This window comes from Ochotona princeps, chromosome 1 (assembly GCF_030435755.1).
Source record: "Ochotona princeps isolate mOchPri1 chromosome 1, mOchPri1.hap1, whole genome shotgun sequence".
In the NCBI taxonomy this organism is placed as follows: domain Eukaryota; kingdom Metazoa; phylum Chordata; class Mammalia; order Lagomorpha; family Ochotonidae; genus Ochotona; species Ochotona princeps.
In genome coordinates this window covers 74,497,071-74,641,249 of record NC_080832.1, presented here as the reverse complement: position 1 = coordinate 74,641,249, position 144,179 = coordinate 74,497,071, and the positions used below count along the sequence as shown (strand labels likewise).

Here is a 144,179-nt window from a genome sequence, read left to right as displayed (position 1 = left end):
AATACCTCGTAGTGAGATTCCTGGAACATATATCAAATCTATTTGTGGTTTTCTAAAAACTCTCCAAAATGTTTTCCACAGTGGCTGCACAAATGCATGTTCCTGCTAACAGTGTATAAGTGTTCGCCTTGTCCACGTCCTTGCCAGCATTTGTTATTCTGTGTTTTGAGTGACAGTCATCCTGATTTCCTGAGGAGATATCTCATCATGGTTTTGATTTGCGTGTTCCTGATGGCTGTGATATGGAGTATTCTTCCAGGTATTTGTTGACCATTTTTATTTCTTCTTTTGGGAAATGTCTATTCCTATATTTTGCTCACTTCTGAACTTGATAAGTTGATTTCATGTTTAAGTATTTTGACTTTGCTGCTGTATTCTGGGCATTAAGTCTCTTAGATCCAGTGGCTTCACATGAATGTTTCTTCACTCTATCAATGGTGTCCTTTGATATGCACAAGCTTTCAAATTTGATATAATCCCATTTTTCTCGTTTTTTTTTTTTTTTTTTTTTTGCAAAAAAGTTATCGCTTATACCAACGGCTGAGAGTGTTTTTCCTATATTTTCTTTTAGCAACTTTTCAATCTCAGGTCTTAAATTTAGGTCTTTGATCCATCTTGAGTTGATTTTTGTACATGGTGAGAGGTCAAGATCTAATTTCATTTTCTACATATGTAACCATTTTACATATGTATATGAGTTAATTTCTTATGTAAAAAATAAAACTCATGTATAATGAGTTTTTCTACATATAGAATGAATTTTACCAATGCCATTTATTTATTTGTCTATTTATATTTTGTATTTTATGGTACAATTCCATAAAGTCTGGGATTTCCCCCCAACACCCAAATTCCTACCCCCTGACTGATTTTCTCCATATTATTACAATAGTATAGTCCTTCATAAGGAGTCACAATTCCATTAGTCTGTTATTTAAGTGTGCCCCAACATTGTTGGTACAATGTCAGACAGTCCAGCATCCCATTGTCTAGATATTTCCAATAGTTTCATTGGGAATCTAACTTTGATTTGGAAGTAGGGATACATTGTATTATATCTTCACATCTGGATATGGTAGTCTCTACTGCACCATCGCTATATATCCCCTTAAATGAGAAGCCACAAAACAAAGTCAACAACAGGCATGAAGTTAAAACAACAACAGCATCAACAACAACAAAAAAATTACGGCACCACTGAGTCGAAGAAGTGCACCACTGAATAACCAATGCATGGGTGACATAAAGAAAACACAAAGCTTTTTGCATGATGGCTTCCTTATACTAGAGAGAACATATGGTATTTGTCCCTTTGGGATTGACTTATTTCACTAAGCATAATGGTCGCTAGTTGGGACTATATAGTAGAAAATGGTATAATTTCATTATTTTTAATGGCTGAATAATATTCCATGGAGTAGATATACCACAGTTTCTTTAACCTCTCCTCTTTGGATGGACATCTGACTTGTTTCTATGCCTTTGCTACTGTAGATTGTATTGCTGTAAATATAGGATTATAGACCCTCTTCTCATTTTCATTTCTTTTGGGTATATTCCTAAGAGCAGTATAGCTGGGTCTGATAGCAGGTTTATTTACAATTCTCCAATTATTCTCCATACTGATTTCCATAGTGATTGTACTAGCCTGCTATCCCACCAGCAGTGAAGGAGGGTACCTTTCTCCCCACATCCATGCCAGCAGGTGTCTTTAGTAGAGTTCTGAATGTAGGCCAACCTCACTAGAGTTAGGTGGTAACTGCTTGATGGCTAGGGAGCCTGAATGTCTTTTCATATGTCTGTTAGCTGTTTGAATCTGTTCTTTTGAAAAATGTCTGTCCATTTCCTTTGCGCATTTCTTCACAGGGTTATATTTTTTACTGTCCCTGGGTTTCTGAAGCTCTTTGTAAATCCTAGATATTAGTTCCCTAACACATGTGTCGTGTGTAAATATTTTCTCCCATAATCTTCCCTTTTCCAATTTTGTTGTATATTGATTCTTTCTCTTTCCTAGTTGTGCTTACTAATACTTGAAATATTTTATTGAATAAGATTGGCAAAAAAATGGATCTTCTTGGAGCCAGTGCTGTGGCATAGTAGGCTTAACCTCACTTGTGGCTCTGATATCCCATTATGGGCACTGGTTCATATTCAGGCTGTTCCACTTCCAATTCATCTTTCTTTCTTTTTTTTTTTTTAAATCTATTTTATTGTATTGTTGTTGACAATCTTTACATAGTTAATTACAGTTAAAGAAAGAAAAAGAAAAAAAAAGATTCAAGGGGTATAGGGAAGTGGGTAATACTATTATGTCCATATTGTTTCCATCATATATCTGAGGTAAAGGGGGATATTGAGGGAGAAGCCCCACCCGGTTTCCCGCCCACTCCGAGTCCCGGATGTGGGGCATGCTCTGAGATATGTGCTCGAGTGGTGTTAATAGTTCTCCAGTTATGAATCGCTGCCAGTTTCGCTCGATGAGGTCGTCCACTGATTGATATGGTCCATTATATAGTCTCCGTTTGCCCCATATTTCGCTGCCAACATATAGCTGAGATGAATGATTGACCCGTTCTGTCTTCTGTCTTTTCTTGATTAGAGTTCTGAGTCCAGCAGTTCAATTGGGGAGATCTCCAAAGAAACTTTGAGGTATTCCCAGACTAGTTTCTTGTATGTTCTAGCAAGCACAGGGCCCGGCACAGTCCATCACCCCGATCAGTTGGTGGTTGCAATTGCTGGGTTGGTTCTGTTTTCGGTCCCGAGTTGCACTGGAACCAATGGGTGTTGCAGTCCAGTCTGGTTCGGCCCTTACATCAACCAGTGGGAGCTGCAGCCTAGTTGGGGCGACCCACAATAACCCCCACTAGGCCCGCCCCCTACCCTGGTTTGCCAGTATGTGTAGCAGAAGACCAGTCTGTCCCCCATCCCATTTGGCTCTTGTACTTGCCAATGGGTATTAAAGCTTAGTTCTATCTAACCAACTCAACCATCCAGCCCTCACGGATGTTGTTGAGTGCCTCTCTATCTAGCCATCCCAGCTCCCGTCCTAGTTTTCATGCCCTCCCACAGTAATAGTGACCCAAGAAGGGGGAACCCACTTTTTCTGTCTCAGGTCTCTCAGTCCCGGTTTATGCACTCTTTATGTGGTTCTGTGATTTGACTTGACAGAATTAGTCCCCAGTGCCAGCTTCTGTGGCTATGCCCATACATCCCTCACCCACTCTAGTTTATGCTTCCACCAGCTGGAATAATCAGCCCAGCCTGGCTTTTCCCTGGTCTAATCCACATGCAGTGCACAGGTGATGTAGCCTTGCTTTGTCTGGTCTGTCTCTATCCCAGCCCACGCTCTCCAGTGGGAGTAACTGTCCAGCGAGGGGACCAGCCCCTTAATCCCCCTGCCGGTTCTGCCCCTCCCTTCCTGGATCTCACGTGTGCTGGTTGGATGCTGCATTCATATCCAGTACAGGCAACCACGCCCTGGCATTCCATAATGTGTACTGGTTTTGTCGCAACCAAACCCGGCTCATCCCACACTCTGCTCTGGTGATCGGATTTGCCAGTGGGGTGACATGAACTGATTCAGCCTGGTCTGCTCCTGACCCATGCTGAATGTGTGCCAGTGGGAAACTTTCCATGGCCTATTCTGGGCTGTTTCCCATCATGCTTCTTGCGCTAACCTGCAGGGACTGTGTCCTGCCAGAGGAGTTTCCCAGGCTCCTCCATCAGAACCCCTCCCAATGCCAGATTTTGCGCTTGCCAGGGGGTCCTTGAGCCAGCCCTACCCAGTTCACCTCCTGTTCTAGCAGGAACAGTGGCTTTTCCTGGCTGGCTTTCACCCCATTCTGGTTCTTGTTGTTGGATGTTTCAGCCCAGCCATGGCTCGTCCATACCCACATACAGCTCACACATGGCTCAGTAGGGGGTTGAGACCCAGCCTAGTCAGTCCCACATCTACCCTGGTTCTCCCTGACACCAGATGGTGTTGGGGTCTGGGCTGGCCTGGTGCATCCAATCCCAGCCCACACTAGTGCCTCGGGTGACTGCAACTGTTTCCTAGATAGAACGCAGCCCCCATTCCAACACACATGCCCCTTGGTGGGAACCTCAACCCAGTTAAGGTGTCCCCTTACCTCCCCAACTGGGCCTGTTCCTAGCCGTAGATCATGCGCCTGCCAGTGGTTGCTCTGACTCAGCTTATCTCAGTCCCTCACTTGTCCTGGCCTCTGCCTTAGTCAGTGTGACTTAGCGTCCTTGACTCAACTAGCTACCTAAGCAGTGATTCAGACAACCAATACCCCAGAGCTCCCTGGCAGGGTGGCCAGCAGGCAGAGCCTGGCACCACATGGTGCACTGGCCGCCCTGGGGGAGGCCGAGGACTCGTTCACTGCCTTGCGGCAGTGTCTTTGGCGTGAGCCCCCAGCATTGGGTCCGACCCGGCAGGGGCACCCCTCACAGCTGCCACACTGTGAGGAGCAGCACTTGCCCCCGAATCCCAAGGCCGAACCCCTCCCAAACTCACCCTGCCACAAGATATTAGCAACTGGGCGGAGTTAGGAATTTTAACCCAGTTCCCAAGTTCCCTCATGGCGTACTTACCCTGAGGGAAGAGCTCTCTTGGGTCCTGGGGGAGGCCGAGGACTCGTTCACTGCCTTGCGGCAGTGTCTTTGGCGTGAGCCCCCAGCATTGGGTCCGACCCGGCAGGGGCACCCCCACAGCTGCCACACTGTGAGGAGCGGCACTTGCCCCCAAATCCCAAGGCCCGAACCCAATTCATCTTTCTACATGTAACCTGGGAAAGCAGCAGAGAATGTCCCAAATGCTTTAGCCCCTATATCCACATATAACTTGGAGGAAGCTCCTGGCTTCTGATTTCTGATTAGCCCACCTCTGGCCAGAGTTGGCATTTGGGAAGTGAGCCAGTGGATGTAAGATAGCTCTCTTTCTCTGTCTCCTCTCTGTAACTCTGCCTTCAAATAAAAATAATATAAATCTTTAAAATATACATATACTATCGCTTCTTGGCCTTTTGGCTAAGACCAAGTGTAGTATATTTTAATAAGAATATTTCAAATGGCAATTCCAAGTTACAGCGTATTTTGTGAATATTTGAGAATTCTTGTCTTTTTAGTTTTTCATCATATCTGACATTTTCATATACTTAAAATTTGAATAATTTGAGTACATATGCACTGCTCTCTGGTTTCAGTGAAAAAAATGGTAATAAACATCTTTCATATGCAAAAAAAAAGATCAAGTGTAGTAAAATATACATATGCTTAAAAGCAACATGGACATCTTTTTCTACTTGTAGGTCTAAGAGATGTGCTTTCTGCCTTCCCTCAATCAGTATGATAGTATAGCAGTCTTTATCATATATGATATTTGTAACTTTGAAGTATGTTCCTTCTGTGCATAAATTGTGTTTGTTTTTATTGTGAAAGGGTGTTGAATCTTATCAAATGTTTTCTCCAAATCCATTGAAATGACCGTGTGGTTTTTGTTCTTCATTCTATTGGTATGATCATGACATCTATTGGTTTGTCAATGTTGAGCATCTCTTACATTTTGGGGTAAGTTTTATTGGGTTATGATATATGATCTTGTTGATGTCGGTTTAGATTCAGTTTGCTAGAGCTCTCTGACTCACCCAAGACACCATGCAAAACTAAATGAAAATATAAATGGCAAGAGCTATGCATCCCTTTTTTAGTTGTTAATAATTTACTGTATTAGGCCTTATGTAGCAGAATATTTTCAGACAATACACACCATGCAAGAATGTCAAATTGCAGCTAGTATCGAGAACAATAACCCATTTTAAGGAGAAAAATTGAATAGTTAAAAGATAGACTTGCTGGGCTTTTTAAATGACAGATATTATTTATTATGGTTTTTTCTAAGTAGAAACACCACTAATACTTTAAAGTATAGACAAATGTAAATAATCATCAAATCTCAGGATATCCGTTTTGCTCATATACATTAATTTTTGTGCTCTGTATATTAAGTACCACAAATCAGGGAAAACATATGAGATTTGTCTTTTTGGGGACTGATTTATTTTACTTAGCATGATGCTCTCCAGTTGCATCCATTTTGTTGCAGAAGACAAGATTACTGTTATAACTCTTTGAACCAGAAATGAAAACTTCCTGCTGCATTTTCTAGGACAAGTTATTATATTGCATTCATCTGAGAAGCACAAATTACAACTGAAAGGCCTTTTACAATTTTATAATCAATTACTTCTGAATGCATTTTGAATGGAGACAAGTCATAGCAGTATTAATTTCTAGTAGCAGCAACTTTGTGAAAAACATTTTGGCTGTATTTCTTGATGAAAAGCAATTTGAGCTGTAAGCTGAGTTGGCCTACTTTGAAGCCAATTTCTGTTTACATGAATTGTATTTATTGCTGTTTTTAAAACTGATTAACAGCAATTTTGAATTCTATGTTTTATTTCTAAAATGATAAATATTCATGTAAACATATGAGTGAGATTTACTAGAAACATTTTGCTAACTAAATCAAATTTAATGTATCCTTTATCACTGAATAATTAATTACTACACAAAGTATATGTTCAATAATAGGTATATATTTTTCTCCTTAGTGAGTTTCAAGTCACATGTTCATCATTCTGTTATTTAAGTGTATTTTGACATTGTAGGTATAGACAAAGGTGGAGAGTCCAGCATCCTATTGTCAACATGTATTTGGGAGTCCTCCTTTTATTCAGGAGTACAGATGCATACTACAATGTATCTTCACTTATCAGAATGCTAGTCTCCTTTATAAAATTCCTCTGGATGAATATACGTCTATATATTGTTACCTATATAACTATTTGTCCTGTATTTTGCATGAAGGTTGCCTTGTATCAGAGAGAACATATGATATTTGTTCTTTTGGGAAAGGCTTATTTCACTAATGGTCTCTACTTGGGACCATTTTGTTGCAAATGGTAGACTTTCATTTTTTTAATGGCTAAGTAATGTTCCATGGAGTAGATGTCCCACTGTTTCTTTGTTCATTTCCTTTTTGACAGGCACCTACGCTATTTCCACATCTTCAGTATTGTGAACTGTCCTGCTATAAAGTTGCAGGTCATTTTCTCATATGCAGGTTTCATTTCCTTTGGATATATTCGCAAGAGTGGGATAGCTTGGTCATATGGTAGATGAATTTGCAGTTGTCTCCATACTGATTTCCATAGTGGCTGCACAATGTCTTTTTACTTGTTATTACCCTTGCTGTATTTTTAATATTAATTTGAAATACAGAAGGGAGAAATGGACTCACTAGACAAAAATTATTCAATGACAGATTCTAGATTAAGTATGATATCATGACTGGATATCTCTTTCTGAGTCACAATTTAAGTTAATTTTCATTTTAAATAAGTATAAATGTGAATCATTCACATAGCTTCTCAGAAAGAAATGCTTTATTTAAGGACTTAGTACATCTTAAATCTTAGTCTATGATTTCTTGGTTTTCTCTCCTGGATTTCAACAAAGATCCTCAGCAATGCAGTCTGTTTTCTATGGCAATAATTGAATCCCAGGAACTGCATGATAAAGAATAAAGATTCATTCAGCACACACTTCTGAAGACTGGGAAGTTTAAGATCAAGCAGCTGATGCTGGTGAGGGTTTCTTGCCGCTGGGGTCCCTGTGGAGTTCCAAGCCGTCACAGACAATCACAGACTAATAGAGAATGTCCTGATTAAGGTTCCCCTTTTCCTTTAAAAGCACAATCGTGGACAAAGCACGATAGCCTAGTGGGTAAAGTTCTTACCTTGCCTGCGCTGAGATTCCATGTGGTGCATGTTTGTGTCCTGGCAGCCTGATTCCAATCCAGCTCCCTGTTTGTGGCCTGGGAAAGCAGTCCAGGACAGTCCAAAACCTTGGGACCCTGCATCCGCGTGGGAGACCTGGAAGAAGCTCCTGACTCTGGGCTTTGGATGAGCTCAGCTCTGGCTGTTGTGGCCACTTAGGAAGTAAATCAGCAGATGAAAGATCTTCCTCTCTGTCTTTCCTCCTCCCTGTAAATCTGACTTTCCAATAAAAATAAGTAAATCTTAAAAAAATAGAACAAACAAAAAAACACAATTGTATAAGACCTGCCCTTAGTTTAATCTTAGTTTCCTCCAAATATTATAGTCAGATTAAATTTCTACCTTCTTCGTGCCTCAAAATAGTGATTCTCTAATCCAAAGATTAGAAGATGAAGCTTCAATGTGCGTGTCCCAGCAGGGCGTCTGGCCCACAAATGGCCTGGTCAGACAGCCTGAGCACTGTCCCTGCTTCCCCACTTGCTTTCTACTCACTATCAGCCTAGATTTCTTAGTACTGCCTGCTTTGTCATCTGACTATTCCAGATACCAGCATAATAGCCTGCGTCCCGCATTGTTTTTTTTTTTTATAATCAATCTACTTTATTATTAATAATTCTTCAGGAACCTCATTTAGTTTAAACTTCACCAAAGGTAGGTATGTAAGGGACAAAACCACAGTATGTTTGGTATTCAGTACTTTACATGGTTGCCCGAGTTCACTGGGCATCTTGGAACATATTCCCTGTGAATGAAGTAGGACAACTCTACAGCCATTACTAGTTTAAGTATGTGGTTAAGTATGCTGCTTAAGTATTCTGCATACATTTTGATTTTATCTGTTTATTCTAGTAATGACTGAGACATAAGTGTTAAAAGATGTCATCTTGACTGTAGATTTATGCAGCTCAATTTTTGCTTGTATCTCAGTTACTACCCTATAAATGGGATGTACATAAAATCATGTCATTTCCATAAATAGGTCTTTGTAATTATTTTGTCACAACACTATTAAAAACCTTTAACTTGTCGTCTCCAACTTCTGATTCTGCTTAACATTTTATGGTATTTTTTTTTCATTTTATGACACATTTTAATAGGCTCTGGGATTCCCCCAACCCCTCCCCATACCCTTGCTCCATAGTGGATTCCTCCACATTGTTGCAGTAGTACAGTTCAAATTCAGTCATGATTCCTTCATTGCAAGCGTGTACCATGTGTAGAGTCCAGCATCTTATTGTCCAGATAAATTCAAGTTTCTTGGGGACACCATCCCTGGTATGAAAGTAGAGCTGGCAGAATATCATCCCCTCCAATGTAAAGCCACAACACAACATCGACAACAATTTACAACATCATGGAGTTAATTGACATGGTATTGAGTAACTAATATGTTAGAAAATGCAAGTTCTTAACCACATCCTGAGACTACTTCATTGACATTTCAATTTTAGTTTATATGCTACTGGCTTCTATACTCCTTAAAATGACTATAGGGTACTATTCAGTTGTCTCGTGTCTGTTTTCATTTTTATATTTAGCAGCGTATAGTATTGAAGCATGGTTTTTACTGAAGTTGGTGAATTTTAGGATAGTCCAAACAGGCTTATAACTCTAACAAGGCATATGTTAACAATTGAGGCACAGAACAGTTTTAGGAGGAGTGTGCAGAGAAATCTTCAATACCTTAGTGAGGAGTAACTAATCTTTGTATCCTACCTGGTAAGGTATATGGGAGTCCAAGCTGACTGTCTTCTGTCTGTTCTAAACTTTTCTTATTGGTCTCTGTCTATCTGATCCAATTTTTTGGTGGCTTTGGAGCGACCCTGATGGTCACTGCAAGAGAGGATGGGGATCCAAAGTTGGAACTAAGTAAGGACCAGAGAAACTTCCTCTCCCTGGTCTCAAAGGAAGTTTACTGTATGTCTGTTTCTGAGGACCGCTCAGGGCTCCTGGCTTTTGTTCCAATAACATTAGATCCTGTGAGGAAGGATCTGGGTTTCTTCCATCCCATGTGAGAGATCTGATAGAGAATGGATGACCTCAGAATTCTCGGCCTCTGAAGGCACTCCAATTCCCTGTGGTCTCATTGGCAGTTGGGATGGAGTCCTTGGTACCTGTACTGATAGTCCTTGGTGAGGATCTGGGAGTCTCCAGGGTTGGGATACAAGCCTCCTCCTGACTTCCTGCTCCACTCTTGGGTAGCCCCCTGCTTTGTGTATATGACCTCCTGTTAAGAGGCTGTCAGGATTGCTCTTGGATCCCACTGTATGTCTTTATAGTTTTTGCTAATGTCTAATGCAGATTCGAGTCTGCTGTCTAAGTTACCTGATACAATCTTGATAGGTTATACTTAACATCTTCCTCACACACTCTAAGAAGGTGGAAGATTTCCCTGCTCTTCCGACTCATTACGGAATAACATAGGGTATTAAAAGCGTATCAGACTTTTCAGTTCTTTGATGTAGATCATAAGCAGTCTGACTCTCAATGATTGTTGGTTCATTGGTTACATCACAACATCTTATTGCATATGATACAGGCTGTTTGAGGTTGAAATAATATTACAATTTACAGGTACTATTTTTCAGGTTGACATCATTACATCTTAAATTAAGGCAAACATGGTATCTAACCTTTTGGGATCCACACTGGCTTTTCATTGGACGCATTGCAAGGTAGGAAATGAAGGTAGATTCAGGAATATACTCATAGCTGGGAGTTTAGGCAAGTTTTGTTTGATTTTGGTTTTTTACATTTGTTTTAATTTTTTTATCCCATCAGTACCTTTCTCATGCTCCTCTTTGTGGTGGGGATCAGGTCATATCTCCTTACTGGGTTATTATGAGAATTCCATGACTTAATCTTTATAGCTCAAGTAGTTTCTTTATACATGGTTACTTAGTACAACTCACACATCAGAGCTCAAATGATCTTTAGAAGACTGCCAGTCTCATGGTGTGGTGGGAGCTGGAGCTCCCCAACTACCAAAGCCACTTCTACCAGCACCTGCCTGCCCAAGTGAGCAGATACCTGGACCCAAGTCCTGGCTCAGCACAGACAACCTCATCATGCCTCACTGAGTCATTTGTGACTATGTTTTTTTCATAGAAAACAAAAATGCCGACCTTTAGGACAAGTAAAATACCCACCTTTCAAACACAACTCCTTTCCAAGGTTTCCTTCCACATTTAAAAACATTCAGAAACAGGCTAAAAGCTGCAGTCTGTGAGAATAGAAATGACCGGATTGAAAGTGAAGGGGAAATGGGAAGCGGGACAGACTGGACTACTCTGCTATGCATACTGGCAGGCCAAGGTGGGGGGCGGGCCTGGTGGGGATTATTGTGGGTCGCCCCGACAGGGCTGCAGCCCCCACTGGTTGATGAAAGAGTCGAGTGCGTGCTGGGCAGAACCAGGCTGGACTGCAACACCCTTGGTTCCAGTGCATGTCGGGACTGAGAGCGGAGCCAGCCCAGTGATTGCAACCACCAGCTGATCGTGGTGATGGACTGTGCCGGGCCCCGTGCTTGCTAGAACATGCGGGAATCTGATCTGGGAATACCTCAAAGTTTCTTTGGTGATCTCCCCAATCGAACTGCTGGACTCAGAGCCCTGGCCAGGAGAGGACGGAGGACGGAACAGGTCAATCAACCACCTCAGCTAAATGTTGGGCAACAAAATACTGGGCAAATGAAGACTCTATGATGGACTGTGACAATCAGTGGATTCTTCAATGACCTACTCAAGCTGGGAGTGGTGAGACTGGCAGCGATCCATAACTGGAGGACTATTAAGACCACTTGAGCAAGTATCTCAGAGCATGCCCCACATCCGGGACTTTGTGCGGGTGGGAGACTGGGTGGGGATTCTCCCTCAATATCCCCCTTCACCTCAGATACATAAATAGTATAATAAAAATATATATTAGAAAAAAAAGAAAGTTAAGGGGACAGGCATTTGGTGTACTGCTCAAAACACCCATATCAGATTGCCTAGGTTTCAGTCCTTGGTCTTTTTGTGTTGATTACAGCTTCCTGCTGATGCACACCTAGGAGATAGCAGCTGATGACTCTAGTGTTTTTTTCCTGCCACCCATGTGGGAAGTCCAGATGTAGTCCTGGACGCTTGGCTCTGGCCTAACCTAGCAGCAGCTGTTGTAGGCATTTGGGGAATGAACCAGCAGATCAAAGATGTCGTCCTATCTCTCTGCCTTTCAACTTCAATAATAATAACAATAAAGTAATGTCATATTTTGCTACTAAAGCAAATGCCTGGCATGGGATATTAATGAAAGGAAAAGTGTATCTTAGCTCACAGTGCCAATATTATCCCCCATTGCTGTTCTTATTTTCACAACCCCAAGTTGCCACAGGAATCACGAGACAAGGAGCTCACGCATCTCTGTAATCTCTTACAAGCTACCAGGATTGAATCATAGGAGTGCCATCCTAAGTACTCAACATAGCGACGTCCCAGAGGCCCAACCTACAACTGGGTCAGGTTTCCACCAGCTCAGTACAATTAACATAAGATTTTGGGATCTACCCTTTGGAAAACATTCAAGATCCAAGCCATAACAGTAGAAAGAATAAGTTCAGATGGGGACTAATCACTTTTGAGCTATGTTACAAATCATGTATAGCGTAGATAGGAGACTCTGCCTAAAAGCATTAATAAATCTTCTCCGTCTCATGTTTAATCTTTTCAGACACTGTGAAGGCAATTTGACAGGGTTTATTTGCTGAACGCCCATAATCTTCAGCTGCATTTTGTTCAAGTTACGCAGGTAATTATGACACATCTACTCTAATCACATCATGTTGGCAATGCTTTCAAATCACTTTTAATTGGCTCCGGTAAAAATCTTCTTTTTCCTGATTAAATCATAAAATTTGGGCTTTAGATGTGTTTAATTTCCTATGTATTGTTAATGAGAGTAAGGTTCTTTTCCAGAGTGGAATGAAAGGGGAAAAACTGTCAAACAAACAAACAAAACCCAAAAAACCTCCTGGAAGCCTAAGAGACTTTAGGAACTATTATTCCCTAGAGATGAGACCCAGTCATTATAAAAAAAAATAGCTTAAAATATATATCTCACACACACTTTCTTCTTGATGATTTTATGTACACAGAAAAACACCAGTAGTTGACCTGGACTTTACCATGACATCAGTTGTTGTAGCATCATAGAGATAAGGGAACATGGGCAAAAGGCATGGAAACTTGGTATCAATACCATCTTTCCAACTTCATCTCCTCAATACATTTCACCAAAGAAGAGCTGAACATAACAAATAAGCATATGAGAAGATGCTCGGCAGCATAGCTCACTAGGGAAATGCACACGAAAACCACAGTAAAATACCACTGCAATCCATTAGTATGCTTTTAAAAAAAGATTTATTTATTTTTATTGGAAAGGCGGATATACAGAGAGGAGGAGAGACAGGAAGATCTTTCGTCCGATGGTTCACTCCTCAAGTGACCGCAATGGCTGGAGCTGAGCCAATTCGAAGGCAGGAGCCAAGAGCTCTTCTGGGTCTCCCATTTTGGTGCAAGGTCCCAAGGATTTGGGCCGTCCACAACTGCTTTCCCAGGCCACAAGCAGGGAGCTGAATGGGAAGCAAGGCTGCTGGGATTAGAACCGGCGACAATATGGGAATCCCGGCATGTGCAAGGTGAGGACTTTAACCACTATGCTATTGCACCAGACCCTAGTATGCTTTTAATTTTAAAAACTGACCAAAGCAGGTTTTGGCTAGCTTGTGGCAGATCTGGAAAACTCTCATGTGCCTATACTGCTGAAAGGAATGTTGTTTGGCACAACTCTTCTAGAATGGTTTGGCAGTTTCTTACAAATAAAAACACAGATGTGTAATACATTCATGCCATTCTTCCTTTCAGTGTTTACACAGAGCACTGAAAGCCCATGTCCACACAAGGCCTTGTAAACAAGTGCACTTGGCAGCTTTATTCATAATGGCTTCAAAACTGAAACCAATCCAAATGCCCATCCACAGATGATTGGGTAGGCAGCTCTGGTACTTCCACATAGTAGGACACTACTTATCAGTAACAGGAAGTAGCTGCGGACACACATAGCAGCATGGATTGAATCGCAGAATAATCATATTGAGCAAAAGAAGGCAGACAAAATGAATATATGCTGCACACTTATAGAAAATGCTGGAAAATGCAAAGCTATTTACAATGACAGATCAGTGGTAACCAAAGGGGGATGAGGAAGGATGAGAGGAGAGAGGACAAAGACCACGAGGAAATCTTATTGTAGTAAATCTATATTGAGTGTGGCAACTGTTTCATGGCTGGGAGATTTGTACCATCCAGTAGAGACTCCCAGAAGAAAGAATTCTGAATTTTGTGCTGGGACATAAAAGGACATAGAAATGAAGTTGGGAAGGGCTGAGAAGGAAATTCCAGAGGTGTAGAAACTTCTAGTGAATTTTGTATAAAATATGGCTATCAAAAACTTTTAAAGCAAAAACCTGATGAGAATGTTTTAGTCCTAAAAGCATTTTGCAAAATGAAGAGGAATTCCTGGTTCAGCCATATAGAAGAGCACCTCACAGATATAGACAGAATTCTAGCAGTTTCCTGGAAAATAGGTTTATCCCATGGAAAAGTGGAGGAATTCTTAGGCTCTGATAATTTGAGTTCAAATTCTTTCGTCACCAACTCTCTAAATATGTGATGTCTTGTTATTTTGGTTAAACTTCATTTTTCTGCTCCATAAAATAGGGTTCTCAATTTTAATCCATTTCATATGATTGTTTCAAGGTAGACTTGAACTAGATTCAGCCAAGTGTTTGATAGTCAGGACTTGAAATTGCCAGCTTGATCATTATTATAAAGTGTAAATGTGATGTGCTGTAAGCAGTCATCTATCAGATTCCCACACTTGCCTGTCATAATAGTCTCTTGGGGGCACAGATTCCAGGGCCTGCATCACACTGACCCTACATCTCCAGGGAAGGCACCTTGGAGTCTATTCCATAAGAGCCTCAAGGCTCCAGACACATCCGGGAAACACAGCTGATGGTTGTAAAATCCCTTATCATCCATTTAAACTACAAGAATTTTAGGAATAGTGTATAATCTGGGGACGAAGTGCCCTACAACTTTATTTTTGCTACCTGCTTAGAAAATGTATAAATTAGGGGAAATCACTTTGTCTGTCTGCCAAGTGTTTTCCTTTCTTATGCCAAGTTAAAATCAGTCGCTTTCTTGGGGGTTAAAAAAGAACTCAGAAGGCAATGATGCATTGGCTGCATCTGTTTTGGATTTGCATGATTGTACTAGTGTGGCTTTTTCTTCACCAGCTCTGATCATTTAATCTGATTGCATGTCTTGGAGATAAGCCTGAAGGTAAGAATTCCTCTTGTTTAACTTGTGTTATGATGGGCCCTGCTACTGCATTGCTGATGAACAGAGGGTGGAGGGAAGCAGGAACAGCAGATGTGTGAGCTTGCTGAGCAGAGTCCCTCAGCTCACAGGAGGCCTCCTGGTGCCCCTAGCCTTGTTCCAGATTCACCCACCAGGGCTGAGATGACACAGCCAGCAGATCCTCATCAGCAAGTAGGGTGACAAGGATATGATATACATAGACATTGTTGTGTGGCATGTGGTAAATTTAAGATAAATACTGAAGCATGCCCACAGTGGTGAGACAAATCCGGAAAGATGTGCGCTATGTCTGAGTTCGAAAGTGCTGAGACCTGGAAAAGAAGCACAATTTTAAAGAGCTTTTCTGCTAATCCCATTAATTTAAGCCATGACCTGAGAAATCATTTCACTGGGACACATGTGCAGTCATCCATATGCTGTTAGGTACTGTTGCAAGATAGGACTTAGAAGTCTGAGTAAACATGGTCACCAGCTTGCAGATATGTCACCACCTTGGAAAACCATGGTGTTAAATAACTGGCATCTTCCTTTTGTGCCTCAGTGTGTGTGAGCAATAAACCTGGACTTGGAGCATTGTATCCATTTCTTTTAGAAATGGGTTTCTAATTCTTAGAAGCCAACTCAAGCATTCAGTCTTATTTTTCTTAAATGCTTACTTCAAAACTCTCTAGTTCTTGAAATCCTCCTGAAGTAAGAATTCAGAAACTTTTATTTCTTTAGCTGTCTCTTTTTATGCACAAAAAGTTTTGAGGAAAATGGGGTTAAGGTACAAATATGTTTTGGTTCAATTGTTTTGAATTCATGCCTATTTTTATATAATATGCATGACTTTTTGAAGTGTCCTTGATAAGATAGGCCATATTAAGAGTTTATGCCTTTGATAAGCAGCATCATTTAGTATTTTAGAATGAAGAGTGAAGATTTAAGGATCCCGAGGGTCTGCCGTTACCTCCATTTCTCATGAGTGGGGGTAATTCTGGCAAGTGACTTTGCCCCTACCTCCTAGATGTCTTTCTCCATGATCCACAGCCAGTCATTGTATTCACAAAGCATCGGAAAAGGATATTAAAGTGCCTTCCCACAACTTCATGAGGTCCATACCTGTGGGATAGTAAAGAGGATACCTAGCTTACATTTCAACATTTTTTTCTTTACATTTCAAATTTTTAGTAACATTGTGAATTACCAGTATATACATTTTCCTACAGTTTTAAGAACAAGATTTTAAGTGTTTACATTTATATAGACCCACAAACAGAATATCTCTTTAGTATCTCTTTATTCCCTTCATCTCCAAACATGTATTGTGCATAGCTTGGTGGCAAATGAGAGATTGTTTTGTATCTAGAGCCAGGAAGTATTCTGAAAATTAAGACATAAGTAAATTTGAAAAAGTTACAAGTGACCATACCAGTAAGTGACCTTTATTATGTTCCCAATTTCACATAATTCTGCTAATGTACATGCTCAGGTCAGTTTATGAACTTCTAGTGTTTCTTTCCTCTAAATCATCCCTGTGTCCCCCTTTCCCTATGTATTCTAACGAAGTCCACAGAGATATTTAACAAGAAGTCCAGAAGTAGCTGTTTCATGGATGCTTGGCATCTCAGTTACATCATTGGAGATATTTGCTCTTCTGCTTCTCCATCCTTAGTGTACTTGCATTCTTGTCTTCTTGGTTGTCATGGCATGTTCACAAATGCACAAGTCCATCCTCACATCTTTGCACCATTTCCAATGGCAGGAAAGTAGAAAATAGGTTGACTGCCACTAGCTAGTTTCACAGGGAATGAATACTGGGAGCTCCTCAGGGTAATTTATATCAGGAAATGTTAAAAACAAACAATAATATTGAATGCCAAGTTCCAAGTGTTGTGTTTAACATTGCTATGTTAATCTTCACCACAGTGGTTTAAGATTAGTACTGTAAAACATACATTTTATAGAAAAAAAAAACCTACATGATATACCAAAATAAGGATGTTTTTTCCAAAGAAAACTTTGAATGACATTTTATCCTACAGTTTAGGCAAAATGGTTTCATGTCCTAGATCTGGACATGTGTCTGGGATCTATTAGAAGCATTCATGGCAGACATGAATGCTTCAGCAAGCAGCCCCTGCAGGCACAAAACTGCTCCTCCCAAGGTCAACTCTTCGCAGACTGGCTCTCTTCCCATGACTGATTGGGGTAGAAAGCCCAGGGCATTCTGGCCCGATCAGGGACCATTGGAATACAGCAGTGCAGCCATACTTCTCCATCTGTCCAAGAGTCGGCTTCCTCCTTTCTACAGGTCTGGGTCCTAAGATGCTGCTGAAAAACATCCTGAACTCTGTCTCAAAGTTTGTTTCCCATGAAGTGGAAAACTGACTGTTTTCAATATTCCTGCTAAATCATAGATATATATTTCATTTTACATCATTATAGACATACTAGCACATTACTTGTTAAGTTTAATATTCTATCATGAACACTTTGTCACATTGCTTAATAGCCTTTGTACTCATTTTTGAAAAATTTAAATAATGTAGCCATATTCCAGAATGTTTGAAAAAAGAATAGTATAAGACAGGGTTATCCCTAATCCAAATATCAAATGTTTTGGCATATTGCCTTTATTTTTTCTAGTGAATTTTTTATAAGGTTGCAAGAATAATGTATAAGTTAAATTGCATCATTTTTAAACATCCTTTAAAAATTATTTACTTGCTCTTGTTCTGTCACTTGGTAAAAAAAAATAATGAAGGCAGCTGAAGAAAGTACATAAATGTAGTAAAATATGGGCCATCTGTCTGCTAGGGTATCCTTAGACATTTATGTAAACTCAAATAACACTTGAATGCATGGCAAAAGATATTTAAAGAATTTCTAGTCATCCTTATTCAAAGCTTTTTCTCAACTTTTCTTATTTGCCAAAACTAATAACTGACCAAGTTTCATCCATGTCATTCACAATAAGTGCACATTTTCAGCAGTATACGAACAAGTGTATGCACAAAATCCATACAAGGAGATAAGTTCACTGTAACCAGGCACTTCATGATGACTCACTTCACTGAAATGTTGGAGATTCCATCTTCCTAGCTCCTACTTCCTTCCTCTCGTGTTGCAATCACAAGAATTTTACTCACTTTCAGCTCTTCCAGGCCAAAGCAGCCCATTTCTTCAGGATAAGTGGGTTCTATTCTAGAGTTCTCTGTGTTTAAGGGATGAGAAATTAGAAATATACGAATCCTAACATTTAAAAATAGGATGAAAGTGCAGGCCAAAGGGAAACAGACTAGAATACAAGGCAGTGTGATGGCAAGGCAAGTGGCTAACATATGAAGTGTATGTCATGGAGCTTCTGTGTTTGAGAAGTTGCAAGGAAGGCAGCACAAGGGTTGAAGTCAAGCAACATGCTAAAGAAGTGTGAGAATAACTTAGCAGGCGGTGTGACCTGCAGAACATAAGAGGAACTGAGGAAGTTAAAATAGATTATTGAACCATGAATCAAAGATATCTGAGGAAAGTGGTACTGTTGTGTAATGAAACAAGGAACTTGAAGAGAGTCAGCTTGGAGGGAAAAGTGATTCACTCACCTTCACTGATAAGGATCCAGTTGAACTTGTATGCAATTGGACTTGAAGTATGATTGAATAGAACATGGAGAGGGTTATTATAACTGACTTGGTGCTGGCTGCCCATGGACACCTGTGAAGAATGAGAGAATGACACTAAAGAAAAATAGAATAGCACTGCCACTATCAGAACAAGCCACAAAACAGGGAGACTTGCAGGAAGGAGTGGATAAATCAGAAAACATGCCTTTCATTGGCCTCTCATTATGCTAACATGGGGTAGTGTGAAGAGATGGATTAGTGGAGAAGATAAGAGGCTGCATTTGTGAATTCTGCAGTGTTTGTAGTTAAGCTGTTTCTTCTCTATTATTTTTGCCTATGTTAAGTGTTGGCATCATTTTTCTAAAGGGAAAGCCATTGTGCTGAGGATGGAAAATGATTTTCTGCCACTGGCTGCTGCTATTAACTCTGTTACCATAACAACCACTCTCTTCAGTCAGGAGGGAGGAATTTACCACAGCCACAGCCAGTGTTGGATGGTTGTGATTTCAAAGGGTGAATATTGACAGTTCTCCCTGTGAAGCTCTTCCAGTTGAAATTGTAACTGTGTAGCAGATTAAACATTGATTTAGCTGTTTCTGAAGAGTTTATCTGTATTGACTCCAACTATCAACCCTATTGTGGCCAGTTACCCATAGCAATCCCCTACAGGAGCACAGGACCCATGGGTTGGAGTTCATTTTGTCTTTTAGCTCTGTCCAAAGTGACCCCTTTGGTTTTAGAGCAAACTCAAAAACTAAAAGTATCGTGGGAGACATGCTGAGCCTCATTCCTTGAAGAACTTCCAGGGTCATTTGATTCTTTCAGTCCAAAGCATCTGTCACAGGCTCCAATTAGAAATGAACTTTTCATGAAAGTTTATGGGGAAAGCTGGTGTCTATCGCTGCGTGCAGAGCCTGCCCCCTCCCTCCCACAGGGACACTACCTGTTTATGTCCTTCCTTATAGTTGCGTTGGAGCACCCTTCTCCTGAACCCCACCTCCTTCCATCCAGCCTCACCTCCCTGGACTCTCCATTCTTAATCGGAACACAGGATCCTTCCAGCTATAGTCCCATTCTGTAAAATCATCTGTAAGGACAGTCAGAGGCCTCATCCCAGACATGTTGATGGCTTTGTGTGTGTGCTGCAATCAAAACTACTCATTTATCAGACTCTTCAGGAAAGATTATTTTTAGAAAATATTTTCTCCACTTACTTGCTATGTAAATATTAACTTATGAAGTATAGCTGTAGATATTTATAATGTATATATACATATGCACACATTGTTATTTGAGGTACCATGCATACCTCTGGTTTAAATATTAGATTTTTTTGACTTTTTAAAATATTTTTATTTGGAAAGTCAGATATATATAGAGAGGAGGAGAGACAAAGAGGAAGATCTTCTGTCCGATGATTCACTCCCCACGCGGCCGCAATGGCTGGAGCTGAACCAATCCGAAGCCAGGAGCCAGGAGCTTCTTCCAGGTCTCCCATTTTGGTGCAAGGTCCCAAAGCTTTGGGCCATCCTAGACTGCTTTCCCAGGCCACAAGCAGGGAGCTGGATGGGAAGTGGAGCTGCCGGGATTAGAACCGGCACCCATATGGGATCCTGGTGCATTCAAGGCGAGGACTTTAACCGCTATGCAATCACGCTAGGCCATGCCACTGGGCCCAACACTCAGCTTTAAAGGTCATGAAAACCGGGCCCAGCGCGATAGCGTAGTGGTTAAAGTGCTCACCTGCACACACCGGGATTCCCATATGGTCACCGGTTTTCATGACCTTTAAAGCTGAGTGTTGGGCCCAGTGGCATGGCCTAGCGTGATTGCATAGCGGTTAAAGTCCTCGCCTTGAATGCACCAGGATCCCATATGGGTGCCGGTTCTAATCCCGGCAGCTCCACTTCCCATCCAGCTCCCTGCTTGTGGCCTGGGAAAGCAGTCGGGACGTCCCAAAGCCTTGGGTCCCTGCACTCGCATGGGAGACCTGGAAGAAGTTCCTGGTCCTGGCTTCAGATCAGCACAGCACCGGCCATTGCGGTCATTTGGGGAGTGAGTCGTCAGACAGAAGATCTTCCTCTCTATATATCTGATTTTGTAATAAAAATAAAATAAATCTTTAAAAAAAAATTAAAAAAATAAAGTTGAATGTCTCTCTGTGTTCCATCCGGATATACTGCTCTGCCCTAAAAGAATAAGGAATAAAGAATGAGAAGAAAAAGTCCAGGCCTTTCAGATTCAAATTTTCTACTTCCTTTTTTACTATAAGATTGATTCTGGTCTTAGCAAGAATCATTTTATATAAAAAGATGATGGCTCTAATCATTTAAGTGTTGAAATGAATTATGACTGAACTGATAGTTCAGCTGAGCTCCACCTGACTCCAGAGCACGAGTTTCAGGCTACTTATGGAATGCAGGTTCAGCATGAGGAATGGGTTGCATGATCGTTTCTGTTTGGTTGAGTCTCTTGATTAATCCCAGATGTGGGAAGTGATTTGTTACAGGAACTCCATGTTTGGATTTACAATATGAACCTGAGACTAAATTTGATTTCAAAATTGTCTAATGAAGCAGTAATTAAAATGTGTTTTTTTTTTCCTGACATATGAGAGACCCTGTCCCAAAGCAAAGGCTGTGTCAAAAGATTTATTTACATTTATGACTGGAGATGCCAGGGTTGTCGCTGCTGAGGTCAAGATAGACCCATTTATGGGCTTTTTCTTAAGAACATATATGGTGGTACCTTCAGTTTGGAAGTTTCAAATATGTGTTGTCAGAAAACACATACCCAAATTACCATCTTTAAATATAATATATAATTAATGGGGCTTTTCTTTTAAATCATACTTGTGCAATTTTATTTCCCATTATACAATTTTATTGTAACAAGGTCATTGTGCATCTTTTTAGGAAAAAAAAACTTATTTAAAAGACAATGTGATACAGAAGAATGTAGGGGGGGAGGGAGAGAGATTGACCAATCTTCCACTGGTTCACTCTTCAAATGGCTTAGCAATCTGAATGGGACACGTCAAGGCCAGTAGCCAGGAGCTCCATCTGTGTCTCCCGTATGGGTAGCAGGAGGTCAAATGCTTGAGCTTCTTCTGTTGCCTTCCCAGGTACGTTGTCAGAAAGCTGGATAAGAAATGAAGCAGACAAGACTCGCACTGGTTCCCCAATATGGAACGCAGGCTTTGCAAGCTACAGTTAAATCAAATGCACCACAATGCTGGCTCCTGTTGTGCATCTGTTCCAATGGGATCTATTCTGATGTATTCAGGATCTGTTTGGTACACTTGAAGGGAAACTGTGAATTTTTTGTCTCTGGAGATATCATCCTAGTTAGGTAGACTAGTTGTCGTTTCATTCCCCTACAGTGTTTGAAATATGTAAGCACAGAATAATTGGATTTTCCAAGTATGTTTTATGGAACTGTTCCATTTGTACAGTCAGCATTGTCTTTGAGATCAGGATATGTGCTAGCTATGGACTGTAATATTGATTTTAAAGATAAAAATATAATTAATATTGGATAGATTTCATGATTTAATAGGAAACCAAGATCTGCTCCAACAAAACAGGAGTAGTACAAGAAGTCATAGTAGAGTACAATGAATCATGCCATGATTAGAGACTCTCAAACATGCTTCCAGAGATGGCCCTTGCTGGGTCTTGGAAATGAGATGGAGCTCTCTAGGGAGAGGAGTAGATCATTCCAGGAAGTAAGCCCAGCAGCAGCAAATGTGTGAGGGTGTGAAAATGCACAACAGGTCTTCAAAACAGAAAGTGACTAAACCTGGCATCAAAGCAGAAAGCACCTAAGCAGTAATAGTCTAAGTAAAACAGGAAGGCTGAGGCAGATTCTGAAGGGCTGTGAATGCCGTTCTAAAGCAAGTGGACTTTGCCAGAAGTTAAGCAGGTAAACAGGTGCCTGTGTCTGCAGGGAATGCATGGCATTGGTGAATAGTGCTGATAGAGTGGGGAGGGAAGCTTCAGAGAGGACGAGGCTGTGTATTCTCTTAATGGAGTTGTGGGGGTATCCAAGTTGCATCACTCATGTACTACCACTATTACTTTCCATTTTCAGGGAAGAGGGTATCTGGCTGGTAGCCATCTTGTCTGCCGGGAGCTGTTTCTTTGCTTTCTCTGAGTACAGTCACACAGACTCACTCCTCCTTCCTCAGGGTGCATTCTCAAACCTGTGGATTTCATCATCCCTCTGGATTTCAAGGTGCTTTTCCCTCCCAGGGGTTATTCTTAAATAAGTAAATGAATTCCCACTTATTTATTGTGACTGACAACCCACTTCCATACTTGTGATTCAACCATCAAACCCAATATCACCCTTTTCCTCACATCTCACTGGCTCCTGTCTTAATTGTCCCCTCCCCCAAATTACCATTGCTATTAATTTCCTATTTGCTTTTCCAGAATTAACTCATTTAGAATCCAATTCAAACATGACTTATTTTCCCTCTCTTTACAAATAAACATTAGATTTGTCTTCATAAGATTCTGCACCTTGCCTTTTCTACTTAATCTTGAAATTATCTCTAAAGCAAATCATAAAGTTCTTCATTTTTTAAAAGACATGTGGCATTCTATTGCAATGTTATTGCCATGGTTTGTTTAAACAATTCCTGGATTGTGTTCAGATGCCTGCCGTTAACAGTGTCATACATGTGCATGTATCTGGAGGATGAGTTTGAGCAATGGCATGTCTGTATCAAATGATGTATGCAGTTGTGATTGTGATATATAATGCTACATTGAGCTCTCCCTCCACACTGCATCGGGAATCCCTGTTTCCTTATGCGTTCACCAGCACAATGAATCATCAATTTCGTGATGATTCCAGTCAAGCCATCAGAACTGGTTCCAGGGGTACTTTCAATTTGCATTTTTCTCATTGAAAGTGAGCATGAATGCCTTTTTATGTGTTTAAAAAGCATTAAAAGCATCCTCTTCTTGAATTGTTTATTCATACTTGCGCGTATGTTTCTGCAGACTGTTTATATTCTTTATCCATTTCTTTGTATCTTTCTTACACTATATAGGTTTTGATATTCATGCTGGATACTGTCTTTGTTTTTGTTTTGGCAACCGTTACTTTCTTCTATGTCTATGTCTTATATTTCTAAGCTAGAAAGTGTGATTTACTAGCCTGCCTTTTCCCCTCTGGATGCAATTTATGTTGTGTGAGAAAAATATAAATCTGAAAGGCAGAAATCATGTTCTCTTCCAGCAGTGAAGGGTGCAAGTGGGACTCAGCTGATGAACGCCATCGTGGGGGCCTCTAGACCCTTGCTCCTCAGGGCTACAGGATTGTCATACAATTGATTATAATGTTCTGGTGGCCAACAGCCTCACTAACAAAAACTAGTGAACTACAGTTCACTAAAGAATCATATAAAATTAATATTCAAAATATGTATGCAAATTTCTGCCTATATATAGTCAATATAATATTCTGGATTGGAAGAGCCTATTTGTTATAGTGACAAGTAAGAAAAAGTATTATAAATAAGCGTACCAATAATTAGGCAAAGCCTAAAGAAAGTAAATGATAAAAAGTTCCTGAAGGAAAAGCAAAGCTTGTGTAAATGGAATAGCATCCATTTTCTTGGATGGCAGAACCCATCACAAAGAATTTATTGAGGTTTATTTTATGTGTGTGTGTGACCTACTTTGGTCAATTTTGGTAATCTTACCATAGATGTATTCTTGCACTAAGGTGCAATATATTCTGTGTTTTCTGGGTATTTAATATTTATTAACTTGTCTAATTTTGTTATTTAGCTTTTATATGACCTTGTGTTTTTGCCAAATAACTTCTCATTGCTGAGAGATGAATTAAAATCTCCCACTGAAACAAGATTTTGTCAACTTTTTTGGTATTTCCTCCAATTAAGACATAGAGTGGCTGAATGGATTTTTGTAAAAACAAAAAAAATAAAATAAAAAAGATACAGCATGCTGCTTATAAGAAATTCAATTCACCAGTAAAAGACACACACACAATCTGCAAACAAACAGATGGGGAAAGATATTAATTCAAATAGAACCCAAAAGCAGGCAAAATAGAAAAAAAATCAAAAAAAGAGACAAAGACCACTGTGTAAGGATCAGGGTATAGCAGTTGTCTGAGAAGATGTGACAACATAAATATATACACAATTAATGCCAGAACACTCAATTGTATAAAACAAACATTGGATCTAAATGGAGAGAGAAATCCAATACATAGTTCTCCAAAACTCCCCAGTTTCATCAGTGGACGGATCATTCCAATAAAAATCCAACAGCTGCAGAATGATCATATATTTTATCAGCACATGCAACATTCTCTAGGATGAAAGACACAAGTCTCAACAAATTAAAAAAATTTCCAGTTCTTTCTGAATTATGAAAATTGTTTCTATGAAATTTTATATTTAAGTAAATATTTCTACCAGTTACATACTCATGGATAATTTGGTTTGGGGGTTGTGGATTTCCCTTTCATGGTCTCATTTAATGCTCTTTCATTTTTGCTCCGTCACTCTGCTACGATCATCAGAATTCCTGCCTCATCTGGTAATGCTTACCTCACGACTTTTCAATCTTTATGAACCCATTTGGTTTTTGATAAGTCTTTTGCACATGGCTCAGATTAGTATTCTACTTTTAAACTATAATTTTTTTCATCTAACAGAAAAGTTAAATTCATATTTATTTATTCAAAGAAAGACACATGTGGTCTTAATCCCATTATATTATTTACTCATTTGCCAGTTTTCCTGATTTCCTTCTGCAAACCATTTCCTTCCTGTGAGTGATTCTTCTGATGCTTAGAAGTTTAGTGTTTTTCTCCTGTGGTTTCTGCTGTCATCATGAGTCTACAATACCCTTGGATTGTTAAGAGTTACTGTCTGTCCCCCACTGTCGACATTCATCAACTTTTTCCCACATCCTTCCACTAACTCCCTCCTGAACACTTCCCAATTTCGAACAGTATTTTTTTTTAATCTTTGTACCATTTATATATAGTTATGTTGCTAATACTTCATAAATAAATATTTCTTGATTCAGGATTATCACACAAAATTATATTTATACTTTCTTTTGCCTTTTTCCGTTTTCCTATTTTAACCTGTGACAGTTTAATCAATTATAGGTTGCCAGTTATAGATAACTTATAATCTCTTTGTTTCTGGAATATATAAGTTTTACCATTTTGTTGCTGAACCGCTAAACCACTAAATCAAATATACAAGGTATATTTGATTATTTGTTAATTACAGCTATGCACAAGATTTCAATTATCTGTATTTTTATCATTTTCTTCATATTGTTTCAACTTTTTAAGTAAGTACAATCCTCTTCTATTTTGTTTCTTTTACAATATCTATTCTATATTTTGTTTTATTTATGCTCTCTCAGATTTTCCATGATTTCTCCATTTCTTCCCTTTTTAATTCTCTGTTGGTTTCCACCAGATGATATTTCATATCTTATTCCATTGCAATATTTTCCCAGAGTTATTCTTAAAGTTTTATTGCTGTTGTTGTTTATTTATTTGGAGGAATATATCTACACATACACACACACACACACACACGAGCAGAGGTGTATGGGAATGAATCAATAAGCCACCTTTTGCTGATTGACTTCCTAAATGTACACAATATCTTGGACTGGATAAACCCAAAATCAATCATGATCTTCCACATGAGTTACTTGAACCAGTACTTCTGATATCCAAGATCTACATTAGTGGAAACCTTAAACCAACAGCCAGAGCCTGATCTAGGCATCAAACCAAGTTTTTCCATTGTATCATACAGGTGTCTTTGTTGTCAGACTGAACAGCCATCTTATCTTCCTTGTTTTTTTTTTTTTTTATTTCTGTGTTCTGGACTGATTATTTCATTAATTTTTAAGCTCATCAATAATTTCCTGTCTCCATTATCTCTTTCCATTTAATCAATGGTATTCCATGCTTTAATTAAACTGTTTTCTTTTAATTTTGTGCAGGAAAAAAATCTTCTGCAATATACAGTGTTATATGAAAATAGATGTGCAAGATTGCCTTATTTTTCATATAAAGAGAGTGAGAATTCTTAAAAATTCTTTGTTTTTTCATGATACAGTTCCTTAGGCTCAGTGATTTCTCCTTATACCTCCCTCCTCCGACCCCTCCCCACAGTTTTCCCCAAATTGTAACCATGGCTTAGTCCCTCAACAATAATAAAAAATCCATCATTCTTCTACTGTGGTGTATCCTGATATTGTAGATATAGAGAATGGTATAAAGTCCAGCATTCTAGTATCAAGATGTATTTACCAGTTTGTTGGGAGTCCATCTTTTCTTCAGAAGTAGAGATGCACACATTGTAATGAATTTCCACTTTATGGTATACTTGCCTCCTTTATGCAGATCCTCTAGATAAATGTGTGTATATACATGCTTTTATCTATAAATCTATTGGTCTTGTATTTGCATGAGGACTGCCTTATATCAGAAAGAATATATGATATTTGTCCTTTTGGGGAAGGCTTATTTCACTGAGCATAACGGTTTCTAGTTAGAATCATTTTATTGCAAATGGTAGAACTGCATTCTTTTTAATGGCTGAGTAGTATTCCATAGAGTAGATGTACCAATTGCTTTACACATTTTTCTTTTGACATTCTTGTAAGTTGTTTCCATGTCTTCACTATTGTAGATTGTGTTGCTATAAATATAGATTTACAGACCACCTTCTCGTACCCTACCTCACTGTTTGTGGCAGTGTAGGCTAGTAAAATCACTATGGAAGTTAGTATGTAGAGTGCTAAGGTAATGGAAAATTGATCTGCTATATGACCCAGCTATCCCTTTTCTGGGAGTATACCCGAAGGGAATGAAATCTATATATGAGAAAGTGTTTGAGAATTGTTAATAAAATATAAGGTTTGTTTTCTGGGATTTTTATTAATAAAACCCAGTGTTTAGATTTGTATGTGAAGAATTGTGATACAGGAAAGCAGAATGGAAGACACCCTACTAGAGAGGTGATGATTATGCCTTTGCAGAGAGCTTCAGTCAGCATACCCAGTTCAGTTACAGGAAAGCTTACCTGGGAGTATTCAATTCTGAGGTCATATCAACCCTAAATCCTGTAATATGCCAAGGGAGGGAGGTAGTACCAAGATTCGTAGCTAAGGTGGCTCAATGGATTCCTTGGTATTCTGCTTATAAAATATCTTAACATAAGCTTTATAGCTATGTTTGTCTTATATTTTAAAAACATCTGTTTGTTCATTTGAGTGGAAAAAGGAGAGAGAGAGAGAGAAAGGAAGGAAGAAAGACAGATAGATACAAAGAATGAGCCCCTATCTACTGATTCCATCCTCACATGTTTGCTGTGACTGGGGCTAGGCTGAACCAAGATGGGACCTGGGAACTCAATTCAGATCTTTCACATACACTAGCAGAAAACCAACTACATTAGACATTCAGCAGTGTCTTCCAGAGTCTGCAGTAGTAGGAAGTTGGAGTTAAGAGGGGAGCCAGGGCTCCAAACTAGACATTCTGTCATGTGAATGTGCCAATCAGCATATTAACTGCTGAGTGAAATGTGTCTCTCTTATGTTTTAGACATTTGCTGAAATGTTCAGGGAAAATATTAGACTACTTGGACTCTTAACAGAAAGGAATTATTCTCATATGGGTGCTACAAATTCCTTTATAAATAATTTGCAGTTTATGTAATCTCAATAGTTTTAAAAATGTGGAAATCCCTAGTTAAGCATGCTAAAATATTTAAGGAGATAGATACTCATATCTGTAGTATTGATATCTACTTTGAAATACAACAGAATAAGATGGTTTGATAGGTGAATGGAGGATTGGATTAATTGACATGTAAGTGAAATGTTAGCAGAATGTATATGACAGTCACTCTAAAATTCTTTGAACTTTGCTATATTTTTTACATTTTTGTTTTAAAAAAATGTTTGGGAAAATTATAGCAGTAAAAGAAATTGCCATCTAGTTGTTAGTTTCATGGTATTTACAATGCTCCCCAATTAAGAGCTTAATATATTTATTTATTTATTATTTTTAATTCATTAATTACATTGTATTATGTGACACAGTTTCATAGGTACTTGGGTTCTTCCCACCCCTCCCCAAACCCTCCCACCATGGTGGATTCCTCCACCTTGTTGCATAACCACAAGAGCTTAATATATTTAATTCAAGCAGGGCAAGTCCAACAGTTTGCTTCTGTTTTCTCAAATCTGCATGCTTCCTTGTTTAATTAAAAAGTTGAATTATTCTAATGTGAATATCCATAGTAAGATACCTAGAATCCTTACAATGATGATGGAAACATTAAAGAGAGCATATCTCAGTGAAACTGCTAATAAGGCAATTTATTCCGTTACTACAGCTTGAATATCCCTAATCCCAAATCCTCCAAAATCTGAAATAGTTTACGTACCAATGTCATACTACAAGTAGAAAATTCTGTACCTGGCCTGGTATGATTGGTTATAGTCACAACACAGGTGGACCGAAAACATTGTTTAAATTTCTCTTCAGACTATGTACCTAAGGCATATCTGAAACAGATTTAAATTTTGTAAATTGACTTGGGCTGCATTCCCAAGATATCTCATTGTGTGTAGGCAAATATGAATATCCTGATCCAAAAAGTGCAAAATATTTCTACTTTTAAGTAGTTTGAATAGCGTGTACTCAATCTATATTTTGAAATCCAAAAACTTACTTTTCAAGAAGTCTTGTTATGGAGCTCCACTGGAAGTGGTCTTTGTTTCGCATGTTACATATACACCTTCCAAAGTAGATATCCAGCCACTTGGATTCCCTACCAGGGGGATCCAGTACTTGGGTTGCATAAACTCCTTTATTCCCAATTTTTTGTTTCTTGTCACATACAGTAAGTCCGCTTCTATAAGACAACTTCAAATAGGATAATCCTAGAGGTTTGAAAGCAGACAGCGGCACATAGGAAAAAACACCACATAGCTGTTAACCTAAATCACACTCAGAGAGAAATTCTCCAAAGAATAATGAGTTTATTTGGGAATAGCAGAACATGGCAATGGGAATAAATATACTATAGTAATCTATGAGATCATCCAAAGAGGATGAGGGAAGGGGAAATGTTTAAAGGCAAATGAACAGGGTTGCATAACATCCTTTGAAACAATAATTGGCCAACGATCAAATAACAAAGATTGTGCCAGTCCAAGATTGAATATTGGGCACATGTTCTTGCAAAATATTTTATGTGGCAGTGCCTTTTCACAAGAGGTTGTGGTTCTATCAGTCTGTAGTAATGTTGGGTTGAGCAGAGCAAAAGTGATTCCACAACCTTGTGGAGGTCAAGCTGACACTTCCATCTAGGTATGTTTGGAATGCCACTGTCCTGACCTTGTTTCAGCCCGATGAGGTCATCAACATCTGCCGTGATGTGCACCCTACACTACACTCATGTGCAAACCAAAAAGCTGCCATCTTCTGCCATCCCCCATACCTAAGATGTATAAAATGCTCAGTGCTGTATAGCCTACATGGCCATTTTCCTCGCTAGTTACGCTGCCGTGTGGAAGTGGGCCCCTGCTGTCTCCCCCAGGCCATCCCCATTGAGGGAGTGGTGCATCAGACTTTCCCCTAATAATACCCTTTGCCTGGACTAAAAGTCTCTCTCTCTCAAGCTAGTTTGGGCATCTTAGAACCTACCAAGTGATACTTGCTTTCAGGTAGGTATTCATATATGAGAACCCTTCCTTCATAACTTTCCACCTTATTCATTCCTTCATTTGTTCTTTCCTTCCTTCCTTTTGAAGGAACACAAGTTAACTCTAATTTGATTCTGATGATTTGCACCTAATGGCAAAGACATGTTAGTGAAATGCACCTACTAGCCAATGGCAAAGATTTGGGGCAACCACTGGAAATTCAAAAGAGACACAACTAGTTCTCCGAGGGCCCTCCAAACCCGATCTTTTTTTAAAAAGAAAGGAAAAAAATTATTTATTGGAAAGACAGATTTATAGAGAGAAGATACAGAAAGATGTTCCATCATCTGACTCACTCCCCCAAGTGGCCATAATGGACAGAGCTGAGCTAATCAGGAACCAGGAGCTTCTTCTGGATTTCCCACATGGATGTGCAGGGTCCCAAAGCTTTGAGCTGTCCTCTACTACTTTTGCAGACAACGAAGAGGAAGCTGTAAGGGAAGTGGATCAGCTGGAACACAAACTGGCAGCCACAGGGATGCAGGCATAGACAAAGCAAGGATTTAGTCACTTGTGCCAGACCCTCCAGATAGACTTGCTGTCAATTTGATTCCTGACTTCAAGCTTCCAGAAATATTAAAGAATGTTTATCTGTTCCTTTAAGGCTTCAAGTTTGCAGGACTCCATATTGGCAATCCTAGAAAACTAATGTGCTAATGAAAATTATAAATTACTATAGATCTATCTTCAAAGATGAGCCTATTCATAGTCTCTCCTTTCCCGCAATCTTATCTCTCATTTCTTTATCTTAGAGCCAGCTTACCAACATCAAAGTTGCCTTCAACTTCAGTTAGAAATTATCTTAGAATTAAAATACGTGTGAAGGTTCACCAACAGAAGCAAAAGAACCCACGAATGGGTCACATTTAGGTGGTAACTTGAAAAGACAGTCTGGGCTGCATTTCAGTTTTGCTCAAAGAGGTTTCTAGTTCCTTTGATTAAATATGTACTTTCCCTGATAATATGCTTTTTTCCCCCAAAACTGAAAGATAATAGGGAGAGTAGCTGTCTAAAAAGCCAAACAGAATTAAATTTATTTCTGGCTTATTTCGTCTGATTTTTCCCCCTACCTTTGTCCTGAATTTCCTCATTAAAGCCATGTTATCCAGTCTTGAACTCAGAAAGGCTACAAAAACACAATGAGAATTCTGAGATCATGTTCTAGAGACAACAAAAAACGAGATTTAAAAAAATGATTTAGAACCAGAGGCAGAATTTCCTTTAATGAGTTTTGTAGCAAAGTTCTTGAGATTTATGCAATGAAAAGATGAAAACAAAATAACAAAGTTTTTTTTTTTTTTTTTTTTTTTTTGTAGTTCTAAGCCATAAAACCATAAAACTGGTATCTGGTATTTCAGGGCATCAGGATATAAGACAATAAACTTTGAACTTAGAATTTAGGATCATTTGCTGTTAATTGGGTTGAATGCAATCACCAATTACTAGTACAAAATAGTTGGTATTACTTGTGAAGTGTGTGGCTTAGGACGAACAAGGTCATCCCAAGAACGGACAAGAGCCAGACACGGCATCACAAAGAGGTTTGTGATACTGTTTTTTTCAACTTTTTATAATTGCTAAAAAATGCTTTGCCTCTGCTGCCAGTCTACATCCCCTTGGGAATCTCTATTTTCTTGTGTCTTTGTAGCCATCTCAAAGGATGTAGTAGTACTGTGAATCATGGTATCAAACTCTGATTGATTTTGTCCTTCTTTTTGTTCTAGGGGCTTTGTCTTCAGTTCTAAAGATCCATATGGAGCCCTAGGGTAAAGCACCAGCTGCTGAGGAACATTCAGGTTAGTAAAAACAAGTGTGAGCTCATAAATGTACTTTCCTAGTAAGACATAAAAGTGCCAGTGCTGCAGTGCACGGATAATCTGATGGACCTTTTGGTGACATTGGAGAGCCGTGGACACTCTTCTGTTGGAGTCTGCTCTGGTTAGGGCAATGATTGACTGTGTTCCCCTGGATTTGTGTGTTGAAATTTAATCTCTATTATGAGGTATTAAAAACAGAAACTCAATCCAGATGACAGTGTTTGCAGGTGGGTCCTTGGGAGACAATCACAATTAGATAAAGTAATCAGGGTGGAACCCCATGTTTGAGTGATGACAGTTTTGTAGGAAAAGGCAGAGGGAACAGATGACACACAGGGACCTGTATGCCCTTGGTCACCTTAGAACTCTTACTAGAAGAAGGCATCACCACACATAGCGTGTCAACCTTGAACCTGCAGGACAATGTACCAAAATCAACCTCTTTTTTTTTTTTTTAGGTTGATTAAATTAAATTTATTTTATTGTATTGTTGTTGACAATGTTTACCTAGTTAATTACGGTTAAAAAAAAGATTCAGGGGGTATAGGGAAGTGGGTAATACTATTATGTCCATATTGTTTCCATCATGTATCTGAGGTAAAGGGGGATATTGAGGGAGAAGCCCCACCCGGTTTCCCGCCCACCCCAAGTCACGGATGTGGGGCATGCTCTGAGATATTTGCTCAAATGGTTTTAATAGTTCTCCAGTTATGAATCGCTGCCAGTTTCGCTCGATGAGGTCGTCCACTGATTGATATGGTCCATCATAAAATCTCCGTTTGCCTCATATTTCGCTGCCAACATACAGCTGAGATGAATGATTGACCCGTTCTGTCTTCTGTCTTTTCTTGGTTACAGTTCTGAGCCCAGCAGTTCGACTGGGGAGATCTCCAAAGAAACTTTGAGGTATTCCCAGACTAGATTCTTGTATGTTCTAGCAAGCACAGGGCCTGGCACAGTCCATCATCCCCACGATCAGCTGGTGGTTGCAATTGCTGGGTTGGTTCTGTTTTCAGTCCCTAGTTGCACTGGAACCAATGGGTGTTGCAGTCCAGTCTGGTTCGGCCCAGCACATACTCGGCCCTTACATCAACCAGTGGGAGCCACAGCCTAGTCGGGGCGACCCACAATAACCCCCACCAGGCCCGCCCCCTACCCTGGTTTGCCAGTATGTGTAGCAGTAGACCAGGCTGTCCCCCATCCCATTTGGCTCTTGTACTTGTAAATGGGTATTAGTTCCAACTCAACCATCCAGCCCTCATGGATGTTGTTGAGTGCCTCTCTGTCTAGTCACCCCAGCCTCCGTCCTAGTTTTCATGCCCTCCTGTGGGAATAGTGACCCAAGAAGGGGGAACCCACTTTTTCCCTCCCAGGCCTCTCTCACTCCCGGTTTATGCACTCTTTAGGTGGTTCTGTGGTTTGACTTGACAGAATTAGTCCCCAGTGCCAGCTTCTGCCACCTGATGCTGTGGCTAAGCCCAAACATCCCTCACCCACTCTAATTTATGCTTGCATCAGCAGGAATAATCAGCCCAGCCTAGCTTTTCCCTGATCTAGTCCACATGCAGCGCACAGGTGTTGCATCCTTGCTTAGTCTGGTCTGTCCCCATCCCAGCCCACACTATCCAGTGGGAGTAGCTGTCCGGCGAGGGGATCAGCCCCTTAATCCCCAGTGCCAGCTCTGCTTCTCCCTTCCTGGATCTCACGTGTGCTGGTTGGGTGCTGCTGTCAAATCCAGTACAGGCAACCACGCCCTGGCATTCCATAATGTGTACTGGTTTTGTCGCGACCAAACCCGGCTCAACCCACACTCTGTTCTGGTGATCGGATTTGCCAGTGGATGACATGAACTGATTCAGCCTGGTCTGCCCCTGACCCATGCCGAATGTGTGCCAGTGGGAAACTTTCCATGGCCTATTCTGGGCTGTTTCCCATCATGCTTCTTGCGCTAACCTGCAGGGACTGTGTCCTGCCAGAGGAGTTGCCCAGGCTCCTCCATCAGAACCCCTCCCATTGCCAGATTTTGCGCATACCAGGGGGTCCTTGAGCCAGCCCTACTCAGTTCACCTCCTGTTCTAGCAGGAACAGTGGCTTTTCCTGGCTGGCTTTCATCCCATTCTGGTTTTTGTTGTTGGATGTTTCAGCCCAGCCTTGGCTCGTCCATTGACACATACAGCTCACACATGGCTCAGTAGGGGGTTGAGACCCAGCCTAGTCAGTCCCACGTCTACCCTGGTTCTCCCTGACACCAGATGGTGTTGGGGTCTGGGCTGGCCTGGTGCATCCAATCCCAGCCCACACTAGTGCCTCGGGTGACTGCAACTGTTTCCTAGATAGAACGCAGCCCCCATTCCAACACACATGCCCCTTGGTGGGAACCTCAACCCAGTTAGGGTGTCCCCTTAGCTCCCCAATTGGGCATGTTCCTAGCTGTAAATCACACACCTGCCCGTGGTTGCTCTGAGGACCAGTAGGTGCAAAAGCCTAGCTCAGTATGACCTCTGCTCCATGCTGGTTTCTAGTTTTGCTTGTAGGCTAAGGTTTGCTCAGTCCTGCCCAGTACATTCCATTCCAATTTCACAGCTCAGCATTGTTAAGTGACTAGAAGTTCTTCAAAGGAAGAGTTACTGGCATTGGGAATCTTTGGGATTGACTCAGATCCCAGAAACAGTGGGGTCAGCCTGGAGCTACCTAAGCAGCGATTCAGACAACCAATACCCCAGAGCTCCCCGGCTGGGTCGCCAGCAGGCACAGCCTGGTGCCAAATGGCGAACTGGCCGCCCAGGCCCAGCTCACCATGAACACATGGTGGCTGGGATCGGGATCCGAGCCAAATGCTCCCTTCTGCAGCCCCCAGCAGCCTCCCGGCTGCTGAAGTTTAAACCCGCAGGCCCAAGGTTGTGCCCCACCCCAATCCCATCCATCACCCAATGAGGGCGGTCGGTGGGCCCCGGACCCACCCAGTCCCGGAGACTCCCCCCCCCTCGGTGTACTCACCCGAAAGGAAGCAGCCCGCGAATCCATGTGGGCCCAGGCCCAGCTCACCATGAGCACATGGTGGCTGGGATCGGGATCCGAGCCAGACGCTCCCTCCTGCAGCCCCCCAACCTCTTTTTTTTTTTTTTTTAATACTTTACCCAATCTGTGGTATGGTATTATTACCAACAGTGAATAGATTAATACTACCATGTCTAAATAAACTATGTAGTGTTTCAAATCCTAAACTAGTAGAAGGCTATGTAATCTGTAGAATGGCTTTAGATTTTCCTCCCTAAATCTATGTCTGTGTGCTGGGATTTGAAGAGAAGCATCAGTTAAAAGCCTTTTCTTTACCCATAGTTCTTTTTTACACCCATGAGAATGGAATTTTTAAATATCTCTTCTTTAGCTCCTGCTTCTCAAATGCAAATGACACTGAGCCCATAATTGCTTTTTCTTTCAAGGTTTCTCTCTCAGCACATCTCTTTTACCAACATAATGCCTATATATACTTTTGAATACCTAGTCAGATCATAAAACACCAATAATTGAAGCTATTTGGATAATAATTCAGATATTTTGGACAATTGCTTTTTGTGGGGGTGGGGCAAAGTTGGCCTATGTATAAAATAAATTAGCAGTTCCATCACCACGAAGTCTGGAGCTTATTTAAAAAAAAAAAACACCTCACTGCCATTTTGTACTGGATTAGAGCAGCCTGCCTTCGCTTTCCTGGGCACAGCATCTCAGCATGTTGTTCTTGGCACACAACTCTGGCAGCTGCTGTGAGAGCTACAGGGCATTGCTCAGATCTCCCTTCCTACCTCCCTTTCCAAGCTCCTGTCATTGCCCAAAGTAGCAAATCTAATTGTTCCCCATGCCCTGGGACTTATTGAACTGAATACTACAAGTCACTAGTTTTTCCTTATAAAGATTTTTTTTTAAAAAAGATTTATTTCTTTTATTACAAAGTCAGATATACAGAGAGGAGGAGAGACAGAGAGGAAGATCTTCCATCCGATGTTTCACTCCCCAAGTGAGCCGCAATGGGCCAATGCACGCCGATCCGATGCCGGGACCTGGAACCTCTTCCAGGTCTCCCACACGGGTGCAGGGTCCCAAGACTTTGGGCCGTCCTCGACTGGTTTCCCAGGCCACAAGCAGGGAGCTGGATGGGAAGTGGAGCTGCCGGGATTAGAACCGGCGCCCATATGGGATCCTGGGGCGTTCAAGCTGAGGACTTTAGCCGCTAGGCCACGCTGCCGGGCCCCCTTACAAAGATTTTTGCAGCTATCCTTCTGCAACTGTGCCAAGAGCTTCTTTCCACACAGTTCTGGATAGCCAGATTCTCCGTGGAGCAGACTCTTTAGCTAAGGGTGCCCTTGTAAGCTGGATGGCACACTTATTCCTTTACATACTTGCATAGATTCCAGTAGACACCTATTAAATGAATTAAGACATACAAAAGGTACTGAGACGTTGTCAGAGAATACAGAAATGAAATGCTAACTGTAAGCAATGTTCGGCCTTGAACATTTTTCTTAGAGCTTGAGTGTACTCTTGAGAGCAAATGCAGCTTAGAGTAAGAGCAGAGATATTTGCCTCCTGAGATGGTCCCTCCTCAAACACTTGCTACCTGCTGCTGAATGGAGCTAGGCAAAGAGAACACGGCCTCAATAAAAGAGGGGTCCACATCTTTGAACAGCTCTGCTGACCTAGTTTGCCTCATTCTATTTAGGTAGGACCCACCTTCTCCAGGTATGTAATTAGAAATTTTTAAAGGTGCAGGCCCAGCACGGTGGCCTAGCAGCTAAAGTCCTCGCCTTGAATGCTCTGGGATCCCATATGGGTGCCGGTTATAATCCCGGCAGCTCCACTTCCCATCCAGCTCCCTGCTTGTGGCCTGGGAAACCAGTCGAGGACGGCCCAAAGCTTTGGGAGCCTGCACCCGCGTGGGAGGCCCAGAAGAGGTTCCTGGTTCCTGGCATCGGATCGGCGCGCACCGGCCCGTTGCGGCTCACTTGGGGAGTGAAACATCGGATGGAAGATCTTCCTCTCTGTCTCTCCTCCTCTCTGTATATCCGGCTTTCCAACAATAATAAAATCTTTAAAAAAAAAAAAAAAAGAAAAGGGCAGTGTGGCAGCTGGCACTGGGATCCATCTCATGGTTACTTAAGTATAATGGACCTATACATTCTTACAGGTTATAGATTGTAATCTATTTCTGCCACCTTCATAAATTTCTTTTTTTTTTAAAGATTTATTTATTTTATTACAAAGTCAGATATACAGAGAGGAGGAGAGACAGAGAGGAATATCTTCCATTCAATGATTCACTCCCCAAGTGAGCCGCAACGGCTGGTGCGCGCCCATCCGATGCCGGGAACCAGGAACCTCTTCCGGGTCTCCCACGCGGGTGCAGGGTCCCAAAGCTTTGGGCCGTCCTTGACTGCTTTCCCAGGCCACAAGCAGGGAGCTAGATGGGAAGCGGAGCTGCCGGGATTAGAACCGGCGCCCATAAGGGATCCCGGGGCGTTCAAGGCGAGGACTTTAGCCCCTAGGCCATGCTGCCGGGCCCCACACTGCCCTTTTCTAAAGGACAATCACTGTGGCTCACAAGTTAAGCCACCACCTACAGTACTGGCCTGACTTCCCTTAGCGGAGTGTTGGCTCAAGTCCCAGCTGTTCAGCTTCCAATTCAACTCCCTGCTAGTGCACCTGGGAAGGCAGCAGATGATTCAAGCACTTGAACCCCCCATGTGGGAGACTCAAATGGAGTTCTCAGCCTCTGACTCCAAGTTGGCCCAAACCCTGGATATTGCAGCCTTTTGGGGAGTGAATCAGTGGATAAACAACCTTCCCCACTTCTTCTCCCAATCTCTTTCTTTTTTTCCGTAACTGCCTTTCAAATGAATAAATAATTAAAAAAAAATATAAGATCATGGGGTTCAGCATGGTAGCCTCGCAGCTAAAGTCCTTGCCTTGCAACCACCAGGATCCCATATGGGCTCCGGTTCTAACCCTGGCAGCCCCACTTCCATCTAGCTCCCTGCTTGTAGCCTGGGAAAGCAGTCGAGGATGGCTCAGAGCTTTAGGACCCCGCACCCGTGTGGGAGACCTGGAAGAAGCTCCTGGCTCCTGGCTTTGTATCAGCACAGCTCTGGCTGTTGCGACCACTTGGGGAATGAATCAGCAGATGAAAGATCTTTCTCTCTGTCTCTCTTCCTCTCTGAATATCTGACTTTCCAATAAAATTAAACATATCGTAAATAAATAAATAAATAAATAAATAAATAAAATCACGTTAAAAAGAATGTTGTCTTGGTTGCAGAATAACCTACATTCACATTTGTATCTCTGGTCTCAGCATCACCATCTATACCAACTTAATTTCTGCTCTTTCCTCAGAGTCCTTATGACCAATTCACTATTTAAGGGAAAAAAAAAAGGTCCAAAATGGTTTCTGTACTGAGCTTTTTCCTTACTTCAGAAAGAGCGGAGACCTTCCATCCACGAGTTAGGTCAAAACTGGGAGGTAGGAACTCAATCCAAGTCTCCCCCATGGTTGATATGGACCCATATTAATTGAGCCATCATCTGCTGTCCCTTGGTGTTCAGGCCTGCTAGGCCAGTAACGTGGACACAGCGAAGGATCTGGGGATGAGGCACCAACACGGAGACCCGTGATGGTGGAAGTCTCTCCCAGGCCTCTCTCCCAGGCCTGCTTTCATTGCCTCCTCTCTTGACCTTTCACCCACTTGTTTACTCTTTCCCCCCCACACCCTCATTAGCAGAATATTGGATACAGCTGAGTTCCATTAGACCAGGTGCTCTCAGCCCCAAGCCCATTCCCTGTAGTGCTCAGTTTAGCGAGTGCTAATCAACTCCTTAGCCCACAACACCTTGTGGTGCACATTATCAGGGAACTGGAGCCAAGAATGGAACCCAGGGACTCTGATATGCTATGCCCTTGTCTTAATTAGCATCTTAACAACTAGGCCAAAGCACCTGTGTTGATTGTCAGCTGATTTATCAGAGGGTTTCTTGTGCTCTAGTGTTTTGTGGATTTGACTAATTTCTGTCTTTCCCGATCTTTGGATGAAAGACTGTTGCCAGTGAGCACGCCTGGTACACACACTGTGACATACTGCCTATGGAACTACTGAGACCAGCAGTAGCAACTCTGGAAATTACAAGTCAGTTACTTACGCCCGATGGTATGTTTATTCGAAAAACTAAAGTTGGGAATTGTCAGGCTGGGTAAAGAGCATCTGAGAACATATCTGCCATATCAGGGAGTGTCAGCATTTGGAAAAACCTAACCTAGAAATGTAATTTTTAATAATCGTTAGTTGTGCTTTAATTATCTTTGATGTTAGCAGCCTTCAAGGTTTGCATGCTCAGTGAAGCAGGCTTTGAATTTCTTATTTACTGACATGTCCCCAGAATCTTGGACAGAGCCAGGAATATAAAGACAGTTAATTATGTTTGGTTTGGGGCTCATAGTATCTAGTACAGATGTTCAGTATATTCTCTTATCAGAGACTTTTTGAATTAACATCAACTTCAGAGTTTACCTGTCCCTTTATTATTGTATTTCATGTTCCATTACTCTTAGGTATTCACTCATGCAAAAGATATTCCAGATATTCTTTGTAGTAATTGACTAATACTAAGAATTACTAAAGTAGAATATCTGGCAGAATATTTTACAAAGAAAAGTTTCTTATTTTGGCTCATGGTTTCAGAAATCCCCTGGGCTGCATCACATCCCGCTGGGAGAGTGTGTGTCTCTATCTCAGATGTCTCTCTCTCTTTCTTGGAAGCCACCAGGATCCACCAACCCCAATCTAATCAATTTTTAAAAGCTCCAGTTCTGAGCACCCCAGTTGATTGTTTCTACTCTCTTAATAGCTTTAACATAAGACACTGGGGATTTAATCCTGCATGAATTCAGGGAAACAAATCCTACTCAAACCACAGCATTTTTCCTTCCAAGTATGGAATTAGCACATGGGAGTAGTTCATGGGTTAAGTGAATGAATTATCTTGGGAGGGTTATTTTGGCTGCCCAGGCATGGAGCGGGTAACAAGAAAGATTCTCCACTCAGGCCTAACTGATGTAGGTAGAACTGAGACAAAAAGGAACTCTCCAGGCCTAAGCAAGATGGTTGAATGAAAGCAACAATTGTGGGGGCCAGTGTTGTAGTGCAGTGGGTAAAGCTGTCACCTGGAATGAGCATTCCATATTGGCACCAGTTTTGTCCAGGATGCTCCCCTTCCAATCCAGCTCCCTGATAATATACCTGGGAAAAACAGCAGAAGATAGCCCAGTTGATTAGGTCCTGGAGAGCCATGTGGGAGACCTGGATAAGGCTTCTGGCTGCCTTTGTGGCCATTTGGGGAGTGAACCAGAGGATAGAAGATCTCTCTCTCTCTCTCTCTCTCTTTCTCTCTCTCTCTTTCTCTCTCCCCCTGCTCCATCTCATTCCCTATCCTCTCACCTTTCCTTCCTCACTTGCTCTCTCTCTCTCCATCTCTGTCTTTCCCTATTGCTCTGTAATTCTTTCAAATGAGTAAATAAACCTTGTTTTTAAAAAGCAGCAGTTGCCCAAGTCTCTACCATCTTGTGAATGATCCGTGCCTATTTCATGCAAGAGGGTCCCTATTGCAATGTCAACAATTCCATTTGTGTAACTTTTTTGAGTAGAAAAAATCCTTTTAAAAAGATTTTTTTGTATCCAATTATTTATTTCTTTAAAACACAGATGATGGGTGGAAGGAAGAGAGATCCTCTACCTACCAGACTGAAATGGCCTGGTCCGAGTCAGGCAAAAACCTGCAACCAGGAATTCTGTCTGGGTCTCCCATGTTGGTGATAAGGCTCCAAATAATTTAACCATCTTCTGCTTTTCCAGGAGCATTAGCAGAAGCTGGACTGGAAGCAGAGCAGCAGGAACTTGGACCGGTGTTCCAGGTCAGGATGCTGATGTCTCAAGTGGCAGCTCAAACTAAGGGGCCACAACATTGGCCCCAGAATATTTTACGAGAGATAATAAGGTAGATACTTTCACATTTTGAGATTATTCAATAAAGCAGCATAATAGTGCATGTGTGCATGGATTTTGAAATTTATATATCAGACAGGATCTATGATTTGGGGCAAATCATTAGAATTCTACATCTCTCGGTTCCCCATCTGAAAAGTGGAGATGAAGATGATGATAGTACCTGCCTACTTCCTCTGATTGATATAGAGATGAGTTACTCTATGTAAGTACTTCTTACAATGTATAACAGAGTAAATGAGATATATATTAAACTTAAGCAAATTGTCTTTTGAGGAAGGAAGATATGGAAGTTATCTCATCTATGAATGGCTTCAAAAAATCTCCTGGGAAATAGGCATTACAAAAAATTGCATGAGTTTTGGAATTTTTTGATCAAAAACACTTGCTTTGCAACTCCATTTTCCATGAATATTTTGAAGTAATCTTAGCCTCCAGTATCTCTTACTCTCCAGCAAATATTCTGTATTTTATGTCATCTCTACAGTATGCAGATAATTGTGATCTCTGTATGAGCTTTCAAGAAAGATGACTTATCCATTTAAGGCTTATGTCTGGGTTAAACCTCATCCAGTAAGACATCTGAACTTAGCCCACAGTTGAATATTCTGGGGACCCCACTGGTAGAGTTTGGTACAAACTTCATTGTCTAATCAGTAATACAAGTCGTGAGTTTGGTCCGGAAGCTGGAGAGCTAGTTTTCCAAACAATTTAAAGGTCAGCAAAAGGAATATTCAGATTAGACTGACTGATTTATGAGTCAAATGGTTTCACCTGGTCCTGGGATGGACCAGGCAACTCATTCAATTTCTAATCTTCAATTCACAAATAATTGTTTCTGTGACCACAGCAACCACATGTACATTCATATTCTGAAATTAGCCAGACGAGCTGCTGTTTATGGACAGCAGTTGTACAGCAAAAACTCAAAAGACTCAAGAAGCTGATTCTCTGTCAGGGAAGCTCTTTGCAAATGTTTCTTTGTTCTTTGTTTTGCTTTTCTAAGGCAGATATTGTACCAAGGCATTCCACTGAGCCCAAGTGGAATGAAATGAGCAAAGAAGAAATGGATAGAAAATAAAGACGTTAGGGAGTCTGAAGAGAAAGTTTGACTTTGCAGACATAGTGGTGGGATCTTTTTTTTTTTTTTTTTTAATTTAACTTCATTAATTACATTGTATTATGTGACACAGTTACATAGATACTTGGGTTCTCCCACCCCTCCCCAAACCCTCCCACCATGGTGGATTCCTCCACCTTGTTGCATAACCACAGCTCAAGTTCAGTTGAGATTCCCCCATTGCAAGCATACACCAAACATAGAGTCTAGCATCTTATTGTCCAGTCAAGTTCAACGTCTTCTTAGGTATACCCTCTCTGGTCTGAAGACAGAGCTAGCAGAGTATTATCCCAGTCAATTGAAAGCTCCATCATACCATCAGCAAAGTGGTGGGATCTTGACAGCAGGGCTGGAGGTGGGAGGGATGGATCTGTGCCTGGGGGCCTACAGATCCACATGCCACCTGGAAAATATCAGCATCCTGATTTGCATGGCTATCTTGCTTGATTAGCTGCTTGCCCCACCCCCCCCAACCCCAGGCTGTCTCTCTGACAAAACCTGACAACGTTTGTAATAATCAATCCCACTGTGATATTATGGGCAAAGCTGCATTCTTTAAGAAACGTCAAAGAACAGTTAATAAGAAAGCCCTTTGTCTTGAATATGAGGGATAGTGCTCAAATTCAAATAATGTCATTATTTGGATTTCTAAACTCAGTTTAATCTCAGATAATCTTAGTTACCAGTCCCTGAGGCTGACATGCAGCCCACACAACCCCCTCTTCTCCTTCCCCCTCTCTCTTCCCTTTTCTTTTTCCCTGGCTCTCCCTGTCCTCCATCCTGCCCCTTCCCTGCTCTGGCAGCCCCCATCCTGCCACCATGGCAGATGTGTCCCTTCTGGCTTTGGCCCTCTTCACCCCCACTCCTGTTCCTATCCTGTTGGAATAAAAGGCCCTCCTAATATCTCAGCATGTGTGGTGTTTTCGACTTAAGGTAAAAAGGACTTGGCTGCAGGAATAGCTGCACGTTAATAACATTAAGAACTGTAAGAACTTTAAGTTCGGGCCTGGTGCTGTGGCCTAGCAGCTAAAGTCTTCGCCACAAATGCGCCGGGATCCCATATGGGCGCCGGTTTTAATCCCAGCTGCTCCACTTCCCATCCAGCTCCCTGCTTGTGGCCTGGGAAAGCAGTCAAGGACAGCCCAAAGCCTTGGGACCCTGCACCAAAATGGGAGACCCGGAAGAGCTTCTGGCTCCTGGCTTAGAATTGGCTCAACTCCAGCTGTTTGCAGCTGCTTGGGGAGTGAATCATCAGACGGAAGATCTTCCTCTCTGTCTCTCCTCTCTGTATATCTGCCTTTCCAATAAAAATAAATAAATCTTTTTTTAAAAAAAGAACTTTAAGTTCATTTTAAAACCTAACAGTATCAGCTTTGGATCCATTCTAGCCTAAGGTACCACTTGAGGTGTCAAAATGATATGTGCAACGTGAACCACTTACACAGACCTGTGTACATTATATATTCAGCTTCATAGCTGGCTGGATTATGACAAGGAAACCTGTCCACAGAAAGTCACAGATTCCAGATCTGTTTGGAAAAGCAATCCTAGGCAACCTGGTATGCACACGGAACCTATGATTACCAAAGGACTCTCCCACTGATAATTCAATGACTTGTCTTGGCAGAAAACTCATCTTGATCAGATTACAGTGGGTCACTCACTTTTTTTAAAGTTTTAGTTTTTATTCTTATTGTAAAGTCAGATATACAGAGAGGAGGAGAGACAGAGAGGAAGATCTTGCATCTGTTGATTCACTCCCCAGGCGGCTGCAATGGCTGGAGCTGAGCCGATCCAAAGCCAGGAGTCAGGAGCCTCTTCTGCGTCTCCCACACGAGTGTAGGGTCCCAAGGCTTTGGCCCATCCTTGACTGCTTTCTCAGGCCACAAGCAGGGAGCTGGATGGGAAGCAGGGCCCATATGGGATCCTATAGTGTTTAAGAAGAGCACCTTAGCTGCTAGGCTATGACCCTGGGCCCCACCAACCTTCTTGATTGCTTGAGGTAACCACTGCCCTCTTAATGAGAATGAATGGCAGACCTGCTGCTTGATTATGTGCTTCCCAGAGTTGAAGCAGCTGCTCACAGCCTGCAGGAACCCCACTCTAGGGAACCCACGTTGACCACCAACAGCCGACAGGCCACAGCATGAGATCTCGCCAAACAGCAAGCCAGCCAGCAACTGCTTTTCTGTTGGAGTTTAGAGTGCTTCTGCCTGGAGATTTTTTTTTTTCTTTCCTCTTTGTTTTTTGCTTGGTTCCTTTAAATTCCTCAAGTAGCCACCATTACTCATAAGTAGGAAGCAATTCATGCCTGGAGAATCTGAGAATACTTGTGGGCACAGAGAGGCTTGCTTGGTGACATAAGTGTCATAGGGACAGCTGTGGCATCTCCTGGAAAATCACCTGGTGTCATAGAAAGGCCTTTAGGAGCAAAACCCATCCAGGCCTGAGATGTTGCTCATCAGATGTGGGCCAACCTCAAAGCCACTTTGCTTTGTGAGTCTCAAATTGAAGCAAAACCAGTTGTAAGACAAGAGAAATATAATTAATGTCAGGAAGTAAATTTCTGTTGCTTATAGTGGGGGCATAACAAAGGTCACAGGAAATGTGTGTCATGACAACACAACTATATGCATAGATTTCAACGCTAAGTTTCTGTTTAAATCTGAGAGGTAGAGAGATGGAGAGAGACTGAGAGCTTCCATCTGCCAGTGCACTCCCCAGATGCCTACAACGGGCCCTGGCTGGGGCTGAGTGTTGGCAGGAACTCAGTTACTTGAGCCATTACCCTGCCCACCTGAGTCTACACTGCATTACATTTGATCCAGGAGCTAGAGTGTGGCCTTGAACCTAGGTACTACAATATAGGATATGGAGGTGTCTCAACCACTTGACTAAATGCCCATTCCCATTTAAATGAATTATTTAATTGCTTAAAAGGGGGGGGGGATGAGAGGAAGAGGAAGAAGAAGAGGAGGGAAGAAAGGAAAAATGGAGAAGGAAGGGACAGGAAAGGAAGGGAAAAAGACAAGGATTTTCTATCAGCTGGCTGTCTTCTATCAGCTAGGGCTGGACCACATTGAAGATGGAAGCCAGGAATTCATTACTCATCTCTCATGTGGTTATCAGGGAACCAAGTACATGAGTGATTATCTGTTACCTCCTAGGGTATATATTAGCAAAAAATTGGTTTGAAAGCAAACTTGAGAGTCAAACCCAGGAATCCTAATATAGATTGTGGGTATCCCAAGTGGAATCTTAATGTTGCATCAAATGCCAATTCCCATTCTAAAAAAATTGTAAATAAAATTTGCTAAACAGTAGTAGGGGTTGAGGCAGGAAGGAAAAAAAATAATTTCAAATATTTGTGCACCATGGCAGGTGTTGTGGCAGAGCACATAAAGCTCTGGCATCCCATATGGTAGTGAGTTTGAGTCTTGGCTACTCCACTTCTGATGCAGCACTCTGCTAACGAGCCTGGAAAAGCAGCAGAAAATGGCCCTAGTGTTTGGGTTTCTGCCACTCACTTGGGAGATCCAGATGAAGCTTGGTTCTTGATTCAGCCTGGGTCAGTCGAGACTGTTGTGGCTATCTGAGGAGTGAACCAGCTAGTGGAAGATATCTAACTCAGCTTTTCAAGTAAAATAAGCAAAATGCTTGACAAATTTTTAAAAATTTTGGAGCAATATAAACTTTTCTTAATTCAGTTTCTCATGAACTTTTTGAAGTACTCGTGTAAACCACCATGTTTATGCTATTTTGTTATAGAGGCAACTAAGAATATGTCACATACTATGTGTGCTCATGTATATATATGTGCAAGCAGGTAGAACACATATTGTACTTTAGGTACAACCTAATTTTGCCCTCCATTCATGAGGGTTTGAGGAGGGAGGGAGCATGCTGCTGTCTTTTTATTAGCATCTTATTCTATACTGAGTCCTGCTAGAGATGCACTGTGGAAGTTGTGTTTGCAGTTCATTTTCAAGGCAAACCATGTCTGTGATGTCACAGGTAACTATTTTTGGACCAGTGGTAGCAATAAAAACTCTGGAAAAGTACCAGAAAACTAAAGGCCACAATTTAATTAAGTAGAAAATGTTAAAATGCACTGAAAATTAATCCTGCAACTCCCAAAATAATCAGTGCTTTGAATATCAGACCTTTGTTTCTCCGAGGCATCAGTTCTGTGCATTTTGTCAAGCATCTGTTATCAATATACAGGTATTTATTTTATCCTTTATTTGAAGTCACAGAATGTCATAACTTTCTTTTTTTTAAAGGTTTATTTTTATTACAAAGTCAGATATACAGAGAGGAGGAGAGACAGAGAGGAAGATCTTCCATCCGATGATTCACTCCCCAAGTGAGCCACAACGGGCCGGTGCGCGCTGATCCGATGCCGGGAACCAGGAACCTCTTCCGGGTCTCCCACGCGGGTGCAGGGTCCCAATGCATTGGGTCGTCCTTAACTGCTTTCCCAGGCCACAAGCAGGGAGCTGGATGGGAAGTGGAGCTGCCGGGATTAGAACCGGCGCCCATATGGGATCCCGGGGCGTTCAAGGCAAGGACTTTAGCTGCTAGGCCACGCCACCAGGCCCAGAATGTCATAACTTTCTAATACTTCTAACATGCAGTAATTTCAGGAGAAAAGTGGGATTTAAAAACATAAGTGTAGAAGTCGATTGATATGTGTTGAGGTTATCCACTATAAAATATTGATAACGTACATGCTATATTCCAAGCATGGAGTTTTTAAAAAAGGAGTAAGATATAGTATGTACCTTTTAGAAGAACCTTATAGCTTAGACTTTAAGTATATATACGGTTGGCTTTTATCTTGGCAGGTAAGATGCCTGTGGAGATGCCCATTTCCTCTGCTGGAGGGCTTGGGTTCAATATCTGACTCCAGCTTTCTGATGGTGCACACAGTGGGCACCCATGTGAGAGATCTGGACTGTATTCCCAGCTCCTGGCTTCAGCCCCAAGCTCCTTGACTCAGTTGTTGGTAGGTGCTGGTCTAGCCTGTCCTGTTAATAGTCGCCTAAGAGGTGCTCTCTGGGATACTGGATGGGAGTTCCCCTCACTCATCCACAGTGGGCCTTCCCCTGAGGCTGCACAGCAGTCCATCTCTTGGCCCTGGGCCTTCGTTCAGGAACATTCCCTACCGCCAGATTTCTTGTGTCCCAGCTAAACAGAATGATTTGTCATTTGTACACTTGATATGAAAATGCATATTATACACTTAATGTATTATCAAGGCACTTAGTAATTATATTTCTTATTAATAAACAGAAATTTAGGATTTTTAAGTAAACATAATGATAGGGAATTGTTACTGGTGTATGTTTGTGTAACAGCAAGGAACTTTTTTGCTGTTTGCTGTGCACAGACTTGGCTTCACTTTTAGGCTCAATCCGCAAGAAACACTCTGCAAGCCCAGTTTAATTTATAAATAGGCGTTTATTACAAAGAGTAAGCAGAATATACAAGGACAACAGACATCAAGGGAGGAAGAAAAAAGGCAGAAGAGATAAAGGAGTCCGCATTAATTACCAGTCTGAGACCACCACCAATCTCATCACTGATGTCGAATCTCTCCTACAACCGGGTACCGCGAACAGCACCGTATCAGCGGGTAAAAACAACACTGTGAGGACGGGCAGACGATTCAGGACCCTGTAGCTGCTGTGGCTGCTGCTGCTGCTTCAGTCTTAGGCCCTCTCTTATGCACCTTTACACAAAGGTGGCAATCCACCAATCCACCAACTATGTTTCCATACCTAAGGCACATCTCCTCCTGGACCTTGGCCAGGGATCCGGGGAGGAAGCTATGCCTGGTGGCATTTATCTTGCGCCACAGACATTCTGCATTCCATACCTCGGGCAGCTGGCCAGGCTCCCAGGGCCAGCTGGAGGGAGGAAGGTCATTGCTTGTGGTCATCATGGCATTACTTATGCTAAGGGTGCTTGGGACTGGACCTCGTGCAAGCCCATCTCAATCTTGTTATCCTCACAGTTTGCTATTATCCATAACAAATACTTGCTTGCAAGTGTGGACATTGCTGGCTCTACCAATCAGTAGACATTTGAAAAATGAATGTGAACATGTGGAAACAACAACTGCTGTTTATATCTGCCATCATCGCAGAAATCCTTACAGTAGAACAAGGATCTGGAGACTACCCTTTGAGCAAGAGAGTTAAACATTGTGTGGCATCTACTCAATGAAATCTTGCCACCATTAAAATTTGAGGATTATAAAGATTATATGGTAAACACCTACAAAGTCAGGGTACTGGGCCACATTTTTAGTACAGTGGTAATGGTTTTGCTTAGGATGCCTGAAGCCTGGGTCAGCACCTGGGTGGGAGCCATGGCTGTGCTCCCAATTCCAGATCCCCTCTGATGTACACCACAGGAAGCAGTAAGTGATAACCGATTCCTTGCCACTCGCATGGGCTCCTGGCTTCCGCCGGGCTGTTGCAGCATTCAGAGAGCGAACCAGCAGGTGGAAAGTCTCTGTCTCTGCCTCACACATAAATAAAAAATTAATTGAAAAATATAAGGGTACTTCAAAAAGGTTTTGTAAAAAAACAATTAAAAGATAAGTTTACTTGGATCAAAGTTTTGATACCTGCAGTTTTTTTTATAACATTTTCCATAAACTTTTCGTTAGAAACACTATGTATGGATTTCAAAAATTTTTATCTGATAAACTTATTTTTAATTTCATTTTGTTATGAATTCTTTGAAGAACTTCATATAATGGAATTGCATAAAAGAGTAAAGTTGCAGGTGTCACATGATTAATGCATAAACAGTCACATTTTACAAAACTTGAAAAATCAAAATACCGTTTATTATTGGTTGTTTATGGTATAAAGTCATAAGTAATTTTCCTTTCTTCTCAGTTTTCTATGAAGTGCTGACACTGCCTTTGAAATAAAACATTTAAAAGTTTCTATATTCCAATATTTATCTATGATTTTTTGCTTTTGTTATATTTATTTGAGAAGCAGAGACCTAGATTGCAAAGGAGAGATAAACAGGCAGAGAGATCTCCTAACTGCAGTTCAGTCCCACATACCTGCAATGACAGGCATGGGACCAGGGCTGAAGCTGGGACCCAGGGACTCAATTAGGTCTTTCCTGGGAGTAGCAAGAGCCCAGTAGTTTGCGCCATCGCTACTGCCCAGGGTTGGAATTAGCAGGAAACTGAAAGTCAGAGCTAGAAATTCAACCTAGGTATTTAATACAAGAGATTAACATCTTTTTTTTTGGTATTTTTAAAATTGTTATTATTATTGTCCATGATGTGGTTTTGTAGGTATGGGAATTTCCCCCTCTATCCTTCCTACCATTTTCCCCCATATTATTACAAACATATAGCCCTTCAACAAAAGTCACCAGTTCAACATTCTGCTATTTAAGTGTATCACAGCATTATAGGTATTAGCAATGGTGGAAAATCTTCCATCATATTGTTGAGGTATATTTAGCACTTTCATCAGGAGTCCTCCTTTTATTTAGGAGAGCAGAGAGCATCTCTTCTTTTTTTAGATTTATTTTTATTGGAAAGGCAGATTTACAGAGAGAAGGAACGATAGGAAGAAATATCTTCCACCTGTTGATTCACTCCCCAAATGGCTGCAATGGCAGAATCTGAGCTGATCCGAAGCCAGGATCTTTCTGCAGTCTCACACATGGGTGTAGGGTCCCAAGGACTTGGGCAATCCTTTACTGCTTTCCCAGGCCATAGCAGGGAGCTGGATTGGAAGTGAGGTAGCCAAGAGAAGAACTGAGATGACAGTGTTTGCAAAAATAATTAGCCTGTTGAGCCACTGCATTGGCCCCATCAGTCAAAATGCTCCTCTTTTAATATTATGCACAAAGATGCACACACATCTCATTATTTATCTTCTTCAATTCAAACCATTCCTTAAAAAAATATACACTTTGGTGGAGCTAAAAATGTTGAGAGTAGCATTATATCAACTTGAGAGAAGTATGGTGACTGCTTTCCGCACCAGTACCTTCTTGTCCTAGTTCAGCACTGGTCTCCTCACCTGCAAAGAGGGGACATCAGTGACAGCCATCACTTTCTCTGATAGCAAATGGAAGGGAAAGACTGGTCTTTACATGTATTTTCTAAACATGTATCATCGTCAGTGTAGCAAATGCCACAGTTATTACAGAGTACAGTAGTGAGAGCAGCTGAGTCTAACAGTTGTAACTGCTCTGATAGCCACAGTTTCCTAGGTTGTTTCTAGGGATAAGTATGATAATATTTGCCAAGTGTTTGGCATAGCCTGGGGGAATTGCTCTGAGAACTACCAGATTCTATTCCAAACTAACTGTAAAATTCCAGTGGATTAAAATTGAATGCATGCGTGTGTGTGTGTGTGTGTGTGTGTGAGATTATGTGTATGTGAATAAATGAGAACTATCAAAGAAGTTGCTAGAGGTGCCAAGAGTGACAGGACATGGCTCAGAGTTGAGTGCAGCCTTCCCCACGCAAGGTCACCTGCTGACTTTCTGCTGCTGAGTGGTGACTTCTTTAAGCCAAGGGAAAAACAAGGAGGGTAGGAAATATGCTGAGAAGGTTCTGGACTAACAGAGCTGAGGACACTACAGACATCTGGTGAAAGCAAGGCAGATGGGAACCCATCCCCATTTGGGCTCTGAGATGGCCTTTGTGGGATTCCAGCTGAGCCAGTTTGGGTTTTATGATTGCAGGCACACGTGGGCTAGATTATAAACTGATACCAGAAAACGATGTTTTGACAATAAGGGTAGTAAGGGCAAAACTCTGTGGAGGCCAAGGGACCAGGAAGGGAAAGGTGACCTTCAAGGGCAGATGAGGCCAGACTAACAGGCTAGTTGACTAAAAGACTAACAGGCTAACAGAGCTCATACTCCTCCCTCCCACACTTCCACTGCCAGGGGTTGCCAGGCAGCCATGGAGAAAAAACGGGGGGCATGAGTACACAAGGAGCGACGCCCACATAGCTGTAACTGCAATGTCAGAGATGGCCTCAATGTGTTTTCCCATTTTGGAATAATTCCAGCATGCCTTTTGTTGCCTGTGATTCAATTAATGGAGTAATAAGAAGCAGAGGGCTAGAACAAACCCCCCCCTCTCTCTTCCATTTGCTGCCAGAGTGGATGAGCCCCAAACCAATAAATTGAAGTTTCCTCATTATTATGTGATAGTAAATAAGAGTCACCCAGAATTCACTGAAAATGCACAAATTCAATCTTGAAGAAAACAGAAGTGTTAGAATTTGGAGCAACCCAATCACTGTGGGGCTGTAGTTTCTTCCTGGTGCACCGTCTGCCTCTGGTGGTGTAGCAAGCATCCAAGTTGACATTTTAGAGTGGCTCGCAGCTCCATCTTCCTGATGGAAATTGAATGCCAGACACGAGCTGAAATGCTTGGATGTTTTGTCTGGTGTTCCGTGGGCGGAACTCTGCAGTTCTCCTGGGGGAACAATAAGATCAGCAGCAAGAGGGAGGTGCCAAGTAGATACTTGAGTGACAGAAAGGAAGGAGATACATTTTATGAGGAGAGCCCCTGAGAGTGAGCTCATGCAGGAGTGTGGTGTACCCTGACAAGGGTTCCACGGCATGAAAAGGGGAGACTGGCAAAATGAAAGCTGTGGACATTCGGTCAAGAGTAATTGTGCTCATCTTAAAAGAGCAGAGTGCAAAACCAAGACAAAAGCAAATGAAATCCAGGTTGTGCCAAAGGTGAAGAAAGGCAAAGATTGCAAAAGAAAAAAAAAAAAGCAGTAATCCTAAGAAGCAATGGATGGAGAGGACGATCGTTACTGAAATGCAAGAAATTTGCAATGGCAGCATGACCAGCTACAGCCTGTGTGTTCACTTCCCAGGAGCCTCAGGGTTTGTTTTTTTTTTAATACTTGCCCTCCTGTTTATTTTCTGAAACTTAATTGAGTCAATGGGGAAATTGGATCCTTGAATTTAGTTACATTTACTGCTCCCTTGCATGGTTTGAGCTAGCAGGATACCTGCATCTCACTCTGTCTGTCTTTCTCTGTGTGTGTCTCTCTCTCTTTGTGTGTGTGTGTGTGTGTGTGTGTGTGCGCGTGCATGTATGGCTTTGCATACAATGTGGGTGGAAGATAGACAATCCTATTCCCTAAACAAAGTCCAAAGTACCGTTAGAGGTAGCTGTGTCACAGCATGTATTTTAACATCTTAAGACAGTGTCAAATGTTCTTAGTGTTTCCTTTACGTGGCCTTTGCCTTATTGTAGGACACAATAACTGTTAGGGATGCATCCATCTGAGACAGGTCTACATTCTATTGCTTCCTGTTTGGTTCCTTGGCATAGGTCCTAATCAACTGGAAGCATAAATGGAGCCCTCTCAGGACCTGGGCCAATGCTGAGCCCTGCTTTCTGCAGCCCACCAGCTGCCAGCTAGTCTGTTGCCAATAGGCAATGCCAAGCCCATGTTCCCCTATTTCCTCTCATTGCCTTGTATTCCCCCTGCCTCCACAGTGATGCATCTGAGGATTATTCCAGTTCATTGTGTTTCCAAGTTTTTATAATTACTCCAGTGCTTGGGAACATCCTGGATATACTTCATGTTGTGCATCCATTCCTGTGATAAACTGCTCAACTAATTGGCATCACCTTGAAAAAGTGAAAAATATTTAATTGTGTTTCTCCTTATTCCTCTCCCCCTAACAGAACATTGTCCTGGCCAGAAAAGCCTAGAACAATGCAAGTTATTCACCAACTGAATGAACACATGATTTTCCAAAAGGATGACCCAGATCCTTTCCCTGCAGAAGTACTCTCAATTAATTTTCTTACTATTTTCTCTATTGTTTTATCAATTATTTCCTCTCTCAACTCTATCTCCAAATCTCTCCTTAAGGATCCTGGTTATCTATAAACATGTTTCAATCTCTCATATGAAACAAATGAATAATGACAAAGTAAAACAAGCACAACTTTACTCCTGACTGCATTTCATTGACTCATTCAGCAGGTGTTACTATGTCTGCTATGGGCCTGGGTCTGAGCTGGTTCCTGGTACTGGATGCAGACAGAGCAGTTGCTGGTTTTATGGAGTTGGTGAAAAGATCTAGATGATAATATACAAACAAGAAAGGCTGCAGTGCCACTTTAGCTAGGCCTTGCCATTTGGTGCTTTTTTGGGAAGACCTCCCAATGACCCTTCCAGTCGCCGAATTTGTGTTGGGTCAGCAGAGCGAGGGCTGGGTTTCACCACACAGCTTGAGTCTTTAGCACTATTACTCATTTCTCCATTGGGTTCCACCTTCCTTGGTCCATCTGTTTCTTTAGTTGATCCTTCTGATGGCAGCCCTCATTTTGTGTCCTCAGGAAGTAATTTCTCCTACTATCATAGCTTGAACCACACCTCTACCCTGATGAATGTCAGTGGAGATCTTCAGGGCTCCACTCCAGTATTCCTAAGGTCTGGCTTCCTGCTTGTGGGGCCAGTGCAATGTCATAGGACACCAGCCTTACAGAGTCCTGTCCCTTGGGAATTAATGCTCTCTTCACCCTCCCTCAATTCTTTATGAAAACTTCACTCACTCCCAAAGGTTATGCCATTTCCAGCCGTTCTCCTTTCCCCCTTAACCCAAGGCACTCTATCACGGCGCACTACATTTCTTTGTTATGTTTATCGTCTCTCCCTTCTTTCAATATAAGCACTAAAAGGCTCTGTCTTCCCCAGAACCGAAATACAAGTCTGAACTCAACAAACATTTACAGCAGCCCGCAGGCCAGGAGCGACCCCTGGTCCAGTCCTACCCGCTTGGGGACGCAATTTCTGTCTGTACCAGTGGGCAAGAGGAGGGACTGAAAGCCAGGTAGTAATGTGAGCACGTTAAGAAAGACCCTGGTGTTAATCGAACTTTAACCCAGCATGGGCGTCGTTGATAAAGCTAGATCCACGCCGCTCCACGCCTTCTCGCTTAGCTCTGGAGCTCCTGGTACCCAAAGCTGACCCGAGAGACCCTCTGCAGAGTGGGGTGGGCACCCTTTTGCCGAGGCTCGCGTTTCCTTTCCTCAGGCTTCTCGTCGCGCGAGCAGAAAGCGGCTCTACAAAGCTCCCCGCCTCTTGGCTTCGGCGCGCTGGGGCTGGACCGCTTTCCCAGCGCCCCGGCCCGGCCCGGCCCCTCCGCCCAGCGCCCAGCGTCGCCTCCGAGGCGAATCGGGAGCGCGCGTCCCCGCCGCACCGCAGCGCAGAGAGCGACTCGCCCAGCCCCAGGCAGCCGGAGGCGGCGGCTGTGGCGCTCACGCACCTCGGAGGAGCCGCGACCCGCGCAGAGCTCGCCAGCCGGTAACCGCAGGCGGGACGGGGCATCCAGGGCCAGCAAAGCCGGGGAGCCGGGCGCGGGCCAAGGGGGCTGGTTTTGAGTTGGGCTAGAGGGCGGGAGAATGGGCTTGGAGGAGAGAAGTGGATTTTGAGCAGGTCCGGGGGGGGAGCGTATGGAACCAGTGGGGGGCACCCAAGTTTAAGCCGGCTTCTGACATGCCTGTGTCCCGCCAACGGGGATGGGGGCGTCCGCAGCGCTTGGTAGCTTTGGGGCTTAGCGGGGCTGTCCTCCTCGCCTGGCCAGGGTCACACCTTCTCCCGCAAGGTGAGAAAACTTTCCTGGCTCCGGCCTGCAGGGTGTCCTGCCACCGGGAATCCTTCTGGCCCGGGGACTGTTTTCCCTCAGAAGGGACCCCTTGGCAGTTGTACGCTCCCTGGGTTTGGACCGGGGAGCCTACGTACAGCTCCTCTGTCTGTTGAGGGGGAAATTGGCGTCTGTATCCCCATTTCCTTTGCAACCAATCTATGTGTTAATGGAGGCAGGCGCAGAGCAGCCTCATTAGAACCCCGCCGAGGCTTGGTGGTTTGCACGTGGAATCTCAAGGACTGCTGTGGCCCTAATCTGCTGACAACTATCCTCAGACAAGGTGTTTTTTTTTTTTTTTTTTAAAGAAGCTTGAGGGGAAGCATCTTTGAGGGCGCTGTCTTACAGAAGCTAGTTTTTACCCAAATCCTCAAAGTTTCTACCTTGCAGGTGAAGAAAACTGGGTGGAAATATTAAAATATTTAAACCGCCTGCCTCAGTTAACAGTGAGGAATAGCAGTCTGGAAACTGGGACAATGAGTCTAGTGTCATTTAGGTATATTACCTAGAGCAGCTCACCACCAGCAGGTGCGGGACAGTGGTCCAGACAGGCAAGGACAAGGCTGGTGGACTGCGGAGTCTTGGTGAGCTGAAAGGCTCACAACAGGGAGTTTATTCCACGGAGAAAAATCATCTAGCAGGTGGTGGAAGCTGCGCGGTGAAGTAGTTGCTCCCAGGTGATGTCTGTTTTTTCAAGTTAAGAAGGACAGCCCACATAGGCCCCTTTGACCTTTTAAGTGGCTCTGTTGAACTTTGGGCTGGATTGTGCAGGCATCTCAGAGCCGTGAGTGCATCTGCAATCAACTTTACACAGGCTTGAAAGAGGAGAGCAGAGGCAGGAGACTTTTTAGAAGAGTATCGCAGAGCAAATTCCTCATTTAAGAAAAAGAGTTAAGACCACCCAGGAAAGCACCTGCAGAGATGGTTTTGGCAAACTTCTTTCCCCTTTTGTAATGATCTACTGGGCTATGGCTTGAGGCATGCCGTTTCCATTGTTTTTATCTCATTAGAATAGAGATGTCAGCGCAGTGAGTTGCAATCTCATTTTTTTTTACAAGTTGAAATTAAGTGGAAGAAAAAAAGAGTTCATTGCATGAGAAAGGGTAGATAATGTTTTGTGAAGGGAGGAGTTCCCAGATTTTGACTCAGCTGATGCTACTCCACCTGTCAGTCTCACCTCTCTCTGTTTACCTTGGTGGTGGTCATTTATCTTGCAAGTCCCATGTTCAATTCCTTCTGGAAAATGTAGCTTTCCTCCTTTCTGTTCTGGCCAATAGGAGCTAAGATACTTTGCCAATCAGAATTTGTTTCTGAATAAGTTTTTAAAAACAAATTTATTTTAGTTATTTAAATATCTTCCATGTGCTGGTTCACTCTCCAAATGACCACAGTAGGGGCTGGGCCAGGCTGAAGCCAGGAGCTTCATCGTGGGGCTATCTTTCACTGCTTTCTCAGGTGCATAAGCAGGGAGCTGATTGGAAAGTGGCACAGCTGGGATGTGACCCGGTGCCCATATGAGATGCTGGCATAGCAAGCAGCAGCTTTACATGATGTGCCACAGTGCCAGCCCCAGTCTGCTTTAGTTTTCACAGCAAGGTGACTGTTATTTTCATTTTATTAGCAGAGGTTTCCCCTGTCAGAGACCAATGGGTAAGTCTGAATCTTTGACCCTCTCCTGTCAGTGGACAGTCTGAAGTATGTCTGGCAATCATAATTTGGAAATCTCTCCCATGCCTAAGGCTACAGAGCTAAAGAAAAGGTAGAGGACAAAAGAGCTGTGTCCCTGCCCTTCTTGGCATCACTCACTGGGAGGCACTGAGGGAGATGCTGATTAGAGTTGTGGCAGCGACCCATTGGGGAGGGTTGTCTGGGAGATGTCTCAACTAGAGAAAACCATACTAGAATGTTGGGCTCACTGGAGGGTTAAAAGTCCAGTTCTACAATTGAGTCCAGAGAGATCATTTAAAAAGTAGAGGATGGAGCAGTCCTGGTAAGCAGCAGTTCATGTGAAAGACAAAACAACAAAAAAGCCCAAAAAGCTCTAGGGTGTCAGTAGACCATGAGTGAGCCATCATGGGCAGGAGTTGCCTCAGCAAGCTTGGGTTGCGTGACACAGATGTGCCTTTCCTTATGGACAGCTGTGTGGACCAGGTTGAGTGTCTGGCACCATTATGCATGTTTTACAATTTTAACTTAACCATTGTAAGAAGTCCAAAAAGTAGAATTGTCATTACCACCCCATTTAACTGTAGCCCAGGGGACCTAGTCATGGTTACAAGGGATAGTAAATGGTGGAGTTGGAATATGAACCCATGCTCTTAGCCACCACCGTTTGTGGTGGCTAAGACCTCCTTGTGGTATTTGGATCATTGGAGCCCAAGCAGCCTCCGCTCCAGGTTATGCTCTGGGCAGCACCTTTATAAAGAGCAAGGGCCATCTTCAGAGTTCCAGGTGAGGGTGACCTAGGTACTGAGGACTTGGACACCATGCCATGTGAGGAACAGAGTACATTCCACCTGGCAGAGGAACAGCTTTGGCCAGGTTTCCAGGCCAGTCCTCAGATAGCCAAGCTCAGGAAGGAGGTTTGTCTCCATAGCAAAGTTAGAACCAGTGGCCATTCTGGGGCTGGGTAATCCTCTGTGAGAACTGCAGAGTGGGCAGATTCTGCACATGGAGAGGGTGGCCATGGAATTTTGTCTCTGAAAGCTCCTCTCTGTTAAAAATATAGAAGTACAAATGAACTTCAGAACCATGTCAGAGGATCTGGCATTGTGGCATAGTAGGTTAAGCTGCTGCCTAAAACACAGGCGTCCCAAATGGGTGCTGGTCCCTGTTCTGGCTGCTCCAGTTCCCATCCACCTCCTTGCTAGTGATCTGGAAAAAGCAGTGGAGAGTGGCCCAACTGTTGGGGATCCTGCCACTCACATGGGAAACTCAGAAGATACTCCTAGCTTCCACTCGACCCAGTGATGGACCTGTCTTCTTCCTCTCTCTCTTTTTAAAGATTTGTTTATTTTTATTAGAAAGTCAGATATACAGAAATGAGGAGAGACAGAGAGGAAGGTCTTCCGTCCAATGGTTCACTCCCCAAGCGGCCACAATGGTTGGAGGTGAGCTGATCTGAAGCCAGGAGCGAGGAATTCTTCCGGGTATCCAATATGGGTGCAGGGTCCCAGAGCTTTGGGCCATCCTCGACTGCTTTCCTGGACCACAAGCAGAGAGTTGGGTGGGAAGTGAGGCTGCCGGGATTAGAACCGGCACCCTTATGGGATCCCAGCCCATTCAAGGTAAGGACTTTAACTGCTATGCTAACACGCCGGGCCCTTTCTCTAACACTGACTTTCAAAGTAAATGAATCCATAAACAAATCTTTACATACTACAGTGTCTGGGCTCAATCCCCAGTGCCAGTTCTGGATTCTAGCTTCGCTGGAGGCAGGTGGTGGTGGATCAAATACCTGGGGTCCTGCCACCTGTTGGGGAGACCAGGGTTGCTTTTCTGGCACCTGCTTTCAGCCCAATCTGTTGCAGTTATTTGGGAAGTAAAGTAGCCGGAGGAAGATGTCTCCCTTATCTGTCTCTTTCAAATGAAACGAAGATACAAGTAAGCAAAATTTTTAAATATAAAATATTAAAAACTAGCAAGCTGTATGTTACACATCCTTCTGAGGAAGGAAGACATAGAGGAACAAGTAGAAAGGAAATTGTTAGCTTGACTAGAGTGCAAGAGAGTCACACTTCAGAGGAGTAGCTTATCAAATTAAGCCATAATAAACACTTGAAGGAAAACACCCACCTCCACAAAATTACTTGACTCTTTTGTTCATGCTGGAAAACAACTTTCTCATGTGGTTTTCTGTTTCCCAACTCAGGACTTATCTTTAAACATCAGCATAGCAGATTATCAGGGAAAATGGATTTTTGCTAGGAAATGGGGCTTGCTCAAGGCTTCATGACTTTGGAGATCAACTTGCAGACTGGTAGATGATGCTATGTTTTGGCTGATGTGAGGGTGCAAAGTGAGTTTTTTCCAGGACTGGCATGTGAGTAGTGCTTTGTCCTGTTGGAAAAATGGAAGGCATATGCTTTTGTATCTCCTTTGTAAGCATGGTTCTTCAGCGCATTAGAGTGTGGCTGAGATGTGTGATCAGAAAGCAGAAGTTGAGAGAAGCTGTGCTGCTAAAATTGTAGAGATGAGAGTCTGGGATTAATAGTTGGTCGTGTTTCTCTTAAGTAAGAACACCTATGTATTTTTCTCTGATGAGAGAATATTAGTAAACTTTCATAACAGTTCAAGTGAAAATAATGTATAAGCCTCCAGTAATTATTCTCAGTGGCACATTTATTTTTCTTGTTCATGTTCTTGAGGGCAAAAACAACAGTTAATCAAGAAAGAAATATTAGGAGATGAGTAATAGGTGTGGTTGTAAACATTATCTGTTTTTATGCAAACCTTTGTGTAGATTATTCCAGAAAACATAGGTCTGTCTTGGGTGAGAGGGAAAGTAGGGAAAGAAATAGAAACTTAAAAAGATCTGGGAGCTGTTTCATGTGAATCTATGACATATTCCTACCAGTGCGTAAAAGTTTCTTTCAAATTACCCTAGTGGAAGAAGAAAGCTAAACCCTATTTCTAAGAGTCCAGAGAAGAGGTCAAAGGTACCAGCAACTAGTTTCTGTTGATCTTAAACACATATCCATTGATTTAATATTGGGAATCATCATCTAGGTCAGCTTGTAAGCTCTGCTCCAGGAGGCTGAGCCAGGTGTGTCTAGGAACTTGAGTCCCTGACTTCCTCAGACCTTGGTAAGATGAGGTATGCCACTTTCAGTTCCTCACTGGACAAGGTTCCTCTCCAGCTTTCTTCTGTCTAGCAGCATTCCTGCAGGTTACAGGGTGCCGAGTCTTCAGTCTTCGCTGCCCTTGTTGGACAAAGCTCTGGTTTGTGCATAATCATCAAGTTGTGCTAAGGGGGAGATAGGTGAGGGCAGTGAAGAAAGTAGAAAAGAGATCCCCCTTCATTAAAAAACCCCTGACCCAAGAAGATAAGATAATTGGTAAAAAGCTGTGCTTTCCTGTCCAGCAATTAAATAAACCACAGCTTTAGCTTGCATTTATCTTGCTGTGGAACAGGGTTGGAAACACCTGGCCCTCGCTTTTCCATTTGCTTGTCAAGAGAATGATTCAGCTGGGAGCTGTAGAGAACTCTGTGTGCTGCTTGGAGACAGATACCACGAGAGAGAAATACAAAGTAGGCTTGTTTGGCAAGTCATCCTGAAAGTGATTTAAGGTACAGCTTGTCCATTCCCCTTGGTCTTATTGTGCCAAGTGTTTCCAGATCTCCACTAACTACAATTTAAAAGGTAGTTAATTCCATTGGAGGATGAAAATGGTCTGATTTTAAGGTTTTATTCCACCTGTCCCTGATAGTGTAGAATAGCAGCCATGTAAATCAGTCTGAGAGGCATGTTCTCATCTTCAGGGGATCTGACATTGACATGAGGGGGTCAGACAGTCCATAGATTGGATCTGAGAGAAGACGCAGATCCCTGTGGACTGACTTGGTCGGACGAGTCTTCCTGGGATAGGATGGAATCTGAACAAAGGACACAGAAATCCAACTTGGGGTGCAAAATAGATGGCCAAAGGCTCAGAGGACCGTCCAGGATGGGTTCCAGGTTCTTGTATCATAATGAGCCCTCCCTTTTGCTGTGATCGTGCTGCATCCACTGTGGGTGTTAATCAGGCTTCTGTTGTCCCTTACTTATGCATGTGCTTACGCGTGTATTTGAGAGAGTGACGGGGACGATGGTTCCAGACACAAGCTAGAATTCCTGGAAGGCACGAGGCTCTGCCTTTGTAACCGTCCTGGACTGTTTCATGGTTAATTAAGTTCAATGTGTTTAAAATAGTCTGGTTGATCTGGATTGATCCACACTAATTTTAGTTTGTTCAGAAGTAGTGTTCTTTCTTTTTGAAGAGTATGCTTTTAGGAATACATGCAGTGGGATAAGTGAATATTTTGAAATGGTTTTGTTTCAAAAAATATATTTGTTATTTTGTTACAGTAAGAGTGGATGGAATAAAATCATTTTAATGGACTTTCTAGAATGATTCAATTCATCAAAGGGAACATCATTTTCCAAAAGCTGATTTCATCACCTATATTAATTTTCTAGGGCTGTCATAACAAAATATAACAGCGCATTATTATTATTTTTTTCAGTTCTAGAGGCTAAAGGTCCACAATCAGGTTAGCAGGCGGTTTCTTTCCCAGGTCTCATTGCTTGGCGTGTCAGTAGCCTGGCCCTTACTGCCTCTTCATATGGTCATGCCTTTGTACCTGTACACCGTAGTATCTGCCAGTGCTTCTCAGTCTTCTGATAAGGACACACATGAGATAGGGTGTGAGCTACCCTGACGGATTTGCTTTAACTTAACCACCTCTTTAGATCCTATCTCCAAATACAGTCGCATCCCAAGGCACTAACTTTAGGACTTCAAAATGCATAGTTTGGTCCTTAGCAGTACCATATCCATATTGTATGTACATTATATATCTACCCACATTTCTATTTTTATTTTTAATATATTTTTATTTTGAATTTTGAATTATGTGGCACAATTTCGTATAGGCTGGGTCTACCCACAGTTTGAAATGTTTTTATTTAGAGAGAGTGGAGAGAGAATGAGAATGAGCAAAAGCATTCTGCTCTCATCTGCTGCTTCACTCCCCATTTGCCGCAGTAGTCAGGGCTGAGCCAGCCAGATTCAGGCATTGGGAATCGAATCCAGATATCTCATGTTGATGACAGGAACACAGTTACTTGAGCCATCATCACTGCCTCCCAAGGTCTTCACTAGTGGAAGCCAGAATTTGGATCCAGAGCAAAATTTTTTCTTCTTTTTCCTCTTCCTCCTCTTCTTCTTCTTCTTCAATAAAGATTTGTGCTGATTTATTTGAAAGCCATAGAGAGGTAGAGAGATGCTGGTTCACTCCCCATATGGCCACAATGGTCAGGACTAGGCCAGGCTGAAGATAAGAGCTAGGCACTTGGGCCATTTTCTGTTGCTTTTCCCAGGCACATTAGCAGGGAACTAGATCAAAAGTAGAGCAGCAAAAACTTCTAATAGCAATCTTATGAACTGCTGGTGTGTCAGATAGTGGCTTATCCCACTGTGCCACAGCACTGACTGTGCGAGCCATGTTTCGAACCTAGGCACAATAGCATGGGAGCAGGGTGTCCTCACTGCTGGGCTAAACTCCTCCTGCCATACATCCTTTTTACAGATAGGTCTCCTCCATTGAGTTTGTGATGCAAATAGGAAACTTCATGGCATTTTATTACAGTTTTGTAGATCTGGGAAGAATTTCAGCCCTTCCCTTTCAGGCCTTTCCCTTTGCTTTCAGAGTTGGTGGACGTTTTAGCCCTAACCAGTAGCTGTCATGTGGATGCAATGGACAGAAGCAATGGCAAAGGCTAACTTGCTGTGAAAACATGGATGTCAGACTGTTAGCCCTTTGCTGTCACACAGGAGACTGCCTTCATGGAGAAATTCTGTCTCTCACTACCTGAAGGGCACGTAAGATGACTTATGATGATAAACAATGTCTGTGAAAGGAATTGCTTTTAAAGATTGCCCTGTGTGTTAAATTAAAAATGTTGGCAACCCTATTTGCCAGAGTTTGGAGCCTCGTGAATGAGGTGAAGATACTCCCTCTTTTGTCACTGGACAGTCACTAATGTATATGTAGTCCATGAGAAGGACCTGGAAGCTTTGGAATAATACCCTGTCGAGGAACTAAGTAGGTTAAGGACAGGGACTACAGAGGGAGAAGCTGAGATACAGGCGCATTTGGGAAATAGCTGGTGTGTTTCCAGGACTAGTCAGGGCACAGTGCAGATTCAAACCCTGTACCTGACTCCCCCTAGGGTGGGGAAGGCTGATTCTCCACAGCCTGGTTGTAGTATTTCTTGTACTTAGAAGGAATTCCCACAGGAATCTTGCAAGGAGCGAAGCTGAGTCGTGGAAGGCTGGCCAGACAGGAAGGCATACAAGGAAGGTAGCCAGCTGTTTCAGCACCATCTTTGATTCCCTTGGGTCCTGTTTGGCTATAGAGTTCTCAGTTACCCTTGCCTCAAGTGTGGCAATTAGGAAGTGCTATTGTTATTTAGTTTCATGTTTTAAACAACTTCTGGAACTCTATTTTAGCAAAATCTTAATAATGTAAAATTGACATTTTTCAAAAAAGATTTATTTATTTTCATTTAAAAGGCAGATTTTATAGAGCGGGAGAAGAGATAGAGGTCTTACATCCACTGGATCATTCTGCAAATGGCCAGAGCCATGCCAATCCGAAGCCAGGATCCAGAAACTTCTTCAAGGTCTCCCACATGGTCCTAAGGACCTGGGCCATCCCCTGCTGCTTTCCCAGGCCTTATGCATGGAGCTGGATTGGAGGTGGAGCAGCCAAGACATAAACCAGTGTACATACGGAATTCCAGTGCTTCAGGATGGAGGATTAGTCTATTGTGCCACTGTGCCAGCCCCTAAATTGACCATTGTTTTTAGTATGCAATTCAGAGGCATTAAATATATCCACATTACTGTGAAACCGATCCAGTTGTTCTCCATTGTCCCAAACTCAAACTCTATACCCTTCATGTAGTAACATCCTAGAGCTCCTAACCCTCAGCTGCTGGTAACCACAATTCTACTTTCTACCTCTATGAACTTGATTATTCTGATGTAAGTAGAATCATGCAATGCTCACCCCTTTGTGTCTAGTTTAATTCACTTAGCATAATGTTATCCATATTGAAGTATATTTCAGAATTTCATTCTCTTTCAAATCTGAATAATATTCCATTGTATATGTATACCATATCATCCATCAGTTCATCCCTCAAAGGGCCTTTGGGTTGCTCCTGCCTTCTGGCTATTATAAATCATGTCGCTGTAAACATGCATGTACAAATACCTGTTTAAGTTCTTGTTGTCAGTTCTTAATTTCGTTTGTATGAAGAAGTGAAGTTGCTGCATCCTGTGGTCACTGGGTTTCTAAAAGAATTTTAAAAATGTATTTGAAAGGCATATTTACAAAGAAAGGGAGAGAGACACAGAGAAGCAGCTCTTCCATTTACTGGTTAATCCTCAGGTAGCTAGAACTGGGCCATTTCAAAGCCAAGAGCCTAGGCCTCCAGCCAGGTCTCCCACACGGGTTGCAGAGGAACAAGCACCTGGGCCATTTTCAGTCTCTTTCCCAGGCTCATTAGCAGGAAGCTGAATCAGAAGTATAACAGCTGGGTCTAGAACGGACATGCTTATGGGATGATGCGTTACAGGCAGCGCTTCATCTACTGTGCCACAGTGCCAGCCCACTCCATGGTAATTCTGTGTTAATATTGCTGAGGAATGTCTACACTCTTCCATAGCAGCTGCACCATTTTACATTCTCACCAGCTTCTCTGCAGCCTTCCAATGCTTGTTTTTATTCTAATAAGGTTGTTTCCTTGCTAATTGCCATCCTAATTGGTTTAAAGTGGTATCTCATTATGAAGCATTATTTTTTTCATAGTTGTTTCTTTGATTTAACTCTTGGTTTTAAACATGCTTTTATTTATTTATTTTTTAAAGATTTATTTATTTTTATTACAAAGTCAGAAATACAGAGAGGAGGAGAAACAGAGAGGAAGATCTTCCATCCGATGATTCACTCCCCAAGTGAGCGCAACGGCCGGTTCTGTGCCGATCCGGAGCCAGGAACCAGGAGCCAGGAACCTCTTCCGGGTCTCCCACACGGGTGCAGGGTCCCAAAGCATTGGGCCGTCCTCGACTGCTTTCCCAGGCTACAAGCAGGGAGCTGAATGGGAAGTGGAGCTGCCGGGACTAGATCCCGGCGCTTTCAAGGCAAGGACTTTAGCTGCTAGGCCACGCTGCTGGGCCCTAAACATGCTTTTATTAAAGGCTTAAAAAACAAGGAGAAACCAAATCAACAGTCATTGGAAGCCAGGAAACCTGACTGTAATAGGGGGTTGACTTGGGATTGCCCTGGTGCCCCAACCTGCCTACCTGTTTTTTAAGGAAAGGTCAAGTAACACAAGGACCAGAAAAAGTCAGGAGTCAAATCTATCACTTCACCATGGGACTGGCCTCACTTTGTGGTGGTAATAGGACATTGTTGTTGGAATACAAGACAAGCCATGTTAGCACTCTCTGACGTGAGTAGTGGGGTAGAAGAATAGGTCCCATAAATTACACTATACTGCACCTTTGCCATGATTCCATGCTCGTTAGGTAACCTTCAGATCTTAGCTGGTTATTTTCTTCCTTAAAATCCAACATCCGGGAGGATTGGATAAGAAAGGTATGGTTCATCTACTCCATGGAATACTACTCAGCTATTAAAAAAAACAAAATGCAGTTCTTTGTGGCCAAATGGGCCAAACTGGAAACCATAATGCTAAGGGAAATGAGCCAATCCCAAAAGGTTAAATACCACATGTTTGCCTTAATTTAAGATGATATGATGTTATGTATAACATGTTATGTTATGTATGTTATATGTTGTGTCTAAACTAAAATTGAAATGTCAATGAGGTGGTCACAGAAGGTGGTTAAGAACTAGCATTTATTTTTAACATTGGTTACTCATTACTATGTCAATTAATTCCATAATGATGTAAATTTTTGCTGATGGTATGTTGGAGCTTTTAATTGATTGGGATGATACTCTGCTGGCTCTCTCTTCAAACCAGAGAGGGTATACCTAAGAAGCCATTGAACTTGACTGGACAGTAAGATGCTGGACTCTATGTTTGGTATATGCTTGCAATGAGGGAATCTCAACTGAACTTGAACTGTGGTTATGCAACAAGGTGGAGGAATCCACCATGGTGGTTTGGGGAGGGGTGGGGAGAATCCCAGTACCTATGAAACTGTGTCACATAATACAATGTAATTAATGAATTAAAAAAAAAGTCCAACAACCGGGTGTTCTGGTTGTAAACGAGTCTCCCATGCTTGATCAGTGTGACTCAGTTTATTTGGCCTTTGTACCCCTGGAAGCCTGAAAATCCAGCTGCCTGCATCTGCAGAGCTGAGGACTGTGGTGCTGTCATGTCCCACCTGGGCATTGCGTGCCTGTTCCCCCTCCTCCATCCCACACACTCTCTCATCCAGGGCCATGTTTGCTGTGAGTCAGACCTTGTTTGGAGTCTCAGGACTTTCAGACCCTTGTAACCCGAAACTGTATGCTGAGCATTTTGTGTACAGCAGAAATGATTGCACACAGTTCTGGTGGCTGGGAAGTCAGATGAGGACACCAGCAGCTTTGGTGTTTGACAGGAACTCTCTGCTTCATAGATGGAGCCTTGCTGCTGTGTCCTCACGTCGTGAAAGGGGGCATGGTATCTTTCAGGAGCCTCTCTCCTAAGGGCGCCAATCACATTTGGCGACAATATGATTGAGCCTGAGCCTTCATGACCACATCACCTTCCAAGGGCCTCATCTCCTAAGGCATGACATCGCATATTCATTTCTAGCATATGGGTTGGGAGAGTGGGACAACCAGCATTCTTAGCTTAGCATGTGGGTTGCTGGGAACCCAGGAGTGAGCAGAGCAAAGCTAACTGCTGCCATGATGGTGCTTCCAGAAAGACCAAAGGAAAGAGTAGGCCGTGGAGGACTGGTTTGTTCAGTCTTACAGTCTTTATCATACTGTCTTGAAAAACTATTTCCAAAAACACCTTCAAAAATTCAAAGACTATCATTGTATCCCCAGCCCAATGTTCAGGCAATAAACATTTCCTGTTCTACACTAGGGAGTACAGACAGCCAGAGAACATTGACTAGATGCCCGGGCATTTGCAGAAGAGGCAGACCTGTGAATCTAAACTGCTTGCTTGTTCCCTTTGAGGCAGCAGCTGGTAAAGGAAGGCCATCTACTTGTTAAATTAGAAAGTGCTCTTTTAAGTGGGGATGGAGTATCTGTATTAAATACTAAGACCTGTTTTTGACTTCGGAATTGTTCTATTACATGGATTCTACTTCTGTAATAGAGGAAGTCCTTGGGCTTTGGAATACATGTTCTTCATGTCTTGCTGCTTGAAACCAGTTATCTGCTCTACACCAGAGATGTGAGAATAGACAGAGACTTCTCTGTCACCTATTAATCACTATGTTGTTGCAGTCTGCTGGGTAACTGTGCTTTCTAAGAAATGCCAGGGAATAGCATAAAACTTGAAAATGTGAAGACATTTGGGATGTATACCCATATTCATAATGGAGGAGAACAATCTGACATGTGTGTCTGTGTGTGTGATAGAGAGAGATTCTGAATTGAGTGGCCAGAGTCCCAGACTTCAGAAGTATGCGTCCTGCTCAAATCAAAGAACAGTAGCCTGGAGAAGACTCAAAAGTCCTGAGACAGTGTGAGAACCTCTGTCATTAAAGGAGAGAAAAACCATGCCCCAAGAAGTAAGTTGTTGGTTCCAAAGAAAGCTGCTTTTTTGTTTGTTTTGAATAAATTTGATCTTGGGATGCCTGTTCACTGGGAATTACGATAGTGCAAACTGACCTTAGTTCAGAATGAACTGAAAGCGTGAGGAGTGTAGACTGGTACCAAATCCCCAAAAGTCATCAGTCGCAGAGGCTGAGCCTCAATCACAGATGACTCAACTGACTAAGCAAGGTGGAAGGCCCACGTGTAACCAGCTGAACTGTCCCTGCGTCTTCTTCCCTTTTCCATCTGAGTACTTAACTGTGTTCCAGGCCAGAGTTCCTAAGACCGGTCCTGGTTCTGAAGGTTGCACAAATCTCAAATCATTCTTCATTGAATAAACTCTGAAAGGTAATTTGTCTAAGGTTTTTCCCTTTAAAAAGAGAATCAACAGACTTGGGAATTAAAGTGGTAAACACAAATAGAAGCTGGTGATTTATGTAAAATTTATTAACAAAAACACTAAGCTGGAGAATAGCGCTGTCAGCCTTTCTTAGACATGGCTCAGTAAGAGGCTGTGGTAGCTCTCACTCGAGAGGGTCACTAATGTTCCCTGGGTGGATGTAGGCACATAGACCATGGCAAGATGGGCACACTGGCAGCCTGATTTGTAGACCAGATCGTACCTGTGAGCAGTGAGGGATTCAGTTTCTACAGCAGCAAGTCTGATGTTCTGACCTTGGGCTGTCAGCCCCCCAAGTCAAGTTTCAGTGGACATTTTTGTTTGTTGGGTTTCTGCTGCAAGAGGGAAATAGGGTGATAACTCTGTGCCATGAGTGAGACAGCTGTTGTTGCTGGATAAAGGAGGGAGAAGATAAGAACAGGTAACTAAGGAGACCTTTGTGTCCAACATAGAGGAGGTTGGTGGTCTTCAGCAGCTGGCCTATTTTGACAGTTTAGGGTTGAAAAGGAATTCTGTCAACTTGTTACAAGTGGGAATGGACCCACTCTGAAGGAACGTTATATCTCCCTCTTTATTAACTAGTCACCATAGGGCTTTGAATTCATGACCTTGGCTAGCAGCTATGTGGAGCATTTCTGGCTGTGTGACCAGTTATATATGTGTGTATGTGTGTGTGTGTGCATGCGTGGTTACTTTTCAAGGTATCAGGCACCTCTTAGATATCTCCACTCAGTGTGATAATTTTTTAAAAAAATAATAAAATCATTTTATTTTTGATAATGTTTACACAGTTGAGAGGGATGCGTGCCCATGTGGACCACCAATTAGGGTAGAGAAGGTTGAGGAATGGGGGAAAGTGGATGAGACAACTGCTTCTAATCTTTCTTGTTGTGGGATCTGGTTAAAGTGAAGAGAGAAGGGGAGAGGGCCACTCCCAGCAAGCCAACTGCATCAGTACCCAGAAATGGGGGAAGACCAGGATCTCCAGTGTGGAGCATCCGAGGATACTGCTTTTTGATAGTTCTGAGATGCTGCTGATTTTGTTGCTCCAAGTTGAGGAAGTCTCTCCAAGCTCCATGGGCTGACATAGTCCATCTTACAATCTCAGTTTGTCCAGATACTTGTCTGGGAGAGCTGTCCAATTTGTTCTGCCCTCCATAGTACTAGATGTCCTCTTCAGGCCTCAGTGAACTGCTTGTCATGTACCCCATGAGCATCTGGGCATGCTATATACCACACAGGGCTCAACAACCATGGAAACCCAGTTCTGACAAATGCACGCCATGGTCAGACCACAAATCCTATGATTTTCACTGTGGTTGGAATTCTGAATTCAGTGATCCAGTTGCAAGGAAACCCCAAAGAAACCTCTCCAGAGGTGATTCCAATCTGGTTCCTGTGTGTGCCAGCCAGTGCAGAGTCCAGCTCAGTACATCACCCACATCAGCAAACCACACACTGGTGATTGCAGTTGCTGGGTCAGTTCTGTTTCCAGCCCCTTCTCATTTACAAACCAGTGGATGCTGTGGCCCAGCCTAACCCTGCCCACCACTCTGCCCTCACATACATGAACAGGAAGTGCAGCCTGATCAGAGCAACATCCCATTCAGCTCTCAGTGGGCATAGACCCTAGCTCAACCCAACCGACCCCACCTATCCAGCCCACATTCATGCTGGTGGATGCTACTACCTGTCTAGCCGGGAATGCACCTAGACTTGGTTCTTATGCTCAACAGAGGGAGTTGCAGCCCATCAGAGAGGTGCCCACAGTTTCCCTGCTGGGCCGACTCTCAGCCCTGTATCTTGTACTTTCTAGGCAGTTCTATGGTCTAGTCTGACAGGATTTGCTACCCATCTCAGTACTTGCTAGCTGATGCTGTGGCAACCAGCCTGTATTTTGACTCGTGCATGCACCAGTAGATATGATCACTTAGCCCAGCCTGGCTCTCCCCTTATCCAGCTTACATGCAGGCCAACAGGTGTTGTAGCCCTGCCCAGCTTGATCTGCCCCCAGAGCCAGCTCTCATGCTCACCAACAGGAGTAGGTTGGAGCCCCCCAACTCTCCTGCTGGGCTTGCCTGGGTCTTACGTGTGCTCATGGGAGGTGTGACCCAGACTGACATGGCTCACCTCTCCTCAGCATCCACCAGTAGCTGCTAAAGCCTGGCTTAGCCCAGCCTGCCCCTAGTTCCAGCTCATGCTGGCAGGTGCTACAGCTTAGCCCAACCTAACCAGTACCCGATCTTGGCCCTGATGTGAACTGGCTGGCATTATGGCCTAACACAGCCCATCCTGCACCCTGTCCTGGTTCTCACATCTGCCAGTGGGTACTATGAACTGGTCCAGCCTGGCACACCCCCAGACCTGACCCACATGTATGCAAATGGGTACTGTAACCTGGCTTGCAATGGGCTGCTCCCAGACTTGGTTCTTGCACTTACCTGCAGGGACTGTTTCCTGGCAGAGGAGTTCCCCAAGTTCCTCCATCAGGTCATCTCCCAATGGCAGATCTCATTGTCCCTGGCCCAGCCTGACTAATCCCACTTCCTTTCCTGGCAGGTATCGTGGCCTTGGCAACTGGTCCACACCCATCTTGGCTCTTATGTTGGCTACATCCCAGCCATACCTGGTCCATCCCCAGGCCTAGCTCTCACATGGTTCAATGGGTGCAGAAACCTAGACCAGCCTGTCCTACAACCATACTGGCTCTTGTGAGCACCAGTGGGTGCTGGAGCCTAGCCCTGTCTGGCACACTCCAGACCCAGTCCACACCTATGCCAGGGGATGCTGCAGCCATGTCCAGCCCAGTTTGCTGCCCCCATTCCATCTCTCGCACTCACTAGTGGGAACCACAGCCCAGCTGGGGTGTCTCCTTAACTCCCCAATCATACTTGCTCCCAGCCAGATTTTGCACTTGCTGGTGGTTGCTCTGACCTAGCCTGGCATAACCCATCACCCAGCTTGGCCTTTGCCATCAGATGCTGCAGCATGACCTGGCCAGGCCCACCCTGAATCCCATGCTGGTAGGTGCTGCAGCCTAGCCCTACTCAGCCTGCTCCCATCCCTGACTCATATGTGTGTGATGGCCTAGGCTACCTCAGAATTGCCTGCATTCCATCTGGGCTCCTGCACATGCCAGGGTGCTATGGTTTGGCCTGGCCCTTCCTGGTCTGCCCCCCTGCCCCCGCCCGAGTAAACCCACACACCTGCCAACAAGTGAAGCAACCCTGCCCAGCCTGACCAACACCCATTCCTGACTTACATGCTCACCAGCAGGAACAACAGCCCACCAGAGGAGTACCCCAAATTCCCCCACCAGGCCTACTCCCAGACTCAGATCTCACATGTGCCAACGGGTGCTAGGCCCCTACCCAGCAGTCTGCCACCAGTGTTGGCCTTTGTGCTGGTGAATGTTGCAGCCTTGCTCACCCTACATCTAATTCTTGGATGTGCCTATGGGTGCTACAGCCTGAACCAGCCCGGCCTGTTCCCAACACCAGTACCCTTGAGTATTGGAAGGTTCCATGGTCATGCCTAGTTCAGCCCATTACGGTCCCCAGCCCTTGAGCAAACCAGCTGGTATGGCAGTCTCACAGGGGTGAGCCCATGGTGCCCCACAGAATTCACTCCCAAATCCAGTTCTCTTGTGAACTGGTTGTTGTCATGGCTCAGCCTAACATGGTCCACCCCCTGCCCCAAAACTCACTGGTGATTACTGTAGTTGAGCCCTGTCAGGTAAACCCCCCAGCCATGAGTATGTGTGTGCCAATAGGCATGTTTCCTACCAACCAGCCCAGCTCAGGTCTCCCGTGTGGGTGGGTATATTGGTTTAGCCCCAGAAGGTCTGCTGGTTTCCCTCCACCAAACCAGCCAGTCTCAGCCCTCTTCATTTGCCTGCAAGTGCAGTAGCCAGATTTGGTGAGAGTTCCCCAGAAATCTCTCCTCATCTGTCACACTCTCCCTCAGCAGTCCTTCTTCCCATGCATCTCAAGACCCCCTTACCTGAGCAATCCACAGCCCTCCATGCCCAGTCCTCTGCTGGTATACCATCCTAGCATTCAGGGCCTACCTAGGACCTATGTACAATCACAGTCTGGTCCCTAGACCCTGTCAGTGTTCTGGAATTTGTCCCCCCACGTATCTTTACAAAAAATATACCAGAATAGGTGATTATGCTGGCACAGTGGTATAGTTAACACAGATTTGGCATTAGCCAGGCCCAGAATACCCACCAGCTGTTAGCTGCTTTTCTCACACCTAGGTATAATGCAACGTAGGCCATTGCCTACAGCTGGGATAGTGTGATAGTTTTACACAGGGATTGGCCTTTACTTGAAAATCTTATCCACCATTTCACGTGGAAATAAAGGTTGTCTAGCAACAAGGACACAGCCTCTTTGGTGTGCATATCATCATCATTCACCAAAGATACTGGTGAAAAACTCTTCAGTCTATGGGCAGTTCTCTGAGTTCCCCATCTCAAACAGGGGATGCAGAAAGTCACCTAAATTGTCTTGAAGAAGAAAGAGGGCACAGGAATGCTGTGGTAACCAGGGCTGAGTAGGAAGGATTGCAAAGATAAAAAGTAAATGTGAGAAAATGTGTTGACAGCATGGGCGGGCAGAGGGGGTGATGGCTTAGTGAAACATATCTGGAGCTTGCTAACCACTCCCTCCCAGCTTGGGTTTCATTTTTCCTGCTACCCTCCTCCTTCTCTTCCCCCATACGTTACCCTGACCCTCACTATTCCATGCCTTCCTGTAAAGGGCAAACTTCCTTTTCAGTGTGATTTAAGGTACAGTAGAAATTTTTATAATTGGTTTTGTTGCAGAAGAGCTTTCCATGGCTTGAAGGAGCAATTTCTCTCACTGCTCTTAGAAGGAAGCTTGTTGAGGTTAAGCTTCTGTCAAAAAAATGTGACCCTTAGCAACACAGATATTAGGAAGAAATCTGCCATTAGGAAAATGTTGGCGAGGGCAAAGATGGCCCTCAGAAGGAGCAGGGGCCCAGAAGGGCAACTGCCTCCACAAGCCTGCTGCTTCCCCTCTGTTGTGTTCAAGAGATCACAGCAGCTGCCAGCTCTCTGGTACTCAGTGAGTATACCTTGGCACCAGGCTGCCTGCGCTGGGTGTGAGAGAGAGAGAGAGCAAGCAAGTGTGAGCACAAGCTGGAGGACACTCATTGTGCTGAGAGAATCTGCAACCCAGACATGCTGGCAGTTTCTGAATGATGAATGGGTCTATCTTAAATTTCAGCAAAGCTCAGAGGGGTAATGCCAGGCTTCGGTATTGGGTTTGAGACAAAATCCTGCCTTAGCACAACCTACTGTTTATGTCTTGTGCCTAGACAGATCAATCTGAGGCTTGGATGAGGAAATGAATCTTCTTGTGGATTCTTTCAAGGGTCTTAGGTGACTGCTTTAAAGAATAGGTTAGAGTTTTGGTACTCCAAACCTACCTTTGGAAGGCAAGGACTGCAAGAAGTAGCTAAGGAAAACAAAAGTCCCTCCTTCTACATGAAGGCTGTTCATGCATCTCATTATGCAACCCTGAAGGTTCCCTCCCCAACTCCCCACGGTTGGCTCTAGTTGGCTCTTGTTATCAAGTAGCTGCCAGAAATTTGCATTACATTTGGGCAAATGGTGCCTCTGCTTGTGGTTTATACTCTCCATGCGTAGGAACTACAACTGAATTTGATGAGTAAACAGTCTGTAGACCTACTCCTGTAACAGGTAGCTAAGACCCAGCCAATCACAAGCAGCTAGTTGCCCAAACCACTTTCAAATAGGAAAGATGAGAGCTGTAAGCAGTTCACCTGTGCCAAAACTCATTTGTGAATATTCCTTCTTTTTCTCTTCCTGTAACAATGCAGGTGGCTGAGTCAGCCATTCGGAGCCATTTTTGATCTGCATCTATTTCCAATTCTAGAATAGCAAATAAAGCCAATTAAAGATGTGCAGAATAGATGTATTATAATTTTGTGTTTTAACACTTAACATAATATTTGCACCTACAGGACCCTTGCATGTGTAACTTTGATGACATTTCTGCCAGTGATTAATTTAGAGGGAAGGAAAATAGTGAAAGGGAGAGAAATGGAATAAGAAATAATATAGCGGCTGGCATATTGGCATAAAGGTTTGGGTTACAAATCATGGTTTTGGATCCATGCTAATACACCTTGGAAAGCAGCAGCAGAAAACCAACATCTTGGGTCTCTGCCACCCACCTGGGAGACCCAAGTGCAGTTCCTGGCTCTTGGGTTCTGCCCAGTCCAACCCTGACTATTTAGGAGTGAACTAATGGATGGAAGATCCATTTCTCTCTCTTTCTACCTCTCTCTGTCCTCCATTTCTCTATCTCACTGTATCTTTAAAAATAAAGTAATTTGTTTCAAAAAAAGAAAACCATGGCCTTTGTGGTAGGTAGTTGATTTATATGTCCTGACATCTGAATGTCACATAGAGAGAGGTCTTTCGTTTGCTGGCTTGCTCCCATAATCAGCTGGGCCAGGCTGAAGCCAGAAGCTTCTTCCAGGTCTTTCACACGGGTGCAGGGATTGGGTCATCTCTCACTGTCTTCATAGGTGCATTAATGGGGAGCTGAATCGGAAGTGGAGCACTTGGCACTGGAGGCAGTGGCTTCACCCACGAGGCCACAGCATCCACCCAAGTCTAATTTATTCTCTAGTGCCTGACCATGCCTAGGAGGGTTGTTTTTTTTAAATTATAAAGGAGAACAGATTTCATGTATTTCACATATTTTGTTTGAAGCCCATATAATACTTTCTACCTTCCCTCCTCCTTTCTTCGTCTTGTTTTTTTTAAATTTTTGATATATTTTAAATTTAAAGTCGCAAGCTTAATCCTCCACTAAATAAAGAATCCAGTAAATAGAAAGAGAAAGACCACTGTTCAACAGGAGTATAGATAAGAACCATAAAAAATAATAAAATCTCAAGAAGTCAGTTTTATTTATATATATTACATTTTCTTGTGCTGTATATATTAGCAACCCACAAATCAAAGAAAGCAAATTTTGGGGGGTCTGGCTTATTTTAGTTAGCACAATGGTCTCTTGTTGAATCAATTTTGTTGCAAAAGGTAGAATTTCACTCATTTTTATGGCTAATCAATATTCCATCATATGTATACCATATTTTCTTATCTAATTTTCAATTGGTCGACATCTGGGTTTAGTCCAAATCTTAGCTGTTCTGAGTTGAGCTGCTGTCAATGCTGAAGTATTGATAATTGCCATGCTGATTCATTCCCAGTATGATCCACTTGCTGAAGAGACTGTCCTTCCTCCAGGAAATGGTTTATCAATGATTTCCCCCCCCCAAAAAATGGCTTAGCACATTTGGATATAGATGTATGGACTAATTTCTGGGATGTCTATTCTGTTCCACTTATTTAAGTGTGCATTTTGTGCTGGTACCAGAATGTTTTAATTATAATAGTCCTATAGTATATCATAATATATTGTGATGCCTCCAGTTTGTTTTTATTATTAAAAATTTCTGGACCTGGCATGGTAGCCTAGTGGCTAAAGTCCTTGCCTTGAATGCATCAGGATCCCATATGGCCGCTGGTTCTAATACCAGTGGCCCCGCTTCTCATCCAACTCCCTACTCGTGGCCTAGGAAAAAGAATTCGAGGATGGCCCAAAGCCTTGGGACCCTGCACCCCTGCAGGAGACCCAGAAGAGGCTCCAGGATCCTGGCTTCAGATCTTCTCAGCTCCAGCTGTTGTGGCCACTTGGGGAGTGAATCAACATATGGAAGATCTTTCTCTCTGTCCTCTTCTCTGTATATCTAACGTTCCAATAAAAATAATAAAATCTTAAAAATTTTCTTTAGCTTTTCAGGTTCTATTGTTCTATATGAATTTTAGTATCCTTTTTTTCTGGGACTGAGAAGAATATCCTTGGTATTTTTATTAGGATCCTATTGAGTCTGTAAATTAATTTGGGTAATGTGAATATTGTGATGATTTTCAATGAACATGGACAATTTTTCCACTTTGCAAAAAAAGCTTAATTTTGTGTGTGAAATCTATTTCTTTCTTTTATGTTTGTAATTTTCATTGGAGAGAACTTTCACATCCTTGTCTGAACTTACTCCAAGGTGTTTTAATGTTTTTGTAGCTATTGTAAATTGTATTGATCTTGTAAGTTCATTCTCAGTCATGTCATTATTAATGTCTACAGAGGCTACTGATTTTTTTGTGTTCCTTTCATATTCTCTAATGGTCTCTTTGTGGAGTCTTTTGGTTATCCTATATATAGCGTCATTTCATCTGCAAACAGGAAGTAATATGACTTCCTCAATTCCAAGTATCCCTTCGATATTTTTTCTTGAGTTAGTGGCTCTGGGTATACTTTTTTAAAAAAAGATTTATTTATTTTTGTTGGAAAGGCAAATCAGATTTACAGAGAGAAGGAGACACAGAGAGAACACTAGTTCACTCCCTCAAATTGCTGCAACAGCTGGAGCTGAACTCAGGGGAAGCCAGGAGCCCACAGCTTCATCTAGGTTTCCCACATGGGTGCAGGACCCCAAGGCTTTGGGCCATCCTCTACTACTTTCCCAGGCCAGAAGCAAAGATTTGGATGGGAAGCAGAGCATCTGGGGCATGAAATGGCACTTATATGCCCAGGTGCTTGCAAAGTGAGGATTTAATCTTTGAGTCATTGTGTCGGGCCCTTTGGCTAAAACTCTATAATTATATTGCACACCAGTGGTGGAAGTGGGCATCCTTGCCTGATTTTACATCTTAGTGGAAATGCTTCCAGTTTTACCCATTCAGTACAATTCTGGTTATGGGTTCATCATATATTGTTTTGATTGTGTTAAGGCATGTTCCTTTCATACCCAGTATGCTTAAGGTTTTTTCTTTTTATCATGAAAGGATATTTATTTTTCAAATGCTTTCTTTGCATCTATTGATATAAACATATGATTTTTATTATTCCATGTGTTAGTGTGATGTATAACTTTTTTTGTTATTTGCATATGTTGAATCATCTCTGTATACCATGGATAAATCGCACTTGGTCCTGATAAATGACTTTTCTGATGTGCTGTTGGGTTCTATGAAGTAGTATGTTGTTGAGGATTTTTTGCATCCATTTTCAGTAGGGATATTGGTCTATAGTTCTCTTTCTTTGTTGTATCTTTTTCTGGTTTGGAGATTGAGGTGATGCTGGTCTCATGGAAGAAGTTTCAGAGGATTCCCTTCCTTTCAATTGCTTTGATTAGTTTGAAAAGAACTAGAATTATTACTTAAAAATTTGGTAGAATTCAACAGTGAAACCATCTGGTCCTGGGCTTTTCTTTGTTTGAGGGCCTTTATTACTGATTAAATCTCCATCATGGTTATTGATCTATTTGAGTTTTCTGTGTACTCTATCTTATGTTGTAATATCTCCTTTTTCATCTCTGATTATATTCATGTGGGTCTTCTCCCCCCTTCCCGCCCCCATTTTTTTTTTTCGGTTGGTTAGTCCAATGATGTATTAATTTTATTTAGTTTTTCAGAAAGCCAGCTCTTCATGTCACTGATCTTTTGTACAACTGGGGAAGAGGAGGCAGGGGTTCAATTTTGTTTATTTCTTCTGTAATTGTAATCCTTTCCTCATACTACTTTTTTTTTGCAGTGACATCCCACATCTTGTTGTGCAAAGAATTCCCACAATCACAGCACATGGCTCCCACAGTCACAGGGAGAGGAGGATCCACTGTGAGTCCTAAGAACATGCTCTGTTCAGGTAGAGCCTACTCCCTGTCTGTGCTCTACCTTGAAAAGTTTGATTATGGTCATCATGTTGGAGTAAAGGAGAGCGCCTCACAGGCTTAAGTGTGTACGCCAGCCAATCCTCCAGGCCAGATTCAGAAGTCAGGAGCATCCATTTATCCCTCAGCTAAAATCCCCAAGATGTGCACACACTTGAGCTATAACAGCCTACACTTGCTTTATCAAGATGGCACCTCCTGGCCCTAGGTGCTGGGAGCACTTGTTAGGGGGCAGGGAAGGGAAGTAGGCAATGAACTTTCCCTGGGACCAGGTCAGCAGCCTGCCCTAAATTAGTGCTCAAAGTTACTGTGAACTGCAAAGTTCTACCTTGGGGAATATCAGCAGAGACACAAGTTGCCACAGACTCCTCTCACCTCTCTCCAGGGTGAATGTGTCTCCTGACAATGGTTGATGCTGTTAGGGACAGAACAGAGGCAAACTGCCTGGCTTTTTATCCTGTACTCTGTGGGGGTTGGGGAAGGAGAAGAAAGCAAGGCGGTTTCTTTGCTCCACTCCCAGACTTTGCTCAGACTACAGTCAGCGCCGTAAGGTGATGTGAAAGTGAGTGACTGTGGAATTCCCTCTCAGCTAAAAGTGCAAGTGGCAGGGTACCTGGCAGTCACTTGTGCCTTGACATGGTCTGATGGCAGCTGGTAGCTGGCTACACCCCATGGCTGACCTCAGCAGTGTCTTTCTCTTCACTTGTACCATAGAGTCTTCATTTTTTTTTTGACTTCTTCACAGAAAATTTCCATCAGTCACACCCCTGGAAATATGGTTCTTCCTTTTTATTTTTTTAATATATGCCAGAATAACTGAAGTTAATGTGGCTATTTAGCCATGTTGGAATTTCCCCAACGTATTTTCTGATCATGTCCATTTGGAGGTCTGTGCACTTCTTGTATTTGAAAGTCCTTATCTTTCACTGTTTCTTTTTGACCTAATAAAATCTTGGGGAGACCTGCTGGTTCACTGGAGCTTGGCAGCCACAGAGTAGGGATTAACATTGTGTGCGGATATGGAGAGCAGGTGAGGCTTGGGAGAGCAGCTCTTGGGTTTGTGGGTTTCTATTTAGAGACTAGATGATACTACATCCTTATTTTCTTCTCTAAATTATGTATTTTTAATTTTTTTCTGTTCTTGACAAATTGTTATGCCTCCTGTGCTCTGCTTATTACACTGGTTGTCATTTTGATTTTTAATAAAAATGATATAAAATCTAACTTCATCTTACTTTAAAAAAAGAAAGTTTAAGAAAAAGAATGTTAATAATTTTTTGATTGATTAGACAGCACAGATTTGAGTATTGATCAATATAACTTCCAAGTGATCTAAATTAATATCTTTCAGCTGTTTTGTATTATAATCTTATTTGTCTAAACCACATAGACTGAAGAAACTCTTGATGAAATTGGTAGGAAATGTCTGACCCAGAAATTGGTAGTATCAAAAGAAACCTAAACTTTATGTTCCAGGCCAGCGCAGCTTAGCTAATCATGATCATCCAAAGAGTGGCTACTCTTTATTGATCAGAACTTGGGCCTTGGGGTCAGCATTGTAGAATATCATGTTAAACCACTGCCTGTAATACTAGCATCCCATATGGGTACCAATTCCAGAACCAGCTGTTCTACTTCTAATCCAGCTCCCAGTTACTGCACCTGGGAAAGCAGCAAGGGATGACCTAAGTTCTAGGGCCCCTGAATCCGCATGAGAGACCTAGAAGAAACTCCAGGCTTCTGGCTTTAGCATGGCACAGCCTCCTCCAGTGTGGCCATTATGGGAGTTACCAGTGGATGGAAGATCTCACTCTGTTTCTCTCTCCCTGTAACTCTGGCTTTCAAATACATGAAAAAAATCACAAGACTCAATTCTTGGCTATTCATTATTCATGCAAGATCATAATTAATCTGCAGTACCCTCATGAAGTAGGCATAAATCACTATCTTTGTTTTTCGAGTGGGAAAACTGCAACTCAAGTCATTTACATTTCATGGTTCCATGGCAGGGATTGGCCAATATTTTCTGTAGAAGAAAGCACATATTTTAGACTTTTGAGGTTATTCCATCTCTGTCATAAAACGTTTGATTCTGATAATGTAAAGAGAAAGGATTCTTTGAAAATACAGAAATAAGTGGGGGGGGCTCTATCCCAATAAAACTTTATTTATGGACTTTGGACTCTTGTATTTTTATTTCATGGAATGGTTTTACATTGTGAAATACTATTCTTTTGTTTGTTTCAACCATTTTGAAATGTAAAATAGATTGCTGCCTTGCAGACTGCCTAAGGATAATGGAGAAGGTCAGCAGATCTGATCAGAGCAGTCGTGCCAGTGGGGCAGCCTGTGTGCAGGGCTGAGGACACAGTAAATGTGGCCCAAGCTTATCAGGCTCAATAGGACAAAGTGGGTCATGAACATGCAGACATCTCCAAGATTGGGACTTTGACCTTATAGCAGTAGAAATCCATGTACATGTTAAGCAAAAAAGTGATAAGTACAGTTTGTAGAAGATCGCTGGTTGAAGAGCAGAGAGTGGATTGCAGGGGTAAGAATAGAAGTAGAAACTCCAGTTAGGATGCCGGAGGGCTCATGGGCGATGATGGTGTCCGTTAGCGCAGCAGAACCGTTTCATGACAGCAGGGTTCTCAGGTCGTCAGCGAAGATCAGTTTTGCAGATGAGGGAAACCTGGGAGAGATGGTGTGTCTTGCTTGGTGACACAGCAAATGGAGGTAATGCAGAGATTAAGAGCCTGGTCTTCTGATTTCAGATTGAAAGCCCTTTCCTCTATACTGTGAAATCCTTTACATTTACTAGGAGCAATTATGTTTGTGTTGATCCAACCTGTATCTCTGAACCCTGCAATGAAGAGCCACTCCTTTCTCTCACAGGTCTGGGGCAAGTGCTTATAAATGAGGACAGTGCCTCCTAGGGCAGAGTTGTTAATTTTTATTTCCTGAGGAGATTGATTTTGTTGTTGAGGGAAATAGCCTCTTACTCAAATAATAAGAAGGTCAGAGACAGTATTGTGATAGGGATTTTATGTTCCTTCTGGTGCTAACGTTGGAAAGGTAACTGAATGCTTACAGAAAGGAAAGGTCAGCCTGTCTTAAAGTCCTTGTAGTTTTCTTTCACCAATGGGAAATGGCACATTCTTTTCTACTTTTGGAGGAATTGTTTGCCCAGGTCCTCAGTCATACAATAGCTGTGACATCTGCCTGCGTTCATGGGTAGGACTTGTGCTCAGTGGCAACAAGGGCAGTTCTGACCAAGGCACAGGAGGAGAAAGAGATTTCAGAAAGAGAGCAGGGCTCTTGGTTTTGACTGGGATGTCATTCAAATTTTCCTTTACGTTCATGTGTGTCAATTCGTCCCTCTTCTGCGGAGTCCTGGCTTGTGTTTTGAGCAGCTCTGCCTGCCCCCCTTGTGCATGGTGTCTTGCACCCAAAGTCCAGGCAGCTTTTATGGTCAGTTTTTCTCTACTACTTTTATTAGATTAAAGTTGTGTTCTTCGCTTCACATAGGCAGTTAATAGATACATACGGATCTACTTCATTGCCAATAATTTTTAATTCTCTGCAACAAGTAAAATCATATACATATGCAAATGCAGGTGGTGAGGCTGAAGTTGTCAAGGTCAGAGATTCTGACACTCTCCTTCCTTCCCTTATTCTCATCATCAGTTATTGAACATTGGTTATGCTAGGCATCAGGTTAAGTTCACACGCAAAAACAAATAGGGTGTTTTATATCAAAAATATTCTGAGGCTCGGCAGCATGGCCTAGTGGCTGAAGTCCTCACCTTGAATGTGCCGGGATCCCATATGGGTGCCGATTCTAATTCCATCAGCCACGCTTCCCATCCAGCTCCCTGCTTGTGGCCTGGGAAAGCAGTCGTGGGCGGCCCAAAGCCTTGGGACCCTGCACCCACTTGGGAGACCTGGATGAAGTTCCTGACTCCTGGCTTTGGATCGGTGCAGCACCAGCCATTATGGTCAGTTGGGGAATGAATCATCGGATGGAAGATCTTCCTCTCTGTCTCTCCTACTCTCTATATACCTGACTTTGCAAGAAAAGTAAATAAATCTTTAAAAAAATATTCTGGTCTAGCAGAAAGGTAAAAGGTAATCATGGCCACATGGGAGCCAATGGGAGCCAACGAGAGCCCCACCCTGGCTTAGCAGTAGGACCTCCCTGAGGCCTTTCTGCCACTGGATTGAATGGGGTCAAGAGTCATTCGGGTAACTGTACAGTGGTGGCTGAATTAACAGGTTTTACATTTGCTTTTCTCCATTTGTGCAAGGTGGAGATGTCTGCCCAGCGGTTAATTTCTAACAGGACCTCCCAGCAATCTTCATCTAATTCTGATTACACCTGGGAGTATGAGTATTATGAGATTGGACCGGTTTCCTTTGAAGGACTGAAGGCTCATAAATGTAAGTTCTATATAATTCTTCACTGTAAACATGATTTACCAAGTGATTTACTTCTGAAATTATGTCTTCTTATGGAACTCTTTCCTTTACTCTAAAACCCCACGATACACCATCTCCACAAAGAGGAAGGTTTCCCAGGATTATATTATGCGGAGCCCTTGGTGATTCTGATTAATGAAATATTAAAAAGATTCTTTTAGTGGGGGACTGTGAATAACCATCAGACACAGAGGTTTTTCAAAATATTAATCATTCCTGCTCCCCCAAACTGTGAATGTCTGAACTATGAAAAATATGTACACGAACAGGATCTGGAACTACTATTTGAACAAGTGTTTTGTGACACATAGTCAACAGTATTTTTTCAACCCCATTCATTTTCCAGAGCTGTGGCAAGCAGTGTGTGTTTTCCTAATGCCAAATGAGACTAGCTTGCAGTCATTCCTATCATTGTTAAAGGTGTGAATGGTGTTTATTGTTAAAAGTGATTAATGTTCCATTGCAGAACTAGGAAATGCATTTCTGAGTGAGGTTATTTCAGCCCTGGTCGTAACTGAAGGCTGAGTGGCCAAAATGGAGCATCTTCATTAAGTAGAGCTGCCGTCAGAGACAGGAACTCTCATCTACCCTGATCCTGTCTTGATTACCCTAGAAGTATGAGGGGTCTTAGAAAAATCATAAAATCATGTGTTGTGTTAGGAAGTGTGGGTGCTTGGAGTGTGAGATGCAGATGGGACAAAGGCAAGGCTTTTGTTCCTCTGCTTGATTCCTGGATGCTCTCACTCTGATCTTCCTTGGTATTCACAATTTCTTGCACTCACCCGCTGTTCCCTTCAAGCAGGATTTTCTATTTTTGTTCCTTAAGCAAAAATTATGAGCTGAACCACATTCCCTTTCTGCCTGAAATAAACAGAAATAATTATGTGCTTCTGCTCACTTTATTGACAGCTGCTCAGTGTTTTATGGGGAAAAATACACATGAGTTTCTTGGGATATGCTGTCTTTGATGATCTGATGGAAGGCCTTGCAGATGGGGTATGAATTCCCCCCTGTTTACTTCCCTATACTTCTTAAGCTGATGTCTTTCTGGGACAACCTTTAGGTAAGGGCACTGGCTGGTGATGAATTATGATGGAATTCAAAATGACCAGGTCAGTTTTCACATATGTCTCTGTAAGGTGGGCTTTATCTCAGCCTTAGCAGTGTACCCATTCACCCCTCTCTCTGTCCCTCAGTGTAGGGGCCACAGAAGGCAGGGCTACTGCTTTAAATTTGGTGGGAGCATTTCTGAAGACAATTGAGGGATATCTGTTCAAGTTTTTTTTTAAAGATTTATTTACTTATTTGAAAGTCAGAGAGTGGGAAAGAGATCTCTTCCACCCACTGGTTCACTTCCCAAATACCCGTATGACCAGGATTGGGCTAGGATGAACCCAGGAGCTTCATTTGGGTCCTTCATGTGGGTGGCAGGGCCCAAACATTTGGGCTATCTTCTGCTACTTTTCCCATGCCATTAGCAGGAAGCTGGATGGAGATTGGAGCAGCTGGGACACAAACTGGCACCCATATAGAAAGCCGGTGCTGCAGATGTTGGCTTGTCTACCTATGTCTTATGCTTAAGCACCTATTTTTTTGAAGCTTTTTAAAAAATGTATTTATTTTAAAGGCAAAGAGACATTTAAAAAGATACACATATATACAAACACACAAATGCCCACAAGCACTGGGACTGGCCCAAGCTCCTGGAACTCGGTTCAGGTCTCCACGTACATTACAGAGATCCAAGTACTTGAGCCATGACCTGGTGCCTCTTAGGGTGCACATTTGCAGAAAGCTGGATTGGAGAATGGAACCTGAGTTCAACACAGGTGCTCCAATAAACATTCTAAGCAGGGACTTCAGATAAATGCTTGTGAGGAAAATTTTTTTTTAGTCTTCTGTATGCTAGCAATAATTAACAGCTGGGAAAAAATCGTCAAAATGTAGGAAGAGACGTGACACATTGTTTTACGTACTATATCATTGGTAGGCATTGCTTTTGTTTTAACATTCACATGAAAAAGTGAAAATGTCCTAGTGAACACACAGCATTCTGGCCTAAGAGATCCAAATGAGGTGGAGGCCTTTAGATTTGGGTATTTGACAATAGATGGATAGATGGACATGCTTTAAGAACAGAAAACTAACCCCAGATGTACAGGAAAATGGAAACATTATGTAACCATTTTCATGTGTACATTGGAACAATCTTGTCCATTGAAAGGTGGCTCTGATTTTGACTTTTAAGTATGATTGCTTTTTTTAAAGAAAAATGTAAATCCAGTTATGTTCAGATTTCAAAGAATAGAAGTAACACATTTCAAGGGAAGTGTTTAATGAGGATAACAAAGACCCTAAGAGTTATCTTCACTTGCTTTACTTGTAATGGATCATACTGGGCAGCAGTGGCTACATCCTTAGACCAATTTCCTCTGTCAACTGAAATGAATATTCCTCCCTCTCTGCATGAGCATTTGGCCCAGTATTTAGGACACTGCTTGGGATACCTGCATCCTATGTTAGACTACCTGAGTTTTAGTCTTACCTCTGTTTCTGATTGTAACCTCCTACTACCGGGCCTCCTGTGAGGCTGCTAGTGATGGCATAAGTACTTCACTCATATGAAAAGCCCAGATTGAGTTCCATGCTGCTGGCATTAGCCTGGTCCACCTCTTGCTGTTGTGGGGGAATCTGGGGAGTGAACCAGCATTTGGCAGTGCTCGCATTCTTTCTCTATCTGCCTTTAAGCAAAATATAAATGAATTAAATAATTTTTGAAATGATTCCTCCTTTCACAGTTTCTTTTGTCTAAGAAACAACCTCGAATGTCATTGTGAATTCTTCTTTTGCCACCAGTTATTAATCTGGTATTAAAAACTATGACACATCAGAAGTGGACCTATATCTGACATATATTTGCACAAGCAGAATGAAATTTCATTCGTTTGCCTGTGCACATTTCCGTGAACTTCTTGAAGGCTCCTTTTGCTTATTGAACATCTTTAATGAAGAACATAGCCATGAGCACTAGAGTATAACAGTGAATTCAACAGACAAAAAAAAAAATCATGTCTTCTACAGAACTTATATCCTCGTGGGAGAGACTTACTAAAAAAACTATATTAGATGATGACTTAAAAATGTCAGGAAAGAGTGGGAAATGGAGTGAAAGAATAGGTACAGTGACCAGGGAACACCTGCTGAAAAGAAGGTGTCTAGAAAAACAGAAATTAGATATTAAACTATAATATTTCTGAGGGAAGAACATTAGAGAAAAACTTCTATGGTAAGTGTGACCTTGAACCTGCAAGGGATGCTAAGCAGGCACACATGATGCTAGGAGGAAAGGGGCAGAGCAGGAGGAGACCGTATCAAAGAGGTTGTATAGATCTGAACTTTGAAAGATTTTTTACATCATGCTAAGAACCTTGGCTCTTACTCTGAGAAGTTTTTCGAGAGCTTGGAAGCAGAGAGGTGGCATCTGAGGTGGCATCTGAGGATGACTTTACAGCTGGGGGATGAAAGGATGAGATTAGATGCAGAGGCCAGTGCAGAAACTATTACTGGTCTAGACAGCCGATGATGGTAGCTAGGATCAGGGAGAGAGCAGCAGCATGGTAAGATGAACACAAGTTCTGGATATTTTGAAAGATGGGTCTGACAAGATTGGTCAGTGAATTGGCACTGAGGTATATGAGAAAGAGAAGCATCAAGGATGGTTTGTAGATCTACAACCTGAGGAAATGGTAGGATGGGATTCCTGTTAGATGAGGAAGAGTATGAAAAGAGTGGGTTTCAGACAGCAACCCCAAGAGCCCCTGTGTTGGACACGTTCAGTTGACATACTTATCCGACACCTAAGAGGTCATGGTTGGGGAGAGGTGTTGAGGAAGGTGTGAACTTGATACACAAATGATATCCAAAGCCAGGGTACAGGACGAATGAATGTAGACAGAAAGCTGAAGTGTACTGAGCCTTGGGGTGCACCCATGTTTAAAAAGTTGAGATAGGGAGGCTGAGAGGATGGACAGGCATGCGAGAAGCAAATGGGGCAGCTGTGGTTTCCTGGATGTTGACAGAGGAGGAGACACTGGGCTGTGTTAAAGGCTGCTGCATCTCAAGACAGAAGAAGAACACGGGGTAGAACCACTAGAGTTACAATGTAGGAGCAGGTCGCACTAATTTTACAAACAATTGTAGTGGAGTGGTAAGGGTGGAAGGCTTGTTAAAAACTATTTTTAATGTAGTAATTTTTAACATTTCAGCATGTTTACTTCATATGTAAATATTACATACATACTGTTTTTTGAAAGCAGAGATATTAATGTCACATAACATGGGGTTTGTGACAAGGGTCATAAAGTGAACAAAGATGAGAATTACCTTGCAGAGGGAATAATTCAATGAATGCATTTATAATCATCTCAGGCTTATGAAATTCAACAGTCACAACCTACAGATAAATCTCTCAAGAGTTTTGCCTGAAAGAGGAGAAGAGAAATTAATAACTTTTGAAAGATTCAGCTGAATGACATGGGGTGTCCTCAGGGAAACAAAAGCCTATGAGTCAGTATAAGGGCCACACACCAAGGACCGAGGAACACAGGAAGGCCTCAGTGGCAGGTAGACTTCATGCTCTGTGTTTTGCAGAGGATGACAGATAGGTGCATCATAAGTCAGCAAGAAGTTAAGCCATCAGGATGAGAAAAATTAAAAGCTCACAAAGGCTTGGAGAAATATGTGTCATTGAGAGTAATAGTGGTGTTACCACTGTAGACTCCTTAACTGGAGGTCATCAGCAAAAGTGACGTTAAGATTAGATCCCAGGGATTGGCTCTGGGCTTCTGAACCCTCTCTTTCAAATGGCATGCCAACTTCTTTTTCATACCATAGTACCTGGAATGTTACAATGTATCCTGAGGAGGTGGAGGGGAGGGAGAGTGAGATGGGCTATTGCTGTGGTCGGTTCCTTGAGGATGACTTAGATGCACAGAAAAAAGGATCCACAGCTCTCACTTCTTTCCCTTTGTTCTCTTCAGTCAGGATCAGGTTTAGGTAGGTGCAAGGTTTTATTAAGAGCACATGACAGAGGGTGTGGTTAGGGAAAGTTACTGGAAATAATTTCAGGAAGCAGAAGTAGCACTACTAAAAACATACTGTCATGGGAAAAATTAATGTCAAGGAAACACTTATAGTGTTATTGGATCACAAAGATTCTCAAATTCTAGCCACTCCTGCCCTCTGTCCTCCGCCCCCGTCCCCACAATGACTTAGATGTAAGGACCCTGAGCCTCCTAGGTCCCTTGTCACTGTTGCTGTTTTGATCATCTCACTGGGAGAGGAGGGAGTGATCCAGGCCAGATTAAAGGCCCTCCCTCTTTGGCTTCTACCCACCTGTTGGTTAGGGAAGGGGACAGATGAGATCATTCCGATTTTTGTAAATGTGAAAGATGAGCTCATAACCACTTCCTAGCAAAGAGGTCTGAGAAATACCAGTCACCATGATTCTATTAAGTGCTGAATCAATGGCTTACATATAACATTGGTGTATAATTTCAGAATTTGCTTTTGTTATACAGACAGTAGATAAGGTATAATGTGCAGACCTGTTATTTATCTATACAGTGTTTCTTCACAGGCCGTGCCCGGATAATTGAGATTTCACTTTCCAGTCTTGGTTGCTCTTGAATAATTTTGGGTACTTGTTCTTTTGTCCTTTTTTTTTTGCCTGATTTAACAGCATTAAAAGGCAAAGTTTACAGTTTTGGCTTCTTTGTCATTAATGGTTAGGATATAGAAAAGATACGTTGGTTTTGTGTCCTATGTGCTAAACACACATTGTTATCCTCTAGGCAATATTATATATGGGATAAAAATATGATTTATACAGAGTACATTGTTAATCTGAATTTTTTACTTTTGATAAGTGCTAGATATACATAATTAGGTTAGAATAATGCTTTACATTTAATATATAAGCTTCTTTTAAAAATTGCTAATCATCTTCACTGTTTCCTATAAAGAGGAGCTTCATAGTATACAGCAGAAAATGCAGAAAAATTCAATTCCCTTGTCCCTAGATTTGAGGACCTTCAGGTGGGTATTCCAGGTTCTACAAACAATGTGATCTAATCTTGTCCAAGAAAAACAAACATGTGCTCCTTGATGATGGAGTTGCATCCTCCAAACCCATTGTATGTTGAAATTCTGTAAGTTAAAAATGATTTAGGGGGCCCGGCGCAATAGTGTAGTGGCTAAAGTGCTCGCCTTGCACACCTGAGATCCCATATGGGTGCCAGTTCTAATCCTGGCAGCTCCACTTCCCATCCAGCTCCCTGCTTGTGGCCTGGGAAAGCAGTCGAGGACGGCCCAAAGCATTGGGACCCTGTACCCGCATGGGAGACCTGGAAGAAGCTCCAGGCTCCTGGCTTTGAAGTGGCTCAGCTCCAGCAGTTGTAGTCACTTGGGGAGTGAATCATCGGAGGGAAGCTCTTCCTCTCTGTCTTTCCTCCTGTCTGTATATCTGACTTTCCAATAAAAATAAGTAAATCTTTAAAAAAAATGATTTAGGGCCCAGTGCAATAGCATAATGGCAAAATCCTTGTCTTGAAAACACCAGGATCCCATATGGGTTCAGGTATATGTCCCAGCTGCCCCACTTTCCATCCAGCTCCCTGCTTTTGGCTTGGGAAAGAAGCAGAGGATGGCCAAGGCCTTGAACCCTATACCTACATGGGAGACCTGGAAGAAGCTCCTGGTTCCTGGCTTCGGATCAGCTCAGCTCTGGCCATTGTGGCCAGCTGTGGAGTAAGCCAGCAGATTTAAACTCTTTCTCTCTGGAAATCTGACTTTCCAATAAAAAAAAAATCGAAAAATTGCTTTAATACATCTAACCTACAGAACATCAAAGGGAGCATTGAATAGTCACACTCCTGATCATGAGGCTGCTGTGAGTTACAGGTGACTGCTTCTGCAAAGAATCCCCCACCTGCATTTTTCTAGATCGGGAAAGGATCACTGCTCAATGTGTGTTTTTTTGTGTGTGTGTGTGTCCCGCTTTCAAGCTACTGTAGATTATAAAGTCATGAGCCAAATCACTCATAACTCTGGGCTCTGCCCTGTGAGAACTGTTGCATGAGGCAAAAAATGGCACGTGTGTGGAAGCACAGAGGTGCACGGAGGTAGATCGCATGCATTAGGTAAGGTAGTGCAGGTCTTGTGAGAGAGGTGAGGTCCAGGATGGATTTTGGAGAATGGAGAGCCATGTATTGGCGCTAAGATGAGGAAAGCCACTCGGGAAGGTAGAGGTAAGGGCCCCTGTAAAGCTATGGGTATGAGGAAGCTGTGGCTCAGGGCTGGTGGCAAACATACGGGGTTGAAAGTCTGATAGGAAAAGAAGGCAGTCATTTGAATGGAGCACCTATGTGGCTCCTGCTTCTCAGGTGACAGGCATTGAGTAAAGGGTTTGTTCTGTGGAAGCTTTCAGTCTGCTGAAGGAACTCAGGGCCATGGCCGTTGGTGATTGTTTCATGAAAGAGCAGGGCCACCAGAGTTGCAATGAAGCTAGCATTACAGAAAAGCAGCCCAGGGAAAGATTGATTGGGGGCAACACTCTGAGGGCTCTTGTATGTGTGCGAGGGTGTTTTTTCCCAAAGCTGTTTTTATTAGATTACAAAGAGAAAAAGAAACAGATCTTCCATCTGCTGGTTCACTCCCCAAATGGCCACAGCGGCTAGAGCCGAGCCCAGCCTAAGCCAGGAACTTTCCCATATGGATGCAGGGCCCTAAACATTTAGGGAATCCCATTTTCCTAGGCCACAGAGAGCTGGACAGAAAGTGGAGCAGCCAGGACATAAACCAGTGTCCATATGGGATCCGTGCACTTGTGAGGTAAGGATTTAGTCATTGTGCCATCTCTTGTGTGTTCTTTGCAAGAACTGCTGTGGACTTCATAGTGTAGTATGTCTCTGCATCCAGACCAAAGATGGATTCCCAGTAAAACTGTTGAATATATCTTGACAATAGGTTGCTGAACTCTCTGACATTGTCCATGCAATGTCATGTAGCGGAATCATGGACTTACAACTATTCATAAAGGACTACCCATTGTAATACTAGAGAGTAAATCAGTATGTGGGGAGGGGAATGGGAAATCCAGAGCCTTTGGAACTGTATCATAAAATAATAATAAGATAATAAATTAATTTAAAAATTGTTTAAATAAAAAAAAAAGAATTTCTGGGGACTTGAATTATTCCAGTGCAGAAACAAAATGCAAAATTGAATTGGTTGGGATTGGAATAGTTTCTAAACTCCATAGAGCAGTCTCTGCAAATACATCTGTTCCAACTCAGGAGAGTGAAGTAGAATCTGAAAGGTGACCTACCTTCTGTCCCAGGCTCCTTGACTGAGATATGGAAACCGAGAGTCGCTAATGCCTAAGTTCTTCTGTGTTGTATGAGCCAGGGACCACGTAACTCTTTCTCCCTCTAATTTCCTGCATTTTCCCAGTCTCCAAACAAGTAGGAATCAGACTGTTGAGGTCTCATATTTCACAAACCAAATCCTCTCCAGCAAACTTGCTTGAATGTTCAGGTTTTAAACTAGTGCTGTGAAATGCTAATCTCAGGATTAACTGTCTTGCAGATTCCATTGTGATTGGATTCTGGGTTGGTCTTGCAGTCTTCGTGATCTTTATGTTTTTTGTACTGACCTTGCTGACCAAGACAGGAGCTCCGCACCAAGAGTAAGTCTAGGTTGTTCTCAAATGTCCTTTGAAGATCCTAGGGAAGAAACAGATGCTGTGGTTGCCATCAGTGGGTGGAGAGAGGAGGCTGGTTTTGAGCTTGCAAGGTGGACTCAGGGACGTGTATGGTGGATTTCCCTATTCCTCCTGGCTTGCCTTCTCTTGTTTCTGAGGCTTATTTTCAAATAGAACCTTGTGAATTTTAGTTTCTTCTTTCTTGTAGTTTTCATCCTGATTCAGATTTGATTTTTATATTGAAATATTTATTAACTAGGACATATTTTCTCTCAGTGGACTTATATGTCTAGTGAAATTTAAAAATAATGATAAAGACAATGGAAAATTAAGATGAGAACTGGTTTTAAAACATGTTTTAAGCACTGAAGAATTAATTATTACCTAATTCTCAATGAAATAATTACTGACATAATCACTGAGTTAATACTGAGTTTCCTTGAAACTTGGACAAATAGAAAATCACTGTAGATTAAACAATTCAGCAAACATGATAAAGAAACTAGTTTTTGAATTTGGGTTCAAGTAGGAAAACATTATACCGGTTTGTGAAATTTGCTTAAGGAACATTAGGTAACATCAGAAAATATTTTTTCAGTTAGTTTATAAGAAGAAATATCCTAGAGGATAGTTTTTATACTACTCAAAAAGTGGGAGGGGGAGCTAATGTGTGTTGACCATATTATCCACTCCCAGCAGACAACAGAGCTGACTCAAATCAGTAATTAAAGAGCTATTGATGAAGAAACTATTCACGAGTGTGGGCAGGGAGAAGGGCCACCATACACCATGGTATAGGGCCCCGGGCTGGCAACACCTTGGAGCAGTTACCACTGCAATCAGGGATCAAGATAGGGTAGCCAGCACAGCTGAGAGAAACTTTGAACTTGGGTTGAGGGACACAGTTAAGGTCATTGATGCAACCTCTCAAGGAAGCAGTTTTGGAAAATGGAATATCAACACCTCACTCTTCTCCCTGCATCTCATCTCTATGCTTGTTCAGCCAGAGCTGAACAAGGGAGAGGCGATGGGCAATTTGGGCGAGTACATGGAAGAAATTTCGCACTAATCCTAACATGCTTGCAGCTTGTATCTCATTTGCTTCTCCCAGCCTGGCAGCTGCGGTACTGTGTTTCATCACATATTCCCTGGTGTCGCTCGTTCTTCTGGCTGCATGTGAACAAAAGCAATGTCTGAGCCGAGATAGCAGCAGTTCTTCCAGTTACCACTCATTTACCTCCAGGTACCAGGCACTGGGAAAAAATGAAGTGTAATTGCATACAGAGTCTCATGGCTAAGAGTCTCTGCAGTAGCCAGTAAGAAGACATGGACTCCCGCTTTTCTCTCTCTGTTCTCCTAAGCATCTGCACCTGTCTTTGCTTCTGTTACATTGGCCTAGAGAATTTGAAACTACAGTGTGGGTTGCAAGAATAGTAAGAAAAGCTGGAACAGATTTAGATGAAGGCATTCCTCAGAGACTGATGAGGTAATTCTGACCAGTAAGTTCATACACTGCTCTCTTCCTTTTCCGTGAAAAGAGAGATGAATTTTTGTGAATTCATGGAGGTAAATTCCTGAGATGTGTAGGAGGCAGGTAATTTTATGGATGGGAACACCATAGCACAAAATAGTCCATGGCTGCTGCTGCTTTTTTTTATTTTCCAACTAAGCTATTCTATCCAGATATTTGCTCAAATATTATTGTAGATATTTCTGGCAAGTATTTTTGTTGTTGTTAGATTAGGCTAACATTTAAATCATTAGGCTTTGAGTAAAGCAAATTAGTCTCTCTTACATGATGGCACTGCATCCATTCAGTTGAAGGCCTGAATTGGAAAAGATGGACTTCCAAAGCAAGGGAAATTCGGCCGGGAGATAGATGACCTTTGGTCTCCAAATACAGCCCTTGCAGGGTCCCTACTTGCTGGCCTGCCCTGCAGATTTTTTACTTATAATCTCCATGGTTGCATGGTCAATTTCTTAAAATAAATTTATCCGTTTACATACGCGCACACACTCCCTCGAGAATGATAACCAGTCTATTTTTGAAAGGTGTCATGGTGACCCTGAGTGGTTGAGATCTGTGTTTCTGGTCTTATAGTTGACGGCTCAATTGTAGCACCAAGTGGTCTGTCTCTTGTTGATTGCAGTGCTTAACAATGCTCAGTCGCAGAACAGGGGTCATTGTAACCCTTCTGAACAAGCTTAAGGAGAAACCCTAGGCTTTTTTTTCTTTTTAATAAAATAATGAATCATCCAATAGGATTATGTTTAAGACCTCTGTGATCAGACTGAGGCAATATAAGTTGTGGTATTTTGGTCTGGTACTGTCATGTGACAGGCTGGGCCTTCCCTTGTGTCTTATTGCTGCCATGTGTATCCTGGCTGCTCCACTTTTGGCCCAGCTCCATGTTGGTAGCCTGGGAGGACAGTGGAGAATGGCCTGAGTGCTTGGGCCCTGTGGGAGACCTAGAGGAAACTCCTGGCTCTTGGCTCTTTATCAGCCCAGCTTCAGTTGTCATTGGGGGACTGAGCTGATGAATGGAGGGTGTGTCTCACCTTCCCTCCCACTTCCTTTCTATCCCTCCTTCTCTGTTGCAATTGCATTTCAAATAAATGATAACTAAATTTTAAAGAAAGGATATGGAATTTGGTTATAGCCTGTCATAAAAAAAAACCAAAGAATCAGACATGTGGAAAAACTAAGTAAAACCATGGAAAAATCTTTTACAGCATAGTCAATTTGACATTTATTTGGCAGGAATTTTTGTTTAAAGTAGACAATATTTTTTCCAGACAGCCTCCTTTAATAATAAGAATGAGAATGAGAATGAGAATGAGAATGAGAATGAGAATAAGAATAAGAATAAGAATAAGAATAAGAATAAGAATAAGAATAAGAATAAGAATACCCCACCACGTTTGTCTTTGATTTTTAAGAGCTGGTTGGGGCAGGGAGATATGTCTCTCAGAGTAATAATAGTATTAATCAGGGTTTTTGAGTGTTTATGCCAGAGTTTACTAATCACTTCATAAATAATTGCACTTATAATCTTACCAACCCATCACAAGAAGATGAATAAGTTCTACAAGTGAACTTACAGATGAGAAAAATGAGGGTAATTGTTTATCTAAGACCTCATAGGTTAAAATGAAGAAGCCATAGAGCCAGGCCTCAAATTTGAACTCTGAAGTGTCGCTCATGCCTAGGTTGTTCATTTGTAATCTCTTCCTTCTATTGAGCAAAAGGTGATGGAAAGCAACCACATTTGTTTTCCTTGTCACACACTTGGGCTCTGGAGTATACTGTACTGGGTTTACTGCCTGAGACTTGGGGCTGCATTTGTAACCTCTGTGTGCATGGCACTCCTCGTGTGCAGGAAGGAAGGAGCACCTACTCCCTAGGGTTATAGTAAAGTAAAACAAGGGATGCCACCACGTGTGGGGCTGCGGGCATATGCTGGGCTCCCAGGGCTCCCTGGCAAAGTTAATGAACTGAGGGACCAGTGGTTTTTTGTTGTTGTTGTTTTATAGAGCCCCCTTTAATAGAAAGAACTGCCAGTTTTAAGCTCCTGTCCCCAGGAGGGACAGGAGACACAGCATAACCATTCCTCCTGGGTCTACACTAGCCTAAACACTGCCCCCTCCTGCCTGAGCTTCAGCTCGGTTGTTAAACAGAGCAATGAACTTAGACTTTTTATCTACGTGGAGAACCCTGGTTGGCTAATGCGTCTCACTTCACATTGCTTCACAGATTGGGCTCTCTGGGTGGCTTTTCAAGGAGATCAGGAGATCAGATACTCCCTTGAGTAGGATGTAGTAGCCTGTTTGGAGCACAGCACTTCAACACTCCTGTGATTAAGATACCTGGTATGGGCTAATGCTGCAAATACTACTTAATTCAATCATTGCTTCCCTGAACGCTCCTCAAGACAGGGCTGCATGGCTCCCTCAGATTTCATATGGCTGACACATGGAACAAGTATGAGCATACTTCTGAGGGCAGTGAGACCCAGGGGACCAGTACCCCATCCCTGCCTGTGCCCTGTGCTCACACCTATGCAGGCTTCACTCATAGGCCAGCGTCTGCCCTGCAGGGCCACCCCTTGGTTGAGAATCACTTTCTCTTAAAAAAAATGTGCTTATTTTTATTTGAAAGGCAGAGTTACAAAGAGAAGGAGAGACAGAGAGGGAGAGAGAGATTCCATCCACTAATTCACTCTCTAAGTGGCCTCAATGGCTGGAGCTGAGCTGATCTGAAGCCAGGAGCCAGGAACTTATTCTGGGTCTCCCTTATGGGAGCAGGGACCCCAGGCCTTGAGCCATCCCCTGCTGCTTTCCCGTAAGCAGGCCGTAAGTAGGGAACTAGATGGAACAGCTGGGACACAAATCAGCATCCATGTGGGGATGCATGTACCGCAGGTTAGCCAGGTATGCCACAGCACTAGCACCTGAGAATAATTTTCAAGTATTAATCCATGAGGAATCAATCAAAGCTTCCTTGAGAAAGCATGTGCTTGCTGTCCTTGGCAGGCAGCTTTCCTCCAACAGTGCTGCGTGGCTGGAGCCGGGCTTCACTGCCAAGGGCTGTTGACACCACAGTAAGATGAGCATTTTTTTTCCTCCTGAATTTCAACCTGAAATCACATTACTATAGGAGCTTTAATTCTGGAATCTCTTTCATGTCAAAAAGGGAATGTGAAATACTCAGGCTAGGCTCTAAGACAGGAGCGACTGCTCGAGTCTCAGGATTGCATCCTAAGGCATACTGCTTGCTCAATCTGCATGTCTGCTGAGTGGGACAAGGGGCTCACAGAAGCTTCTCCACAGGTGGCTGTGTTGTCTCCACCACTCAGCCTACTGGGCTGCTCTGAACGGAGATGTCAGGCTTGTCCACCTGGAAGCGCTACAGATGCAGGCCCAGTCATGACCACCTGACCGCCCCAGGCTGCGGAGCTTGGTGTCTCTGTGCCCAGAAGAGAACCAGATCCCGGTGCACATTAGGAAGTGTCTTTCTGGGAGAGACATGTTCTTATAAAGCAGACAGTGCCTTTTTAAAAAGCTTTTGGGCCTGAGAAGCAGCTTGGAGGAGTATTTTCTCCATGGAATATTGGCTGTGTGTATGTTGAAAGGCAGAGGGTTCTGTCCTCTGGGTCCCTAATGGACAATGAAGACAGAGGACAGTTTTTCCAGCCTCTTGGTGAAGGAGCCTTTTACTTCATGTGCCATCTTGTTCAACCACTGTAGTCCCATTATCATAAAACTGCCAGGGAGAGAGTAATAGGAAAGGCTGAGATCACATTTTTATGTTGCATTTTTGGACTTCTTAAAAAAATGATAAAAGTTCAGACATCATAAACCTCTAATGCCCTCACTGGGTGCCCTTGGCTGAGAGCACCTTGTCCATATAAGGGTGTTCTATTTTTAGGGGTGAGTGCAGGGTTGCTCCTGATCTTGGAGAACTGGGGAGTATGTTTTAACTTGAATTGTAATTTATCTGAACGTGGCACTCACGGAAGGATGGGTACATGTAACTAAAAGCTAATGGTAGGAAAATGTCTGTGCAGAACTTTTTGCACCATGGCCTTGGCCATAGGAACCAATTGGTAGAGTGCAGTTGTCATGGTGACTCCTGATGAAGGTCCTGTCATCCTGAGAAGTCCAGCACTCTCCACAGGCTGAAAATCAGGCTATTTCGTCTACATAGTGTACTGTCCCAACGTCTGCCAGGAACTGCTTGTAATTCCTAATCAATAAGGGAACATTTACCAAGTACATTGTTACGGCTTATCTGGGCCTGTGCCAAGGCTCATGCTAGAATCTTCACTGCCCGGGGCAGACTGACGTTTTCCCTAATAAGTCAGTGCTACCTAAGAAAGTAACCCAAATGCATTTCTATCTAGGCAAACAGTTAGGGTTCATTACATGACATCACAGGCCATGGCTCTGCAAATATCCATAGTTAGCATTATTTTCTCATCAGTTGTTAATCGCACAAAATTTCCCTCTTAGTAGTTTTATGTTCAGCTTATATAACTTATGCATACCAGGAGCCCACAGGCTAGTGCCCACCACCTTGCCTCTGTGAGTAACCCCACAATACAGTCATCAGACATGAAGGCACTTGGCACAGAGGCAGGCTCTTCACCTTCAAGCACTTGGCATGAATCTGTAAGTCGCCAGGGGAACAACCTAGAACATTTCCCTGGGTTGTCCCCCTGCAAGTGGAGGTGGGTGGGGTCTTGTCCTCCTGACTTGATTTGTCTTCTGGGTCACAGAGGAAGGAGCACTTCATTGGCCCCAGGAATCAGGGCTGTGGGAGAGCTGCAGACACTGCTGTTTAATGCATGGTAGCTCATAAAGCACTCACTGAGGTCCTAGAACACAAGGCCCCCAAGCCATGCGGACATGAACGTGACACAGAGCTATGGTGTAGAGGAGAGAAAAGACCTTGAATGGATATCCCTTACATGAGGCAGAGGTTCTGCCTTCAACCATAAAATTAATAATGATGGAATTTAAGATGTGTGAGCCTTGGAATGATTAATTTTTGCAAATAGGACCACAGCTGTGGAAGACAGTTTAAATTCTTAATTGCTCTAATAGGCGCTGGTGAGCATCATTTCCCACATGCCACCTGGGTTTGAGAGGTCAAGACCATAGCTGCTAATGCTCTCTGTCACAGCAGCATACGTCTTTGTGGGAGGCCATGACCTTAGACCACCCATCCAGGTAACGTGGTGTGGTGACGGCATTCTTGATAGAGAAGTAATGGAGACAGTTGTGATGAATTTGTTTGTTTATTAGCAGCCAAGCACAAGCTTATATAGGGAGGGTCCAGGGAAACAAGCCTCAGGCTAGTAACAATATTTCTATTGGATATAAGTATGTATTACAGATTATCAGCCTAACCAATCAGTACAACTGTCACATACCTAGCCCACTACAACTTATGAAACCCACCTGCATCCTACAGTTGTTACTACAAGACTGTCACAAGTTTACCATAAGAGTGGTATGGGTCGGGGGGAGGCAGGGAGACGAGGTGACCAAGCTACTGGAAAGTGCCCAAATTACCAAGAGTGGTTGAGGGGGAGGGAAATTCCTGGAGGGTCTTGGGCTTCCTACCAACTAAATGGGTCCACAGAAGAAGGGTCTCAAGGCTTTCGCCAAAACCAGAGGGGTGGGGTCTCGAATCTCTAGATAGACACTGAAACCTTGCTCCCACTACTGCCTCACATAGGCTAAGTAATCCGAGACCCATTCTGGCACTTGTTCGCCTACACATCTTCTGGAGCAGTACCCAGGACATCTGCAAGGAGAAGTTATGTAGGATTAAACGGCATCCTTTAAGAATAGGGCCTGTGATTCCTTCCTGAAAGCTGAATTAAGACAATATCCAGTTAGCTCAACATTCTGAGTTAGTGGACGTCCTTTGATATTCACTACACTGAATGTTTAATGGTTTCAAGTGAGACTCAGGGGAGCCCAGTGGCTGACTTGGCCTTCTGGACAGTGTTCTCAGTGGCATTCTGTGTAGTCTTTCTAACCGAGGATGGCAGAAAGTCTCCCCCGCAGCATCTGAGCCCAGCAGTCTCCCAGGAACATCAGTTGTGGATAGCCTTTCAAGACCTTTGCGATCCACAAACTTTAAGAAGGCCCCAGAGAATACTCTGGAGCAGAGCTTAGAGGTTTTGGGGGTTGTCAGACACGGGGTGGCCTGCCTTGGCCAAATACAGATGCAGGAAAGCCCTGGACGTGATCTCAGGCTCCGCAGTTCGCGTTTCCATCATCCTCCTATCCATTAAGGCTCACCTACTTCTGCCTTTAGGGCTTTAGCTGAACATGGTCTTGAATGGAGTTTAACTCCTATAAGAATGGCAGCAAAGTCTATCTTTGAAAGCCTTTCTGCAAGAGTTGCTTTCATTTCAGTATCTCTTAATGACTGATACATGATTCATTTACTTAACAACACTGACTCTTCAAAAAAGAAGATACGCCAATAACCAGTAAACACATGAATAGAAACCCAGAGTTTTTAAGACATCAGAGAAAAATATTTTAAAACTACAGTGGAAATGGTGCCAGGTCCAGGGTGGAATATTCAAATAACTCCTTACATTCCTCCCTTTTGTTATATATAAAGAAAAAGGGGCATTGTTCTCTATGACTTCTTCAAGCTGAGTTTTTTCTTGGCAGTGGTTGCAGTCTGGTGGGAGGAATGGGAGATGGAGGGCTGCTCCTAGTCCTGCAAAAGAAACCGGTTAATGGTTTGATTAGAATTTTTTTTTTAAAACATTTGAGTGGATGACACAGGAATGGAGGGAGGAGTCCTTTTGAAAAGATGGCTTTTTTTTTTTTTAAGTAATCTTACTTAGTTGATTATGGTACAAAGGGTCAAGGGCTACAGGAAAGTGGGTAATACCATTGTTTCCACACTAATATCATTACTTTTTTCCCCTGTATCTGGGGCCAGGGGAGAAACAAAGGGAGAAGCCCCACCCAGCCTCCCACCCATCCCAGGTCACTAATGTGAGCATGCTCTTGAGGATCCTGCCCAAACAGTTTTAATAGTTCACCAGTTCTGAATTGCTGCCAATCTCGCTGTTCCAAGCATGATGAAATCTCAGAATCCACTGGCTGACGTAGTCTTTTCATGGTTGGGGTTCTGAGATCAACAATTCAGTTGGAGGGATCTCCAAAGAAACTTTGTGTGTGGTGATCTCAGACCTGATTCTTTTGTGTGCTTGCCAGTACAGGGTCTGGCACAGTCCGTCGCCACATCCAGCTTATGCACATGCTGGTCATTTCAGTTGCTGGGTCAGTTCTGTTTCCAGCCAAGTCTTCCACGTGAACCAGTGGGTGTCGTAGTCTAGCCTGATCCTGCCCACTTCATACTCAGCCCTCATACAAACCAGTGGGAGCTGCAGCCTAGTTGAGGTGACTCCCCATAACCCCCACCAGGCCTGACCCCTAACCTGGTTTCCATGCATGCCAGTAAGTACCGCAGACTTGTTCAGTCTGTCCCATATCCCATTTAGCTCTCGTACATGTCAATGGGCATTGAAGCTTAGTTCAATCCAGCCAATGCCGGAGACCAGCTCCGGCAAAGGATACGTGGATCGGTGAGATGATATAAAGAAGAGATAAGATGTGGACCATTATGACATGATGCTCATAATGGGTAACTCAGGAAAGTTGCCTTCTTTATTTATACACAAATCTTCACAAGCTTTTGCACAATATCCAATTGTTTCATTTTTACTTCATGGTTAAGAGAATACAAAAAACAATCTTAAAGAAAACATTTTCAATAAGCCATTACTCATTGAAACCTGCAGTCACCTGGCTGAAGCCAGGAACTCCACGGTTGGCAGTACACGTGGTTACATAGCGACAAGTGGTTTACTTATACTCAAAATCAATTTTTACTAAACACAAACTAATATTGCTTAAAATATTAAGAGTACAGAATTAAAAGATCATAAATGAAAGGATTTTATAAAAGCATATAACAGATTCTTTGCTAAATCTTATAATCCAACCATGCATTAATTACCATCACCTTCACCTAGTGCTGATTCAATTGTTTTGTGTTCTTTTGCTAAAGGGCAGTGAAAGGGATCAAGGCAGCTCAGCCAATCTACAAACAGAGGGCCTTTGGAAGAAACTGCCTTTTATCTTTATAAACTGTTTTCTTTCCCTAAATATAAGTGCCAATGTAAGATAGAGATTTTAAGCCATTTTGAGGGGGTTCACTTTTGTTTCCCTTTAGAAGATGCCCCATATACTTTTGCTTTCTGTGGTGAGAAACTAAAATGTGTCATATCATGTGTTGTAACAGTTCAAGGCGCATGGTAAACAAACTCTTTGTACCTCCATAATTGCCATCTGTTCCATAATACTATCAAGCCATTTATTTTTTTTTTAATATTTTTTTATTCATTAATTACATTGTATTATGTGTCACAGTCTCATAGGTACTGGGATTCTCCCCACCCCTCCCCAAACCCTCCCACCATGGTGGATTCCTCCACCTTGTTGCATAACCACAGTTCAAGTTCAGTTGAGATTCCCTCATTGCAAGCATATACTAAACATAGAGTCCATCATCTTATTGTCCAGTCAAGTTCAATGGCTTCTTAGATATACCCTCTCTGGTTTGAAGACAGAGCCAGCAGAGTATCATCCCGATCAATTAAAAGCTCCAACATACCATCAGCAAAAATTTACATCATTATGGAATTAATTGACATAGTAATGAGTAGCCAATATGTCTTTGTGGCCAAATGGGCCAAACTGGAAACCATAATGCTAAGGGAAATGAGCCAATCCCAAAAGGTTAAATACCACATGTTTGCCTTAATTTAAGATGATATGATGTTATGTATAACATGTTATGTATGTAATATGTTGTGTCTAAACTAAAATTGAAATGTCAATGAGGTGGTCACAGAAGGTGGTTAAGAACTAGCATTTATTTTTTTTTTTAATTTTTTTTTAAAGATTTATTCATTTTATTACAGCCAGATATACAGAGAGGAGGAGAGACAGAGAGGAAGATCTTCCGTCCGATGACTCACTCCCCAAGTGAGCCTCAACGGGCCTATGTGCGCCAATCCGATGCCGGGAACCTGGAACCTCTTCCTGGTCTCCCACGCGGGTGCAGGGTCCCAATGCACTGGACCTTCCTCAACTGCTTTCCCAGGCCACAAGCAGGGAGCTGGATGGAAAGTGGAGCTGCCGGGATTAGAACCGGCGCTCATATGGGATCCCGGGGCTTTCAAGGCGAGGACTTTAGCCGCTAGGCCACGCTGCTGGGCCCAACTAGCATTTATTTTTAACATATTGGCTAATCAAGCCATTTCTTAAGGAAAACATTACTTATACTAGGGCAAACTTCAGGACAAAAGTGGGCACATAACCAGATGTTTGGAAACATTGTGGGCTCAATTGTACTATTGTATACTTTTAGCTGTGTGTCATAGCCTTACGTTGCTAAAGATGTCTTTATTATAACATGATTGATCAATTTGAGGTGTTATTCCAGTTACAGGAATCACTTCACATTAGCAGAAAAACAACAACAACACTCTCAGGAGAATTCTATGAAACATCAGAGAGGTGATTGAGTGTCCATACAATGGGGTGAGGCAGCAACGAGGTGACCAGAGACATTCTACCGGGCCTTGCCCCGCAGTCAGAAACTTCTCGTAGCCTTGCTAACCGAGGAGTGGTGCTCATCACACACCCATGCCATCCGACCCAACTGCATGGCTCCCCACAAGCCAACCCTACTATCCAGCCCACACACATACTGGCAGGTGCCTTTCTGCCTAGCCACCCCTGCCCCTGTCCTGGTTTTCATGCTCTCCAGTGGGAGTGATAACCCAAGAGGGAGGTGCGCACTAATTCCCTACTAGGCCACTCCACTCCCAGTTTATGCACTCTCCAGGTGGTTCTGCAGTTTAGCTTGACAGATTAAGCCCTCAGTGCCAGCCTCTGCCAGCTGATGCTGCAACAAAGCCCAACCAACCCTCACCCACTCTAATTTTTGCTTGTACCAGTCAGAACAGTCAGCCAACCTGGCCCTTGCCTGATCTAGCTCACACTGCCCCCATCCCAACTCTCCAGTGCCCTCATCCAACTCCAGGGAGTTGTTGTCCAGCAGGGGAACCCACATTTCCCCTCCCTGGTTCTCATGTGTGCTGGTTGGGCACTGCAACCACACCTGGTATAGCTCACCTCACCTTGGCATTCCTTAATGTGCACTGGTTTGTGTCATGACTGAACCTGGCCTGAACCACACTATTCTGGTGCTTGGATTTGCCAGCGGGTTATGTGAACGGATTCAGCCTGGTCTGCCCCAGACATATGCCAAATGTATGCCAGTGGGTATCTTTCTCTGGCCTGGTCTGGGTTGCTCCTTGTCGTGGTTCTTGCGCTCACCTGTAGGGACTGTGTTCCGATAGAAGAGTTTCCCAAGCTCCTCCATCAGAACCTCTCCCTATGCCAGATCTTACACATACTGGTGGGTCCATGAAGGCCAGCCCACCTTGCTGGCCTTCAGTCTATTCCAGTTCTTACTGTTGGATGTTCTAGCCCAGCTAAGGCTTGTCCATACCCAGGCACTGCTCACATATGGCTCAGAAGGGGCAGAGGCCTAGCCTAGTCCATCCTACATCTACCCAGGTTTTCCAGAGCACCAGATGGTACTAGTGTCTTGCCCAACTCGGTGTGCCCAGCCCCAGTCCACACTTGTGCCAGGGTAGATTGCAGCCATAACCAGACCAGAACACAGCCCCCACTCCGGCTCCCGCACTCTCCCATAGGAACGCCAGTCCAGCAAGGGTATACTCTCACAGCTACCCAACTGAATCTGTTCCCAGTCCTAGGTTATATGTGTGCCAGTGGTTGCTCTGACCCAGTTGTCTTAGCCCTTCACCTGTCTGAGCCTTTGCCTTTGATGCTGTGGTGTAGTATCCCTGCCTCATGCAGACCAGTTGGTGTAATAGCCTAGCTCAGCATGACCTGTGCTCTATTCCTGATTTCTGTTCTTCCTTGTGAGTTGAGGTTTGCATGACCCTGCCCAGTCTGCCCCCTTCCAGTTGCAGCTCGGCCCACCCCAAATCTTATTTTAGGATGCACATTGGGGTGCTGCTGCCTTGACCTGCCCAGACTGTTGTCGGTTCATTTACCCGTAAGTGATGGCAGGTTCCCTGGTCACACCTAGCTCAGCCCATTGCCACCCCAGCTCACGAGCTAACCTGTGGGACTTGTATTTCCACAGGGTTTGGCCCATACTTCCCCCAAAGATTCTACCCCCAGACCTGGTTCTCTCATGTGCTGGTTAGTGTCTTGACCCTGCCAAGTGGGAGCCGTCCACTGTTCCACCACTTAGTCAGATGCTGGTACCTAGGTCTGCCAGACAGGCCCCCATCCATAGCTATCGTGTGGACTGGTGTGTGTCAGTCAGTGATGCTTTATGCTAACATCCCATCTTAGGAGTCCTAATTTGGCTGGTGAATCAGTCTGGCCCAAATAGATCTTATGGACACTCCCCTCCAAACCATCAGGTCTCAGTCCCCATGCTGGCCCGAAAGTTCCATGACCCCGTTACTGGGAGTCACCCAGAATTCATCTCTCACTTTCACTAACACTGGCCTTATTCATGGGTGTCCCTAAGGAGCAATTACATATCCTAAAAACCCCAGAGTTCGCTGCCAGGCAGCCAGCAGGCAGAGCCTGGCACCACATGGTGTGCTGGCCTTTAGAAAGCCTATGAATCAGTCACTGCCTTTCGGCAGTGGCTTGGCCTGAGTCCCCAGCCTTGGATCCAGCCTGGCAGGGCACCCCCTCACAGCCGCCACCCTGCAGGGAGCTGCATTTGCCCCAACCCCAGGGCTGGAACCCAAAAAGATGGCTTTAGTTCTTTTTTTCTCTTAGCCAGGCCTTTTTGTACTTTGGCATTCGATTCTTCATTACTCCTGAATAGTCAACATGGACAAGGTAGCTTCACCAGGAACCAGAGACCCTGACTGCTTATCATCCTATCTAACTCCTCACATTTCCAAATGGAGGAATGAACACCAACTGTTCTTAAGGACAAAGGGATGGTGACTGCTCTAGCTGCTTTGAGCTGAAAGGGGGAGTTGTTGAGTAACAGCAGTGGTAGGGAGTTCTAGAGGTTTCTGGTAGAAGGTAAAATTCATCAGGTGTCCAAAGTACAGTCTGGCACTTGAAGGCTTCTCTTTGTTGTAATCTTAACAATTATTGCATTTGACATTTGAAAATGCTACAATTGTTTTGCATCTAGGTAGGGAACAAGTGTTAGATTTTCTGAAACAATTATACTTTACCAATGGTTGCCAGCCCTAAGATTTTCAGGAAGATATATAGCCTAGAGCAGCACTGAAAACATTGTTACAAGACCTACTAGTCACATTGTAGATGGCAAAAGATTTAAACTAGTTTTCATTTATAATAACCCAGCAGTTTGTAGTATCCTAACAAGAATTTACAGAATTTTGTACACTTCAAGGCAGAGGCAAGCAATCTACTAATTTATAGGAATGTAAGGAATTATTTAAATATCCCACCCTGGACCCAGCGCCATTTCCTCTTCGTCACAGTTCGTGAAATTTGCACCAGTCCGGCTGTCCACCACTCAGATGTAACCCAGCATTTCACCTGAGAATCCCACACCCAGTCTCCCAGCCCTTTTCCCAACTCCTCCCACTCACCAATCATTCTTAGGCAATCACCTGTGACAGTCTCAGGCACCAGTTCCCTGGGGCCTACCCTCAATCCCTCGCAATCTCCCCCGCCCCACACACACACCTTGCAGGCTCACCTGAATGGCAAAAAGGTCCCTGTTGCGGCTTTCTCTCTCTCTTCTCCTTCTGGCCTCCTCCCACCCCCTTCCTCCTTGCCTCTCCACCATCTCCACCCTGTTCCTGCCCCACTGGAATAAACCTATGATACCTCGATAAAAAAACAAAAAACAAAACAAAAAAAAATCTACAGTGGGGGATGTGGCATAATGGCCTAGTAGCTAAAACCTCACCTTGCATCCGCTGTTATCTTATATCATATCCCAGATGCTATACTTCCCTTCCGGCTCCCTACTTGTGGCCTGGGAAAGCAATAGAGCATGACTCAGGGCCTTGGTCCCTGCACTCACATAGGAGCCCAGGAAGAAGCTCCTGGCTCTTGGCTTCAGATTGGCTCAGCTCCAGCTATTGCAGCCATTTGGAGAGTGAAGCAGTGGACGAAGACCTTTCTCTCTGTTTCTCCTCTCTGTAGATCTGCTTTTCCAATAAATAAAATAAATATTAAAATATTAAAATATTTTTAAAAACCTACAGGTTTTGCCATTCAGGTGGGATGCCATTTTACTCTCATTTGGATGCTGACATTACAAACTGACCCCATCAAATTACATCTGGGACAGATGTAATTCTTACACATTGTGGCAGGAGTATAAAATGAAGCAACCACTTTGGAAAATCTGGTAGTTATTTTAAAATACAGAATTAAACATGCCTCTAATGTGCGACCCCGTAGTTCTACTCTTATTCATCCAATAGTACTGAAAACCATATATCTACAAAGAGGCTTTTCAACAATGTTGGAGCTGCTTTACTCACAAGACCCCTGCACTAGAAACAGCCCAAATACCCTTCAATTGGAGAATGAATGAACATATTGTAGTATATTTTTACAGTGGAATTACCCTACAGGACAAAAGATACACTATTGTTTCATAGAACAACATGGATGAATATTTGCTGAACGAAAGAATCTAGGCTAAAAGAATGGCGATTCGATGTTTCCAAGATCAGGCTAAACTAAACTGCGGTGCTAGAAATCAAGAGATTGCCTGGAGCTGGCAATTGACTGGAAGTTCAAGAACAGAACTGATCGATGGAAATGGAAATCACAGCACAGGTGCCTTAAGGGAGTGGAAATTGAATGGAAGGAAAGTTCTGGGGCAAAGAAAATCGATGTTCTTTATCTTGATTGGGGTGGTGTATGCATAAGTATGTACATCAATGAAAATTCATTGATTTTTATACTTAAAATCTGTGCAGTTCACAAAATGCAAATTCTACCCCACGATGAGATGAAGAGCAGCAGAATTGAAGCATGTGGCATCCATGATTTGTTTTTTCAATTGCACATCCTTTATTTTATCAGCAGAAGAAAGGAAAGAGGAATAAAACGGTGCTATAGTGAACATTTGTCGTGTATTAGATTCTGAGAGTAGAAAGATAAACTTTCTGCTGTTCTAAGGGAAGTAGAACCAGAGCAATTGCATTGCTGTCACAGTGACATATCAGAGAAAGTAAGGTGGAAGCAGTGTGTCTGTGGAGTCTTATAGCCGCGGTCTGGGGACAAATGGACTTTAATGTCCACTCCCTCGCTGTGCCCTGGGTAGGGACAAAATTTTCTTTCCTGTGTCTTAGTTCTCCCATAAGGGACAGCTTAAGCATAAGTTGTGTTATGGAGTTGCTGCTGCACACAGTTGAGTGTCTGGGTCCACTGGTACCACAGCTTAGCAGAAAAACAGTTAGAGCTTCTTGGCTCTGCAATTAGGGCTTGTTAGTTATTTAAAAAAGATTGCAGAGCTCTAGTTCATACGATATTACGATATTATTACGCGCAGCTAATTCCCACAACCTGGTTCTTTACCATGAGCTGAAACACCAGACGCAATGAGGTATCTTAGGAGGTTTATTCCAACGAGGCAGGAACAGGGTGGAGGGGAAGGGGAAGGGAGGCGGAGGAAGACGGGAGAGCAAAGAAAAGCAAGAGAGAGAAGAGAGAGCGAGCTGTACGGGGGGGGGGGGGGGGGGGGGGGGGGCTTTTGCCAGCCAGGTGTAGGGGGTGGGGATTGGGAGGGATTGAGACCAATTGGTGCCTGCAGGTGAATGCCTAGGGATGATTGGCGAGTGGGCGGAGTTGGGGAGGGGGCTGGAAGATTGGGAGGTGGGATTCAGGTGGAAAGCCAGGTTACATCCGATTGGTGGATAGCTAGGCCGGCGCGAACTTCATGAGCTGTGAGGAAGAAGGAATGGCACCGTCCAGGGAAGGATATTGGAATAACTCCTTACAGGGCTCATGTGAGCTCAGCAGCCTAAACCTGACTCCACCCCCTTTACTTTCCTATGTGATATGAGATAGCTGGTTGGGTTTAAGGTTTTTGATACTCTCCGCTTTGTCCTCAAGCATCTATTAACCCTGAAGGATGACACAAGAAAATCACCTAAATGTGCTTGGGAGCCCAAGTCTTCAGGGTCTCTAAAGGGATGTTTTTGAATTGTGAGTGCACGACATATTGACCCTGCAGCTCAGGTGTAAGTCCTTGATCTTTGCCATGCATTTGTTGAGTAGAGTGGGCAATGACGTTTGTTGACTGGGTTTATGAGTAAAAAAGAGTTCAGGCTCTGAGAGGAATTCCTTGCTCCAGAATCCCCAGGTTATCATTTTAGGAGAGATGCCCTGGCCAGCTGGATTGCAAAACTTCTAGAATTATTGCCTTCTGAAATCCAGGCGAATCTTGGTAATTTGAAGCTAGTGATATATGTTAGTCTTCCCAGATCTTTAAATTGAATTCATGCTCCATTGCCCTGTAAACATTGGGTCATAAGCACTTTGTCTTGAGTCTAGGGAGAGAAAGAAATTTAAGAACTAGAATCACTGAGAAAATTATACATTTGTTGAATAGATTGTTACAGGCTGCTATTTTTCAGGTTTTGTTGTGGATTTGAAAACTTGTTCCTGTCATAAGGGGTCACGACCTTATAAAGTAGAAAGGGTATCATGTTTCTTTGTTTACCTGGCTTCCTTCTTTCCTGCTCCTGTGGGAATATTCACTCGTTGATTGTCATTGTACTGCTAATTTGTGCCCTAGTACATGAAAAAGGAATTGGGTTTTACTCCCACTCATACCACTGACTGATAGTGCTACTCAACAGGAATTTGAGTGTTCTTTACATAGCAGTTTATACATTTACAAGATTGGAATAACAATTTTTGCTACAAGTGACCTGATAGGTCAGTTTTATGAATCAAGTAAGAGAAATAGACATCACAGCACTTTGACAAATGATAAATGTTCCTTTTTGTGGTAGAGTATTGTTAAGGCTGGTGTGATATTGGCCCAAGGTGCCAAACTTCATTCTGAATAATGACGCCTGGGGCTTCTATGTAAATACAAATTGCATACTGAGCCTATCCTCAGAGAGTGTGAGGGCCTGGGACCTGGGAGACTGCATTAAGAAGCACTTTAAGTCTGATGTAGATTCAGGGAGCTCACCAAGAACCATTGATGTCTGGGTAACATATTGGGAACCCGCAGCAGGTACCTGTTTCCCTGGTGATTCAGCATCTCTCATCCTGAGGCTTTTGCCTTGGTTTCATGTTTAGAAGTGATGGCTCTCATTTTTTCACTTTCTTGTTTACTGTTTTATTTCATTTTTACTTACATTTTGTGTTCAGTGCAAATCGATTCTGTAATATGAGAAGTTGCTATGAATAAAAGTACAAATACACACACATATTCAATCCCAAATAAATGTGCGGTGCTTCCGTATGAAGTAGAAGAGTGCTGATTCATACTCATAGTGCCTTCAAATTTGTTCAATCTGGCTGTTCCCATGTTGGTTTCTAAAGGTGATTTCTTTTTAAAAATGATCTTAATTATTGGGCCCGGCACAATAGTGCAGTGATTAAAAGTCCTCGCCTTGCACGTGGCAGGATCCCATATGGTTGCTGGTTCTAATCCCGGCAGCCCCACTTCCCATCCAGCTCCCTGCTTGTGGCCTGGGAAAGCAGTCGAGGGATGCCCAAAGCCTTGGGACCCTGCACCCGCATGGGAGACCCAGAAGAGCTCCTGGCTCCTGGCTTTGGATTGGCTCAGCTCCAGCCGTTGTGGCTGCCTGGGGAGTGAACCATCAGATGGAAGATCTTCCTCTCTATCTTTCCTCCTCTCTGTATATCTGCCTTTCCAATAAAAATAAATAAAATCTTTTAAAATATATGTAAAAGTTTTTGTGAATTTAATGCAAAGTATCATTCACTCTTCACTTGCCAAAAACTTGATTTATAGTTTTGGCTCTTTAATGTGTTTGCCTTGTTATTTTTAATTTCAAAATTTCTCATTTAACGTTCAAAACAGACCATTTTTTGAATTGCAAAAAGTATTGAACATAGGCAGAAATAAAAAAGCAGCATTTTGAAATTGGTTAATGCAGTTCTATTCTGAATCGTTGAGCAATAGCTCATGATGGATGTTTTCCCTGAACAAAGAACAAACAATGCAGCCTTGACATCTTGAGATTTGATTATTGTTTACAGCCCTTGACTGTACTCCTGAAAGCTACATTGTTGTTGTTTTCTACTTACTGTGTGTGAAATCTTTACCTAATTGAGTATTAAACTTGCTATTACAAAGTGAAATGAATAAAAAAAAACAGAGTGAGATGAGAATATGCCATTGTAAAAGTTATAGGGGAGAAAAAGGGGGATGGGAAGGGAAGAGAGTAGGTGTGGAACATGGGCAACAGAAGGAAAGTGGGATGGGGGGTTATTTCTATGCTCTTACGTCTGTATAGTGAAATTTGTTCACTCTACATGTAAGTGAAAAAAAGAGGAAAGTCCATGACATTGGAGCAATGTGGTCATAGCTCTGTCTTTTAAATACCAGTGAAAGTATCAATCTGCAATATATATGTATGTATACACACACGATATTTGTGTAAATGATGGAGATTACCTACCATTTGACTTTATGAGAATAAGCAAGATTACTCAAGGTTTGATTTGGGGATAGATTGCAAACTATTATTACCCTGGTGCAAGTCAAGTACTACTTAAAAGTCAAATGCAATGTCAGCTACAAACCCTCAGAAGAGTTCAGTTAAGAGAGCAGTGATAACAATGTGGAACTTTAGAGTAAGCGTTGAAGTAGTGCTGCTAAAACAACACCCTAAGGACCTACAACATCTGGAATTCCTTCTACTGTTCATCTGAATAGAATCAATCATGGAAGCTTTTTGTATTACCTAATTTGAGCATTATACATTTAATGAACCTAATGAAAGTGACTCTCCATTCAGCATTCCACCTTTTTTTCTAGAAAAGACCAAATCTATTCCTATTTTCGTGCTAGAATTTGAAGTGTTCACAAATTTCTTAAATCACATTTAAGGAAATCACATTTAATTTTGGATGATGCCTCTTCATCTTGAATATAAAATTCTAGCAGATTTAATGCTGGCATTCATAATCTGGACAAACTTCACATGTTTTTCAACCAATCAATTTGGGATTCTCAGCATTTTCTGCTTCAACAAAACAAGATGTGCAATTAGTAGAATCAAAGAAGATCTGCTTTTCTCTTTGCCACACTGGACTTCTAGTTACCATTTGGATTGGCTTTAGAAGATGGGAAAACATGCATGGTATACACTGGTTGGACTTAAGGAAGTTGAAAATTTCTGGGTTGAGTTCCTTGACACTACTACTAGTTGTTTGGTTTGCATATGTATGCATCAGTGGGTGCAGAGCCAGAAGCAGCAGCCCTAGTTGAAGTCTAGCCGCCGTTGATTGCTCTGCCCTTGTCTGTTCCTTAGGGGCTTGGTGGAAATAGCTGAAAATCATAATGCCGCAGGTAGATGAGCTGGAGCATAAGCAACATTGTATTTTTTATTTCTTTACAGTAATGCAGAATCTTCAGAGAAGAGATTCAGAATGAACAGCTTTGTGTCAGACTTTGGAAGACCCTTGGAGCCAGATAAAGTGTTTTCTCGCCAATGCAATGAGGAATCCAGGTCTCTCTTTCACTGCTACATCAATGAAATAGAGCATTTGGACAGGGCCAAAATTTGTCACCAGACCACAGCCCTGGACAGTGATGTCCAGCTCCAGGAAGCCATCAGGAGCAGTGGGTGCCCAGAAGAAGAGCTAAACAGGCTCATGAAGTTTGACATCCCCAACTTTGTGAACACGGATCAGAACTCATCCTTTGGGGAGGATGACCTCCTGATTTCTGAACCACCTATTGTTCTAGAAAATAAGCCAGTTTCCCAGACCTCACACAAAGGTCTAGATTGAGAAACAGGCTTTGTGAGGTGTCTTTCTGAAGATGTGAGCTCCGTCTTCATGTAACAGGAGAAATATCTGTTCAGCACAATTGTGTGTGTGCAAATGAAAGAGAGAGAAAGACCTCCCTGGAAGAGAGCTTATTAAGAGTTTTGGTTGCCTTTTTTCCCCTTTCTAACATATCTGGCATCTTAAAAACTGACATATTTATGCTATCATCTTCCTTGTTGAAAAAATTGACCAAATACTTCTTTTCACCCTTCTGTGTTCTAATCTAGCACTGCCACTGTGGTACCATAGTATTATCAAGTTGCTTTACCTCCTGGGCTGCCACAGCTTAACTGAAGTGCAGTGTTTGAATGATCCCTTGTGAACTTACGACTTGGTATCCAGAAGAGGCTGAGATCCACAGAAAGCAATGTCAAGTAGGGCACCACCTCATAATTGTTGTAGGATTCCTCAGTCTGCAGCTTTCACTCAGGTCTCAACTGAGCCAAGGGTGCCACAATGTCAGGACACTGGACCCACACAGTTATGGCAGCCGGTGTTTGTCCCAGCATTCCTGAATGACCCTATCTCTATTCCTAGGTTCTCAGAAAAATGGCTCTTTTAGAGGACCTCCAGCTGTTCCTGCTCCAACCTGGGCACAGCCCGGACTTAGATTTCCTACCAATCCATGGAACATTGCATTGCATGGCATTCCCATCCCCAAGAGATGTAGGGAAGACTTACAGCTGAGTAAGAGCAGGGGCCTTCTGTGTATATCTGCTGGTATATCTGTAGTCACTCTGTTATGACACTGGCTGTAGAACATTATTACAATATTGGCTGGGAAAAGCACTCCTGGACGTGCTGTTGGCTTGGCAGTGTGGTTGTCTGACTTTGGACTGATGAGCTGTCAGTACTCCATTGACAGCTCTAGAGAGTGGGCTGGGTCATGTAAACAGGTGAGTTAATTTCATGAAGGAATCTGTGCAATGGTACTGGAAACAACCTGGTTTTGTACTCATGGTTGCATGCATGGCCAGCTGCTGCTAATCCCTGGGTGACGTTTTCATTCTGAATTTGTCCACCACTTGTCTTGCTTAAACTACAAAATAAATGCGTTTGATTGCACAGAATTTTCTGTGGCTCTTTGTTCTTACACATCCTATCTTTCATTTACTGAAAACATGCCATGTTTATAATGCCTCCTTAGCTTCTGGGACAGTGCTGACTCGATCATAGATATATGCCAGTGTGACATTTTCAGAATCACTGGGGGGTCCTGGATATATCATAGAAATACTAGTGATCGGAAGTATGCATAGCATTTCATTTAGGAATTATTCCTCCCAAAAAGAAATCTCTTTCTTACAATATCTTTTAAGGACAGTGTTCTTTAAGACTCTATCACTCTATAGTAGAACAAATGGTAGAATGTTTCTTGTCATTTAAGCTACTGTAACAATCTTTCAGAGAAAGAATTAGTAATGTTGCATCAACATCCAATATGAATCTTATTCATAATTAACCAAATACAAATGATGGGTTATTATTGTTAAGGCATATAAATGGCATCTTAAATAGAAGTGGATTTATTAGAGGACTGTAGAATATTTAACAGTCATGAAAATATCCATTAGTATGACAGTATTTATGAAGTGAATGTTAAGAATTGTGAAGAGTCTAAGATTGGCCCTTCTTGCAATTTACTTGCCACAGTCTTATGGATGCTGCCATGAACACACGATTCCTGGGGCAGAAACAAAGAGCTTCATTCCAGCATCCCAGGTGGCATGTTTCATATTTCCTGGGTTTATTTAAAATTCTGGTAAATTAGCACGAATCTAGCAGCATAAAGCAGCACAAATTTATTCTTCTAAAGCTCTGGAATGCAGAAGGGCCAGCATCAGTCTCAGGCTGAAATCTGGGTATTGACAGGACTCCATTTTTCAGTCTGACCAGCTTCCAGAGGTTGCTCATTCTCTGCCTCATGATCCCACATCACTGAAATTTCTGCTCTTGTTCACATCATCCAAAAATCTCAGTCTTTTACAGCATCATCTCTAATATGTCATGTAAATCCTAACAATCTAAGTTAATATTGGTAAGATCTAGATTTGATACATCCTGGGAAGGAATTGTTTTGAATGCCTGGACCTAAGCACAATGAGCATCAGATTCTAGTTGTAAACATGTGCATTTAAGAAAGAAAACAGAAGGGAAAAAAAAAAGTCACCAATTCCAAGAAATTTCAAACTGTAAATGGGGAAACTTTATTATGCGGCAAGGCTCAAAGTCTGCTGTGGCCTGTGACTTCAACCTCTGGACCAGAAGCTTCATGCTGGAGTGTTTTTCTTGAAGAGTAGGATGCGTAGCTGAGCAGTTCTGTCAGCTTCTTTACGTAGAATTGTGTGAGCCTGGCAGCCTTCTCTGTCCACTCTCTGACTTTGTCGTTCAGTTAGCAGTGTTTCTGCGTGTAGAACATGTTCACTGTCACTGTGGGTCTCCTGCAGATACCCTGTGATTTCCATTCTTCATTTCTTTTTGTTAAAAATTTATTTTATTATTTACCTGAAAAACAGATCTACAGAGATAGAAGGAGGGACAGAGAGAGAGAGAGAGAGAGAGAGAGAGAGAGAGAACGAGAACGAACCAACACTCTAATGTGGAATGCTCGTGTTGTAAGCAGCAGGCAGCTTAACTTACTGGGTCACAACATTGATCCTCCAGGAATTTGTTTCTTTAGGCAAGAGCCTTCTTCATCAATCAATCCTGAATGACCCTATCTCTGTTCCTGGGTGCTCAGAAAATGGAGTTACAAGTCACACTCCTAATGTCTTCAAATACCTGTATGACAGAATGCTTTTATGCCTCTTAAGACACTAAAAAACGTGGTCTAATCACACCATTGGCTTTCTCTACAGCATACTGTCTTGATAGTGGATATCCTAATTTTAGTTTCTTACAATGCAAATGATCAGAGTTTCTGAAATTGTTAGGTCTAGATTCTTTCCACTTAACAGTTCTTGCTTCAGGTTATCTCTTTCCTCTTGCAGTTTACTCTAAGTTTCAGGAAGAAATCAGGCCTCATTTGTAACACTTCAGTCTCGGGTATCTAAGGTCTTTGTGGGATGATAACTTTGCCCTCTCCATTAAGTGCAAACTGCAATTCATCCAGGCTCTCAGTCACTGCGAGACAAGAACCCCCTTTTCTCCAGTTTCCGATAACATGTTCCACATTTCCATCAGGACCCCCCCACAGTGCTTTAAATGTCCGTATCTCTGAACAGTTTGCTCTTTCATGATTCCTCCTTTCACATCCATCACTATAAGCCACAAATCTGTCTTCTGTAACCAGATATTGGTTTGTATTTTCAAGATGTAGCAATAAATGGAACCATGGAGTGTCTCCTTTGTTTTCCCTGGTTTCTCTTGTTCAGCATAATTATTTTGGGATTCATCAATGATCAATAAGTTATTTTTTATTGTTGAGTAGTGTTTGATCATATAGCTATATCTATTTGCTTATCCATAAATTTGTTAACGGACATTGGGTTATTCATACTTTTTTATTACAAATGAAATATATTTTTGTATTTCTTTTTTTATCTCTCACTCTGCCTTTTATTTTTTTATTATTTTTTTTATTAATTACATTGCATTATGTGACACAGTCCCATATGCACTGGGATTTCCCCCCACCCCTCTCCAAACCCTCCCCCCCCCATGGTGGATTCCTCCACGTTGCTGCATTACAACAGTTCAAAATCAGTTGAGATTCTTTCATTGCAAGCATATACCAAGCATAGAGTCCAGCACCTCATTGCCCAGACAAATTCAACGGCTTGCTGGGGAGACCATCTCTGGTCTGAAGGTAGAGCCGGCAGAGCAACATCCCTATCAATTAAAAGCCCCAACATAACATCAGCAACAATTTACTATGTCATGGAATTAATTGACATAGTATTGAGCAACCAACATGTTAAAAAAAAAAAAAAGCAAGTTCTTTACCACGTACTGTGACTCCTTCACCGACACTTCAACTTTGGTTTATACATGACCGGGTTCTATACACCTTAAAATGGCCATAGGCTGCCACTCAGCTGTTTCATGTCTATTTTCATTATAGTATTACATTTTACATATACTGTTTTTCATATTGACATCATGTCATCTTAAATTAAGGCAAACATGTGGTATTTAACCTTTTGGGATTGGCTCATTTCCCTTAGCATTATGGTTTCCAGTTTGGCCCATTTGGTCACAAAGAACTGCATTTTGATTTTTTTAATAGCTGAGTAGTATTCCATGGAGTAGATGAACCATAGCTTTCTTATCCAATCCTCTGCTGATGGGCATTTTGGTTGCTTCCATGTTTTTGCAATTACTGATTGTACTGCTATGAACATAGGAGTGCATGTTGGTTTCTCATGAAACAAGTGTTCTGGATATATTCCTAGGAGTGCTATTGCTGGATCATACGATATGTTGATTTTGAGTTGTTTGAATGTTCTCCATAGTGATTTCCATAGAGGCTGTACCAGCCTGCAGCCCCACCAGCAGTGGAGTAGGGTTCCCTTATCCCCGCAACCTCGCCAACAAGTGCTGTTGGTGCTTTTTTTCATGTGGACCAATCTTACTGGCGTCAGGTGGTACCTCATTGATGTTTTAATTTGGATTTCCCTTATTGCCAGGGAACTTGAGCATTTCTTCATATGTTTATTTGCCATTTGGATTTGTTCCTTTGTGAAGTGTCTGCCCATTTCCCGTGCTCATTTCTTGAGTGGCTTGTTTGTTTTGGCATTTTGGTTGTTTTGTAGCTCTTTGTATATTCTGGAGATCAGCCCTCTATCACCTATGTCGTGTGCAAAGATCTTCTCCCATTCTGTGGGCTGCTTTTTTACTTTGTTGATTGTTTCCCTTGCTGTACAGAAGCTTCTTAGTTTGATGAGGTCCCATTTGTTTATTCTGATCTTGATTGCTATTGCCTTTGGTGTCCTTTTTAGGAAGTTGGTACCTACCCCTAGATCTTGCAGAGTATTTTTTTATAAGTTTTTATATAGGCATATAAAAGTGTCTGGTTCATATGATAGATAATTGATTTTTTTTTGAGAAACTTCTAGACAGTTTTCCAAAATGGTCACTATTTACATTTTCTCATTATATATATGAACTTTGCTTGTTTCATTAGCAACACGTTGTAACATCACCTTTTAAAATTTTATCCAGTCTAATATACACACATGATGAAATCTCATGGTGATTTTCAAATGCATTTCTTTAGTGACTAATGGTAGTCAACTTTTATTACACTTATTTTTCCTTTAACTACTGTAGATAAAGTGCTTTTCTGAGCCCTTGGCCCATTGTATTATTGGAGTATTTGCTTTATTATTGAGTGTTGAGAGTTCTTTGTATTCTAGATAAAAATCTATTTCTAGATTTATAATTTGCAATTAGTTTATCTGTGACTTGTTTTATCATTTGCCTAACAGTGTCTTTGAAAGACAGAAGTTCCTCATTTTGATAAATTACAATGCATAACTTAGTTTTTAAATAATTGTGTTTTGGTGTCATACACAAAAAATAACCCTTGTCAAATTCAAGATTATGAAGGCATATACCTATGTTGTTTATTTTTTTCTAGAAGTTGTATCATTTCAATAACTTCCCAAGTCAGGTTTTTGATCCATCTTGAGTCTTTTAAAAACATTCTGTGTCCTATATCAGTGTTCATTTTATGCAGGGATAGCTTCTTGTTGCAGTTCAGTTTGTTAAAAGGATCATTTCTCCATATTTGCTTCTTCAGTGAAAATTAGGTATCTGTGTGTGTTGATTTTAGGACATAATACTCCGTTGAATTATTCTGTTTGCATATTTTATTCCAATGCTGTGTTTCTTATTGTAGCCTTATACTAAATCCTTTTAAAATTGTATTTTAATATGGTTCACATAATGGAGAAGTTTGCACACTCAAGAGGGTCTCCAGTTAGGGTGGAGAGGGTCGGGGTATGGAGGAAGGTGGGTCAGACAAATGTTTCAATTTTTTTTCTCCTGTGTCCACAGCAGGGGAAAGGGAAGAAGCCACTCCTTGTTGTCAAACTACATCAGCATCAAGGGCTGGAGACAGTCATTTGATGACACCTTAGAGAGCCCGATGTGGGGAAGAGTGGTGCAAGCAGTACTTGCATGGTTTTGATAGTTCTGAGACATTGTCTGCTTTGTTACACCAGCGTTGAGAAATATTTCCAAGGTCTGTTGGCTGACCAAGTCCACTCTAATGAATCCATAGGCCACAAACATGTTACAAAGCTTAGCCAAGAGAATTGTCCAATCTGTGCTGCTTTCCATCCTCTGATGAGGCACTAAGTGTCCTTTACTGGCCTAAATGAACTGGCTCTCATGTCTGCTGTGTGCATTTGGTCATGCTGTTCACTGCACAGGCATCAGCAACTCTGGAAACTCAGTCCTGGTACATGCCCTCCGAGTTTGAACTACATATCTTATGATTTTCCCTGTGGTTGGGATTGAGTCCAGTCATCTAGTTGGGGAGTCCCCCAAAAACCTTGCCTGGAGTGACCTCAGACTTGACTCTTGTGTGAGCCAGCCAGTACAGGATTAGGCTTGGTCCATCACCTGCTTTAGGCCATAGTGGTAGAGGCAGCTGTCTGGTCAGTTCTTTCCCCTTCTCCATCTCTCACATGTACTGACAGATGCGGTGGCATAGCCCAGACCAGCTGTACACAGGCTCAGTCTTCATGCACACAAAGGGGTGCTACACCCTTGTAGGGGCAACCCCCAATAACTCCCACCAGACCTGAACCAGGCCCTGATTTTTGTGTGCCAGCATGTGCTGTGGCCTAGCCTGGTTCATCCCACAACCCATCTAGCTCTCATGTACACCCGCAAGTGCTGCAGCTTAGTTTAACCCAGCCTGCTCCCAGATCTGGCTCAAATATATGCCAACAGTGCTGCTGTCTTGACCAGCCTGAACTGCCCACATTCGGACTGTTGAGCACACCAGTGGGTTCTTGAGCCTAGCACAGTCAGGCCTGCCCCCAGATTCACTGCACACAAATGCGAACAGGTGCTGCAGACTTGCCCAGCCCAGTTTGCTCCCAGCCTCAGCTCTCGCACTCACCAGTGGGAGCTACAGGTTAGCAAGGGAGTACCAGAAGTTCCCCTACCAGGGCTTTTCCCAGCCCTGGATCTTTCATCTATTGGTGGATGCTTCAACACAATTTGGCATTGCTTACCTGCAGTTTCAACTCTTTGGGTGGGTGTTGCGGCCTAACCCAGTCAGAGACAGCCCATGCCCTGTCTTGGCTCTCATGACCAGTGGGTGCTTTGACCTGCCCCAGCCTGGCCTGCCCCCAGACCCAGCCCACACAACCCATCCTTGCGTTGCCTGGCCCACCTCCAGCCACAGCTGTTGTACCCTTCACTAGGAGCTGCAGCCTAGCAGCAGTGTTTCCCCAAATCCCTACCAGACTCCCTCCCATCCCAAGCTCTCAAGCATGCTGGTTAGGGCTGCACCGTGGCCTCCTCCCAGCCCTGGTTCACTGAAGTGTCTTGTGAATTCCATGGTCCAGTCTGGCTCATATAGTCACCACCTCAGCTCTCCATGCAGACCAGTGGGTGCCATGGTCCCACACAGGGAAGCCCATAAGTCCTCTGCAGAATCTGCCCCCAGATCCAGTTCTCTTGCATTCTGGTGAGTGCCGCAGCTCAGCCTGGTGTGGTCTCTACCTGGCTTTGTCACTCATGGGCAGTTACCGCAGCCTAGCCCAGCCAGGCATTCCCTCAGCCCCAGCTTTTGCATGCAACAGTGAGTGATAGTATTTAGCCCAGCACAGATCTCTCATGTGGGCAGATGCCTTGGCCTGACCCAGACATGGCCTCTTGGCTTCCCACTTCTAGACCACTCTTTGCTCCCTCACCTACCTGGAAGCGCAGTGTCTTAGTCCAAGGGAGACTCTAGAAGTCATTCCTCCCCTGTCAAACAAGCCCTCAAGGATTCCCGCTCCAATTTGGTTCCCAGACCCCTTTCCCTAGGCAATCTTCTGCCCCTCCCCCATGCTGCAACTTGGGAACCATGGTGGTTGTGAGTCCCACCCTAGCATTCCCTGCCTTCCCCACATATCTTAAAAAAAAAAAAAATACTCATGTGTATTGGCACACTGGTATAGTTAACAAAAATTTGTTTTAACTAGGCCCAGAATGCCAGCAGCTATTGGCTGTTTTCTTCCAGCAATGTAATACTCGCTAGGTACAAAGCAACCTAAGCAGTTGTCTACAGCTGGGGTATACTAAGTCTTGAAATCAAATAATGTAGCTTGTCTTAATTTACTCTACTTGTGTAAGGTTATTTTAGCTATTTGGCATTCTCTGCATATCTGTCTGATTTTTGAGGCAGAGGCAGGTGTGCGGTATTATTTGAAAGGCAGAGTTATGGAGAGGGAGAGGCAGACAGATCTTCCATCCACTGATCTATTTCACAAATGAACACACCAAGTCTGGAGCTTCTTTGGATCTCCCACGTGGATTCTGGGGCCCAAGGAATTGGTCTATCTCCTGCTTTGACTGCTCAAACACATTAGAAGGGACCTGCATAGGAAATGGAGCAGCTGTGACATTAACCTGCACCCATGTGGTATGCCAGCTTAAGGTGCAAAACCCCAAAACAAGCCCTAAAGACAGACTTTTTTTTTTAATATAGCAGTGGGGTGGGGGCTGGCACTGTATTCTAGTGATTAAAATCCTCACCTTGCCTGCCCAGAATCCCATATGGGCACTGGTTTGTATCCTGGCTGCTCCACTTCCCTTCCAGCTCCCTGCTTGTGGCCTGGGAGAGAAGGCCCTCCTGGGACAGCCCAAAGCCTTGGGACCCTGTAGTCATGTTGGGAAACCCAGATGAAGCACAGGAATCTTGGCTTTAGATTGGCTCAGCTCTGGCTGTTGTGACCATTTGGGGAGTAAGCCAGCAGATGGAAGATCTTTCTGTCTCTCCTTCTCTGTAAAGATATGACTTTCGTATAAAAATAGCTAAATCTTTAATAAAATAAATGTATATATATATAGCAGTGGGAATATGTGTGGGGTTTTGGTTTTGTTTCTTACTGTTTTTGAGAGGCAGAGAGGTGAGCATGAGAGGTGGGAAAGAGAGAGCAAGCGCAGGATTACATTCACTGGCTCATTCTGAAGATGACCACAACAACCAGGATTGAGCCAGGGCAACCTGGAACTGAGTTCTACTCTCCTGGAGCTCGGACCAGGCCTTACACAGAGTACCAGGGAAACAAGTTCTTAAGCCTTCCTCTGTGCCTCCCAGGGTGCACATGAGCAGGAAGCTGTAATCGAAAGCAAAACCAGGACTTGAATTCATGCATTAAAATACGAGATGTGGGCATCCCAAGTTTCAGTATTTTTAAAAATGATTTTTCTGACTTTAAATGCCATAGGTTTTTAAAAAAAAATTTATATTTTATTTGAAATACAGTTACAGTAGAGAGGGAAGGAGAGACACAGAGTGAGATCTTCCAACTACGGTTCACTCTCCAAATGGCCACAATAGCCAAAGATTGCCTGATTAAAAACTAGGAGCCAGGAGCTTCTTTCAGTAGATTCAGAGGGTTCAAACATTTGAGCAGTTCCTCTGCAGCTTTTCTAGGCGGACTAGCTGGGATATGGAGCAGCCAGGACTCGAACTTGGGCCAATATGAGATGTTGGCACTGCAGACAGAGGCTTAACATGTTACACCGTGGCACATCCCGACTAGACTCAGTTTTCAAATTTCACTCCTTATGTCCTATTGTTTTAACATTTCCTCCATTAGAGTCTAACTCAAAGCCATATTAAAAAGGTGCTTTTAAGGTTCCAATTTTAAGGAATTTTTTTTCTTTTGTGCTCCACTAACACACTTTATTATACTCTTATTTTTTCATATTTGGATATGTAAACATGTCTGGTGTTTCCTGCTAAAACTTTACAAGACCAAGAATTTTGGCTTGTTCCCTTCGCTGAGGAAAAGTTTAAAAATATTTATTAATTCCTTTGGGAGGCAGAGATGAGGTTCCATCTGCTAGTTTATTCCACAGATAGTTCCAGCAGCTGAGGGACTGAAGCCAGAGCTGAGCGCTCAGTCCAGATCTGCAGTGTAGGTGGCAGGGATCCAGTTCTTTCAGAGGCGGCACCTGTTGCATCTCAGAGTTAGCCTCAGCAGGAGGTTGGAATCAGGAGGTAGGCCCAGGTGTGGGGCCCAGCACTCAGACCTGACATGGGGTTCAGGCTTCATGCCAGGCTGCCTCAACTGCTTTGCTCAACACCTGTCCCCCAAAAACTACTTTTTTTTTTTTACTTTACAAGAGTAAGCCCAGCATTAAGAGAGACCTAAAGAAGACATCTAGCTCATGTTCTTACATTCTCAGAAGAGCTATCAGATTAACAATTGTTCATTCTATTGTTCATGGAATATGTTGTTACAGAATAGATCACCAAGATCTATCTTTATTAGTAGATTTCTTTTGCCCATGCCTACACTTTCAAGAAGAGTTGTCATCATTTTTCCCCCCAAATACCCAAACACATTCTGATTGACTGGGATGCTAATTATTTGAAACTGTGTGTTGCCTAGCTCTGTTCACATTCTCCCTCAAGATTGACTTCTTGAAGATGTCTTAGATATCTTTGGCTACAAGGACAGCAACACCATTACTTCGCATTCACACGTCACTTGAATTTGTCCTCTCCAGCAAAGCATCTAGAATTCCATTTAACGCAACTCTTGTAGTGCTGTTGCACTTTTTTTTATTCATTAATTCATTGTATCATGTGACACAGTTTCATAGGTACTGGGATTCTCCCCACCCCTCCCCAAGCCCTCCCACCACGGTGGATTCCTCCACCTTGTTGCATAACCACAGTTCAAGTTCAGTTGAGATTCCCTCATTGCAAGCATATACCAAACATAGAGTCCAGAATCTTACTGTCCAGTCAAGTTCAATGGCTTCTTAGGTATACCCTCTCTGGTTTGAAGACAGAGCCAGCAGAGTATCATCCCGATCAATTAAAAGCTCCAACATACCATCAGTAAAAATTTACATCATTATGGAATTAATTGACATAGTAATGAGTAGCCAATATGTTAAAAGTAAATGCTAGTTCTTAACCACCTTCTGTGACCACCTCATTGACATTTCAATTTTAGTTTAGACACAACATATAACATACATAACATAACATGTTATACATAACATCATATCATCTTAAATTAAGGCAAACATGTGGTATTTAACCTTTTGGGATTGGCTCATTTCCCTTAGCATTATGGTTTCCAGTTTGGCCCATTTGGCCACAAAGAACTGCATTTTGTTTTTTTTTTTAATAGCTGAGTAGTATTCCATGGAGTAGATGAACCATAGCTTTCTTATCCAATCCTCTGCTGATGGGCATTTTGGTTGCTTCCATGTTTTTGCAATTACTGATTGTGCTGCTATGAACATAGGGGTGCATGTTGGTTTCTCATAAAACAGGTGTTTTGGATATATTCCTAGGAGTGCTATTGCTGGATCATACGGTATGTTGAATTTGAGTTGTTTGAATGTTCTCCATAGTGATTTCCATAGAGGCTGTACCAACCTGCAGCCCCACCAGCAGTGGAGTAGGGTTCCCTTATCCCCGCAACCTCGCCAACAAGTGTTGTTGGTGCTTTTCTTCATGTGGGCCAGTCTTACTGGCGTCAGGTGGTACCTCATTGATGTTTTAATTTGGATTTCCCTTATTGCCAGGGAACTTGAGCATTTGTTCATATGTTTATTTGCCATTTGGGTTTGTTCCTTTGTGAAGTGTCTGCCCATTTCCCGTGCCCATTTCTTGAGTGGCTTGTTTGTTTTGGCATTTTGGTTGTTTTGTAGCTCTTTGTATGTTCTGGAGATCAGCCCTCTATCACCTATGTCGTGTGCAAAGATCTTCTCCCATTCTGTGGGCTGCTTTTTTACTTTGTTGATTGTTTCCCTTGCTGTACAGAAGCTTCTTAGTTTGATGAGGTCCCATTTGTTTATTCTGATCTTGATTGCTATTGCCTTTGGTGTCCTTTTTAGGAAGTCGGGACCTACAGTGCTGTTGCACATTAAAGTCCATTATTCTCAAGGAGAGTTGCTTTGAGAAGAAAGGCCAGCTGCTGATCTGGCACCTCGGGAAAAGACTGAGAGTGACTTTATTGTGGTTCTTTGATTTTTCGATGATCATTGGGAGCAAAATGCAATAAGGAAATTATTTTATCATCTAACAAACCAGCAAGTTAAGTATAGCAGCTGAGAAATCAGCTTTTTCATTATCCCCAGGAATTGTTCTCACTTCACGTAATGGTTTCTCCTGTGAGCAATTAAAGACTCTGGGTACATATAGGGTTTTCTTGGTTGTTTTTGTTTGTTTCTCTTCCTTAGCCTTGTCATGTTTATTATACCCAGTCAGATAAAGTGGATCCTGTTTATTTGCAATTCAGCATCAATCTTCATGAAAGGATCTTCTATTTTGAGGCTAGTAGACAGTTTAAGACAAAAACCTAAGTACATTTCTATCTTCAAAGCAAAATCATGATTTGTGGTTAAAGAAACTTCACTGTATTAAATACAATGATACAGTGTTCAAAATGACTGCTTGGTTCTGCCAAACACGATAGCAGTTAGTTGTCCCAAAACTAGTTTCGGTGGCAATGATTCCTTCTTTCTCAGAATCCATGCGAGTGTTTCATCATTATCATAATATCAAAAACAAGAGAATTTGTTGCAGTAGAAGATTCCAGAGGAAATGTGAGATGAACACACAAAGCATGTGTGTGTGTGTGTTGTATATACTGAAAACAACAATACGACATTAGACGCTGAATACATGTCTTAAAGCAGAGCGTGACCATGAATTCTGGTGTAGTGTGTAAAGGAAATAGGTAAATGTAAAGCAGAGGACATTTGCAAAGGGATTCACAGAATTGGCTTGTTGAGACGAAGAGCAGGTGCCTTGAAGGGGTGGAATGTGGTAGGCAGAATAACACCTCCCTGTTTCCAACATTTTCACTAATGAAGACATTACTGGGTATCAGAAAAGAGTTGTTCCATGTGGGATTAAGATGGAGCAATAGAAAATACAGCCTGTTTTATCCAGGTGGGCCCAATCTAGTCATGTGGGTGAGTCCTTATAAATGGCAGCCTACCCCAGCTGAGTTGAGTCGGAGGGAGGTGTGATCATGGAAGACTGCTGGGAGAGATGCTGAGTTGTTGCCTATGAAGGCGGGGGCACAGTAAAGGAAAAGTGAGTAGCTTCCAGACACTGGGAAAAAACAAGGCAACAGATTTCTCTCCTGGGGCTTCCAGAAAAGGACACTGTCTGCTGATACACTGTCACACTACACCCGGACAAGAATGGGTTGGACCTCTGCTCCTCAAAACTGTAAGATGATACATTCGTATTTTTAAAATCAGTAAGTGTGTGTAACTTGTGGTGGCAGAAAGCAAAAACCTAAAGGAGGAATGAGCTAAGAGCTTGAGGTCTGGCATGGGTGTGGTGAGGGAGGTTAGGGTAGGGATTCTGATGTTTTCACCTAATGAAACAATCGGGGGGAGGGGAAGTAGAGAAGGAAGATGTGGCAAGCAGAGTTTTTGTTACTGCTGGTGTACTGCTGATGCTTGTGTAAAGACTTACTTGGAGGGTGGTGACCTAGTGGCTAAGTCCTTGTCTTACATATATGCAGATCCCATATGGGCGTCAGTTCCTGTCCTAGCTTCTCCACTTCCCATACAGCTCCCTGCTTGTGGCCTGGGAAAGCAGTTGGGGACAGCCCAAAGTCTTGGGACCCTGCATCCACATGGGAGACCTGGAAGGAGCTCCTGTCTCCTTACTTCAGATTGGCTCAGTCGTTGTGGCTACTTGGAAGTAAACCAGTGGATGGAAGATCCTTCTCTCTGTACATTTGACTTTCCCATAAAAATTTTAAACAAACATAACAATTAAAAGAGTTATTTGGTGGGAATGGTGCCATGTCATAGCAAGCTAAGCCTCCACCTGTGGTTCTAGAATCCCATATAGGTTTGAGTACCGGATGCTCCATTTCTGATCTTGGCCCCTGCACACACTTTGGGGCTCTGGAGCAGCCCAGCTCTATCTGTTGTGGCCATTTGGGCAGACAGAATATCTGTCTCTCCTCTGTAACTATGCCTTTCAGACAGCAACAACAATTTATAAAACGCTGTTTTGAAAGTCACAGAGAGAAGTCTTACATTTGCTGGCTCACTCTCCAAATGGCTGCAACAGCCAGGACTCGGGAAGACGAATGCCAAGAGTTTCATCCCGGTCTCCCATCTACGTAACAGGGACCCAAAACTTGAACTACATCACACTACTTTTCCCTGGCTATCAGTAGGGGGCTGGATTGAAGTGGAACAACTAGGACACAAACTGGTGCTCATAGGGCATGCCAGCATCACAGGTGCTGGCTTACCTACTTAAGCTACTAATAGTCAAGACCTGGGGAGAGAAAAAAACAACCTAACTCATTCCACCTGATTTTCTCTTCAATAAGAAGGCCTGATTTTAGTCTCATAATTAGTTCAAATTATTTCCTTCATGACTATAGTGTCAAGTATCTCAAATTCTTTTCAGACTTTTCACAAGAAGCTCCATCAACCTGGTGTAGTGTTTATTTATTTATGTATTTATTTTTAGGATTTGAGATATGTATTACTGCCTTTTCATTTTTTATTATATTTTTGACAATATTTACCTAGTTAATTACGGTAAAAATGTTCAAGTGCTATAGGAAAGTGGGTAAGACTGTTATGTCCATATTGTTTCCTTCATGTATCTGAGGTAAAGGGGGATATTGAGGGAGAAGCCCCACCCAGTTTCCCACCCTCCCCAGGTCCCAGATGTGGGGCATGCTCCAAGATTCTTGCTCAAGTGGTTTTGATAGTTCACCAGTTATGAATTGCTGCCATTTTCGCCACTCCCAGCATGATGAGGTCGTTGAAGAATCCACTGATTGACATAGTCCATCGTAGTCTCCGTTTGCCCAGTATTTCACTGCCAACATATAGCTGAGGTGGTTGATTGACTTGTTCTGTCCTCTGTCTTTTCTTGGTTAGGGTTCTGAGTCTGGAAGCTCAATTGGGGAGATCCCCAAAGAAACTGTGTGTGAGGTGTTCCCAGACCAGATTCTTGTATGTACTAGCAAGTACAGGGCCCGGCACAGTCCATCACCACGATCAGCTGGTGGTTGCAATTGCTGGGTTGGTTCTGTTTTCAGTCCCGACTTCCACTGGAAGCAGTCGGTGTTGCAGTCCAGCCCGTTTCTGCCCAGCACATACTCGGCCCTCACATAAACTGGTGGGAGCTGCAGCCTAGTCAGAGCGACCCACAATAACCCCCACCAGGCCCGCCCCCTACTCTGGTTTGCCAGTATGTGTAGCAGACTTGTCTAATCTGTCCCACATCCATTTGGCTCTTGTACATCCCATTTAATGGGTATTAAAGCTTATTTCCATCTAACCAGCTCAACTATCTAGCCCTCATGGATGTTGTTGAGTGCCTCTCTGTCTAGCCTTCCCAGCTTCTGTCCTAGTTTTTGTGCCCTGCCGTGGGAGTGGCAACCCAAGTGGGAGGAGCCCACTATTTCCCTCCCAGTCCTCTCCCACTCCTGGATTATGCACACTCTCCAGGTGGTTCTATGGTTTGACAGTGTCAGCTTCTGCCAGCTGATGCTGCGGCTAAGCCCAAACAACCCTCATCCACTCTAATTTTGTTTGCACCAGTAGGAATAATCCACCCAGCCTGGCTTTTCCCCAATCTAATCCACATGAGGTGCACAGGTATTGTGATCCTGCCTAGTCTGGTCTGCCCCCATCCCAGCTCACGCTCTCCAGTGGGAGTAGAAGTCCAGCAAGGGAACACCCTCTTATTTCCCCTGCTGGCTCTGCCCCATCCCTTCCTGGTTCTGAGGCGTGCTGGATGGGCGCTGCGGTCACGTCCGGTACAGGCAACCTCACCTTGGCATTCCATATTGTGCCCTGGTTTTTGTCGTGACCGAACCTAGCTCGACCCACTTCTATTCTGGTGTCCGGATTTGCCAGTTGATGACGTGAACTGATTCAGCCTGGTCTGTCCCCTACCCATACCAAATGTATGCCAGTGGGAAACTTTCCATGGCCTGTTCTGGGCTGTTTCCTTTCATGCCTCTTGCGCTTACCTGCAGGGTCTGTATCCTGCCAGAGGAGTTTGCCAGGCTCCTCCATCAGACTGGTGTAGCGTTTGTTGTCTTTCTTCTTCATCTGATGGTTTTCTTGTTGTAATAGTAATACCATAAGATCCATATGATATGATTGTAGGGTGAACAGGAGGGGTTGGAGTGCAGGATATACTTCACTGATCTGAATTCCACCTAGTTACATTTCCACTCTGGTCCTGGCTTCTTCACCTTCGTGCTCTAAGAATATACCTTATAAAGCTGCCTGTGCCGTTTTTGTCTGCTTTTCTATAGAATTCACTCTGCTTCTCTGACTTGTGCAATTTGATGCCTCTCCTATTAGAGAAAAAACTTTATCATTGATTAAACATTGACAAACTTAGCACAGCAAGCTGCAAAGTAAGTGGGAAGGAGAACTATTTCTCCCTGTCTGTGCAGCTGGTTGTGATGCAAACTTTCAGAAAACTCAGAGAAAGGACCCTATGATGAATTACGCTTGCGGAGGGGGGATAGATTAGTTAGCAATAGGACCTAACCCTAATCAAGATGGACAGGAAATCACATATTTTTGATGAAAGACTATCCTAAGGGAAATGGGGGTGGTTATTAATGGAACAAAATACTGAAATAGAATCATCAGTAACTTGGGAGAACTATGTAAGTTTCAAATACTACTGTTCCCAGTATCCAAGGCTTAGGAGCTTTTCAATGTAGAATGGCCACCAGATGGCCTCACAAATAGGTAGGAAATGAGTCTTTTTTTTTTTTAATAAAATTATCTGTTGGGCAACATACCTGCAGATCTTGGGCCTAATTAGAGCATTTTGTATCTATGAGTGGGATATATATACTTCCTTGGTATCTAACAAATTTAGAATTGTTGAACTGTGGAACAGAATTTCAAAATGAAACCCTGAATCTTTTGGGTTTCTGAGTATGTGATCCAGATTGCTCCAGAAGGGTCTGGGCAATTCATAGAGGGTTTGGTTCCTGCAGTTTCTCATTACTACTAGTCCCAAGGCATGATTATACCAAGGGAAGCCCAAGGGAATTCTTGAATTCTAGCCATATTCTTCATGGTCTTCATTTTGAAGAGGGAATCCAATTGCCCTTTGGTAGTCTGGATCAATCACACCAGTCAATACTTTAGCTCCCATTTGGCCTCTTGACTCAAAGGTTTGAGTGGCTAAGTGTAGAGCAGTCTTCATTTACCGTTCATTGGAATCTTCATTTTGTCTCCTGGTAGAAGCAGTTCTCCCTCTAGAGTGAAGATCCCTAGGTTAGTGTGTAACATCTTGAGGATAGGAAATGAAACTTTGCTATTGGACTATCAGGGGTAATACTAAGTGGTGCTTCTCTCAGTCCTACTCCATGATTTTAGGACCTTAATCCTATCCAAGGGAGAGGCTGCTGACTCAGTATATATCTTTCTTGTGAACTCTACCCTAGCCTTACAAGGCATTGTCACATAGCTGGTGCTGTTACTGCATGTTTAAAAGGTCTTTCTATTAAACCAGCTACCCTAAGACTTTGGGGAACATGGTATCAATTAATTTTCTAAGCAAGGGTCCATCATCACTCATTGGTGGTGAAATGAATTTCTTGTTTGTAAACAGTGTTGTGTGGAATACCGTGATGAAAAGAATGCTAGACCAGGCATTCTTTCTGTTTTTTTTTAATTTGTTATTTTTAAAAGTAATGATTGCATGGTTGATCAGGGTGGGAAGGATCAAGGTTTAGGGAAAATTGGGTGAATTCATTGCTTCAAAATTTGCTATTTCTTATTGTTCCTGGAGAAAGAGGAGAAACAAAGGGGAATACCACTCACAACTTTCCATGTAGCCCAGCACCCAGGGATGAGGAACTGTCATCTCATATCAAACCAGAGTCGATGTGTACATATTCTGAGGGTTCTGTCCAGGTGGTTTCGCTAGTTCTGCAATGCTGCTAATTTCACTGATCTAAGGATGATGTCACCCTCCCAATGTCCACTGGCTCCATTTACCTAAATTATTTGCTGTCATCGTTTGTTTGGGGTTGTTGTCCAGTTCTTTTCTGCTATAGCACCAAATGTGCTGCCTTAATCTCCTTTTACATCAGGGCCTGTGTCCACTGCTCTGCCTTTTCATTAAGTAGGGCATGTTTTGCAGGTGAGTCCAAGGAGCTGGGCCAGGTGTCCCAAGCACTGCTGAATCCCCCACCCCTGGGGCTCACGAACCCAACACCCACCTATTATGCGGGCCCTGGGAACCGGACCAGGAAACCCAAACCCTGCCAGATTCCCCACTCGGGGGTTCATGGAACCAATATCCACCTAGATGGGTCCCAGGATTTGGGCCAAGTGACCCACATTCTACCAGTTCCCCTGTCCCTGGGGCTCAGGAACCCATCCCCCACCGCACATGTGGGCCCCATGACCTGAGCCAATGTACTCAACCCCTGTTAGATCACCTCTCCCTGGGATTCATGTACCTGACCCCCGCTTGGCCCAGGCTAGCCTGACTCACCTCACCTGAGCTTTTGCAGTCTTACTGTGCCACCTGGCCCAGTCTAGACTGCCCCATGTTCCAGCTGCTGTTGGTGGGTGCTGCAGCCTATCCCAGCCCAGCCTGATTGCTATCCCGGTCCTATGTGAACTGGCCAGTGTTGCGGCCCCATCTGGCCCCTCCTGGCCCCTACATTGGTTCTCAGATCTGCAGTGCGTGTTATGTGCTGACCCAGACTGGTCTGTCCCCAGACCTGACCCACATGTATGCCAGCGGGTACTGTAACCTGGCATGGCCTAGGCTGCTCCTTGCCTCGCTTCATGTGCTCACCTGCAGGGTCTGCATCCCAATGGAGATTCCCAAGCTCCTCCATTGCATCTCCTCCCAGTGGCAGTTTTTGCGCACACCAGTGGGTTGTTGGCCCAGGCTGACTTTGTCCACCTCCTGTCCTGGTGGTAACAGTGGCCTTGCTCAGCCGGCCACACCCGTTCTGGTTCTTGTTGTTGGTTGATGTAGCCCAGTGATACCTAGACCAGGCATTCTTGAAGTCCCTGGCAGAAGCATTGTATACTGAAAAGGCAAGTCTATATTCAGAGTGTCTATTCCAGTAAAGATCATGATGGAAGTGGTTTCAGGTAACCAACCAGCTATCAGAGTTGGCTGATCCCCCAGGAAATGGTACCCTACTTGAGGCAGTGTTGTCTCCACTGCTGGCAGTTGGGGCACTTGGATTTTACAAGGTTTTAATGATCAAGTTGGCCTCAGTGAGTAGAAGTTCAAAGTGCTGAGTCTGTGCATGATTGTAAGGCCTGCAAGCATGGCGATTGTTACATGAGTGGTGCAGAACAAGAAAGAAATGAGGAGTGAACTCACAGCCAAATTGGATTTATTAGAGATTAAGAAACTCAAAGAGGGTGACCATCTGCCCATGTTTAAGATGGAGTAGCCATGTGGTAAAAGCCCTTCAGCTGGTGCAGGCAGAGAGAGACAGTGTGCCGGGAGTGGGAGTTCTGGGTGTTCACACCACTTCCTATATAACATTTGCATTTCATGTTAGGTTCAGAGATACTTGGACTTGGTTGAGAGAGGCAGCTCTTAAGCCCAGGAAAATAGTTTTATTAGTCAGGTGACAAAGTCTGACAGACTATCCCCTCATGGGAGATGGCCTGGGACTACTTCCATGTGAGAGGTGGTGGTGGGGAGACCGTATGAAGAAAATGGCTACCCAAGGTATATGGCATGGGGGTTTTATACATCTTAAGTGTGGAGAACGGGAGAAGGTGGCACTTTCTTGGTTTGTGCCTGCTTGTGCTCTGTAGTACGCATCCTGTGGTACACAGGGTACTTGTCATGGTGGAGGTAGACCTTTTGCACACTGAGACAAGTTCAGGGTGGTCTGGAAGTGCATTCCAAACATTTCTGGATGGGAGTATTGTCTTTATTACTACTGCTCTGCCAAGCCTAACATTCCAGCCTTTTGCTTTATGGTGTTGTTGGGCACTGTTTGGAGCTGAAAAGGGGGTGCCTTGAGAAGGGGGTGGTGGAACATTAGTGAGTGGCGGCTGGCTTACACTGAGTAGGAAGAGCTGATTAAAAAATTGATTGAGGACCCACAAAGCAAACAGGGCGTGAAAAGACAAAACAAAAATAATATGCATGGTTGTGGCAGAGAAATACTGTAGATTTTTTTCTGTGTGTATGTGCTGGCAAGGAGTTGTGGCATGGAGTTCGTCTGGCCTGCTTCTAGTCCTAGGCTGCCTCATTCTTTCCCTCTGTTTATGGAAACTGGCTGTTGTCAGGAGTTAGGTTGGCTGTTTTGGGTTTTTTTTTTTTTTTTTAACTGAATGAGAGCCAAGTAGGAGCCTGTGCTCCAGTCAGGGCTCCAGCAGAAGGCTTCAAGGGGGCACAGTGCCAGCTAGCAGGCAGTTTCTATCTGGAGTTTTATTTGCATGGGTGCTTAGAGCTCTGTTGTTTCAAGTCTGGAGGAAACATGTCCAAAAAGCAGATTAAATATACAAGGTCCCTGAGGACAGTTATTAGGAAATCCAGGAAAGCTACCCACATCCACAGGATGTTTTTCCACTGAGAAGCAAATAGAAGTTGACAGGAGGGATTTGATAATTAGGTGGGTAGTAAAAAAAAAAGATACTGATAGGAGAGGTTTGATAACTAGGTGGGTATTAAGGCCTGGCCAGGGTATGTGAGCTCCAAGTCTATTTGTCTCTTCATGTGGGATGCTGGGGGAGAGATCATAAGGGAGGTGTGAAACTTTTCAGGGGAGATTTCCCATTGACATCCATTACTGGGCTAGACAGGGAGGAGAGCTGATCCGGAAGCAGTATTCTAGATGGAAATATACAATTCCCTGATCCTAATCCATTCCTTCCACAGTGATGGTTGCTTTGGTTTTTTTTTTAATTATTATTATTTTATTTTTTAATTATATTGTTGACAACCTTTACATGGTTAATTACGGTAAAAAGGTTCAGGGGCTATAGGGAAGTGGGTAAGACTATTATGTCCATATTGTTTCCTTCTTGTATCTGAGGTAAAGGGGGATATTGAGGGAGAAGCCCCACCCAGTTTCCCACCCTCCCCAGGTCCCAGATGTGGGGCATGCTCTGAGATCCTTGCTCAAGTGGTTTTAATAGTTCACCAGTTATGAATCGCTGCCATTTTCGCCACTCCCAGCATGATGAGGTCGTTGAAGAATCCACTGATTGATAGTCTTCATTTGCCCAGTATTTTGCTGCCAACATATAGCTGAGGTGGTTGATTGACTTGTTCTGTCCTCTGTCTTTTCTTGGTTAGGGTTCTGAGTCCAGCATTTCGGTTGGGGAGATCCCCACAGAAACTTTGAGATATTCCCAGACCAGATTCTTGTATGTTCTAGCAAGCACAGGGCCTGGCACAGTCCATCACCACGATCAGCTGGTGGTTGCAATTGCTGGGTTGGTTCTGTTTCCAACCCTGTCTTCCACTGGAACCAATGGGTGTTGCAGTTCAGCCTGTTTCTGCCCAGCACGTACTTGGCCCTCACATAAACTGGTGGGAGCTGCAGCCTAGTCAGAGCGACCCACAATAACCCCCACCAGGCCCGCCCCCTACCCTGATTTGCCAGTATGTGTAGCAGTAGACCAGTCTGTCCCCCATCCCATTTGGCTCTTGTACTTGTCAATGGATATTAAAGCTTATTTCCATCTAACCAGCTCAACTATTTAGCCCTCATGGATGTTGTTGAGTGCCTCTCTGTCTAGCCACCCCAGCCCCTATCCTAGTTTTCATGCCCTTCGGTGGGAGTAGTAACCCAAGCGGGCGGAACCCACTATTTCCCTCCCGGATCTCTCTCAATCCTAGTTTATGTACTCTTCGGGTGGTTCTGTGGTTTGACTTGACAGAATTAGTCCCCAGTGCCAGCTTCTGCCAGCTGATGCTGTGGCTAAGCTCTAACAACCCTCACCCACTCTAATTTTGTTTGCACCAGTAGGAATAATCAGCTCAGCCTGGCTTTTCCCTGATTTGATCCACATGCGGTGCACAGGTGTTGTAGCCCTGCTTAGTCTGGTCTGTCCCCATCCCAGCTCATGCTCTCCAGTGGGAGTAGCTGTGCGGCGAGGGTACCAGCCCCTTAATCCCCTTGCCAGCTCTGCTCCTCCCTTTCTGGTTCTCACGCGTGCTGGTTGGGTGCTGCTGTCAAATCCAGTACAGGCAACCAAGCCCTGGCATTCCATGTTGTGCACTGGTTTTTGTCGCAACCAAACCTGGCTCGACCAACACTCTGTTCTGGTGTCCGGATTTGCCAGTGGATGGATGACATGAACTGATTCAGCCTGGTCTGCCCCTGACCCATACCAAATGTATGCCAGTGGGAAACTTTCCATGGCATGTTCTGGGCTGTTGCCTATCATGCTTCTTGCGCTTACTTGCAGAGGAGTTTCCCAGGCTCCTCCATCAGAACCCCTCCCAATGCCAGATTTTGTGCATACCAGGGGGTCCATGAGCCAGCCCTACTCAGTTCACCTCCTGTCCTAGCAGGAATAGTGGCTTTTCTTGGCTGGCTTTCACCCCATACTGGTTCTTGTTGTTGGATGTTTCAGCTCAGCCATGGCTCGTCCATTAACACATACAGCTCACACATGGCTCAGTAGGGGGTTGAGACCTATTCTAGTCAGTCCCACATCCATCCTGGTTCTCCAGAACGCCAGACAGTGTTGGGGTCTGGGCTGGCCTGGTTCATTCAATCCCAGTCCACAGTAGTGCCACGGGAGACTACAACTGTTTGCTAGTTAGAATGCAGCCCCCATTCCAGCACACGTGCCCCTTGGTGGGAACCTCAACCCAGTTAGGGTGTCCCCTTAGCTCCCCAACCAGGCCTGTTCCCAACCATAGATCACGCTCATGCCAGTGGTTGCTCTGACTCAGCTTGGCTCAGCCCCTCACTTGTCCTGGCCTCTGCCTTAGACACTGTGTCTTAGTGTACTTGACTCACGTAGACCATTAGGTGCAAGAGCCTAGCTCAGCATGACCTGTGCTCCATCCTGGCTTCTAGTTTTGCTTGTAGGCTAAGGTTTGCTCAGTCCTGCCCAGTACATCCCATTCCATTACCAATTGACACATTAGCCAACTGTTGGCGCTACTTTGCCCAGCTTGTCCGACCCCCAGGTCTGGACCACATGTTCACCAGTGGGAGCTGTGACTCCCCAGGAGAGTTTCCCAAGTTCCTCCACTTGATCCACTCCCAGACTCAGTTCTCATACATGCCAATGTGTTTTAGGCCAGTGCCCAGCACAGTCTGGCCTTCCATTTGGCCTTATGTGAGCTGGTGAATGTTGCAGCCCGGCCCACCCCACACCCTATTCAGGATGTACATTTGGGTGCTGCTGCCTTGACAAGTCCAGACTGCTGTGGGTTCCTTTACCTGTGATTGATGGCAGGCTCCTTGGTCACACCTATCTTAATCCAAAACCACCCAAAATCTTGGGCTTACCAGTGGGGCTAGACTTTCCACAGGGTGTGGCCCACATATCCCACACAGAATCTACCACTGGATATGGTTCTCAAGTGCTACTTAATGTTATGGCCCTGCCTAATGTGACTAGTCTCCTGATCCATCATCATGTCAGGTAACAGGATATCCTGATGGATAAGCCCCGAGCCTTAGCTTTTGCATGAACTGGTGTTCACCGCTCAGCATTGTTATGTGATTACAAGTTCTTCAAAGGAAGAGTTACTGCCATTGGGAATGTTTAGGATTGACTCAGGTTCCAGAAGCACAGTGGGATCAACCTGAAGCTACCTAAGCAGCGATTCAGACAACCAATACCCCAGAGCTTCCCGGCCGGGCGGCCAGCAGGCACAGCCTGGCGCCAAATGGCACACTGCCCGCCTGGGGCAGCTCACCATGTGCACATGGTGGCTGGAGTCGGGATCAGAGCAGAACACCCCTTCCTGGGGCCCACCAACAGCCTCCTGGCTGCTGGACGTTTAAATCCCCAGACCCAAGGTCACGCCCCTCCCCAATCCCATTCACCGCCCAATGAGGGCGGTGGGTGGGCCCCAGACCTACCCAGTCACAGAGACTTCCCCCCTCAGTGTACTCACCCCGAAAGGAAGCAGCCCCTGATTCCAGGCAGGCCCGGGGACAGCTCACCATGTGCACATGGTGGCTGCAGTCGGGATCCGAGCAGGACACCCCTTCCTGGGGCCCACCGATGGTTGCTTTGGAAACTGGGCAGAGTGCAGGGTTTTTTAGCTTGTGGCCCACATGATATCTGGTTTTGACCCCAGGAGTCCTTCAAACCTCAGGGCAGTTCAGTTTCCAGTGGCCTGACTCTTGACGGAGCTGTCAGAGTTCTTTGAAAACTGGCTTCTATCATGGACAGTTGCCTGATCCCCTTGCTTTCCACACTGCAAACAGGTGCTGTTTGAAGGGGAGTGGCCTTGCTCTGCTTGAGAGCAAATCACCGTGGAAAGCTTGGTTTACTCCTCTTCCTCCTACAGGATGTCAGTTAAAGGGGATGTGCAGGTCTATTCTAAGTCTTCAATTGATTGAATTGGAAATCTGTAGTCGCAGGCATGTATTGATGTGAGATAAAATGTCAATCAGGAGATAATCACATTACTTGGTCTTTTATATGTGGCCAGTCTAGGAAAAAGGTAGCCACCCCTTTAAAAGGTCTGGAGATCAAACTGTACATCAAGAGAGTCCTTTGGAATCTTAGAGTAAAAGAAAAATGAAGAGTTTTGTTCCTGGGATGGCTGGACGGAAAGAGGAGGTGATTGCTTGTCAGCATATGCAGGAGTAAGAGGTGGGTTTTATTGGGTTGAATGTTTGAAAGTCAGGTTAGTTACAGGAAGTGTGAGGTGGGGAGTTTGAGGGTTCAGTGTGCTACAAGAACTCAAAACGGAGACCAGAGGGCAAAGAAGCCATGGGTATAGGAAATCTAACCATTTGCTGTTGTGGTGACGTCTTGGAGAATTTGGAAGACAACATCCCATTTTTCTGGCCAAATTGAGACATTGTTTAATTTTCATCTAGTCCAAGAGACATTGTAGAAGAAAATTAGTTGATCTGGCAGGATGTCTGAGTTGTAGGGTTTTTGAGGTTTTTTTTTTAGGAGGCAGCCACGTGGTGACTCTGTAGAGGATGTGAACTGTCCAGCCTGCCTGGAATGTCCAGCATAACTCCTGACAAGCTGGAGAGAAGAGTGACATCCCAGCAGTCCTCTCAGCCGTTTACAAAGGGGGCTGGGCTGACATACAGGGTGGTATTTCTGCTACCTACTCCAGGCCAGCACCTCAGGGGAGGCTAGGAGTTCTTTCACCTGGCTCCAGGGATTTTTGTAGAGGAGCAAAAGTAGGGAGAGGGATTTGTAGAGAGGTTATACTCACCCATCACCTTTACTCTGACCAATGTGGCCTGTGGGGTCAGCCATGGCTGAGAGGCTATGCGAGATTTCCTGCACAAGTTAGACTGAGTCAAAGATGGAAGGGGGTGACTGTTCCAGTTCAGAGATCCTTGACTGGGAAGAACTGATGCAAGACAGGCTATGACTTTCAGGCACAGGGACAAGAAGACGAGAGACAAAGGTAATTCTCAACTCTTCTGGGGAGTTTTGGAGAGACATCTTCCAGGTCCTTCCAACTACTGGCAGTGGTTTCCTGGTGTGTAACTTCTCCCTGACTGATGAGAAATACTGGGTTAGAAGTGATAGACAAAAATCAGGGAAAAGGAAAAAAGGCAAGAAGTGGGCAGGGTTCAGCTATGTGGGTCAGCTTAGCTGGGGGTTCCACCAGGTGAGTACAGGAACAGACACCCTGTGGCCATCCTGTGGCCTTTGCCTCCAGTTGTCCATAGAAAGAAGGGGGACTTCAAGGAGGAAGAGGAGTCTGGGGAGGGGTGTCTTGGCTCTTAACCAGAGAGTTGGCTTGGGCTAGAAACTGATTCCTTGCCCTCCTCCTGGTTTTTGGCATAGTGTTAGGTTCAGAGGCTCTCAGACTCACTTGAGAGAGTGAGAGAGAGGCTCTTAGTCCAACAGACCATTCCCTCAAAGGAGACAGCCCAGGACCACTTCCACACTGCAGGAGGGGGTGTGACTGTGTAAAGAAAATGGCTGTCCAGGTTACACATCACGGGGGTTTTACACATCTTGGGCATGGGGGACAGGAGAAGGCAGCAGTTGCTTGGTTTGTGCATGTAGCACACATCATGCCGTGCACAGGATACTCATGGTGGGAGTTGAGCTTTTGCACAGAGCCAAGTTCAGGGTGGTCAGGGAGTACATTCTAAATATTCCTGGATGGGAGTGTCAGCTGGATCACTTCTTGCCCCGCCTAACACTTGAAGTGACACATGAGCCTGATCATGTATACATTTCCTTCATTTGATGATCTAGAAATCTGTGCATGCCTGACTGTAGCACTTAACTCGAACAGATAACAGGTAGTTCATGCTAGGCAGCTCAGCTGGCCTGCAACTTTGTGGCACATAGTCAAGTCTTCAGTTTATACCAAGGCTCAATAGCAGGCCGTGGTGTCACGCAAAAGAAAGCAGTAACCTATGCATGATGGCAGGGCCTTTGCTCTAAAATTCTGAACATCTGCTGCCATTCATATACAGGGTCCTGCCAAAGACTGTAAAAGCAGCCATGTTTGCTAATGACACTTCAGTTAGTATTGATTCTCTTGCATCATTTAGACCAGATGGTAGGACTGCGTGTAAAGCAGCTTGGACTTGTTGAAGAGCCTGTGTTCTGCTCGCTTGCTCTCTCTCCATACATATATACATACATATATAATGTATACATGTATGCACATATATATATATATGTAAAATGATGTCTTTATTTGAATGGCAGAGTTGCTGAGAGAGAGGCAGAGATCTTCCATCCTCTGACTCTCCAAATGGCCACATTGTTCAGGCTAAAGGAACTGAAATTTCCTCCAGGACTTCCATTAGTGTGTCAGGGTTCCCACTTTCATTATTCTCCATTGCTTTCCCAAGTACACTAACAGGAAGTGGAAGTGTACCTGGGAAGTGGTAAAGGAAAGGAAGGGCAGCAGTTAGGCTTGAACTGGCCCCCATATGGGGCACCCTGCTGTGAGGAAGAGCTTTAACCCTCTTAACCATAGCACTTGCCCGATACTCCTAGCTTTGAAGATCACTTGGTAATTGGGCTGGAGCAATATGCCAAAATGAGGGGTCCTTCAAAATCTCATGCCCACTAGACACTCTCCTTTTTTCTTAGTTATAGGTGAATTCAGAAGTAACAGCCTATTCTTTGCTATAGAAGGGATATCTTGATATTGCCTACACTAGACTCCTGGAAATATCAGTGAGGTAGCAGACCCCTGAATTTTAGTTCAGTTTAGTCTCCATTCCTCTCCAATTTCTTACTCACAAATGTCTTAGTAAGTCCAGAATGTTTTCTTGCTCACTAGGGTCCAATCAGCATAATGTCACCAAGGTAATGTACTAGTGTGATGTCTTGTAGAGGAAAAAGGCAATCAAGGTCACTGAGCTAGAACACGGTAAACTCTACCCCTGTAGCAGGACAGTGAAAGTGGAATGCTGGTCTTGCCAGAGAAAATCAAATGACTTCTGGTAGCCTTATGAACAGGCACGGACAAAGGCATTTGCTAGAGCAAGAGCTTCAAAAGAGCTGCCAATAGATTTGCTAGGCTTGTTTAAATAATGAAATGTCATCTGATACAGCAGTTGCAATTGACACAGCCTCTTAGTGTTTTGTCATTTAGATCACTCCGTCAGTTTCCAAGATCTGTCCATATTCTGCACAACCAAAATAGGTGAGTTGAATGGGGATATACTGGGAATTGCCTCTTTAGTCATGTAAGTCCTTGAAGGTGGTGGGAGAATCTTGAGTGTCTGGAGGAATGAGGTAGTGCTTTTGATGTACTGTCTTGCTAGATGTGAGTTCGATTAGCATCCACGTGGCCTTCCCCATCATGATAGTTCTCACTGTAAGGTCAAGAAGTGGTAAGAGGATTCTGACAGTTGCTAAGGATGTCTATTCCAGTGATACATTTGGGTACTGAGGAATAACCACAGAATGGCTCAGAAATCCATCCTGAGCCAAACCCAAGCTAAACACCACTAATCATGACTCCATAACACCTATCTTGACGGGTGGCCCGTAGTGATGTTTTGGCTTTCTGGGAATCAATGGCAGTTAGATCAGTGCCCAGCAGTTTCTGTAAGTTCTGACTGTTGACTTTTTCCTAAGGTATAAGAATTCTAATAAAAGGTCAAATTTCCCTTTAGGGGAAGGTTGGAAGAAAGATGAGCATCCTAAATCAAGGGACCCCGGTCTTTTATCATTCAAGGTTTTAGGGTCTACAAACTCTCTCATGTCTTGAAATTGATTGAGAGACTGTGATTCTATGAATCAAGTTAAGTGTTCCTTTGACGAAGCTTTTCTGCATTTATAAATCTATTTCATTTTGAAAAATGCTGTGATTAACTAGCCACCAGCAGAGATTTATGAGTCAGTTTGTTGTTCTCATGGCTGCTTTGGTGTTTCTGTCCATGCAGTAACTGTGCTGCCATTGCTTTTAGTGTTTGAATGTGATTACTTGTCCCTTGCTCCCAGGAAATTATGCCCAATATGTTGAAGTTTCCCAGGTTAGTGACTGTGATTCCCACTGTGGAGTAGAGCCTACAGGACAATCACAGAGCTCTTCACGAATGCTGGGCTCCCTCAGTTACTTCTCTGAATGTTGGTGAAATATCTGCCTCCTGGATCCACTGGGAGCAGATCTCAAGTGACAAAGGGAGTTCAGTGATCCAGTCTCTCTCTAGGTAAGGCCCAGTGAGAATCACCATCTTTGACTCTGTGCATTATATTTTGATCCACCTTTGGCCAACTCACCAAACTGGACGGAGTCACTTCTATAAAAAGCCTTAAAATATTTGAAAGAAAGGGCCAGGTCTGATGCAGTGGGTAAAATATTTTGAAATTATTTATTTGAAAGATTTATATATAGAGAAGGAGAAACAGAAAAATAAACATCTTTTGTCTGCGATTTGTTTGCAAATGGCCACATGGCCAGGGATGGGCCTTTATACAGGTCTCTGAGAACAGATGTTAATGGAGGTGAGTGGCATGGGTTTTGTATTCAAGCAAGAAGGAATTCAGACATGAGACAAAGAGTGCTGACAAGCAAGGCAGCAAGATCTAACGGGATAGGACATCATCAAAACGTCTCTTCAGACAGAATCAGAGTGCCCAGTCAGACTGAAGAAAGCAAGGTTAGTTATGAGTTTTTTTAAAAATATATATTTTATTATCTGTATTTGAGTTACATAGAGAAGAACAGATGGAGAAAGGATGCTGGAATGGGCAGAACTGGTTTAGAACTTATGCGCTGTGGGCGTTCCAAGCAGGACCTCAGGTACTGTGCCTAATGTCCTCTTGCCTTGCTTGGTCCTTGCCTGCCTTCCCTTCCTTCCTGGATCTTTTCATTTGTACTTGAAAAGCAGAGGAGAGAGAGGAAAGGGGGAGAGAGGGGGAGATTTTCCTTCTGCTGCTTCATGCCTCAAATGATTACAACAGCCACAGGCAGAATATGCCAACATGGGTGACAAGGACACGACCATTTAGGCTACTTTTTGCTGCTTTCTCAGGTGTGTCAGCAGGGGGCTGGATCGGAAACTGAGCAGCCAGGCCAGGAACCAGTGCTCAAATGGAATGCTGGCATCACAGGCGGTAGCTGAACTTGCTGTGTTTAAAATACTGATGACTCCTACCTCGTTTTCAGTCGGGAACACTTGTTTATTCAGCAATTTTAAAATACGTATTAACTGCTGTTAGTTCTGTGATAGACCTTAAAACTTTCCTCTTCCTAAAATGTTACACCTGTTGACTAACAATGCCCTATTCCTCACTCCACTCTGCCCCAGCCTTTGGTAACTACTATTGACTATTTTAAAGTTTCCATAGAAGTGAGATTATGCAGTGTTTTTCCATGCCTGGTATATTGCACTTGCTGTCCTCTGGGCTCCTCAGTGATGTTCCAAATGACAGAATTTCCTTCTTTAAAAGTCTGATTATCTTTATTCATTTAATAATTGAGGGGCTCCTAAAAATCCACCTAAGTGTACCCTGACTATTGAGAATAATATAAATGGAAAAGCAGATATCGACAGATTTCAATTCTTTGGATATATACCCAATAGTCACATTACTGGGTCTTATGGTAGTCCTAATTTTAGCGTTTTTCAGGACCTTCCATTGTCTTCCTTAATGGCTGTGCTAATTTATATTCCTAGCAACAAGTTTAAGGGGTTCTTCTAGCACTACCGCCATTAATCTTTTTTATAAAACCATCTTCATAGGTATGAGGCTATTTATCTTGGCAGTTTCAATTGGCATTTCCCTGACAGTGAGGATGTGCATTTTCTCATGAGCTTGTTGACTATTTCATCTTGAAAAATGGCTTTTCAGGTCCTTTGCCCCTTTGAAACAACTGGGTTACTTATTTGCTTACTGTTGTTAGTGGCTAATTTCCCTGTGCACAGAGAATTCTATCAGATACAGGGTTTGCAGATGCTTCCTCACATTGTGGGTTTTTCTCTTTATTCTGTTTTCTTTGAACAGAAGCATTCTCATCCATTTTGCTTTGGTATCCATACTGCTGTGATCATGGTAAAAAAAATCATTGCTCTAGAACTTCTCTGTTCTCCAGTAGTTTTACAATTTCCAGACTTTGTATCTTTTTAAAACTTAGTTGATTTTGTATATGACATAAGAATCTTATCATAGTCTTCTGCCTGGGGATATCTAGTTTACCCTGCATCTTTTTGGCTTCTGTTCTCACTGTGTATTTCCATTGTCTGTCCTTGCCATTTTTTATTGAAAACCAGTTGTTTAGAGACAATTCTTCCCCATTGGTCATTGTGTCTGTTTTTATGCCAATACTAGATTTGTAGTGTATTTTAAAGACTGGTAATGCGATGCTTTCAGCTTTGTTCTTTGTCAAGACTGCTTTGAGTAAGTCTTGCTTTCCATGGCCCCATACACTTTTTCTCCATTTCTGTGAAAAATTTGTCATTGGAATTTTAATAGGAATTGCAATGACTCTGTATATAGCTTTTGGGTAATGTAAAAAGGAACATAGGTTATCTTACCAATTTTTGTTCCAGTTTCTTTCATCCTTGTACAGCTGTCAGTAGACAGACACCCTTCTTGGCAAAATTTACATCTAAGAATTTTTTTTTGGTTATTATTGTTCAATATCATCATCTGAAGTAGTAAAAACCCTGTAATACTAAGCATTCAACTTCCCTTTTAGTTCAGTCAATATCCTAATCTTGTGTTTGACACCTAGCAATTTCAGTTCTGTTGCTATGAGAGCTAAAATTGTTCCTTAAAAAGTATCTAGAAGCTCTTAAGTCATCTACGCCATGGAACTTGAGTTAGCAACTCAAATTCTTTGATTTTATTTACTTTTATTGGAAAGGCAGATTTACAGACAGATCCTCCATCCATTGCTTCACCTCCCAAATGACCACAATGGCCCGAGTTGAGCCAATTCAGAACCAGGAACCTCCCCCAGCTCTCCCATATGGGCTCAGGTGCCCAAGGCTTTGGGTTGTCCTCCACTGCTTTCCCAGATCACAACCATGGAGCTGGATGGGAACTGGGGCAAGTGGGACATGAACTGGTACCCATGGGGATGCCAGTGCTTGCAGCCAGAGGATTAGCCAATTGAGCCATCACACCACCACAGGAACTCAAATTCTTAACTTTCCCCTCACCCCTTTTATCAATAGCAGAAACAACCAACCTTTATTTTCCTCATCTAAGCTTTGCTACTTGTTTCTTACAAGTAGCTTATCAGGAGTATTCAATATTTTGCATGTCTGTAAATACAGGTCATTCCATGGATTATCTGTGCTCTGTTTGAGATAGCTGAGCATTTCAAAGTCTAATTAGAGACAATTCCTGAAATGCTAAAACCAATTCAGGACATTCATGTAAAAATTCCTTTAGGAGCACTTGTGATTTTGGCTCATGCTTTTAGTATTTTATAAGAAGGCAACTGTAAGATGGAGAGCCAAGGAAATCAAAAGCT

At 43.2% G+C, this 144,179-nt stretch overlaps 1 protein-coding gene and 1 pseudogene across 2 annotated transcripts; both read left to right on the top strand.

The window, feature by feature from the left end:
- The first annotated feature begins 5,011 nt into the window (after positions 1 to 5,011).
- Positions 5,012 to 5,119, top strand: LOC118758333 (U2 spliceosomal RNA; annotated as a pseudogene).
- A 49,759-nt stretch (positions 5,120 to 54,878) lies between these two features.
- MRAP2 (melanocortin 2 receptor accessory protein 2) lies at positions 54,879 to 111,945 on the top strand. Of its 2 annotated transcripts, XM_004580422.2 has the most exons (4): positions 54,879 to 54,996; positions 82,344 to 82,476; positions 91,162 to 91,261; positions 111,502 to 111,945. In XM_004580422.2, exons 2-4 carry the CDS (start codon positions 82,350 to 82,352, stop codon positions 111,893 to 111,895), a joined length of 621 nt encoding a protein of 206 aa, XP_004580479.1. In that variant the 5' UTR covers positions 54,879 to 54,996; positions 82,344 to 82,349; the 3' UTR covers positions 111,896 to 111,945. The 2 variants fall into 2 exon arrangements, with proteins under 2 accessions (XP_004580479.1, XP_058517033.1); XM_058661050.1 differs by lacking the exons at positions 54,879 to 54,996; positions 91,162 to 91,261 and having other exon boundaries at positions 82,363 to 82,476.
- The last annotated feature ends 32,234 nt before the right edge of the window (positions 111,946 to 144,179 follow it).

Bases quoted from the DNA above. Each gene is read 5' to 3' on its own strand.
- MRAP2 (XM_004580422.2), top strand. From the start codon at position 82,350: ATGTCTGCCCAGCGGTTAATTTCTAACAGGACCTCCCAGCAATCTTCA. The intron at 82,477-91,161 runs GTAAGTTCTATA...ACTGTCTTGCAG, and splicing joins AGGACTGAAGGCTCATAAAT to ATTCCATTGTGATTGGATTC. The intron at 91,262-111,501 runs GTAAGTCTAGGT...ATTTCTTTACAG, and splicing joins ACAGGAGCTCCGCACCAAGA to TAATGCAGAATCTTCAGAGA.